The sequence below is a fragment of the Lygodium microphyllum genome, chromosome 14, assembly GCF_053477565.2.
Source record: "Lygodium microphyllum isolate KBCC chromosome 14, Lygodium_microphyllum_v1.1.10, whole genome shotgun sequence".
NCBI classification, from domain to species: Eukaryota; Viridiplantae; Streptophyta; class Polypodiopsida; order Schizaeales; family Lygodiaceae; genus Lygodium; species Lygodium microphyllum.
This window is the reverse complement of record NC_141148.1, coordinates 134,557,529-134,701,707: the sequence shown is the minus strand read 5'-3', so window position 1 is coordinate 134,701,707 and position 144,179 is coordinate 134,557,529. Positions and strand designations below refer to the sequence as shown.

At 42.3% G+C, this 144,179-nt stretch overlaps 1 protein-coding gene across 4 annotated transcripts; it reads right to left on the bottom strand.

Annotated features, from left to right (window-relative positions):
- Nucleotides 1-44,684: 44,684 nt before the first annotated feature.
- On the bottom strand, nt 44,685-137,908 carry LOC148026138 (potassium channel KAT3-like). Of its 4 annotated transcripts, none has more exons than XM_087693412.1 (15): nt 137,475-137,908; nt 137,238-137,340; nt 136,670-137,033; nt 136,348-136,563; nt 80,617-80,775; nt 80,292-80,349; nt 51,478-51,795; nt 51,157-51,396; nt 50,971-51,069; nt 50,847-50,873; nt 49,143-49,328; nt 48,843-49,028; nt 48,673-48,748; nt 45,682-46,416; nt 44,696-45,477 (listed from the first exon to the last, which is right to left on the bottom strand). In XM_087693412.1, the coding sequence occupies exons 3-15, from the start codon at nt 136,849-136,851 to the stop codon at nt 45,332-45,334; spliced, it is 2,628 nt and encodes an 875-aa protein (XP_087549538.1). In that variant the 5' UTR covers nt 136,852-137,033; nt 137,238-137,340; nt 137,475-137,908; the 3' UTR covers nt 44,696-45,331. The 4 variants fall into 4 exon arrangements, with proteins under 4 accessions (XP_087549540.1, XP_087549538.1, XP_087549537.1 ...); XM_087693411.1 differs by having other exon boundaries at nt 44,697-45,477; nt 136,670-136,944; XM_087693413.1 differs by having other exon boundaries at nt 44,698-45,477; nt 136,670-136,810.
- Nucleotides 137,909-144,179: the final 6,271 nt, after the last annotated feature.

The window sequence follows — 144,179 nt, the reverse complement described above, 5'->3', positions numbered from 1 at the left end:
AGTCACCAACGTGGTTAGGAGATCGTTGGGTGTTCGTCTCTCCCCTAACCTAGATTATCTTGACCAGTGGCCATGATTGAACTGCGGCCCTGTAGTAGCGCCGAGGCTTGGCCTTAGCGGCACCACTTGTGGTGCAATTGCTTCTCTTAACTTTGGTTGTGGAGGCGAGGTTGGTGTACTTATGTTGGAGAGATCATTGATCCCGTCCTCTATTATGGGCTCAGCATCTTTTAGATGCTCTTGGGCTTCCTTCACCCATTCCTTCACCTTTTCTATGGCCTCTAATTGTCACTTCGGATGCGGGTATTCCCCTACCTTAGCGCTTCCCTTTTCGGCCGTCTTAGGGGCTGAAGTTTCTACCTCTGCATCAGAGATCTTCCTTCCAGCAGGCAGAGTTGTAGCACTCTCCATTTTTAGTGCGATTTTAGCTTCCGACCTCTTCCTCCTCCGTCTACGGCTCTTCTTCCCTATCGAGGCTGCATCGAGATTGCTAGGTCCTGGCAGAGAGATGCCGGCTTGCTTCATTTGGGCACGGGTCATGACCCGCAATGGGATAGGCGTGGCCTCCCCATCGTGGGTCTCAACACCAAACAACCCCAATGGGACAGATGGCTCGTTGGCTGAGTTATACGACGGCTTTCGCCTTGGGCAATCGACGAAGAGATGGGTGATTCCGCACTCAGCATATCTTTGTCAGCCTTGTCTCTGTTTTGCTGCTCCCTTTCAGGGCAGCATGATGAGACATGACCTAGGTGACCACAAGTCCAACAGGTGATTGAATCCTGCACCTGTCCTCCTAGGCCTTTACCTCGTCCTCTTCCTAATGCCATCACCGATACGGGGCGATAATCCATGAGGACAGCGTTGCCCTCATCGTCATGCGAGATGTAAGGGCATATGTAAGCTTCCTCCTCGTTTGGTTCTTCCACATAGTGGACAGGAGCATCACTTGGTGGATGGGTTACGTAAGGACCAGGTGGCCTAGGAATGCCTATAGGATTTATTTCCATCCTAGGAACAATCGGCTTAATGTCGTTAGGCGCAGGGAGGGCCAATGGGGCTCCCCTTTCGAAAAATGGCTGCGGCCTGTTCACTAGGTAAGGCTGGCTGTATGATTGTAAGTATGGAAGTCTCCTTGGCAATCTAAATATGGGCGACGTCATGACCGAACCTACCACAGTTAGTGCAAGGTCTCGACCTAGGGTGTTGACACTCGGCGGGCAAGTGGTTCCCGCCACAATACATGCATTGGACGTGTGGGTGCATTGGTCATCTCAACATGTCTTGCAACTTGGCTAGTTCCATCTTAACATCAGCCAAGTCCTGGTTCGTCTCGGTAGTTTTTCCCTTATCCTGGGATGATGGGGCTGATTGCTCACTTGAGGCTAACTCTCCCTCTGAAATTTGTGAGTTGGTCTCTTCTAGGTTCACGCTTTGGAGCTCTGGTCCTACCCTTGTCACCCAAGCAAAGCCCGAACGCTTGAGAGCATTGAGTTAGGTCGTTGAGGCCGTTGGCTTCGCAGACTTGCTCGAACTCCTCAACAAAGCTGTATGGATCGTCATGGGGTTGGTACTTATCGAGTTACTTGGCAACAATAGGGATTTTAGATTGGCTCTTTGAGCCCTGGTTTGCTCCTAGTCCTGCGAGAGCGATGTTGCTAGAGTCGTGGCACTTTGCTCTGTAGCCATGTTGTCGAGCAGCCGCCTCATGAGAAGCTCACTCAGCATTAAGTCTCCTTCTAGTGCTCTCTCATGGTCCGTTCGATTTTTGCCAGCCAAGTTCAGCACCCTTTGCACCTCTCGCAACTCCATGCTTTGCCTTTGGCTCCTAGCCTGTTGATCCCTATTGTATTCAGCTATGCTTTGCAATGCTTTGCGAGCTAGCTTTCTCTTCTCTTCTAGATCTGCGATGATAGCGTCTGCTGTCCTACCGCGATGCTCATACCAAGCATGAGCGTCGTAACTGCTCACCAGCTGAATAGCATCTGGAAAGGCTTCTAAGTCGAATTCCTCGTTAGATTTGCGGTCTGAACTTTCTTCTGCCATTGTCGAGTTATCGTGCTCCACCAAGCTATCAATCAGGTTCAGTAGACTTGTCAAATCCACTTCGTCGGTGTCCCTCCCTTGGTCCTACTTTTGCGCATTGATGGTTTGTCTATGTATTGGGTTCTCTCCTACTGGTGGGTTCCTTGAGTGGTTTATCTGGGTGAGTCCCTTCAGTTATTTAATATTGTCCTCAATTTATGGCCACTCAATGTGTCTTTCCCTGTGCATTTGTGCTCAATCAAGCTTTTAGTTTCCTTAAGTGTACTTCAAGTGCGGAAATTCAGGGTGAGTGCAGCAACCAATTTCTAGACGTCTTATGCACTCTCGCATTGTTTTGGGCCTAATAGGCTTGTTGGTCAATTTTCTGGCCGTCTTGGGAGGGTTTAGGGTTTCTCTAATATGTTGCCTTGTTTGTTTTTGGTCCAATCAGGCTTTACAACTCAACAGTTTGCGTCTAAGCCTCTGGGTCTCGCAATTGCCCACTTCTAGCTGCTAAGCGGCAGCGCCCTACAATTTTGCATATTTCGTGTGCCAGAATCAAGTTCTGAGCGTCCTAAGGGCTTTCGATAGTTTGCGCTGCTAAGTTCTAGCTGGGTCAAGTCAAATTTTTGAAAATTTGGTAAAAATCTAACTCGGCCCAACTGGTCCGAATTGCAGGGTCCGAGTGGGTTACTCGGACGGGCCGAGGCGCATGGGCCGAGGGCCGAATTTGGGACTTGGATAGGGTGGACTCGAACGGGCCGAGTGGTTGATTCGGACAAGGTTTCTCGGACGGGCCGAGGCAAGTGGACCGAGGGTCGAGTTTGATACATGGCAGAGGACCGAATTTGTCCACGGTCCAAATGGTAGACTCGGACAGGCCGAGTAGGTTTGAGCCGAGTGGACCGATTAGGGTTTCGACCGAATGGGCCGAATGGTAAGGGGCCGAGGGCCGATTCTGGGACTCGGCCCAGAAATGACCATTTGGACGGGCCGAGCGCGGCGCACGTAAACAGCGCGAGTTTGGTTTCGATTGTTTCTTGTGATTCACTCAATCGTACCAGGCACAAACCTCCAGATCCTACCTAAGGGGGTAAGAGAAGGGATTCATATACCTGGATAGAGTGGTGAGCTCGTCATTGGTGTGATCGAATCGAATCCGGCAATAGCTCTCTCTCTCTCTCTCTCTCTCTCTCTCTCTCTCTCTCTCTCTCTCTCTCTCTCTCTCTCTCTCTCTCTCTCTCTCTCTCTCTTTCTCTTTCACACTGAAATGGTTGCAAATGAGTCCTCCCTTGGCCTCTTGGCTCTTATACCCCTTCCCGGTTATGATGTTGATGCCCCCAATCACTCACTTGCCGATCTTAGGCATCACAAGCGAGCTTTTTGCCATTTTTGCACGATTTTTTGCCATGTTTTGCCTTATTTTGCAACAGTAAACCCTACCCTTCTCCGGTGCGATTTCCTAATCCTATCCTACTCTAAATGCAACAAGAATCGAAAGCAAAACACTGAAATGATTTCTCCATGTTTCCTAATCATCAAACAAACAAAATAACCCAAAATACTTACTTGTTTTGAAGATCAAAAACACCCAAACTTTCTACCTATCTTAAGCTTCGTTTCGGGGATGAATCCCTTACTTCGATGCTCGATATGAGGTGCTCAAGTGCTCAAGCTTGAATCCGTTGTCCCAGCAATGGAACCAAAATGTGGGAGCTTTTGCTCAACCGCCAAGACCCACGGACCGCTTATTGTTTCAAGCGTTCCAAGCGAGCTCTAATGGCTATCTCTCACCTAGCCGACGCACCGTCGATCCTACGAGTGTAGTGAGCTTACCTTAGTGCCGATATGAGTTGCCTCCTCTCTCACACACGTCGGTAGCTCCACGATCCTAGATGCTAGCTCAAGCATCCTCAAGCCTCCTCACCTCCAAGCTCCATCCTCCATAGCCGAGCGTGCAAGAAGAGAGAAGAGAAGAGAAGAAGAGAAGAGGAGATGGTGAAGAGCTTCACCCTCTTGATCCCTCACTCTCACACACTCACTCCCTCACACTCTCACACTCCCTCTCTCAAGAGCACACACACGCAAGAAGATGAGAAGGAGAGAAGAAGAAGAAGACTCTTTTTTGCCACACACCAAAGAATGATCTCTTATTCACTTTTTGAACTTTATATATACAAACCCTAAAATCCCATGGGCACCCATCCCTTTTTTATATGACAGGCCATTGTGGCAAGGTCCTTTTTCCATTTCCCTCTTCTAGCCTTGTGCCTCTAGTCTACACCCATCTAATATTTTACAATTGGCACAGGAGGGAGCCTGGCGCTCTTTTATAAGAGTTTTTTGAGTTTTTTGAGGCACTTTTTCATTTAAGGTTGCGATTTTTGCCCCGGTTCATCTTTAGAGGCCGCATGCGTGTCTTTGCTCTTTTTCCATCTTTCTTTTGCTTTTTCCTCCATTTTTCCGCCATCTCGACTTGGGGTTAACACAACCCACAGTACTTTAGCTAGTAATGAAGTTGAATATAGATGTATAGCATTGGCAGCATGTGAGCACACATGGTTAAGACTACTATTATGTGATATGGAGATAGAGACAAATGGTGGAGTTATCATGTAATGTTATAACATTAGCAGTATTATGTTGGCAAAGAACCCAGTCTACCATGCAAGGATGAAGCATATTGAAGTACACCACCATTTCATCATAGAGAAGGTTATGGATGGATAGATTTATTTTGTACGTGTCAATGACCAAGTTATGAATATCTTTACCAAACCATTAGGCTAAGATAAGTTTGACTACTTCAAAAGTGCACTTGGGGTATTGTATCTACAAGCACATTCTAAGCTTGAGGAGAAGTGTTGAGAAATAGACATAGGTTAAGTTTATATCCTATGTATACATAAATAAAATAGAAGCTATATGTGAGGTGACTTAAAGGTCAAATATATCTATCACTTTTGGGGAGATACTTTGTATGTACTGATTTGACAATGAGAGAAAGGGTAGAAGAAGAAGAAGAAGAAGAAGATTATTGCTTGAATCTCCATATTTTGTGCCATCGTTCCTTCCATTGCACATCCATATCCATTCTTTTCAGGTACCTCTCAAGTTGACAACTTTGTCACCAAAGCATGATCAATTCTTTGAGAGAGTTTTTTGAAAAAAAAAAATTCTCCTAAGACACTTGGAAAAAGCATTTATAAATGTTGAAAAAATATATTCTCCTAAGGCACTGTGCTTCATTTCCAAAAGGTGGCTTTGTTAGAGTTGTACATAAACTATACCATGTATATAGTGATGTTTGTGGTTCAATGCACACAACATCTATTGGAAACTACCTATACTTTGTGACTAACATTAATGAATACTCTAGATATGCATGCATATATGACTTGAAAGCTAAGTTTGATGTGTTATTGTGCTTCAAACACTTTGTCAACATGGTTGAAAATCTATCTAAATGTCACTAATGCATTAAATCTATCACTCCTTATGAGGCTTGGCATGGTAAAAAACCATTTGTGACTCACTTGCATATTTTTTGTTGGTTAGCTTATTCTTTGATACCAATGCAACAATGCAAGAAATGAGATGATAAAGATATGACATGCATTTTTTAAAGGTATAGTAATGAAAGTAAAGGCTATATGTTACATTGTCCACAAAGTAAGCATATCTTGGTCAAACATGATGTTGTCTTTGTAGAAGGTGCTATTTAGCCTTTGCTTTCATGTACAAAAGAGATAGATATACACTCACAAGATATCTATGACATTTTTGTCTCTTTCTAGTGGCACATAGTCACATATAGCATCACATGAGGTACTTTTTTAGCCTACATAGGTTTCTCATGGTGCCATAGATCAACCTCTTTCGATGCACACGTGAATGATGCACTTCTTAATGAGATAATAGAGATTGAGCAATCCAAGTCTATGCCAAAATGGATGGTGAAAACATTACGTGATGGTAAGGTAGATGCACCATTTACAATGTCTCTTACACATCCAGTCATTATTCATTGGCTATTTCTAGTTTGTGTGATGAGGATGAGCCTGTGCCTTTTAAAGAGGCATGACCTGCAAGAAATTGAATGGCTACTATACAATTCCAGTAGTATGATACTAATGGTAAAAAATGAAACTTGGTTCTTATGTGATTTGCCTCATGGCAAACTGCATAAGAAAAGAAGGCCATTAGTACCAAGTGGATTTACAAGCCAAAGCATAAGCCAAATAGCAGCGTTGATCATTATAAAGCTAGAGTTGTGGCAAAGGGTTATGCCTAATAGAATCACATTGATTTTGATGAGACCTTTTATTCCACTTGCCATATGACAACTATTTTTAGTACTCATAATGGTTAGAATTTACATCAATACACATCAAAACTACATTTTTGAATGGTGATTTATACAAGAATGTGTGTATTTTTAAGCCTCATGGTTTTTTGCAAAAAGGAAAAGAAAACAAAGTGTTTTGATTGAAAAAGGCATTGTATGGATTGAAGCAAGCATGTTGGACTTGGCATGCAAAACTATAAATGAGTGCACAATATATATTAGACATGACATTGATATGCCTCTGATAATTGTAGTTATGTTGATGATATGATGCTCATCATTTGAGCTAATTAGACACATATTGTTGATTCTAAGGTTTAGTTAACTTCAACTTTTGGCACATCAGATTTGGGTCTACTTCATCATTATTTAGGTATTTAGTTCAAGCAATGTGATAGAGGTATTTCTTTGTTTCAAACAAAGTATGTGGAGACATTATTGTAGATATTTGGTCTTGAAGATTGCAAATATTTTGCTAATCCTATGAATATAGGTTTGAAGTTGATTATTCATGATATTGGAGACTACTTTGATGTCTTTCTCTATCAATAGAGAGTTGGATGCTTGATTTATGTATGCATTATAGGGCTTGACCTTTAGTTTGTAGTCCCATAGGTGAGTAGGTATTTCCATAGGCCACTCACTAAGCATCGAAAAGTAGTGGAATAGATCTTTTGCTACTTGAGTGGTATACTCGGCAACACCTTGGGTTGTCTTATCCTAAGGGAGAATCATTACCACCAAATTTTCTTGCTTTTTTGGATTCTAACTAGGTTGGCTGTTATGACACTACCATGTATCCACAAGTGGTTTTTGCTTCATACTTGGTAGCTCAAATATATGATTGAGTGTCTTCGGATCAAATGTCTTTTGGATGATTTGGATGTTGGAAAGTCATTTGTCATCACAATCTTCACTAATGTCAGAGTGCATTTGCAGTTCAATAGAATCTAGTACTCCATGCTCGTACTAAGCACATTGAGGTGCATTATCATTATGTCTAGGAGAATCTATGAAGAAGACATTAACTTGGTCTATGTGTTAACACAAGAGACATCCTTGCAACCCTTTTTACAAAGGATTTGCCTCATGAGAAGTTTGAAGCTTTCCACAAAGCTTTGTGCTTACTTCTCTTTGTAGATTAATATAGTCCATCAGGCTTGGTACTTCCTTAAACACTAGTGGTAGCTCTTATTTATTGCATCACTCCTAGTAAACACACTTAGGATAATCGAGGCACATTTTTCTCTTTTTCGAATGTCTTATTTTCTTAGTCTTTTGTTGATAAATATGACATATCCTAAGTCATATCCTATGGTTGTATGTATCTAAAGTACAACCATATGTAAAGTGTCCTTAAGTTTGGGGTATCTATCTTTTGAGGATACCACTTGTGGTGTTCAATACAGGATGATTGCTTTTGACCTTGACATGGTTGCCATAGATGTAATGATGCCACTTTTTGATAGCATCCATATTCCATGCCACTCTCCATTGCGGATCTCTCCCCCTCTCTTTTCATTTGGTATCAGAGCATAACTATTTTTGATGCACTCTAACACTTAGAGGAGGACAGTGAAGAATATTGAGCAGGATGTTAGCTGCAAGTTTGAGTCCATTACTGCTTCAACTACAAATGATGTGTTGAAAGCATCATGTGATCAAGCTCATGAAGCCTTAAACAAGGAACATGCGACATGGTCCGGGAGATTGCCACCATAATAGCGCCCCTGCATTTCCTGTCTCACAAGCCAGCGAGAAGTAATAACAGCAGATTAGCTGGCTCCAATTGTCATCGGCTAAATGCAGAAGGTCGATACGAAACAATTTGCAAGATTGGTGAACTAGTGGCAAGAGCATTTTATGATGATGATGTGAATGCCAAGGGCACCAACAAGCCGAAGCCTGACAAGTCGGACAATCGAGGAATTGTTGTTGTCGTTCTTGATGCATTGACCAAGCGCGAATGGTTTAAAGAGGATGATCTGGCAATAGAGTAGAAATGAGCCAGGGCTAGATGGAGAGGGGAAGCGGTAGAGGATATGTTGATCCCTCAAGTACAGACAAGATGACGGGACATGGAATGTACTTGAGCTCGTGAGAATCTTGTTGCAAAATGCCTCTGGCCTCAATGACATACACGAAACACCTGAAACCAGTATGCAATGAAAGGAGGATCGAGGACTTGCCGTAGGTACGTTTGTATATCTTGGTCTGCCCGTTGCCTTCCTCACAAATCACAACCAACCGTCCTGTGCAAAACTTGCACTTCTATTTGTTCAAGGTCAAGCTGAAATGCAAGCGAAGAAGATGATGATGATAAAGAAGGGGGAGGAGGAAAAGGAGGAAATATGTTCCTGAGACGCTCATGACCGCCCTATCTGAACTGGAGGCTGCATTCACTTATCTCTTGGCAGATTCTTTCTTCTAGGAAGAGCTTGCAGGAATCCTAAAGGATTACGTTGGGTGAGAATCACCACTTTATTTAGCAGAGAGATTGACAGAACATTATAAGAAAGGTCAAGACGGGAAGCCTCTTATTTATCTGAAAAGAGAGGAAATCTCCCCATCTTGAAATCAGAATTTGATGGAGGTTTATATTCAGACTTATAATCAAGGAAAAGCAACAAGGACAAAATCAAAAGGAAGCAGGCAGGACTTTCCTACAATAGTCTCCTCATCCCCCGCAGTGAATGCAATCACCTTAGAGCAGAAAACTTACAGCAGTCAACAAAGATGTGTTGTTGTTGGGTTTAGAAGTATTTCTGGCCCTCCTGCAATGAGCTAGAATAGTTGCAAGTAGAGAGAAAGTTGCCCTTCTTGAGTCTCTGGGATTGTTGTCATTGGTGATGCCATGATGCATTTTGGGTCATACGGACAACACTTGGGATCCGAATTGGATGTTTCTTGTTGGGAATTGAATGTATGACATGTTGGCATCATGGATCGATGTATATGACAGATTTTGGACACATATTTGACCATTGATGTTCCAAATTGGGGCATACTGCTGAATACCATTCCTGGACAGTTTGTATTGTTGTTTTTTTCTGAATTTGTAGCAGTCAATGTCTAACATGGCATAGATCACTCAGATCGTGGGAGACAAATTGACCAAAGACAACTATAGTGTTTGGTCTTACAAAATGGAGAATTTTTTGATGAGTAGAGGTCTATGGGACCTCATAACAGGTGATGATGAATGTCCAGAAGTTCCTAAACATCCAACTAAAGAGCAAAAGAAAGCTTACAAGGATTGGACAGGGAAGAACAGGAAGGTTTTGCATTGGATCTCCATATGTATTTCAGAAACATTGATTCCTCATATCAAAAAGGAAAGTACTTGTAAGGAGGCATGGGAAATCATAGAAAAAATGTATGGAACATGTACAGAGGCTTGTAAGATACAACTCAAGCAGAGATTACATGGTGCATGGAGAGGCAATCGTAGTATCAGTGACTATGTGGCAGAAATCAAGCAAATTGCAGAAGACCTTGCATCCATTAATGCACCTGTTGATGATGATGATTTAGTATCAGTGACACTAAATGGACTTGGACCAGCTTTCAAATCTTTGGATACCTCTATTTCAGTTAGAGGAGGCTCTATGCCTGACTTTGAGGAGCTTATTGGATTGCTACTTACAGAAGAAATCAAGTTGGGATTGAATGCATCTAGTAGTGGCAAAAATGCAGGTGGAGACAGTGTTTTCTATCACCAGAGAGGTTGTGGCAACTCATCTAGAGCTAGAGGCTCTTCACTTGGTCGTAGTAATTATGGTTTTGCTCGTGGAAGATTGCAATTTGTAGCCTGGATGCTTGCCTTTCTTCTTTCCTTCGGCCTTCTTAGTTTGTGGTGCACCTTCTATCTTTTGATCTGGGGTTGAATTTTCAGCATGCTTTGGTTGTTTAGGCGTTCTTCTAGTTACCTGTTTTGGAGGGCCAGGAAGGGAAGGGCCAGGTTCATCTTCTCTTTTTCTCTTTCCTTCAACCAAGTCTTCTTTATGATTGACTTCAACCAAATGTCACTACAAGGATAAAGGAGTATAGTGACGGCCATTTCTGACGCAAATTAGTGGTGTCGCTATTTGTGTCACTAATAGCGATGCAAATAGTGACAGTACTCAGGTGAAAAAAAGCGGACAGAAACCTGAGCGCATCATTTTGCACAAATGGATGAAAGAGGGAGCAAAAGGGAGAGTGAATTGCATCTTGCGTTTGAGAGGGAGAGGGAGAGAAAGAGAGAAAGAGGGAGAAGGAGAGCTTCTTGCCGCTGCCACCGCCATTTGCGAAGGAGAGGAGGATGTGTATGGAGGGCGAAGAGGAGCCGCCGTCGTGAAGAGGAGCCGCCAAATCCATCCTCGGGCCTTTGCGGTGAGTGAATTGTTTCCTCTTTCTTTGTTTTTGTTTTTTTCTCCTTTTCTTTTGCTTGTTTTTATTAAAAATCATGCGTATTGAGAGAGAGAGAGAGAGAGAGAGAGAGAGAGAGAGAGAGAGAGAGAGAGAGAGAGAGAGAGAAGGAACGAGAGAGAGAGGGAAAAAACATTAAACATAATAGAGAAAGAGAGAAATAGGGAGGGAGAGAGGAGAATGAATGAATAAAAAACAAAGAGAGAGTAAGATCATGTTCTTTAATTTCTTATTTTCTTGTTTGTAGTAGTAGTAGTTCTTTAATTTCTTCTTTTCTTGTTTGTAGTGGTAGTAGTAGTAGTTCTTTAATTTATTATTTTCTTGTTTGTAGTAGTAGTTGTTGTTGTTGTTGTTGTTATTCTTGTTGTTGAGTAGTAGTAGTTGTTGTAGTTGTGGTTGTAGTAGTTGTTGTTGTTGTTGTTTTTGTTAAGTAGTAGTAGTAGTTGTTGTTGTTGTTGTTTTATTTCTTCTTTTCTTTTTTTCTTGTTTGTTGTTATTGTGGTAGTCGTAGTGGTGGTGGTGGTGGTGGTGGTGGTAGTGGTAGTGGTGGAAGTAGTTATTGAGTAGTTGTTGTAGTTGTAGTTATAGTTGTAGTTGTAGTTGTAGTTGTTGTTGTTGTTGTTATTTTATTTCATCATTTCTTTTTTTCTTATTTGTTGTTGTAGTGGTAGTGGTAGTGGTAGTGGTTGTTGTTGTTGTTGTTGTTGTTGTTGTTGTTGTTGTTGAATTTCTTATTTTCTTCTTTATTGTTATGGTAGTGGTGGTGGTGGTGGTGGTGGTGGTGGTAGTGGTTTAATTTCTTTGTTTATTGTTGTTGTGGTAGGTGTAGTCATGGTAGTAGTAATAGAAGTAGTAGTTTTCTTGTTTGTTGTTGTTGTTGTAGTAGTAGTTTTTCTTTTCTTTCCTTGTTTGTTGTTGTTTAGTTTTCTTGTTTGTTGTAGTAGTAGTAGTAGTAGGTTTTTCTTCTTTTCTTGTTTGTAGTAGTAGTAGTAGTAGTAGTAGTAGTAGTAGTAGTAGTAGTAGTAGTAGTAGTAGTAGTAGTAGTAGTAGAAGAGAGAGAGAGAGAGAGAGAGAGAGAGAGAGAGATGTTTTGTTAAAGAGAGAGAGATGAAGGGAGAGAAGAGAATGAATGGGTAAAAAACAAAGAGAGAGTAAGATCTTGTTAACTTCTTCTTTTCTTGTTTGTAGTAGTAGTAATAGTAGTAGTAGTAGTAGTGGTGGTGGTGGTGGCGGCGGCGAGGTCTGTTGAGGTCCATGCAATACCACGAGATGGAAAACACTCCGACATACGTTAATTTGTGGGTGGGTGGAGACTTTACATACGTTAATTTTGTTGAGTTACAAGAGAAGAAATCCCTTCTCAAACAATTTAAGAAAGAAAAAAAGAATGATAACAAAAACAAATTGTTTGTTGTAACGTAGACCAAATGGAAAATGATGAAGGTCGTGATGTTCAAGATTGCGAGATGTATCTTAATCAGCGCATCCCATGTCCTTGCTCTCAATGTAAGCTGGCAATTAGATGAAAATGTTGATTATCTATAGAATACGTACGATGCTTCGGTGAGTTTTAATAAGAGATCATTGATCAGGCGATCTCATATTTTGAGTAAACGGTAAGAAAAGTGTATATCAACCATGCATTGTATTTGCAAACTAATTGAATATCATATACAAAAACATTGGGTGTGGCTAGCAAATTTTCTATCCAGGGAGGTGACGTCTTATCCCAAGGAGGAGTGCACCCTTTGCAGCCAGTTAGAATAGTTCATGGGCATGGGATGGATGGAGTTTCTAAGCCAATCCATCACTTGGAATGTACTACCCAATCTATACCATCAATACTAGAGGAGACAGGTAGCCTTCCAAACTTTCCTATAATCTTGGAGCCTGAGATGGAGGCAATGATCGATGCATTAATGCCCATGGATGTCGAGACATATGATCCGCTTAGAGAGGAAGTATCCATACCATTATATGATGGGTGCCAAGTATCTCGCCTGAAGAAACTGTTCGCACTCCTAAGTGTGCAAGCAAAATACAGGTGGAGCAATGCGAGTGTGATCGAGTTGTTCAGGTACCTTATACATATGCTTCGTTGATTTCTTTTCAGCACTATCATAAAAAAAAATTGTGCTTTTTTAAGGTGTCTTATGATTTTTTTCAGGTTATTGAAGTATTATATATTACCACTTGCAAATACCATGCCTGAGTCTCGTGATGATGCATGATATGTTTTATGAAAGCTTCCATGCATGTATCAACAATTGCATACTGTTTCGAGGAGAATACAAGACTATGGAGACATATCCAAAGTATGGTGCTCACAGGTATCGACAGGACTTGCAAGAGCAATCTATCCCTCAAATAGTTCTTAGACACTTTCCACTTATTCCCTGCATAAACCACATGTTTTGTACTACGTCTACCATGGCGAGCTTGACAACGTGGCATATGCAGAATAGATCTACAGATGGAGTTCAAGGAATATCAGCGAATTCATGCGCATGGAGCCACATTGACTCTACTTTTCTAGGCTTTGTCCGAGAGCCAAGGAATCTTCGGCTTAGTCTTGCTATCGATGGCATGAACCCATTCGGTCTGCGCTCAACTTCTTACAGTGTGTGGCCTATAGTCCTTGTCAACTACAACATCTCTCCATGGCTTTCTACGAAGAAAGGACATCTTATCCTTAGCTTGCTTGTTCTCAGCCGCTACAAAGTCAAAAATATGGATGTGTATCTTCGTCCATTAGTCGATGAGCTTAAGATTTTGTGGGAGGAGGGGGTTACCGTGGAAGATATGAGCAAGCGCAAACGAAATGGTATATGTCACAAAAGTTAAATCTCTCTTGTACGTGATTTTGAACATGTAATTTTTTATCCAAACCCCCGACAACCTCGATAGTAGTATGTTATACCTTCAGCTCCCCGAAGTGCGAGAGTATATGATCAAAGCAATGTTCCGAGTGTAGATGAGGACAATATGCAAATAGATGGGTCGATATTGCAAGGGGTGGAGGCCACCGAAAGCTTGGAGCATGTAGAGAAGCCAGAATTGGGTATCAATGATGGAAATATAGGAGTCCAAGAATTTTTTGGGAATGAGGTGGACTCATCCTTTTGTGGTGACATGTCTATCGACCTTCTAGTGTATGCGGAGTTATGTCAAGAGATTGACATGGGACCATAGGGTACTTCATACTTGGAGCATCCACCTACTCAATTCGTTGACGAATCGCTTATAAGGGTATCTAAGATATGCATTTTAAGTAAGATCATTTTTTAAAGATTTATATTACCGTACTTTGCTTGATTTATATTGATTATGCTGATATCAATTTTTGTCTGTGCATGTGACCTTTGTGGATATTTAGATCAGCATGATGAGTCGAGGGATGAGCAACGAGGAGCTACAAGAGATCTTCACACGTATGTCTCCAGATCAGATGGCTCAATTCAAAGATATGGCAGACCAGGAGTTGTCTCGGACACCATCAAGCCGTTCTATTAGATCTACTTTTGTGCACTCTGATGCTTCAGTTTCCAGTAGATGAGGTCGATGCTCCAAACTTGGGCCGGACAGAGGGAGTGGTTCTGGGGGATGCTGCAGAGACATGGATGTAGTGAGACCACACTCGGCTTAGGATACATGTGCTATTCCTTGCTCTCATGGATGTTCGAGAGAGCATGGCTCAACTGGTTGTTGTGGAGGTACCGACGCAGTGTCTCTGTCTCGTCGTTTTGCTGGAGTTGTGTCATCTATGGGATTTGTCACACCTGTGGAGACATCTACTCCAGTCACTCCATCTTTTGCTCAATCATCCACAGGTGGCACCCTATGGGTGCTACTTTGAGAGATACTACCCCCATAGCCACACCAGATGTACAGGGGTCTCGTGGATATGCCCAAGAGCGTGGTCGTAGGTGGGAGAGGACACATCTTAGGCATATCCCAGAGGGGTATGGATACCTTGTAGATGATAGGACATGAGCCATCATCATGAATGATGAGGGGAGGAGGGTGATGGCTCGTATGAGAGAGTTGTGCCAACAAGTTTTTTGGCACAACGTCTTGGATCATTGGAAGAACATGTCGGAGGGGAGCAAGGACTACATAGTAGCATCCTTGCATGAGGAGTTTCCAGTACTTGCTGTAGCAGATATGTTTTCCACAGGCTAGATGATGGAGTGCATGCGTGTGTACATGTCACACAGATGATCGGATGCATGCAAGGCACTTAAGAGTGGGGCCTCAAAGCCCGAGTGGCTAGACGCGAATGACTGGCACCGACTCAAGGAGGAGGCTACATATTCTTCAGGACGTTGAAGACAACAACGCGAGTTAGCAAGGGCACGACTAGAGACATGAGTGGTCCATCATCTTAGGAGTGGCGGCCACACGATATATCTGGAGGACTTTGTAAGTTTTTCTTTTATTTTGCTTGCTTTTTTTTTGCAATATTCCTTGTACTGACAATCGTGTTTCTAACAGTTGTATTTTGTTTTCTTTGTAGCACTCCATTACAAACCGCGATCCCACCGGCCTAGAGACTCGATATGCAGAGAGACACGGTCTCACTGCATTGATTGACTGATTGTATGGACGCGACGGCCCTGTAAGTCACTCATCTTTCTTGTTCGTAGTTACTAATTTTAACTAAAATGCATTATTGTATGGTGGATTGATGCGTAGTTGTTTCTTTTTTTGTAGAGTCCGTTCGATGCTCCTTTGTAGCGGGATGAGGTTTCAAATGGCGAGGATCTATAGCTCGCCCTTGGATCCGTGGAGCTCACATACTCCTCTTTTTTGGTCACGTGATTTGTGTAGGAATTTTCTATGTAGTAGTAGTATCTTTCCATGATTGTACCCTCACTTTCATTACGCGATCTTGTATTTATGTCATGTATCAGTGTTATGATTCAAGTACACTTTGCCTTCATTTACACAAGCATTGTACACATTACTGAAACTCTTTTGTATTGCCCTACCATAATTTTTTTTTTCCCTGTTACCGTCACTATTAGCGTCACAAATTTACTATACACGTCGCAATATGTGTCGCAAAGCATCTCTATCATTGTTGTTATCAGCATCACAAATGTTACACTGATAGCGATACAAATAGTGATGCTGATAACGACGCTGATAGCGATTGTTCTATGGCGTTGCTAATATCGACGTTTTTTGCAACGATGGGGAAAATTTTCTTTATGAACATTTTTGTCGCTTTAGGTCCATAACATGTACTACCATAAGTGCCTGCATAGTTGCCATATTGGGTCCTTCCACGGTCCCTAGACATGGCATTCTGTTTCTGATAACAATCCCTCTCAAAGTGACCAAACTACCCACAATAATGACAAGTGTCATCTCTTTGTGAAGAAGGACTAGACCGTCCTCTACCTCTAGGGAAAGATCTCCCCCTGCCTTTATGCATGAAGTCACCACGACCAAAGTTACCTGACATAGAAACTTCAACCGCTATCAAATGAGTCCTAGAATAACGAATTATGGAAAGTAAAATTGAGTTCACCTTAGGCAAAATTCTTAGAATTGCCAAATGTGAATTTCATGATGTAATTATTAATGTAATCAAAAGAAAAAGCCAATATGTTGGTGATGACGCTTTCGAGTATTTGTGCAGGATGAAGAGAAACTGAATGCACAAGGAATTCACCTTGAAGCAGTTAAAGAATTAATTGCAGCAATTGAAGCTGAAGATAAAGAAAGCATGGAAGCAAAATTTGAAGAAGTAAAGGTTGAAAATGTAATGGTCGGCTGGTCCAAACCAATTGGGTAGCCTGCCTCTCAAAATGAAGGTCATCTACAACACATGCATGATGCAGAAGAAGCCCGATTCATTCCAAGCACTCACTACTCCCGTACGCATTGGGCAAGAGCAACAACGGAGATAATTGTCAAATTTGGAGAAAAAGAAACACCGTGTATTGCACTCATAGACCATAGTTCTGAGATAAACGTCATGGCTAGGAGTCTCTATGAAAGTAGCAAATGGCCCATAGATGTTGATTCAGGCTAGTGAATGAGAGTTGCAAACAATTCTTATGGAGAGTTATATGCTACATGTCCTAATGTATAGGTAACTATTGGAGATATAGAAGGAAATTTTCACTTCTTTGTTCAAGACTCTTGTAGTTACCCTATCACTCTTGGGCAACCTTACATTTCTGAAGCCCGCTTGGAAACAAAAGCTCTTGATGATGATTCTTCCTATGCTCGAATCCGAATCAAGGATAATGAACGAGCTGTCCAATTTCTTACTGTATGTGTTAATCATCATCGAAATAGAAATTGGTTGCGAGATTATCCTGTGCCTCCTAACGCCGGAGAATTCAAGGGTTTTCGGGCCACACTTCTGTAAAAGGAGGCTATGACAGTGCTTCATGTAAAAAGACTATGCCTTCTCATGCTACAGATGTTGTGTCTCTAGCAAATCTACATGTATGTACAGCCAACAATATGGGCTATTATAAGTCTCTTCCAACCATGACTAAAGTCGAAAGAAAATATTTATGTCATATTAAAAGGGAGCTGAAAACTTATGAATTAATGGCTGAAAAAGAAGATATTTCAAGCATCTTTTTTGGACTGATTACTACTAACATGTTGGTTGAAATATATGCAGATGTTCATGCAGAAAATGAGGTTGAAAATTAGTCCATAGAGGTATGTACATTGGATTTTTATCAAACAATTCAAAGATTTGTTGAACAGGAAGATATTGGTTTTCTCAACAAGGTTGAAGCGCAAGTGGAGACAAAATACAAGACAGTGGATAAGAAAGTTAAGCATGTGGTAGTCCCACTACCTCCTAAAAGTGAAGGGCTGACTGATAGGGCAGCAAATCGGCCAAGTCTTTGTTATCCTACCAACATTGGTCAGAAGTTTACATCGAAAAGTATAAAAGAGCTCAAAATAGGTGATAATTCTTTTCTTTTATCGGCTAAAAAGCATTCTTTTATAAAAATGCTAAGGAAACATGGTAAAGCTTTTGTATTTCAGCCAAGTGAAATAGGTTGTGTGGATCCAAATATTATGGCTTCTATGGTCATTTTTATGATTCCACATGTGCCTTAGAACCTCAAGCCTATTCGTGTTCTAAGGGGACATTTGCCCAAATTACTGGAATTTCTAAATGAAAAGATCAAAATGAAGATTTTAGAACCTTCTTCAGCACCTTACTCAAATCGATGGTTTATTATGCCCAAGAAAAGTGGATCTTTACAATTCATTCAAGATCTACAGCCTGCTAATCGAGTCACAATCCAAAATGTTGGATCGGGTCCAATTGTTGACGAGTTTGCTGAAGCTTTTGTAGGTAGAGCAATTTATTCCATGGGTGACCTATATTCAGGATATGACCAATTTCAGCTTTCATTAGAAAGCCAAGACATTACCACAATGAAGACACCTCTTGGATTGGTCCGCATGTGTACTCTACTGCAAGGTGCAACAAATTCCGTGGCCTATATGATGAACGCCATGCACAAAGTCTTAAGGGACTTTATTCCATAGCTTACACTTCCTTTTCTTGATGATGTACCTATCAAGGGAACATAAGTCTATGAAAGGGATGAGGAGCTTGACGAACATGGCTCCAAGACATTTATAGTTAACCATATTCATGATTGTGACATGATTTTGACAAAAGAGGTTCATCTTACCCTTTTTGGAGCTAAATCGATTTTTGGAGTTGAAGAAGTCCTAATGGTTGTCTGTGTGGCCCCTACAAACGTAAACCTTCCCCAATCAAGATAGATGCCATCAACAGAATGCAAGAAAAATGTACAAATATTTCAGAGGTGAGAAGATTTCTTGGTGCATGTGTATTCATTCAAATATGGATACCACATTTTGCTCATGTAGCCCAAAATATTTATCAATTATTAAGAAAAGGCTGGAGATTCTTTTGGGGTAAAGAGCATACTCTCACTATACGCAAATTAAAGAAGCTATTAATTTCAACCCCACTCTCAAAAGGACTGATTATTCAAATGGACAACCTATCATCCTTACTGTGGATACAAGTCCCATTGGGATAGGATGGGCTGTTGGCCAATAAGATCTTGAAGGTAACATGTATGCAATTAATTTTGGAGCAAAGGTTCTCAACGAACGTCAAAGAAGGTATACATAAGTAAAAAGGGAATTGTGGGGAGTTGTAACAACAAAGTGTGATCGTGAATACTTTATTGGTGCTCCCGTAGTGGTAGAAACTGATTGTCTTCTACTCTTGGGCATGATTGCGAAATGCTCTACACCTAACATTGCTATGCTAATATGAATTGCATATATTAAATCTCTCAATCCCGAATTAAAGCATATAGTAGGAAAGGATAATCCAGTTGCTGACATGTTGTCACATGCAAGATATGACAATGAAGAGGAGCTGATGGAAGAAGATGAAATTGAAGAGTCTATGCTTGCTGAATTTCATTCCATGACTGCCGATAATACCTTTTCAGCTATTGCGTATACGGAACCAAAGCTGAAAACAACAAGTGTACATGATCTTCTTAATGGTACAACATTAAGTATAGCAAGAACAGAAAAATGTACTGCTATAAATCAGAAAACAATAGCAAATATTAAAGATTTGCCTATGGAAGAAAGGTGGTCAGCTAGAAGCCAACATGCTCATTGCATTACTCAAGTTCTAGCTCATTTCCTTGAAGAAGATTATGAAGAAGATCGGCCAATATTTGAGCACAATGAAGAAAAAGGAAAATTGGACTTATAAGGAATTCAAGCATATCAAGAGAAAAGCTTATGGCTTTTTTCTTAAAGATGGGCATCTATGGAAGCACACAAAGAAGAAAGGAGCGCCTGTCTGAGTTTTAGGTAACAAAAGATTGCAGCAACAGGTAATGAAGGAATTTCATGAAAGTTTTTCGACCCGACCATAGAAGCATATGGGGAACCTTTATTAAAGTCAAAGAAAAATACTAGTGGCAGAACATGTATCGAGACATAGAGAATTTTGTTGAAACCTATTGTGTGTGTCAGATGTACTCTATGGTTAAGATTCGAGATGGGTTTCAACCGACTTACCCCTTGTCTATACATTATAGATGGGTTATAGATCTTATAACCATGCTTATAGGGATATGGAGTATGCAGTATTTAGTGCTTGCAAGAGAGGATCTAACCAATCAAGTTGAAGGTAAATCTTTAACAACCAAGACCACTCAAGCAATTTGTCGCTTTTTGCTTGAAGAAGTATTTTGCAGTTATGGTCGTGTCGGCAAAGTAACCGTAGATAGAGGAGAGTTGGATGCCGATGAGGCACACAACTTCTTTGCTCAATTGGGAATTAAGTTGGCTTTGACATCAGCCTACAATCCTAAAGGCAATGGGAAAAGTAAAAGAGGGCATCAGCCTATTCTCAAAGCTCTAGCAAAGTCTTGTAGAGGAAAAATCAAAGAATGGCCTAAAATGCTGCCTTTCACATTATGGGCTAACCGGACTACTCACAGTATCGTAATTGGCTACATGTCAGCTAAATTTATGCATGGGTAGCAACCAATTATGCCAATTGAAGAATCTATTTCTCACATGGAGTCTTCTACCTTGGGAGGAAGGCATCAGTAGAGAAGAATTGCTGACTTTGCACTTATGGCAACTAGAAAGAAGGCCTGAAGATGTTCAAGCAGCTATTGACAAGCTAAAAACAACAAGACTAAAGAACAAAAGAAGATTTGATAGTCAACATCGACTTCGGCCAAGAGCTATTCAAGCAAATGACTGGGTGCTTGTCTATGATAGCAGCCTAGATAATCAATGCAATGCTTCAAGGAAGATGGTAAAGAGTTGGTTTGGCCTATATGTGGTAAAGGTCATTCGTGACAATGCCACATATTCATTGGCTGAATTGGATGGGACAAGCACGAAGATACCCATAGCTGAGAAAAGAATCAATCTCTTCAAACAAAGAGAGAGCTCATCATATGAGTTAGAAAACTTGGATATGATCCAAGAGTATGAAGACATAGAAGAAGAAGAAGAAGGATTAGAAGATGAAGATGAAGACATGACAAATGAAGATCTTGTCAAGAATCGCGTGGTGGAGGGGGTTGCTCAAGATGCTGCACCGAACACACACAGAATGCACAAGGAGAAGCTCACTCAAGAGACAAGAAGAGAGATGGAGGCCAAAAACGTTTTCTTGCTAATTTCTTCTTCTTCTTCCACACTCTTTACAATGTACACAAAGTATAGATAAGATACAACATAAAAGGAAAGTGGCCTACTAAGTCAAACAATGCATAACCGACTACACTAGTCGACTGGCGCTATAACTATGCCAGCTGTAAATAGGTGTAACAACCTGACTATAATAAGTAATGAGTCAGTGGCCATGTGAGAGTCATAATGACCACCGACGTGCTAAGTGTAGACGTGTGCACCCATCTAACCAGGCGGTCCATCATCCATGTCCACATGTGTTGAGCTTGCCATCTCAACACTCCCCCTCAAGCTCAATTGCATCTCTGCAACTCCAAGTAAGCTTCGAAACTTTTGAAGCTTCTCTGTACCCAATGCCTTCGTGAAGATATCAGCTATCTGATCCTGTGTGCTGACATACACCAAGTCAATCTCACCTGCTAGTACCTTCTCTCTCACAAAATGGTAGTGTACCTCAATATGTTTTGTCCTGGCATGGAACACAGGGTTCCTAGCCAACTGTATACTGCTCATGTTGTCACAATAAATGACAACTGGACCTTCCACCTGCACATCCAAATCAGCCAGTAACTTTTGCAGCCGTACTACCTCACATGCTGCAACAGCAGTACCTCTATACTCAGCCTCTGTACTCGACAAAGCAACTGTAGATTGCTTTTTGCTGCTCCAAGCAACTGCTGCACTACCAAGAGAGAACATGTATCCACTGGTAGATCGTCTATCAGACATACTACCAGCCCAATCTGCATCTGTGTATCCAAACACCTGTACGTCTGTACCTGTCTCATAGAAAAGCCCATAATGTAATGTGGACTTCACATATCTCAATATACGTCTCACTGCATCCAAATGTGGCTTTCTAGGTACTTGCATAAACTGACTCACAAGACCAACAGCATAGCTCAAGTCTGGCCTTGTAATGGTCATGTAGATCAAACTCCCCACTATCCTCCTGAACATAGTAGGGTCTTCTATCTCATCACCAACATCAGCACTCAGCTTTACATTCTGCTCCAATGGGACTGAAAGTGGTTTGCATGCAGTCATACCATACTTGGACAGCATATCCAAGCCATACTGTCTTTGGGACAGCCATATACCATCATCACATCTGATCACCTCAATGCCAAGGAAGTACCTTAGCTCACCTAAATCCTTCATCTCAAACTTTATTTTCAAATAGCCCTTGACTTCAGCAATCCCACTATCACTATCACCTGTAATAATCAAGTCATCCACATAGATGACTATGATGACCAAACCTGCATCTCCCTTTCTCACATTAAGTGAGTGATCAGCATCACAAACATAAAAGCCAATATTGATAAGATACTCTCTAATCTTATCAAACCATGCTCTAGGTGCTTGCTTGAGCCCATAGAGTGCCTTCTTCAACCTGCACACATACATGGGATGCTCTAAATCTTCATAACCTGCTGGCTGATCCATATACACTTCTTCCTGCAAATCACCATGCAAGAAGGCATTCTTTACATCCATTTGCTGCAACCTCCAACCTTTGGCTGCTGCCAAAGCAATCACACATCTGACAGTTGCCATCCTAGCAACTGGACTGAAGGTTTCATCATAATCTATGCCATATGTTTGGGCATAGCCTTTTGCAACTAGCCTAGCTTTGTACCTGCTAATAGAACCATCTGCATTGTGCTTAATCTTATAAACCCACTTACATCCAATAGCTTTCTTTCCCTTTGGCAATGATACTAGATCCCAAGTCTTATTGGCCTCTAATGCAGCCATCTCCTCATCCATTGCTGCATCCCAATGAGCATGACCAACAGCCTCCTCAAAACATGTGGGCTCAACATCCTCAACTAGTTTCACCATATAAGCATAATGGTGAGCTGCATAACCCTCAAAACCAAATCTTTTAACAGGGTATCTCACCCTGCTAGACCTGCGTACCACTGGATCACTCAATGGAGTCTTTGGATTGACACGTGCTCTCTGCACACCTGGAGTCCTCACTGAAGGAATGCCAAGCTCATCATCCAAGCTCTCTGAGCCACTGGAGTCTCCATCAAGAACTGCATCAATGCCTTCTGACACTTTATTCTTTCCTTTGTCTTTACCTGTAGTGCTACTAGATGCACTCGAAGATGTAGAGGTACTCCTTAGTCTCCCAGACCAAGGACTACCAGATGATGTCTCTAGTCCACTAAGAGTCCGTGATTCTTGCCTTTCAGCCTGCACATGAGTGTCATGATCATCATCAACATCCAATGCATCACCACTAGATGCATACCAACTGCTCATTTCATCAAAGATGACATCCCTGCTCACTCTGAACTTACATGTGACAGGGTTGTAACAGCGATACCCTTTTTGCTCTAAAGAGTATCCAATAAAGATACACTTTTCAGCCTTTGGATCCAGTTTCTTCCGCAACTCATCTGGCACATGAACATACGCAATGCAGCCAAATACTTTCAAGTGTGAAACATCAGGCTTCTTACCTGTAAAACATTCTTCGGGGGTCATACCATGAACTGCAGCTGTGGGAGTTCTGTTCATAATATAAACAGCAGTATGAACAGCCTCAGACCAAAAATGCTTAGGCATATTCTTTTCAGCCATCAAGGCGCGTGCAACTTCTGCAATATGCCTGTTTTTCCTTTCTGCAACCCCATTTTGCTGTGGGGTATACCTGCATGTGAACTGTCTCTTTATCCCATGAGACCTCAGAAAATCACTGAACTCATTTGAGAGGTACTCTCCCCCTCCATCTGACCTCAGGCACTTTACTTTCAAGCCTGTTTCTCTTTCAACTGCAGCCTTGAAAGTTCTAAAGTGCTCAAAAGCTTCACTCTTTTCCTTCATAAAATATACCCACAGCTTTCTAGAACAATCATCAATGAATGTGACAAAGTATGAACTGCCTCCAAGAGATACATTTTGTGTAGGCCCCCAAATGTCTGTATGCACAACATCAAGGATATTTCTGCTTACATCTTTGTTATGTGAAAAGGGTTGTCTTGCCTGCTTACCAAACTGACATGCTTCACATACCTTCTGAAATTCTGCAACTTTAAATGTAGGCAAACCTGTAACCAACCCTTTGGACTGCATTAATTTCAGCCTTTGTACATTTGCATGTCCAATGCATTTGTGCCAAATTTCAATGTCTGCAACAACACCTTTTCCTTTGGCATACATAGCAGCATTCATAGTAGGAATTCCAGCATCTAGAGTGAACATACGTCCAACTCTACTTCCCTTTGCTACCAACCTGCACTTGTCATTGAAGTCTTCTACAAAGCAGCCCTTTGCATTAAATCTGACTTGCAGCCCTTGCTCTACCATTTGACCGACTGACACCAAGTTCTTTGTAATAGATGGTACATGTAATACATCTGAAAGACTCTTTGTCTTACCATCATGCAAGGACAAGGGAACTTTTCCAATGTGTGAAATTGGGTGGCATGAGTCATCACCCGTCTGCATTCTGCAAATCCTGCATCTCTCCAAACCATTCTGCATGGCTGCTCATATGATTGGATGCACCTCAATCAACATACCAAACATCTTCATGTGTTCCCTTTCCTGTAACAGCATTCAGCATATGCTGCATAACGAACAAACGTTCATTTTTGTCTTCATTCTGTCGTGAAGACGATGCATAGTTTCCTTGCTGCAACTTACCACTGCGGATATCATCTCTCTTAGCATAACATTGGGCTGCAATATGACCTGTTTTGCCACAGTAGTGGCACACAATACCAGAGTTGTTAGAACCTCTGTTCTGCCATCCACCTCTTCCTCTAAAGCTCCCCCTGCCTCTAAAGTTACCACGACCTCCTGAAACCTGCATATCGCCAAATTGCTGATTCAATCTGTTTTGCTGGTTATCACTACCACGTCCTGTACCACGGCCTCTTGAAGAGAACCTGCCACGTCCCCTTCCAGAACTGGAGTAGAAAGCTTGGACCTGTTCACCACTTCTTTCAGATGTCTCACTCTGCATGTTGATCTCTTCAGTGATCATAAGGGAGACCAATTCATCAAAATCTGGAAATGGCTTTCTGACATATACGGAAGTTACAAAAGACTTCCAAGCCTTTTCATTGTTAAGTCCACCCAAGGTAGACGACACCAAATCATCATCATCGGGCATTGCATCAATCGCTGCCAATGCATCTGCAATGCTTCTTACTTTCAGTGCATACTCATTGATAGACATCTTCCCTTTCTTCAATGTATTCAACTCTTGCTTGAGTTGAATCTTTCGTGCCTTTGTATTTATAGAAAACATACTTTCAAGTATGGTCCAAGCTGCATATGCATTCTCTGCATTTCTAATGTGTCCCAGCATGTTATTGTCAATTACTGCAGACAACCAATACATGACCTTCTTGTCTTTTGCATTCCATTCCTTTCGTGCCTTTGTCTCTTCTGCAGTTGGAGGATCACTCACCTCCGGCTCCTTTTCTTCACCTGAAACGAACTCGTAGAGGCCTTTTCCAATAAGGAAGTTCGTGACACGGAACTTCCATGATGGGTAGTTGTTCTTGTCGAGCTTCTCAATGATAGGGCTTCCACTATTCTCTGCCATTATCACAAGAATAATACCAAACAGCAAGCAAATCTTCTGCAACCCTTGACCTGTAGTGCACAGCAATACACCAGACAGCCTTTTTTTACTGTCTGCTCAACAATACATGCAATCTGCAACCAGTTTGCAGATAAACCTTGTGTTTACTCACTGATAAACACCTTTGAAATTATAGATCTAAAATCTGTAACCTGCGCACCCACGTTCGGTCAATACAGTCGAAGTCACAGTGTACCCCGAAACTACTGTCCGCAACCTTGCAGCTCTAAAACGGGCCCTGAAACGGCCTCAAATGCCCAAAATCTCTGCGGGAAAGCCCTAAAGGGCCTATCTGCAGAATATACAGCGCTCTTCGCGCACACCAAATCTCACTGCAATCTGAGATTTTTGCTCTGCCCTGCTTCCGGTGCCTCCACAGGCACTATCCAAGAGAAGGAGTGGAAGAATGGGAGAGATTCTTACCCGTAGCTTGCTTGCTCGAACCTTGCTTCTTCTCCTTCACTTCAACCTTCGAAATCAGCCTCTCTCAATGGCGCGGCTCTGATACCATGTCAAGAATCGCGTGGTGGAGGGGGTTGCTCAAGATGCTGCACCGAACACACACAGAATGCACAAGGAGAAGCTCACTCAAGAGACAAGAAGAGAGATGGAGGCCAAAAACGTTTTCTTGCTAATTTCTTCTTCTTCTTCCACACTCTTTACAATGTACACAAAGTATAGATAAGATACAACATAAAAGGAAAGTGGCCTACTAAGTCAAACAATGCATAACCGACTACACTAGTCGACTGGCGCTATAACTATGCCAGCTGTAAATAGGTGTAACAACCTGAATATAATAAGTAATGAGTCAGTGGCCATGTGAGAGTCATAATGACCACCGACGTGCTAAGTGTAGACATGTGGACCCATCTAACCAGGCGGTCCATCATCCATGTCCACATGTGTTGAGCTTGCCATCTCAACAGATCTCTCTTAATGCTGCAAATCCAAAGAAGTGGCACATGCCAGAGGATGTCCAGGTTAGGAGGGGGTGAATGCCATGGGCATGTTTGCCCATGGATGAAAAATAACACTTTCTATTGTTTCTAAACCACTCTAGAACTTTCTAGAGAGTTCACAAAATAAGTTGTTCTTCCTACTTCAATTACTCTTGTCCTTCACTTCTATTTCCATTCCAACATAATGTTCCATCCTTTGGTTTCTTGCTTTAAGTCAAATGTTCCCACCTTGAATAAAGAAAATGTCATGAATACCTTGAAGTTAAAACCTACCCTACTTTTCTTATTTGACCACAAGTTGTAATAAGTCATGTAAATCACCAAGCATTAAACATGATGTAAGACTGGGTTGTTGGAACTCTAGCCTTTGATTCTGCCTTGTAAGCTTCTTTGCCACTATGCTTGAATAGGAAAACTACTCTCTTAAGCTTCTTATAACTCTCCAAAATGTATATGGTTAACCTACTGTACACATGACATTGAGTAAGTGACTTGGCATGATTTATGAAACTTCAAAACCTTTGTGCATTAAGCCTGTGGAAGAGGAGGAACAACCCATTTTTTTCACCGTAAATTTCAGGCAGTTTATGGCGCTATGGATGGAGAAGGAAGAGAGGTGTTCAAGCCACCACACAAAGGAGGTGTGAGAAATGCGGGATCTAGAGCATGGCAAAGGCGGAAGCTATGGAGGATCGAAGATGAAGATACTACTCATGTTGACATTGACAAAGAAGACAACTGTTACACAAGTGAATTAGGTTTCAAGATTGAGACTTGAACTCATAAACACAATCTTTTGTAGGACTGACAATGACACAGAGACTTGACAGAAAGAGACAAGTACTATTGCATTATCATCATGTCAAAGTGATACTCAAGTACATCATTATATAGGATTGCTTGGTAGCACATTTCATCACTGTGCCTATGGGATCTGTCTCTCTTCCTAGAATGAACTGCATCTTCCTAACCTAGTTGTTCCATACAAAGGGGCATACATAGGGTGTGATTGGCAGATTCTCAACACCCCTCCTCAATCACAACCTGAAAGCACAAAGTGTGTAGAGGCTTTAGTGAGAGCAGCACCTGCAAAGTGTGGGTATACCACAAACATGGCAAAACACCAGAGGCTGTCACAGAAAAGGCTAAGTGTGGGTACCATAAACATGGTGGACATCCAGAGGCTGTAACAGGGGCCTCACAAAGTGTACAGAGGCTGTAGTACAAGGCTACATGAGGAGTTTTTTTTCAAGCTTATGAAAGGAACATTAAGGCAGGTACAATGCTTTTAAAATAGAAAATGAGAGACAAGGACCGATAGGCCCTTGTGGTCTTTTTCAGCATATGATTTCTCTTTGTCAGCATGGAAAATCTTCTTGTCTTTCATCTTTGGTTCTTCAGCTTTGAATGATGTGATCATTTGGTCTTTATGGCTGACCTTCTTCTTGTCCTTCTTCTCTTCTTCATTGTCTGTTTGGTCTGCTTCTTCTTTGTCTTTGCTTGCAGCTTTAATCTTCATGTCCATGTCTTTGTCCCCCTCAAGCAAAGACATCTCATTCTTCATGATGGCCAAGGTAGCTGGAGTGTCTTCAAAAACTTTAGATGGAATCATTGATTGCACTTTAGTATGAGCAACTCCATGTCACTCTGCAAGTAGATCACAAAAATCTTCTATGTAGTATAGATAAGTCATGTTACTTTTCATAAAGTGTATCCACATATAAATCTTCTTGGTTATCATAGATATGACCAAGAATCTGCTTCAAATCTGTGAGTAAGTGGCAACCAAATTGATCTTCAATGTGTCAAAAAACACAAGTGAAGATAGTGTTAAATCAACACTCTTAACTATCAAGGGATACTAGAGTTGAAGATGGTGATTCTTGATGCCGATCCTTTGCTTGATGAACCCGTTGTTTGAGTCCCCTCCTTGCTGGTAAAATCTTGCTGAACACTGAGTAAATACTCAGATCAGATTAGCAAAACCTTCAGTTGAGTGAGAAGAGTGAGAAGGATGAGTTGGAAGAGGAGCTTGATGTGGTTGTTTGAATGCTTGGTCTTCCAATCTTTGAAAATATCCAAGGATCTCCAAGAGCTTCTCCTCCTTGATGTGTGGCACTCAGTGAATCTGGATGTCAATAGGGTGATCCAAGTAGCATGACTGAGAAAAAGAAGTGGTTTTATGAGCTTGAGTGGAAAAAGCTATGGGGTCCCACAGTTAAGGTTTTCAGCCTGACTGAGTTTTCTGCTACATCAGCCCATAAACACAATCATCCGGCGTCAAAATCGAGCTGGAGGTAGCTTAGGTTATGGGCTTACAAAGCCCTATGGTTGCAGAGTGAATCGCGGCTTGTGTGTGGAGATCCAGCAGTATGACAGGAAACAGCGCAGATTTGAATAGCGAGCTCGAATTTCCGCAATGCTGGGCTCGATGATGAGCAATGTTGGACTGTGATGTATCAGGGAGCTTCGCCACGAGTAAAGGAATGTTTCTCCAGAAGGAATCGTGGGCTAAGATGGCCTGTAGAGTAAGATATAGAAACTCCAAGTGTTGTATGTCCTATCTGGCTATGGCTGCCAAACAGTGGCTATGGGGTTCAAGATTGGGGTCATTCACTCACACTGAGTTGGATGTGAGCTGGATAGAGGTTGAGAGGAATCAAGAAAGGCTGGAGAAGTAATGCCATGCCCAACTGGGCTCTGATACCATGTGAGAAATGCGGGATCTAGAGCATGGCAAAGGCGGAAGCTATGGAGGATGGAAGATGAAGATACTACTCATGTTGACATTGACAAAGAAGACAACTGTTACACAAGTGAATTAGGTTTCAAGATTGAGACTTGAACTCATAAACACAATCTTGTGTAGGACTGACAATGACACAGAGACTTGACAGAAAGAGACAAGTACTATTGCATTATCATCATGTCAAAGTGATAGTCAAGTACATCATTATATAGGATTGCTTGGTAGCACATTTCATCACTGTGCCTATGGGATCTGTCTCTCTTCCTAGAATGAACTGCATCTTCCTAACCTAGTTGTTCCATACAAAGGGGCCTACATAGGGTGTGATTGGCAGATTCTCAACAGGAGGAGCTCAAGCCATGCGACCACAAACAACTGAAGAGGACTCTACTTGACATGCAAGCACCACTCTCCCCATGTATTGAAGAAAATGGAAGGCCACTCTTGGCTGTGAGAAACATGGTAAATATATATAAAGAGGAGGGCAGCAGCCCATTCATGGGAAAAAAAATTCATGCTCATGAAAGAAGAAAGAAGAAAGAAGAAAGAAGGAAGCTTTGAACATTGTTGTGTCTATGTCTATGAAGTAGCAACTCTCATGGGAGCTTCTTGTTCCACTTCTTGATCTATATTATCAAGGCTTAAGGGCTGAACTTAAAGGCCCAAGCTTGCTCTTTTATGAGCTCATTCTTGCTCTTGGAAGCTAACTGCAAGCTACCATTGTAGAAGCTTGGAGAGAGGAGTATCAACAAGCCTTGTTGACTTGATTATGTGATGAAAGTGGGCTGAAATAGGCAGCATAAACAAAATATTGTGGGCAAGAGCACATATCCTTCTCTTCTTGAAGATTCATGATCAATCATTGGTCTTACTTGACATTGATATGCTTGATGCAAGTTGACATTGCATAAGCATTGTGGAAGGGTTATCAAGAGAGCATCTTGATTGCTCTATATACATGCTTGGAACATAAACAGGTAGCCAATAATAGGGCAGACAAGGGTAGCAGGATTTCCTTCTTCTCTCCTACTTCTACATGCTTATTGCAAGCTATATGTTGCTTGTTACATGCTCTTGAATATAGGGACTGTTTTGTACTTAATCAAAGAATCTTCTTGGAAGGTTGAAGCCATGAATACGGGCTACACAATGATTTTTGTGGACAACATGTCCTTTTTCTTCTCTATTGCTTCATATGGTGTGATAAACACTTGCATTTGGCTGATCTATGCACTCTGATGATAGGGGAAGCTTATGCTATCATCATAGGTGAATCCCAGAAGATATTTGGGCTAATTTGGGGCTAATATCTTCATCCATAATCAGAGAATTAGCTACATCAGTGCTCTTTTGATTCATTTCTTGCTCTACAGAAGACATCTTGACAAAATATGGAAGTATTATGTGCCCCTATGGCAGTGCAATGTTTGTAGGTCATTCATAGATGCTTTGAGTTGGATTAAGAGGATCTTTTTCTCTTTATTTCTTGGATGTAGTAACCTATCCTTATCAGGAACTCTATTTGAAGTTTTCTTGAAGCAAGTCTCTTTTGCTCTACAAGCTTGTATTTGACTCATAATCATTTGTCCCTATTAGTCTACATTAAATGTATTCATGCAAAGTTGATTCATGCTTCGGCATCATGTATGATTGATGGGATGCAAAGTTGTTTATGATACATGACAACATATTGTACTTGAATACATATATTGTGATAGCTCTTATAGTCAATAAAACAAGCTTGATTTGAGTTAGATCTTATGAGGTACTACTCTGTGATCTTTGCTAAGTACACGCAGTTGGAAGCTCTATTAACATCTTTGAGAACTTGGCTGGAAACCTTCAACCCTTCTCTTATCTCTACCATCCCCGAAGTCTAAGCTCTTGAATCCTCATACATTCTTCTCTCTCAAACCCCTGTGGTTGATTGTGAAGTTCCTCTTGAACCCATAAACATTCACTTGAATCTACTTATCCCTTGAAGACACATCTCCATCTATCTTGTCCAGTTTCCTTGCCAAACCCCTGTGGTGACCTTCAACCCTACACGCTGTGACAACGTAAGAGAAAGTTATCCTTGAATTTCTTAAGTCCTCATGAAAAAAATGATTGTCTAAAACTCAAAGGAAATGAGCGTGATAAGAATAAGAATAAAGAAAAAGCAATATACATGGTGCAAATACTTCCTTTGGAAGCTTGTTCTAAATATTTGGCTATACAACTAAGCCATCAAATTGATGAGCATGAGTGTTACTTGACAGTTGCACCATGGCAACCCACACTTGAGGAAAACATAACCATGATCAGTCTTATATGAAAAAGTATGGAATGTAGTTAAAAGAAGGGATTCCTCACCAACTCATACACAAGATGTGAATTCCACATAGGGCTCCTCCCTTACTAGTGATGAGCTCAATCGATGAAATAACTTTAACCATCGATGAAGGGTACTTGCTTCACAAAAAGGTTGAATATGTGTACCCTTAGACACACGAAGCCAAACTCTCTATGAGTATCATGATAGTCCTAGTGCAAGTCATCTAGGAGAAAGACCCATGCACATGTATGTAGACACATACAATGGTCTAGAATGCATAAGAATATAATGCCAAAAGTGTCAAGTGAACAATGTCAACGCCTGAAGATAGGTGGGCTTTCACATCCTTTAGAGATTCCTAATGGCAAGTGGGAAAGTCTCTTTGTGGATATTATTGTTGGACTTCCTACTACCAATCACGGTCATGATGTTATTTGGGTTGTAGTGGACAGACTCACTACGATATATAGATTTATTCCAACAAAGACAACTCTTATGGCTCCTAAATTATCACGGATATTTGTGGAGCATATTTATCGGATCTATGTATTTCCAACAAAATATCATAAGCAACCATGATCAAAAGTTTAATCGCCATTTTTGGAGAGCTATATTCAAAAGGCTAGATACAATGCTTAATTTAAGTACCATGATCACCTTCAAATGAATGGGCAAACTGAGTGGCTCAACCAAGTTCTAGAATATATGCTATGAGAATATGTTAGCAAAATAAAAAATGTTAATTGGAAAGATTATTTACCCATATTAGAGTTTGCTATACAATAATGCTAAGCATATGACTATAAGGTTTAGTTCATTCATGCTTATGTATGGATTTCAACCTTGGTCATCACCAGTCACAGTGGGATTAGCCAATGACAAAATCCAACATATCAATGACTTTCTTCAAGATTATTTTGATATGCTAAAACTAGCACTCTTGAATGCTACGCAAGATCAAGACCATTATAAGAAATATGTGGATGAACATAAACATATGGTCACTTTTGGAAAAGGTGATAAGGTCTGCTTATGTGTTCCAAAATATTCAAGAAGTCTGAAGTCTCGAAAAGTTCCCAACTTATCTCCGTGGTATTGTGGCCCATTTACAATCCTGAAACATGTTGATGAAGTTGCATACAAATTAGATATATTATCCTCTAGTTGAGTCCATATGGTCTTTTGTATTAGCCAATTGCAAAGGCAACTTGGTAATTATGATAGTTTGGTGGACCAAGGAGTGTTAGTGCAAATTATTGAACCGTTAGTTCAACCTCATGAACCAAAATAGATCTTGGATTTCTATGAGCATCGTATATGTCATCATGCTCGAAAATAAGTTTTGATTAAGTGGAAAGATAGACTTGAAGAAGGTTGTACTTAGGAGAACATTATTGTACTCAAGAAGTGATTTTCCACTTTTATTTTCAAGGACTAAAGTCTATCAAAAGGGAGAAGTAATGTTAGGACAAGGGTCCTAAGAAAGCACAGTCCATAGGATAGATTGATCGTAGCACTAATAGCAAGTAATGGACCATTATGCTAAGGCATTGATGGGGCTAAGGGGTCAAGAGATATTTTACATTAGGGAATAAGGGTACACGGACCAAAGCGACAAAGGACAAGGAATTAGTGTCCATGAAATGACTGAAAGTCGATCTATAAATATTTTGTCTAAAGAACATACAAGACTCTTAAATGGATTGGAGATTTGGCTAACAAATTGTAGCTCTGCCAGGATCCATAATGTTGTGAGTCAATCAAAACCTTTTATTGGCTCACAAGTGGATTATCTTGAGGAGTTTCCATCAATGGATAAAGAGGGAATTATCTAGTATATCCCTGAGGTGATCATTGGCCTACAGAAAAAAGAAGCTTTGTACTTGATCCATAGTGAAATATCTAATAAAATGGAAATGATTACCTTTGAAAGGAGCTTCATGGAGACCAAGTTCTATAGTGGAGGAGTTTCCCTATCTCAAAGAGGCACTTTTGGCTAAAGAGTAGACATATGTGATCCCTATTTCACTATAGACAACTCACCATTTTAGAAAAATATTTATACAAACCAATTTTTAGTTATCCATATAACCTAAAAGTACATGTCATGAGCTTTTTTTTGACATATGGAACTCTCAAATCAGATAAGTCCATCAAAAGTTATTTCAATTTTACTACAACAGGGAATATTGTAGACAATATGCTATTCACTATTTGCATATGGATTTTCATAAAGATATTGTGACCAACACTTCACTTCTATGGCATGTCATGGATGTACATATGGTCTATTTGGTCCTCTCCTGCTATTCCAAACAATTTCATGGAGATTCCTTTAGTTTGTCTCCATTCTTGTATTCATTCAAATTAGTACTCATCCTCATTGAGTAATTCTTTATAATGAGCTCTTCTTTTGTTTTGGAGGGATAAAACTCTATCATCCTCATTCAGCAATTCTTTGTAATCTACTCTTCTTTTGTTTTTGAGGGAAAAACCCTTAGGTGCGGATGGATTGTAATGAAAAGAAAATGGACATTTAATTTTAGAAAGAGAATAATACTTAGTCACACTGACATATGTATAAGATGTAAGAGGATTAATTTTTCCAACATTCATTTAGTAATACAAATCCTCTTTATCTCCAACCTTCTTCCTCAACATTTGTGGCTTCCTCTCCTTTCTCTCTCTTCTTCCAGTCTTTCTCTCTCTATTTGCAATATTTTTCTCTCCTCTATAGAACTTCTCTCTCCTCTCTGTCTCCTTCTTTATAATTTTATTCACGCATTAGTGTGTAATCTCCTATAAGTTTAACAATGCAATATGAGAGAGAGAGAGAGAGAGAGAGAGAGAGAGAGAGAGAGAGAGAGAGAGAGAGAGAGAGAGAGAGAGAGAGAGAGAGTGTGTGTGTGTGTGTGTGTGTGTGTGTGTGTGTGTGTGTGTGTGTGCATGCGCGTGTGTGTGTGTACATGTACACATGTGCTTGAACTTTTTGCAAGTTTTAAAATTATAACTTTATCTTATGTGTGGACAATTTTGGAATGTGGGGTCAAATCCCCGAGTGCATTGTCATGATGAAATAACATGCAAAAAAAAGTATGCATGAAGATTGATTTAAAGTATCCCCAAGTAAATTATTATGATGATGTAACACACATTTACACATACATAAATGCTTGGAAGAAAAGAGTTCATGAGAAGAACATTGTCTATTTTGAGAACAACAAATAATCCTTAAGAAAAGTGCAAGTGAATGAGCATGCGTATGAACATACATGAAACTACACATATGAACATATTTGTGTAGGTAGGCATTGGTACCATCGATATTCCACATATTTGCACCATGTATTATACACACATGCACATGCTTGTATTTGTTGAGGTTCATATGTTTGAATTTGGTCAATGTATGAAAGTTAACATGCCAAATAAAATGAGAGAAATATAATAAGATAATGAGTGGAATATTTTTGTCAAAAAAGAAGACATTTATTACTATTTAATAATTCAACAAACAAGGACCATAAGAATACTATGAATAAAAATGCTTTATCCTATACAAAAATCTTATTGAACATCTAACAATAAAAATTGACACTTTTTTCTCCAAAGTCTTTCAAACCCCACAATACTTAGTCATTGTGTCCTCTAATCCTCAATGGTCCTACTCACTAAGCGTCAAGACTATCCTAATGAAATCAAATTTTTAAGTGATTTGTAGTTTCCAAGAAATCTCTCTTTTTTAAAAACCACGAGAGGTAGCTTGGGAAGCCTATATACCAAAATATACAAAAAAGTAGGGCCTTAACCCAAAATAATGTTTCACTAAGGCCTTATTTGAGACATTTCCTAAATTAAGATGTGATTTTCCAATAAGAAACCAATTAAGGTATATTCTAAAAGGGGTAGGGGTTTTGTATTAAAACTACAAACCATTCCACATGACACTACAAGATATAGACCTTATACCGACGTTTAAAGCGACGAAAATACAAACAACAAAATTTGCCCCCGTCGTCGCAAAAAGCGTCGTTATTGACGATGCCATAGAAACGTCGCTATTGGCGTCACTATATGTGTCGCATTTAGCGACGCAAATAGCGACGCAACCAGTGAATTTGCGACGTGCATAGCGAGGCCAATAGCGACGCGAGCAGTAAATTTGCGATGCAAATAGCGACGGTAACAGGGGAAAAAAAATTGTGATAGGGCAGATATAGCACTATGTGCTGTATGAGAGCCATACAAAATAGTTTCTACACTACTGCATACAAAGCGCTTGCAAACAAAAAGAATGTATACTGAAATCATAAAACTGATACATGAAATAAATACATGATCGCATAAAATGCGATTGGTACAATCATGAAAGGATATCACTAATACATAGAAAATGTCTACATAGATCAGGCGACTAAAAACTAAAGGTGTGTGAGCTCCAAGGATCCAAGGGCAAGCTATAAATCCTCGTCCCCCGAAAGCTCGTCCCGCCGCAAAGGAGCATCGAACGGATTCTGCAGAAAAAGAAACAACATATCAATCCACCATACAATAATGCATTCAAATATCTCATGGTAACTACGGACAAGAAAGATGAGTGACTTATAGGGCCGTCGCGTCTATACAACCGGTCGATCAATGCTTTGAGACCGTGCCTCTCTGCATATCGAGTCTCAAGGCCTTGTGGATCGCGATTTGTAATGGAGTGCTACAAAGAAAACAAAATGCTAACTGTTAGAAACATGATTGTCAGTACAAAGAATATTTCAAAAAAACAAATAAGCAAAACAAAAGAGAAACTTACAAAGTCCTCCAAATATGTCTTGTGGCCGCCACTCCCAAGATGATGGACCACTCCGGCCTCGAGTCGTGCCCTCGCCGCCTCCCGCTGCTGACTCCAACGTCCTGGCGAATCTGTAGCCTCCTCTCTCAGTCGGTGCCAGTCGTCTACATCTAACCACTCGGGCTTTGCAGCCCCACTCTTGATTGCCTTGCGTGCGTCGGATCGTCTATGTGACATGTATGCACGCATGCAATCCATCATCCAGCCCGTAGAGAATCTATCTACTGCGGCTGGCACCGGAAACTCCTCGTGCAAGGATGCTACTATGTAGTCCTTGCTCCCCTCCGGTATGTTCTTCCAATGATCCAGGACGTTGTGCCGAAAAACTTATTGGCACAACTCTCTCATGCGAGCCATCACCCTCCTCCCCTCATCATTCATGATGATGCTCCTGACCTACTATCAACCAGGTATCCATAACCCCTAGGAGTCTGCCTAAGATGGATCCTCTCCCATCTTCGTCCACGCTCCTGGGCATATCCAGGAGACCCCTCTACATCCGGTGTACCGACGGGGGTAACCTCTCTCGGAGTGGCACTCAAAGGGGTGCCACCAAAAGGGGTGCCACCTGCTGACGGCTGCGCAAAAGCCGGAGTAACTGGAGTAGACGTCTCCACAGGTGTGACAAATCCTGGAGGTGACGCAGCTCTAGCTGAACGACGAGACGGAGACACCACATCCGTGTCTCCACAGCAGCACCCCCCTGATCCCGATGCAGTCCCTCCCTCTGGTCCAAGTCGTGAGCGTCGAGATCGTCCGCTCGAAGCTGAAGCATCTGATCACGCTGAAGCAAATCTAGCAGAGCGCCCTGACGAAGAACGAGACAGCTCCTGGTCTGCCATCTCTCTGAATCTCACGAGCTGGTCTGGAGACATGCGTGCCATCATGTCCTGAAACTCCTCATCGCTCATCCCTCGACTCATCCTGAAAATGTCACCTGCACAGATAACCAATGGTGTTAGAATAATCAATTTAAACTATACAAAGCATAGTAATATAAATCATTTTTGAAAAATCCCTCTTAAAATGCATATCTTATGTATCTTTATGGAAGATCTAAACAACGAATTGAGTAATACAATTCTCCAAGAATGAAGTATTCTATGGTCACATGTTAATCTCCTGACACAACTCTGCATACACTGGAAGGTCGATAGACATGTCACCACAAAAGAATGAGTCTGCCTCGTTCTCAAAAAATTCTTGGACCATCTTCTTCATGGTTCGTGACCTTCGGGAGTCTAACTATGGCCCACACAATGGACATGCATGATAACCTGAGGTAACCAGACCTGTAAGGCGAGCCACGACCTAGTGAATACTTGATTGAATGAAATAAAATATAGATATTACCAGCGAGAACGGAGGTCTGCTCACCTGAGCACTCTCCCAATCCCGGAAAGTCATGCATCGTCCACATGAGAATGGCTCGAATGTTGGCTGACCGCGCCGACCATCGCGCCTGCTCATATCTTGCACAGTGACCCCCTCCTCCCACAAAATCTTAAGCTCATCGACTAATGGACGAAAATACACGTCCATATTTTTTACTTTGTAGCGGCCCGGGACGAGCAAGCTAAGGATGAGATGTCCTTTCTTCGTAGAAAGTCATGGAGGGATGTTGTAGTTGACAAGCACTATAGGCCACACACTGTAAGAAGTCGAGCGCAGACCGAATGGGTTCACACCATCCATGGCGAGACCGAGCCGAAGATTCATTGGCTCTCGCGCAAAGCCTGGGAAGGTAGAGTCAATGTGGCTCCATGCGCGCGAATCCGCTGATATTCGTTGAACTCCATCCGTGGACCTATTCTGCACATGCCACGTTATCAAGCTTGCCATGCCAGACGTGCGAAACATGTGGTTTATGCGGGGGATGAGCGGAAAGTGTCTAAGAACTTTTTGAGGGATGGTTTGCCCTTGCAAGCCCTGTCGATACCTGTGAGCACCACACTTTGGACATGTCTCCATAGTCTCGTATTTATCTCGAAACAGTATGCAGTCGTTGATACATGCATGGATGTTATTGTAGTCCATGCCAAGCTTCCGTTAAACATGTTGTGCATCATCACGAGACTCAGGCATGGTATTTGCAGGTGGTAATATATGATATTTCAATAACCTGAAAAAAATCATAAAACACCTTGAAAAAGCACAAATGTTTGTTTAAAAAAAATCAATGAAGCCTATGTACAAGGTACCTGAATAACTCAGTCACACTCGTATCGCTCCAACCGTATTTTTCTTGTACACTTAAGAGTGCAAGCAATGTCTTCAACCGAGATACTCGGCACCCATCATATAATGGTATGGATGCTTCCTCTCTAAGCGGGTCAGATGTCTCAACATCCATGGGAATCAATGCATCGATCATTGCCTCCATCTCAGACTCCAAGATTGTAGGTAGGTCGGGAAGGTTGTCTGTCTCCTCTAGCATTGACAGTATAGATGGGCCTTGCGAGTGGTGGATTGGCTCCTGCAATCCATCCATCGCACATCCACGAACTCTTCTAATTGGCCGCAAAGGGTGCACTCCCCCTTGGGTCGAGACATCACCCCCCTGGATAGAAAATTTGCCAACAAGACCCAATCTTATTGTGTATGGTTTTCAATTAGCTTGCAAGCACAATGCATGATTAATATTAACTTCAAATTACCGTTTGTTGAAAATCCGCAATCGCCTGATCAATGATCTCAGATTGAAACTCGCCAAATCGTCGTACGTGTTCTATAGACAATCGGCGTTTTCGTCTAATTGCCAACTTGCATTGAGAGTAAGGACATGGGACACGCTGATTAAGATACGTCTCGCAGTCTTGAACAATAAGACCTTCTTCGTTTTCCATCTTATCTACATTACAGCAAACGAGGCTTAAATGGATAGCTTTATGGAGATGTACATCAAGTTGCAAGTTGACCATAAATCTTGCATTGTACATAGTAGTTAAGAGATTTTTTGATGTTATATCTCGGCCTTGTATCGTGCTCAAGGATTTGTTTGTCCCGGTAGATAATTATTCGTTATTGTAAAAAACTGCACTAGAGAGCTTTGAGTATAAGTAATCCATTTATGAGCATCATTGAGGATCTCTTAGTCTAATAATAAATCAGTCTCAACAAAAAGCATCTTAGAAATGTGGTTTTTTTGTCCTAGGATCGCGTATTAAAATTAATGCCATCTATGAAATTTATCAACTATAGTAATAAAATTTATTTCAATCAATTCTACTCATAGTCATAAGACCTGAGAGAAAATATCCTATACTCAATTTAAGGGATTCTTCTTCTATAACAATACTTTTGGGTTCATTTTGATGAAGTATCGTAATGACCATTAGCTAGGGTATCATTTTCTTTTAGTCCTTCCGTTGACTAGTTGGCATGATTTCTAATTTGTTATGCCTATAAAGTTAATACAAAAACAATGAATTATGCATATCATAATTAGATCCCCTACTTGGACATTATGAAGGACATGACCAATTTCAAGCCATCTTAAAGAGTCACCAATGTACGTGGCCCATGGCAAAGCACATTGCATACCATTATCGATAAGTCTATTATCTTAAATTTCCTTCCCCTCCCTCTCCCTCTCTTTCTCTCCCTCTCTCTCCCTCTCCCTCTTTTTCTCTCTTTCTCTCTCATTTCCTCTCCTAAACAAGCAAAAAAGAAAGTGATTCAAATATTAAACAAGCAAGAGGGAGAGTGAGAGAGAGAATGCACTCTCCCTCCCTCTCCCTCTCCCTCTCCCTGTCTTTCTCCTCCCTCTCTCATTTCCTTCCCCTCCCTCTCCCTCTCCCTCTCTTTCTCTCCCTCTCTCTCTCTTTCTCTTTCCTAAACAAGCAAAAAATAAAGTGATTTAAACATTAAACAAGCAAAAGGGAGAGGGAGAGAGACAATGCACTCTCCCTCTCTTTCTCTTTCTCTCCCTCTCTCATTTCCTTCCCTTCCCTCTCCCTCTCCCTCTCTTTCTCTCCCTCTCTTTCTCTCTCATTTCCTCTCCTAAACAAGCAAAAAATAAAGTGATTTAAACATTAAACAAGCAAAAGGGAGAGGGAGAGAGAGAATTCACTCTTCCTCCCTCTCCCTCTCTTTCTCTTTCTCTCCCTCTCTCATTTCCTCCCTCTCCCTCTCCCTCTCCCTCTCCCTCTCTTTCTCTTTCTCTTTCTCTTTCTCTTTCTCTTTCTCTCCCTCCCTCTCCCTCTCTTTCTCTCTTACTCTCTCATTTCCTCTCCTAAACAAGCAAAAAAGAAAGTGATTTAAACATTAAACAAGCAAAAGGGAGAGGGAGAGAGAGAATGCACTCTCCCTCTCCCTCTCTTTCTCTTTCTCTCCCTCTCTCATTTCCTCCCTCTCCCTCTCCCTCTCCCTCTCCCTCTCTTTCTCTTTCTCTTTCTCTCCCTCTCTTTCTCTCTCATTTCCTCTCCTAAACAAGCAAAAGAGAGTGATTTAAACCTTAAACAAGCAAAAGAAAGAGAGAGGGAGACTCACCGATGAGATATGGCGAGCGTGGGGCGGCTCCTCTTTGCGATAAAGGCTCCTCCTCTCCTTCGCGAACAACGGCGACGGCGGCGGCAAGTCTTCTTCCTCTCCTTCTCTCACGACGATCGCTCTCTCTCTCTCGCTCTCGCTCTCAAAACTCACAAGCCGCAAACGCGAAATGAAAACCGCGCTCGGTTTCGGACGCTTTTTTTCCCTGTGGACCGTCGCTATTTGTTAGCAACGCCGCTATCCGCTGTCGCTAATCGGCGTCGCTACTAGCTCAAATCCTTGTAGTGTGACATTAAAGGGTGTCCAATTGTTGGCGAAAAAAACTAGAAACATTTTCCCAAGAAAACCCCTCATAGAAACAACTCCTGTGATTGTGTGACCAGCTCTCTCTCTCTCTCTCTCTCTCTCTCTCTCTCTCTCTCTCTCTCTCTCTCTCTCTCTCTCTCTCTCTCTCTCTCACAAAGAAGCGCATTTTATATCATTTTCATGATGTTAGGATTGAGGTGCTGTTGGGTGAGCAACTAGGAGGTATTGGATGCTATTAAAGTTTCATAAGAGGAAAGTGAAATGCTAGTCCTAAGGCGCTCTCCTTTCATCTTTCTCTACTTTCACATGTCCTAAACATGCCTTGATATCTATATACCAATTAATGTATCATCGCCAAATGCCCTCCCCCTTCTTCCACGTGTTATTTATAAATCATGCACAAAAGAGTAATTGTGAGATATGGGGCTACTCAACATGAACAAATCCCTACAAATAAGCAAAAATCCCCATGATGTATAATAAGAAGGAAAGTTGATAGCCTCATCTCAATAATCTTGCAATATGGGACCATCGCTTTTAATATGTAACGTGGAAATGAAGAGTATAAGGATGATACATGGAATCCATTTTTTCCTTCATTGATTGTATGATCTATCTTTTAAGTACCATGCATTGTAGACTCAACATTGTTCTAGACATTTTGCTTATCTTGGTCATTTGAAAGAGTTGAAAATCTCAATCGTGAAACCAAAACTTCAAATGGAGCTTCAAGTCAAAACTCAAGTACAATGGACCAATTATGTAACTATTCTCTACACCTTGCTTATCTTGATTATTTGAATAAGTTCAAAATTTCATACATTTACCTAGACCATATCCATATGTTGCACATCTTTATTGTGAACCCACTTTAATAGGTGTTACGTATTTGCAAGCAAGATAGCAATAAGACTAAGAGATACTCATGAACTACTCTATTCATTGTATCTAGTGCATTTCTATAAAGTTTTGGACATGTTTCATCTGGGCAACATATCTAGGAAATTAGTCCTTAAGTGGCAATAAGTGGCTAGGTAGCTAGTAGGTGGAGTTTCTCCTTCTTTCCATGCTCTACAATCCTTCTTCTCTCTTTCTTTCCCAATCTTCAAGCCATCTGACATCCATTGTGTGTACAAGGTGAAGAAGGAGGTGTTGCTGAAAGAGCTCAAGGACGGAGTTGCTATTCAAGGTGCTACTCAACATACTTGGTTTGGAGTCCACATTGAAGGTATCAAGGTTCTTTGTCATTTCCACTTTCTCAAGTTATCATTTGGAAGAAAGAACAAGAAGGTTGCAGCCATTAAAGGCTAATTCAAGTTCAATCTTGGTGTACCTTGATACTAAGCAAGGGGGCAGCTTGAGAAGGTCAAGCTAGGGGCCTGCTTGCAAGTTGGGGGCTTGCTTCCAAGCTGGGGACCTACTTCCAAGCTAGGGGGCGGCTTAAGCAAGGATTCTGCTTAATCAAGAAGCAAGGGGTCTGCTTCTATTCCTGCAACAGAGACCAAGAAGACAAGAAGAAGATGAGGTGAAGAGAAAAGAGCCTAGAAGCCCTTCCAAGACTGTCGCTTGCTCTCTGAAGTGTTTGTTGCAATAGAATGACTAGTCAGATTCAAATCTGGAGATTTCCAAAAGGTGCCATTTTCTCACGCTGCTGCTCACGTTTTTTTTTTCCTTCAAGCTTAAGTCTAAAGTTAAAAGCCTCTTCTTCACAAGGACAATTCACACTATCTCCCCTGAAACAAGCCTCTTCCAAAACCCATTCACATCAGCCCTTCTTCTCAAACTCTTCCCATCTGGTCTAACTTGAAATTGGAAAACCATTGACATTGTAAATCAATACTGTCCACATATTCATGCCTTATTGATTAAAATCCTTAAAGTGATTAAGCTTTTTCTTACATTCTCCATAAAGTGTCTTTTGACACTAGCATTATGCACTTCTCAATTTTTTCTAAGGTATCTTCTAATTGGAATTAGACACTGCCATTGAGCGAAAAGCCAATTGGTAAGACCTTCCCACACTTGAAATGATTTGTGTGCACCACTTTCAAATGTCAAGTCACATATTTCAAGCCCAAGAACTATCCAAAAAGAAATGTATTCATCTTGCATACCTAAAACACTGCAATACCCATGATGACTCAAAAGCTATGTATCCTAACATCTATGAAAAGCCAAAAGCCAAGTCTATCTATACCATGTATGTCAAAGAAATCCTAACAAGACAAGGCCATGTATCCATCAGTGTATCCATATATAAAAGCATGAAGCAGAAAGAATGCGTCAAGAGGACTAGAGCAAAAAGCATATACCGCGCATCAACAAAAGGGATAAAGAGCACAATAAAAGCCAAGGAGCATGAAGATAAAGAAGTCCAAGAAGACAAAGAAGATCGAAGATTGGAGCAAAATACCAAGAAAAAGATCAAAGATTGCCAAAGAAGTAACAAAAAGATGAAGAAAATATTTTTCGTTGCTACAAACAAACAAAATGTCTTCCCATAGTAGATCTTGTATTTCCTTAGTGGATCTTTATTCCCATAATGGATGTAAAAACCCTACCAAGAATGTAAAGTTTCAAGCCTTAACTTGACTAGACTACCAAAGAGCTAGTCTCTTGATCCATGCTTGCATGTAGAGGGAGCAAAAGCCAACAAAGGTAGACATTCATCATTTAAGGGGGGTTGTTGAGAAAAGCAAATGATGGTTGTATGTACGCCCATAAAGATTGGATGAGTGGCCAAAAGAGGCTTGCCCATAAGTGGCTGTGTATGAGAGATGTGACAAAGATATATGCTCTAGAAGCTCTATGAGAGAGGCCTAGAATCCCATAAGCACAAAGAGGAAGATTGGTACTATCCCAAAAAGCCATATAAGCACTTGACACTATTTCAAAATGGAATAGAACTATCAGTTTGAGTCATTGTTAGTTTCTTAGTTTCATTGTCCATGTCATTATGAATAGTGTTTTCATCTTTCATCCATCATAGCTAGTTAGCTCTAGATCCGTGTTTCTCAACATATATATGCCTAGAATGACTCATTGCACCAAGTGTAACCTAAGATGCACACCACATTAAAGTTTCATAATATCGTGTGAAGGATGGCCTAAGCACATAGAGCCTAGTTACTCTTATTATACAAATGGATGATTCCCCTCAACAATACACGAACTTAAAGTTTACCACTTTTAAAAATTGAATGTGATGAATGGTTTAGCTTTTTGCAACACAATTAAGAGAAATTTGAGCAATTAATGTTGTTCTTAATAATATTGCAAGACACAAAAAATATGTGATATGATGCAAAACAAGCAATAGTGCTATTGATGAGTGAGGTGCATGAAAGCCAATAGACTTAAAATAATCAAGGTTGTAGATAGTATAGCTCTTTACAATAATATGATTATATGATAGCTCATCATAGCTAAATTCTACTTTGAATGGAAATACAATTACAGTGATAGCTCATCATGACTACATTGCAACACAATTACAATAATAGCTCATCATGTCTAAATTCTACTTTGAATAATAACTCCCCTGTAAGGAGCTACAAGTAGTTTACAAAGGAAAGTTTGTAGTCGGTGGCTTTCCCATATCAACCCCCAAGGTTAAGGGAGAAAGTGTTTCACATTTTCTTTTAACTAATGCAAAATGATTTGAGCCATTGGGGGATGCCGAACCTAGGGTTTGAACTCACATACCCACAATACTAAGCCCATTAGGCTATGATCAAGGTGGCAAAAGTTCGAGTCCGATCAATTTCGACATGCATGGCCATTTTCACATTTTGCTTTTACAAAGATGTAGAACATTACAAATATTTTTAATAAAATGCAATAGATTTTTTAGGATGCCAATACCACCCATACAAGTGACGCAAATGGTGACTTGCCCATCCTTGGGATTGAAGTCGACCGGAATGCGCGCGCACAAAGCTTGCGTAAAGCAGCGAGCCCTTCAGGTCGTTGGCATATTGGAGATATTATTGCTTTACAAAAATAGGGAACGTAGAGCTAGCAAAAGGGCAAGCTATACCAGAGACCCGGGCTCTGGGTTCACTCTAGGTGCACCCCAAGAATCTGATCGAGCTCTTCCTGGTCGACAATGTATAGTTGGTCATTGTTCTGGATCACCGTGATGTCGTTAATCTCAGCCAGATTCTGGTTTAGAATCTTTACTGGATTATATCCAAACTCGGCACCTGATTCACAACACCAAAAGTTCAACACAAAGACAAGTTTGAGAGAGAGAAAGAGAGAGAGAGAGAGAGAGAGAGAGAGAGAGAGAGTGTGTGTGTGTGTGTGTGTGTGTGTGTGTTTAGCGAGGAGAAGACGAAGAATTTTGAGAGGGAGAAAGTTTTGATACGTGTGCATTAAGCGCGCGCGTGTACATTCTTGTCATTTACCTGCGAGCTGGAGTAATTGCTCCAGCGAGCCTGGGAGGTTGATCAGTTTTCCCAAGTACCTTGTGCTTAACTTGGTCTCAGGATGAGAACGGAATATCGTCACACGAATAGATGAAAATTGCCTGGATGGAAGGCTCTTATCATAATCCCGTGACCCAGCAGAGACAATCCTCGTAAGTGAATTGTCGAAATGAGCTTCACGTGCTCCCTTGTGTGACCCCTCCTTCCTTTGTAATATCCTTGCATTTCCAGCCGTCACGTTGGTTTTGCTATTGGGAACAGAAGACGCTTCCACAAAATTGCCCCCTTCGTGCACAGCACTGCCGTTCATCGCATCCTCCTTGGGACCTCCATGCATAGAACACTTCTCCTTATAAAGAAGCTTAATTATCTCCTCTTGCTTCAATTGTTCTGCTAATTTGATCGGTGTCATACCCCTACTGTCTTCTTTCCTTGGGTCAGCTCCGTGACTCATTAGGAAGCTTACGACTTGAAGGTTCTCTAACGTCACAGCTATATGAAGTGCAGTAGAACCATCAACATTTGTTGAATTAATGTTTGCTCCAAAGCTCAAAAGCTTTTGCAAAATTTCAAAATTTCCTTGTTCAACTGCTTTACACAGATAATCTCCCTCCTTTAATGTTGTCAAACGTGCTCCGTGATTCCATAAACATTCAGCAGCCAATTTATGACCTCCTTGTATCGCCTCCCAAAGGGGAACGATTCCGTCACTATCTATCATAACAAAAGACCCACAAAAATAAAACCCAAAAAAAAAAAACATTAAAATCGTATTACAAATAGACCACTTTACATCCAAGCATATGTCCAGGGCGGTGAATGTACAAAACATCATCCCATATGACAACAATCAAAATATTTGCTTATTTCTGTAACAAAGTAAATCAAAAGAATTGAACGAAAAGACTATTGTGGCTTAACACACAAATATTGAAAGGTGATCACAACCATCCACACTTGAAAGAGTTGGAGACAAATTGGTGGTTGATGAATGTGGCAAAGTGTAAGGAGAGAAGTAGAAATGCTTCAAAGGAGGGCCAGTAAATGAATTTACGAATTTCATGTTTTGGAAGACGGTATGATGAGAGGAGAGAGATTGAGACACAGAGGCTACCTTCAACTACTCTTGAAAAAAAGAAATGGAGAGAGCCCTTTTCATCAAGAAAAGTAGCGTACAATGTAAAGAGAGAAAATAGGGCTATAAAAGATGTGCTTAACCACCTCAGAAAGGAACAACTGGAGGGACAGTTAGAAGCTTGCACGACAATTATTGACACATGGTTACTGGGCGGTTCTCAGAAAGAGGAAGACTCCTATTATTGCTCAAACTTAAGAGCCACTTGGCAGTTTTCCCTTTTCCCTCTTGATCATGGGTCCACCATGACCTATAATTGCTGCCAGTTCCATCAGGCACTATTGTTTCCAAATGTCATTAGAGTTCAAAGAAGACAATTTTAACTATGAGATTCTTACCAAAGGATACAGGAAGAAGCTGTTTTGGAATAACCATGGGGCAGGGTACTACAAGATTGGCCACTACCTAGCATGAATTCTATAGTGTAGTGGTGGTTAGATGGAATAAGAATGAAAGGCAAGAAAAAAGATAGCCAAATAGCTTCAACCTTCCCTCATCTTAGTGTCGTTAGAACTATTAAAACTGTGGCAATCACTGTGGAATGATTTGATAGGTGCATTATTTGTCTTCTCGATCTTGGTCCAAATCTACTTTCCAGTTGCAGGTGGCCCAAAATAAAATAACTATGCAAGAGTTTGAGAAGACATTGATTTAACTGATTCGTTACTAAACTCACCATTTACAAGCCAACACGTGCACAAAAAAACAAAAGAGAGAAGAGGGAGAGAGAAATTGGCTGAAGTTAAACAACCAAGTCCCTGAGTTAATTTGTAGAAAGGAAACCTATTGTAAGTTCTACCAGCCACAAATCAGAGTTCCAAATCCACCAATGTTAGCTAGTCCGCCTAGCTCTAAACCTAGTGCACAAAAGATCCACACCATACTTTGATAATTTTGGGTTGTGGATGTTGTAGCACTTCAGATATAATGGATCAAGAAGAGGTAGAAGGCTACTAAAAAGTATGACCATATTCTAGTTGGGTATAAGCGAATATACAACAGATCTCTATTATAGGATGCCAGAAGATTCAAAGGCATGCAATTCTATCTTTACTATCCACCCTGACTCAAGCTTGCCCCACTGTCACCACACCACAACAGAACCAGCTGCTAGGAGTCAGTAGTCTAGCTGTTAACACTTAGGCTCATAATTGTAAGGTCGTCGCAACAGTTATGACTTGGTTGGAGACATATATTCCCATGGTGTGTTCATGTGAGTCCGGGGCTCCTGCCCACATGAACACTCAGTTGGGACTTGGTGCTCCTTGGTACAGTCACCAAGGAGAACTGATTGATAGGGCTTTCTTGTATAGGCAGCTCACTCATTCACCTATTTCCGGGGTGCTTTGCCTTATCCACATTCAAGCATTACATCACAGTAGCAATAATATAGATCCAAGACTGTGATCATAGACCAGAAGCTTGTCAAAACATGTTGGGCCTGCTTACCAATGCGATACTAGACAAAGTTGCCAAAGCTATGAATCTCTTGAAACAAGGGAATGCCTTTGGAAACATCTAACCTCATTTCCACATTTTCAAGCTCACCTAGCTCACTACCCCATTGCTGACCGCAAAAGCCCACCATCAACCAAGTTAACCTGCACTAACACCTGCCAATCTGTGGAGAAAATGCAAATGAATATGGACCAGAGTACCATCCGGGAAGCTACAGGCATTAGAGATACCAAGCCCTCCTAGTTATTAAATCAAGACATCTGCCATTGTCCAAAGTCCAATGCCCTGTCAAAGTCCATATTTACTTCTTGACTGACAAAACAAAACATTCAGACACATGTTTGAACAGCCGATTGACGTATTTATTCTGGACACACCTTCAACGTTAGGATCAGCTCCATACTGCAACAGGAATTCTATGCACTCCTGAAATCCATTGGCTGCTGCAATATGCTGTATCCAAAAAGGCAAACTGTTACATATGCATATACTGTTACATCAACATATCTAAAGAGTAATGGAACATGTCTCAGAAGTCATAACAAACCAGGGGCGTGCGCCCACAGTAATCTGTGGTATTTGGATCACTTCCTCTTTTCAAAAATCGATGCAAAAGTTCACTGTTCCCTTTTGATGCCAGGAAACACAGGCTTAACGTCATACCCATCCCAACTTCTGCTTCAATCTCAACTGAAAGACTTAACATTGCACCAATTTTAGAACTTTTAAGAAACTGCAAAAAGAATCATTTAATCTCTGTCAGCTTCCAGAGATATCAAGGCATATAGGAAATGGTGTGACAAACATGCAGACCATAGAAATGTGTTTGAACACCATATTCTTTAACCTGGTAAAGATTGTCAATCACAATTTGGCCATCTGCAATATTGCCTTGGACGATGCTCAAAAATACATTTCGATCAATACGAAGAAGCTGCGAAAGCTTTTTGGTTCGAACCGTAAAAGGTTGTGGTTTGTAGCAGATCACTCCAATCTCCCCAACAACATCTCCAGGTCTGTAAGTTGCGATGGGCTGCAGGAAAAACCGAAAAAAGGCCTGGTTATGAAATTGATGGTTGTTTTCAAAATACCACATATTAGAATCAATGAATGCTTCAGGCTGCAGAGAGGGGAACCACAACATAAGAGCACAATTTGTTGTATAGGGGCATGCCAACTAGGAGGTAGATTCTAGTGCGGGGAGACACTATATGGGAAGAAACCATGATGTGCGTCCCCTTGCAACCCCACAATATGTTTAGCTGCATGTATAATAAGTTTTTTCCCCCTACTATTTGTAGGTGGGTGTATGTATGTGTACCAAAAATGATCCCTGCATTTTGTGGGTACCTCTGGTCTGTACTGATTCCTGAATGATAATTTGTAACTTCTTGGTCATTTTGAATCCAATTAGTCCAAACTGCAGAGAGCTTTTATCCTTTCTTTCTCCTCTAACTTTAACTTCTTTGCAGATTTGAATACTGTATGGCCTAAACAGTTTAAGTCATCAATGGTAAAGTAATGGCCATACAGTTTAAGTCATTGATTGTAACTTAACGCTGCACATTCCAGTTTAAATTGTGTCTACTGAATAGAATAACAAAATCACATGACATTACCCCGAACATGAGGACCAAGTTTGAGAAAAGTTTCAAATCAGGAATTTAATCTCAATTTGCTTAACTCCACTTTTTCCAAGCTCAAGTTTAGTTAAAAAGCACAATACATGTGGGAAACTACTGGCTGGTAGCCCAATAGGGTCACCAATATGTACAAAACAAGGCTACAAGTGAGAGGGAAAAAACGACCACAAGATGGGGGGAAAGGGGGGAGAGAAGGGTGCAAGAGAAAAAACGAGAAATAAGCAAGCTACTTTCTTTTCTGTTAAGAATTTTGTCTTTTTCTTTTTTTGGCCCTGTGTCAACCGTTGCAACCAATCTCATAAGCTACTCAAATACAAGAAGAGATCCATATCTCCATAGAGAAGTGACCAATAATAGTATCCCTTGCAAAGAGAGCTTGATGGTCAGTAACTGTGTTGCAACACAGCTGGCAGCAAAGCCCAAAATGTAACGTTGGTTGCACACAGCAACCAATCCAAAGAGATACTGGTGAAACACTCTATGACAAAGCACCGCCCAAAAGTCCTAAGATGTTGTATGTGCAGTCCCAACCAGGCCACATATATAGACCAAAGTGTCTTTCAAAAAGACATGGCAGATTGCCACGGACAAATGAAGGCCCCAACTTACCAAGGTACCACACTTAAGAGGAGCTCACCAACTGAGACATGCTCTACCACTTGTGACCTATCCTCTCTAAATGAATAGCCTCATAGTCTCTATGTACTCCAAAGTCATATCAGCTCCCTAGGACCTACCTAGAGCAGTGGAGTTATTATATCCGCTGAAGACCAATGAGGAGAATCTAGATCACAATGAGTAGAAGACCTTTGTATACACCTAGAACTCAAGCATGGCTTAATTCTTGTGATAAGACAACCTCATTATATAGAAAATAAAGAAAGGAAGATATGATATCCATAGCTCACCTGATCCATTCCAGCTTTAAATGCTTCCTGTGCAAGAAGAGAGAAACAAAAAGGAGCAGCCTTAGAAGATCTATGAAGAATACTGTGGTTTTCTGGTGACTTGAAATAGTCATATAAAACTTACCACTAAGCCCGAAACTAGGACATAAAACTCTGTAGGAGCTTCATTGTGTAGGATGATGTCTTCCTTAGGAGGAAAGTACTCTGCTTTCATTTCTGTTACCTTTGAATATATCAAACTTTTTCATTTAGACCTGATAGAAGAAACAAAAACCAATAAACTGTACAATTATCTTTCAAGGATTTTTACCAGCTGCAGCATGAAATCGTACGATGTCCCAGCAAACAAATAAGGTTTTTCTACAGTCTCGAGGAAAAGGAACTTGGAAATATTGGAGCGGATAGCTTTTGGCAGGATGGCCATGGTTTCCTCCTGCTGGAGATTCTCTGTTCTAAATTTTAACCTCATATGATCCATCATTTGATCTCGTAGTCTTGGAGGAAGATGGTTGCGAGTTGCAAAACTGGACACAGCTTGAACAGAGTCTCTCTGCAATAATAAGATGATCAGTCTACAGATTAAACAAATGCAATCTCATAATGACATGGAAACAGATGCTACTAAACTTACAAAGTTTCTTGTTCGTCCGGTCGTATGCACCACTAGATTAGTCATGTTACCAATCAAATAGGCAGTTAACCCAAGATTGAAAAGCATGTAGAAAACTTCGAATGTCATCTCAGTAGCATTTTGAGCATGCAAATCCCCATATCCAACAGTAGATAAAGTGGTTATAGACCAGTACATTGAGTATACATATCTAGTCCAGATGCTAGTATCCCTGAAATGTGGAAGGACGGCCCCAATCCAAGTTTGACTTTCATCTGAATGATGCTCTGCAAGTATATAGTAGAAACAGCCCGCAGAGTGGACTGCTAATAAAGTAACCTGATTCAATGTGTGCATATTGACATTATGAAATTTATACGAACCATTGTTACCAATAATAACTAAATAATAAACATAGTAACATTGCTAATATCAAGGAGAATATATATTAATTATCCAGTCTTTATTGTACTTTCACAATAAACCAGGTATACTAAAAGAAGTCAGATTATTAAACAATAAAACATAGTGACATTGCTGCCAAGGATAACTACATATTAAATATGTTTCTATTGTACTTTTGCAATAAAACAAGATTTGTTTCAAAAAATGTCAGGTCATTTGGTTTATGAAATGCTTTCGTGCTTGATATACATCTCTTGGAAGCTGACGAAGAGTTATCATGTATAACCAACCCTGTATACGATTGCCATTGACATTCCGTACGTTACAATTTTGTTGTTTCATTCTGCTATATTATATTGTCATGTAGCTCTTATTTTTGAAAACAAACCATTGCTCCTTCCTAAATGATGAATTCTATCCTTGTTGAAGCATCAATGGCTCCTTTAATGCCTGTAACAAAAGCCAAGCCATTTCCGCAACTAGGCAATTGTGAGTCATAAAAATATCAATTTTGATTGACATCAATATTTTGGTGGGACAATACCAACAAGCTGTTTGTCTCCAACTGACATGATCCTGTTGCTTGTTGGTATTGTCCTCCTCTTGATGTATGAGAACACATCCTGTGTGTTGTCAGTCTTATGAAGACTTTTGTGAAAGGAATTGATATATGCCCATGCAAGTTGTCCATGAGGTGTCACTTTGACACACCCTTTGTACAAGCCTATAGAAGGCCACTCACCCATATAAGTAAACTTTTTTGTAATGCACATCTGTATTAAATAGTTGAATATATGTACATCAGTAGGTGATGGGCACTGCCCAAAACATTAGCCTCGCCTTGCTAAATGCTTGCAGGCTAATTTAAAAACATGTGCCTTCTTTTTCAAAACTCTGAGTAAGGCCAGACAGTCTTGCTTACATAAGCTAAACATCCCTTTAACTGGGATTTTACTCCCCTTCCTCATAACTACTCTATTGCAATTTTCCCAGATTATTTAAACATTGAGGCCGTAGTTACATTCCAAAGCTTCAGTGTTTCTTTGTCCATGTTAGCAGCATCTCTGTACAGCACCGTTCACATCTTCAGGCCTTCATTGGATCCAGCCGATTTGAACCACTCCTTGACCATATTCCAAAATACTTTCACCTCCCTACAGCACCAAAACAAGTGAGGAGCTGATTCCTTGCTGGTTAAATAGAAGGCACAGTTTGCACTCCCTTTGCCCATCTTGCCCACCCTATCTTTAGTTAGAAGCTTTCCTGGCTACCACCTTCCACAACAAAAGATTGAGCTGCTTACTTGGTGTCGCTTTCCATGCACCCTCTAACCTCTTTCTCCACGTGTGGACTCGTATGCGGCTACTTTGATCTCCTGGACCAAGAGCCTGCTGTCTTTACAGCCCCCATGTGGCCCTTGCCCTAGAAATCAGCCCTCTTCTTCAGCTTGACCACAGGCTTCCCTTTGAGCTATTTACCATGCATTCTAACTGATTCTTGGGCCCAATTGAGCTTTTTGGGGGCCACTCTTCCCTTCTCATCAGAACCCCTCACAACCACTCAGCTTACCTCTCATCAAGGTCATGTTTGACTCTCAGTTATTCCATCATTGAGACTTCTCTACCCTCAACGTCCCATACATCTTTCCACTGCACGAATCCTTTCCCAGCAACAGGCACGGAATTCAACTCAAAGGCAAAGGGGAATGTCCACAAAGATTGCAGTAGGGCGACATCGCCCTTTCTCGAGTTATCCTCAGACCACTTCAGCCCTTTAATGACTTCTCTCCATCCATTCAGAAGTGCCTTGATAGACTCATACCTCCTGATATGAGTTTTATTGTTGATGACTCAATTTATCTTCCCACGTCAGGGACTCCCATCTTCCTCCAAGGAGCCTGGCTGAACTGATAGCATGCTTCGTGATTAGCATCCAGGGCTCATTTTGCTGTAGCCTTAAGAGCAGTCCATATGTGAGTCTTCTGGCTTTGTCCTCAACATTCTCTAGTCCTGGACCACACATGCTGAGTGGGGATGTTATGACATCCCAAGCTATGGCATGCCATCTTTCTCTTTCCCCATACGATCAAATGAACCTCCTTAGCATTTTCTCAATATTTTCACATTGGCTTTTGCCAATGGTGTTACAGCCACAACAAACATTGCAGCCAGGGACACAATCTTGTCTGCTACAATTAGCCTCCCCCAAAGGAGAGCTTAGTGTACCTACTAATTTTCTTTTCCACGTTGTCCATTAGCCATTTCATCTTCTACCCGTGTGATGCCCAACCCCACAGGGGTCCCTAAGTATCTAAGAACTTCTCCAACCTTAACCACTTTAAACCCATATTGCTAGATCCAAACTGGCAACTCCTGCACACCTAAGAACAACTTTTCGGTCTTAAGTCTGCTCACCATTGCTCCAGACAACTGAGCATACTCATCATATACCTGTAGAAGATTGTCTACATTAGCTTTGTCGGCTCTAAATATATTAAAATTATCATCTGTGAACAGTTGGGAGCACCTTTGTGTGCCATCAGGCAGGGGCAGCCCATGAATCACTCCACACTGCAATCTAAAACCTAAAGCCTTCAGCAGAGGGTCTACTGCAATGGCAAACGGCAAAGGGGCGAAAGGGCATCCCTACCTCACAAATCTTTGTAAGTCAAAGGACTGAGACATATACCCATTTACTTTGACTTTGACAATTGCATTCGAAAATGGCATCTTTACCATATTGCATAAATGAACTCCAAACCCCAACTTCTCCATTACCCTGAGCAAGAAGTCCCACCTCAATCTGTCCTAAGCTTTGTCTAAATCCATGTTTATCAAAACAAAGTTACCTCCCATCTCCATAGCATGCTCTCCTGAGATCACCAAGTTCAAAATGGCATCTCAGCTTTTCCTACCATGCACAAACCCATGTTGGGCCTTATGAAGCACCTTACCCAACATAAATTTCACCCTCAAGGCCATGGCTTTTGCGACGATTTACATATTAACATTAAGGATGGAAAAAGGCCTCACACTGCCCTGATTTATCCCTTATGACAGATTTAAGTAGTAGCTTGATCCGACCTTCACTCACCTCCTATGGGATTTCCCCTCGTCTCATGCAAGTGTTAGCATAGGTGCATATATCCCTGCTGCAAGCTCCCCAAATAGCTCCTTATACCTCAATTAGAATGCCATCTGGTCTTGGGGATTTTCACCCTCAAGGCCATGGCTTTTGCGACGATTTTACATAACATTAAGGATGGAAAAAGGGCTCACACTGCCCTGATTTATCCCTTATGACAGATTTGAGTAGTAGCTTGATCCGACCTTCACTCATCTCCTATGGGATTTCCCCTCGTCTCATGCAAGTGTTAGCATAGGTGCATATATCCCTGCTGCAAGCTCCCCAAATAGCTCCTTATATCTCGATTAGAATGCCATCCGGTCTTGGGGATTTTCCCCTTTTCATCTTCCTTACCACATTCTCTAATTCATCTATAGAAAAGGGGTGCCCTAGAAGAGAAGCACCATCTTCTGCTATCACCTTCTCGACTGGCTGGAGACATATATTAACCCTTTCTTCATAATTGTCATCCACCGTAGGGGCAGCCCCATGATGCTTAATAGTAGGTGTTGCAAAAATACTACTGAAATCGACACCTCATCAGTATGCCTTTGTCCATCATTGTCCTCAATCACCAGTATGTTTCCCTTTCTCTAGTTTTGCTGCAGCGCTTGAAAAAAAACTAGGTTGGAGGCGTCTTTTTCTATATTATATTTCCCTTTTAGTTGTGTCTTGATAGGTGCAATTCTGCCCCATTCCTCCGTTTTAAGAAAATTTTCAATTTCCTGCAAGATGTTGACCAAAATAATATCCCTAGGACAAGAAGTAACAGCATCTAGCAAATATCATCTGATAGCCTAATGTCTCTCTCTCCTTTGCATAGCCTTAAATCTGCCATATCTTTTGACAATTAATGTGATTGCATGTATCCCCTTATGCATCTTTCTTTGGTGTGAAGCCCTCATGCTAGCCTCTACCCACCCTTTAGATGGCTCTGTTAGAATTTGCTAATTCTATGGGCAATGCCCAATATTCTAGTCAGTTAGTTTGCAATGTGAACACAACTAAGTTAATAAGTGTATCACCACATTTAGAATTAGTACTAGAGTTAGTGGACTTCAGTGGAGTTAGGGGTTAGGTCTACCTTAGACCTAAGGTTGTATTTTTGTTCTATCACTTTCACTTTAGCAAGTATACTCAATCATTTTCAGCTCACACACACACACTCTCTCTCTCTTTTTTTTCTGTGAAGATAATTCAATTAAGTAGTAAATATTTACATCAAAACATCAGGTCAGCAAAGAAAAAACAGACACAAATGAAAGTCTACCAAGACTCTAACACATAAATATCACACAAAAAGGACAACTGGTGTGGAGCGGACAATATGCAACCAAGGAGCAGCAATGTCAGAAAGAACTAGATCAGCTGACATCATAAAGGAGATCTGCCATAACACTAAACCACGAACACAGGCCACATGACCATGGATGCCCGATGCAGAATAAAAAATAAAGGCATTTTGAGTACGCCAAATATGCCACAGGGCTGTCCATCAAAGGAAATGGAAGAGGCAGGAATAATCTGAATGCAAAGTAGACACAGAGGTCATCTTTCCCATAATCCACGAATGAGCTAATATCCGATGCTAAGTCGCCGAGGACCAAACACGGGAAACAAAACTCCAAATCTGTCAAGCAACAAGGCAAGAGACAAAGAGATGAAGCAATGTCTCATCACATGTAGTGCAAAATACACAATGACCAACAGAGATCTTGCGAGCATGCAACACATCCCCAATTGAAAGACCCCCAATAAGCAACCTCCACATGAACACTTTACCCTGATAAGGAACCATAGACTTCCAAATTTGGATAAATCTTTCCTGCCACTTCTTTTTGCTATCTTGAATATGCCATAATTTATTAGCCTTTCCAGTGACCCATCTTTTGGCCTCCACTATCTGAAGGTATATCTGATTAGCTAACCTTTTCTCGAAATCATTAGAAAGCACAAACATCCAATCTCGCCAAGGAGGCAATGGTTGTAACATAGGCAAAGGAGAGAACCTCAGAAGCCTATCCTATATGACCAACCAAATGTCATGATATCCTCGAGGCACTAACGAAAACACCAGAAAGAATAAAGACAGGACTGCCCAGGAATGACACCATCAAGGACTGTCTGCAACCCCAAACAAGCCATCCAATTAAACTTGTCTCGCTGCAAATCTTTATCAGGCCAATCCAACAACCTCAAGGTAGCCAGTACTTCTCCTTGCAACGGATTCTCCTCCTTATGAGAATCAGGAGGGTGCCAAACTGCAAAATGTAACATCTCTTGCCAAGATGCAATCAAATGAGAAAGGAGAAAAGACTAGGAAACCTTAATAGGCCTTGTGGAATTAAGCACATGCCACCAAGAAGCATGAATAACCGTGGCACCATGAGAGATCCCAGTCCTTTCTATGAAAAATTTTGCAATATCTAACTAGGGATGACTCTCTACACATTGTGACTGCAGAAGAGCTAATCTCAAAGCAGCCATATGCCAATTAACATCCAATAAAGCTGCTCCCCCCATCCTTTTAGGAGTAGTCACATGCTGCCACGAAATCCACACCTGGCCCAAATGATTTCCTTTCTTTTTCCACAACATGAATCGGATAGGCTGAACCAAATCCAAAAGAGACTTCTTAGTCCAAGAAAGCAATGGCAGAAAAAACGAAATCATACGGATCATGATGCATTGAGCAACTTTAAGTCTCACATGAAGAGGCCAGCCTTGAGATTTCTAGTACATGAACCGATCATGAATACAGGATGACATCCAATCAAGCAAGGCACAGGGAGCTACATCCACACCAATAGGATAACCCAAGTGTCTGGTTATATCTCCCTTAGAAATCACAACTCCATGCCAACCCAAGGCCTGCAAATCATTCTCCGTACAAGAAAGCTATGTAGATTTCTGAGCATTAATGTGAAGTCCCAATGCCAAAGCAAAAAGATTCCACACAACCATTGCTCGATTAACATTAGTGCGATCAGTCTTAGGGAGCATAAAGAAAACATCAAACAAAGATTGACCCAAACGTTGGGCACCACTGGGAAGAGACAAACCAACAATCTCACCTTGATCGGCCAACTTATCCAACAATGACAGCATCAGGTGTGTGACTAAAGCAAATAGCAAAGGGCTGAGAGAGCAGCCTTGTAAAAGAGACCGAGACAAGGCAATTTCATCTATGATCCCTCCATTAAGTGCAATACGAGCCACAGCAACCTGACTAATGGTATCAACAAGAGAAATCATGCAAGGACCAAATCCCATGGTGGACATAAGCGGCACAAAAAAGACCAACTAACATGATCAAATGCCTTTTCAAGATCAAGCGGAAGCATAACAGCTTGCTGGCCTGAAGCTTTGGCATAATCAATCCCCATTTGAACATTCAAAATGTTATGCATTATATTCCGATCCTTAATGAAGCCATATTGATGTGGATGAACCAAGTGCGGAAATACTTTCTACAATCTGTTGGCAATGATTTTAGAGAGGATTTTATATAAAAAACCCATAATAGAAATGGGTCTCCATTGTTTCAAAGAGGTCAGAGAGGGAGCCTTAGGCAATAACAGAATGACAGCAATCTTCACATCTCATTAGGCATCATACCAAAATTTCACACTTGCTAACATAGGTGAGTTAATGGGTCCTTAAGCTATTCAACATGGGCTGAAAACAGCTCATTAGGAAGCCCATCCCAGCCAGGGTTTTTCTTCGAGGCAAATGGACAGCACATCTTTCACTTCATCCTTTGAAATATCAGCCTCCATCAAATCAAACCATTCTGGCATAACCTGGTTACTAACCAAATCACAAATGTATTGGTGAGCAGAGTGAATAGCATTGAAAAGAATTTCTTGTGGACCCAACAAAGATTTACAAAAGTCAACGCACATTTGAATGATGGAAGCAGGATCAGTCACCATAACACCTTGCTCATCCATAACCGCACAATATTTTCCCGAGCGTATTTCTAGCGAAAAACGAGCAAAGAATTGATGAGATTGGTGTTGGAAAATAGGTTAAATAATGTATGCTGCAAGATGAGGAGACTTATATCCCATAAGCACTGTGAGGAGAGTCGAGAAGCTGGAAAGCTATAAAGGCATGTACTTGATTCACTTTTCAAAAAAATGCTATTGTACTTTGTACTTCACTGTGAGTCTCTATCATGTCCTACTCAGGATTGTGTTTATGAGTCCAATCATTCTATCTTGGAACCTAATTGAATCGTGTAACGGTTAGTGTCATTTGCGTATGTTGTCATGGTTCTAGTTACTACATTCCAACCTCCATAGCTATAGCCATGCTCGAGATCCATGTTTTGTTACATGGTATCAGAGCCATGGTGGGCATGGTCTAGCTTTCATCACTGCTCCTTGAGTTCCTCACAATCTCTGGTCAACTCAATGCAAGCATTTGAGTTCATCTCCTACTCCATTCTCACACATCTCTTCTTGGCCACCATAGCCAACCTGCACCCACTTACCTTGGAGCCTTTGGATCTATCCATACAAGGCATATCTCACTGAGGTTTCTTCAAAAAAGTTGCTCAGCAACTCAGGGCGCAACATCCTACTACCTGAGACCTCAACATTGCGGTGTATATGTAGTGGCATTATCAAAAAACCAGCTCGCTGTCTCTGCTGTGCCCTATGATAGTTGTACAATCTGCGCTACCTCTGGAGGCTGCGATTTATCCTGCGTATGCGAGGCATTCAAAGCCTATGCTATAGGCTATCTTCCACCCTAGTCTTGGCCCAACCTTGTTCTTTTCTCATTGCCATCATCAATAGTGATTTTGATCACTCCGACATTACCTCTGAAGTCTATTGCAGATCTGGAAGTGCCCGAGGAAGCTAAAAAATTACCTAGCAACATCGAGCCCAATATCAAGATCTTCAAGACATAGTATCTATTGATACTCAACTAGTGCTTCTTGGCACTTAGGGTTTTTAGCTTACTCAAGAGTAACTCATCTTATGATTTCATTTCAACTGCTTCAAAGCCTATTCTTAGTTTGTAATGATTTGAAATTTTTATTGATCCAATTCCTTGTAAGTCTCAATCTCATTGTAAAAGGACAAGCACTGCCCGAGTGTCCTCGTGGTAAGACCTTCTAAGGTGACTGAACTGGAGCAAATAGCAAAGTTTAATGGTGAAGGCTTTCACGCTTGGAAGGAGAAAACCATATACCATCTCATGAGGAAAGACCTCTGGGATCTCTTTGAGGAAGATGATGCACATGACAAGAAAGAAGATGCTAAAGAGGAAGATGTTGTAGAAGAACCAACCTAAAACAAAGGCATGGAAGAAGATAAACAACAAAGATCTAGGCATTATTACCTGAGGTCTATCAGATGATGTATTACATCACATCTTTGGCATCAACGATGCAAAGAAGGTATCGAAAGAACTTGACAAGATGTTTGGTACACAAGCAAAGAACTCAGAGACAAAATTACTTATGCAGTTTTATAAGTTGGATGTAAAAGACAGTTCATCTATGACTGTACACATCAATAAGTTCAAGAGCCTTAAAACTCAGCTAGCAACTCTTAAAAAGAACATTGATGAGGATAAGGCAATAGCAGTGCTACTTGCCAGTGTTAATCATGAACCATATGAGAACATTGTTTCAACACTAAGTAATGTTCCCAGTCTCTTACTCAAAGACATTGAGCACTCACTACTAGATGGAGAAAGAAAATTTAAAAGCAAGGATGTAAAAGAAACCAGCTCAAGGGATAACCTCTTGTACACCAAGGATACTTATACAACAAAAGGACATGGTCGAGGATTTACCACCAACAACAACAAGGACCGAATTATTTGTCACTACTGTGGCAAGACTGGCCATGTAGCCAGTGAATGTTTCCACAAGAAAATAACACAATAGGTGCAAGATGATCAGCATCAAGGTCAGTTTATGAACGAAGAAGAAGAAGAAGATGCTTCCGCCACCATAAAAACTCTGACAAATTATTCTAAAGAAAGTTTCATCATGTTTTTTCCCATTGTGAATGTTTTTCTTTCCCTTAGTGGATTTGTATTGAAAAAACCCTTGCTAAAAATGTAAAATTTCAAGCTTGACTAGACTAGGCTGCCCATGAGCTAGTCTCCCGGGCCATGTCATCATGTAGGGGGGCAAAAGCCAGCAAGTGTAGGAATTCATCATTTGAGGGGGGGGTGTTGAAAAATAGGTCAAATGATGTATGCTGCAAGATGAGGAGACTTGTATCCCATAAGCACAGTGAGGAGAGTGTAGAAGCTGGAAAGTATATAGGCATGTACTTGGTTCACTTTTCAAAAAAATGCTATTATACTTTATACTTCACTATGAGTCTCTATCATGTCCTACTCGAGATTGTGTTTATGAGTCCAAGCATTCTATCTTGGAACCTAATTCAATCGAGTAACAGTTAGTGTCATTTGCCTATGTTATCATGGTTCTAGTTACTACATTCCAACCTCCATAGCTACAGCCATGCTCAAGATCCATGTTTTGTTACAATTGGTAGTTATTATCATGTAAAGCTTCCGCTCTGGTCAGCAATTTGTATTTAGCATATTCCTCTTTGTGAAGAGATTGAACTCTAAAATTCAACCATTCAATGCATGTGAGTAAGTCATCAGTGGTATCCCCTGATTGATACAGAGACAACGAATGGGCCAACAAAGATTGCGCATGCTACAATTCAGCAGTAAAGAGGAAGCATGCTGAATACCATACTGTCTAGGCAATGCTCATGCATTATCCCTAAAAACAGCCCATGCTTCCATACCTCAAGATAGGACCCTCAAGCTAAAAGAAGCAATCAATTGCTAAATACATTTCAAAAACTGATTTTGCAACAGAAAAGATTGGTTGAAACGAAGAGGCAAACGAGCAAGGAGAGCCTTAAAGGCATGAACAGGTCTGTGGGTCAATTCCAAAACCAAAGGATAGTGGTCTGACAAAACATGTTGTCGCTCCACCACCTATCAATGATTGCAAGAATAAAAGAATCATTCCGATGATAAATGTAGATCCTATCAAGTCTGGCCTAGGTATTTGGATGTTGAAGAGAACGGTAAGTATATCCAAACTGTAAAGGATGCATTCAGGACCACATGTCCTATTTCAAAGACACAACTGCTAGAGCATCCCAAGCGTGTCGCTCGGGACCACCCATGACCGAGTGCGGTGAAGTCGCCTAATCCGCAGATACACATGCATTAAAATCACCCATAACAAAGTCTTGATGAGCCATGGCAAAGCAGTGCAAGTCATCCCAAAACTTACCACATTCCCGAGTAGTAGGAGTATACATGCCCACTAGCCACAAAACCTCTCCCTCTTATAGGATTTCCAGTACCAGAAATCTGCCACGAGGGTCCCGAGAAACCAAGGATGGTTGCATGGAAGATCTAACAGCCAACATAACTCCAGATTTATGCGGAACCCGACCACTAAAAAAAAACTGCATAATCATTATATACGTAAGAAGATTCTGCCAAAGCATGCTGTTTGTACTCCACAACACAAAAAACATCCCAATTTCCAACTAACACAACTTTCCACAACCGATACTTCTTACTGCCCGAAGAAATGCCTTTAACATTCCATAAAGCAAGTCTCATGATAGATCATAGAAAAGAAAACTATTGAATCACCCCTTTTCCTTTCCCTTTAACATCACTAGTTTTAGGTGCCTGAAATCTCTCCATCTCACTTCGGATCACATCTACAAGATCCGCCCTCTACAAACTAACAATCAAAGCACGAGAACAAAATTATTGTTGCTGAGAATGGAAAACACCCCGAAGAGACACAAGCCTCCCACGCGTGTCAAAGCGCAAAGTAGAATCAGAAGCCCTTTTATCATCCACATCAACCGCAAGAACACGTGAAGATTGAGATTTCATATTACCTCTGCATTGAAAAGTCCGAGTGATAGGGTGTGGAGTGTTAGCAGATATTAGTCAGCTCATGGTGTGAGTCTGTGTGCCAGAGGCTGGGCATTTTATGTAGTATTTTATGGCACATTTTTGTGGCCATTTATGATGTATTTTTAGTATTTGTTGCTGGCCGACCAGCATTAAATGCTGGCCGACCTGCATTTTATGCTCCCCACTTTTGTGGCTATTTATAGGGCTCCTCCTCCACAGTCTTCTGTGCTTCAGCCATCAGTGGAGATCCTTCTGGGAGAGAGGAGCCGGTGCTGAGGAGCCCACGCAGCCAGTGACTCACCGTTGTATGCTGCTGTCTCGTGTTCGATATGGATTCCATTTCCCGAGCATACATCTGAGTTCTCATCTGTCTACTGTGTTCATTCATTCTTTCTTTCTTCTGTCTTGTGTTTCAGCATTTATTTCAGCATATTCTTCACGCTTCCATTGCTGCACCACTTCTGACATGGTATCAGATTTCAGGCTGCAACCTATTTGTGCTGTGTTTTCTTGCTGTTTTCAGGATTTACACCCTTCTTGCTGATCAGGCGGCTGTCCTTCCTACTGGCGCATGCTGATTTGCTGCTGGCAACAGTGTTTCAGCATTTGCGTTTTGCGTTTTTCTGGACAGATTTGCGTTTACTGCTGTTCCACTCTTTGCTGCCCGTGTTTCCTTCATCAAACTGCTGGCAACAGTCTTTAGCCCCTGTTTCTTCAGTTTGCAGCCTGCGTTTTGCTGTTTACAGCATTATTTTTGTCTGTTTTTCTGATTATTCAGGCCGTTTTTGCTGTTTTTGGCAGTTTTTGACTGATTTTTTCACTTTGTGCAGCAGCTTTTGGCTTATTTTGGTCAGCCTTTGGGTTATATTGCATGTGAACTCACTATTTTTGGTGTTTTTGGTTGCGTTTTGGCTGTGCTCACTCTCCCAACGACTTTCTTTTCTTCTACTTCTCTTCTTATCCTCTCCATATGGCTCCTCCGTGCACTTCCTACAAGCTCCCCCCGGAGTTTGATGGAGTGGCCAATGCTTTGCGGGCGCAAACATCATCGTCTCCTGTCAGTTTTACCCATATGACCTCGATGCTTCTTGAGCATGAGGCATCCTTGAGATTACAGGGGCGGCTTCCGGCACATTATGGAGGTGAGGCTTATGTAGCTTCAGAGAGGGGTGACGGGAAGAAGAAGTCGAAGGCCCAGTGTTACCACTGTGGCAAGAAGGGACATTTGCGGAAGGACTGCAAGAAGTTAGCGGCTTCCAGGAAGAAGGAGCAGAAGACGAAGCGGGATGGTGACTCTACCGATGAGTCCTCTCCTTCATCAAACTCCGACTCCGATCCTCCGACCAAGGAGAAGTCCAAGGCGCGGAAGGGATCCTCTTCTTCGGATCGCGGGAAGGGCTTGGTGGCCCCTTCCTCGGCTGCTTTCTAGTGGTGGTGATGCGGTCATCCATCACGACTCTCTTGTGCCAGAGAGAGAGTGTGAGCGGGTGTTGGTGGGGCTGCAGTGCCTCATCTATATTTTGATATAGATGTACAGGATCCAGAGAGGGATGTCCCTGACGCATCGACGGTATCTGGCAGTGAAATCCTAGAGACTGGAGTTGATTTCTGGGTTCATGATGAGCTGTTCTTCTTGACAGAGAGCGAGAGGCTTTCGTCTGGAGCTCACATGAGGGGACACTTTGGTGGTTTGGCCAAAGGCGGGAACTCCATGGTCACATGTTCAGAGACATGTTTGGCAGATTGGCTTTGTATGTCCTGAGTGACATAGGTGACATTACACAGAGAGCTGCTATGAGTCTTCTCTATTTTCAGGTGTTGTTGGTATGATCGACATCGGCATCAGATACTCTCCGAGGCATCTTGGTGGTGGGCTGGCCACTCACCGCTTGGACATCCATGGTCCTTCTGGTGTTTCTTTGTTGTGTAGTTTATGATTCTCCATCATTGTACTATTTCATTGTATCAGATCACACATGATCTGAGAGAGGGTGTTAGCAGATATTAGTCAGCTCATGGTGTGAGTCTGTGTGCCAGAGGCTGGGCATTTTATGTAGTATTTTATGGCACATTTTTGTGGCCATTTATAATGTATTTTTAGCATTTGTTGCTGGCCGACCAGCATTAAATGCTGGCCGACCTGCATTTTATGCTCCCCACTTTTGTGGCTATTTATAGGGCTCCTCCTCCACAGTCTTCTGTGCTTCAGCCATCAGTGGAGATCCTTCTGGGAGAGAGGAGCCGGTGCTGAGGAGCCCACGCAGCCAGTGACTCACCGTTGTATGCTGCTGTCTCGTGTTCGATATGGATTCCATTTCCCGAGCATACATCTGAGTTCTCATCTGTCTACTGTGTTCATTCATTCTTTCTTTCTTCTGTCTTGTGTTTCAGCATTTATTTCAGCATATTCTTCACGCTTCCATTGCTGCACCACTTCTGACATGGAGGTGGGTGGGTAGGAGTCGAATGAGAATCCTGTCTAGCATTACGTCTAACCACAGTGACCCAAGAATCATCTTGAGGAGGCAAATTCTGACCAACCGAAAGCGATGCACGCTCAATACCAACTTGGGAAACATCCTTCTTTCCATCATCATGTCCATGCTAGACAAGAGGCATAGGATCAACTTCATTCTGTTGAACCATCCGCTAGGGATGAAGCTCTTGCATATCCATGTCAAGATCCAGAGAATGCTGCAATACCTCAGGGCTTCTATCACATTCTAAAATGAAATGACCCAATTGGCCACATCTAAAACAGTACCCAGCAAATGTGTCCCATTTAAGCTCATAAACCAACGTTTGCAACCCAGGAACCTCAAAATAAATTTTGGTTGGGCAAGGTTTCCCTATATCCCAAAGCATACAGGTCCTGTTCCTATTGCGGGAGGCCAACCAAGGCTCCACCAACACCTCACCAAGGGTTCTCAAAACCAAAGAAAGAAGTCACCAAAGATGTGCAGGAAAGTCAACCACCTCTACCCAAATAGGGCATGCCAGTACCTCTTGAAACTCAGCCATAGGCCTCCATGGGACCATATCTACTAGTTGACCAGCCCTGAATAAAAGAATCCATTGCATAATGTGAGCACGCACTTTCGGGAATGAAAAAGGGCCTCAAAAAACCCCCTCGATCCATCATAGATCTCTTCAATGAGAGGGGCTTGCACTTGCCCTGAAGCATCATCTTGACACAACTCAACACTGACAAGCATGACTGTTGCCAAGCATGAATCCTAGTAATCAAAGGAGTCCTTCCCATAAAGTAAAAGATGGCTGCCCTCTCATGGAAAGCAACAATCTCCTACAAGACCAGGTCAGTTCCATAACAACAAACACATGATCCCCTTCCGATAAAGAGGTCACTTTACCGTCATTGGCATGAACATAATCCAACATAAGATTGTTGGCAATGGCAAGCATAAACTAAAGAGACCCATCAGTCTATGAGCATGAAGCATGAACATCTTGCTGAGGCAAATTCATGGCACATAAAACTGATTCATCAATCGACATCTTACGACGTTTACCCATCTCATCCCCATCCATCAACTGCCCAGAATCCTCAACCAACGAGTCACCATCCGATTCCGCAAAATCTTTATCATCCCCATGCCCTATATGCTGGTCAAGAAAGGCCACATCAATACCATTTGACACCTGTAGATTCGCCATAACAAAAATCTCGGTGTGTATGTGTGTGTGTGTGTGTGTGTGTGTGGACGGATGACAAATGACGAATGACACCTCTTTGATGGATGATGCTTGACGCTTGACGCTTGTAGTGACGGATGTATTGACGAATGACGTCTGACGTGACTAATGTGGACTTTGGTCTCACTGGACGTTACTCTCTCTCTCTGCTCAACTGACACTGGCGTGAGGATGACAGCATGAGGACACTGGCGTGGACGACTGCCCGGACTGGACGCTGGTGTGAGGGTGACCACTCGACTGGACGCTAGCATGAGATGGGTGTTGACGTGTCTGGCCGACGGCACTCACAGGAGCGCTGACGCGAAGGCGTTGCTTTGCAGGGGCACTTCTCTGCACAAAGAGCGATCACTATCCTAGAGAGTCGCGCCTCTGCACAGAGAGACTCTGGCTACCCTTGAAGCTGCAAAGGTATTGGCAATTGTTTAGGAAGGGTCTGCAGGGTCAATTCAAGCACACTGAGTGGTTGTCCTAAACTGTGAGATGGCAAAGACTACTGACAAAGAAACTAGTGGACATGAGACTGAACTTGATACACAACCAATCGGGCCAACCACAAGAGGCATTGCATCAGAAGGGCGGTACAAGACCCCCACTAAGGACAAAAAGTTCTATAGGAAAAACCGAAGGAAAGCTCGTGAAAATGCCACTCCCACAAAGATGCAAAGGCTGATTGCAACAAATGGTTTGGATGACATGAAAGCCCTCATAAGAGCTGAGATTGCAGTAATATGTATGCCAATGTTGGACAAGGTGACAAGTGGCATGAATGCGATGCATGAAATATGGGGAAAGGAATTGAATGCTAAAATGGATGCAAACCTGAAAGCGTGCATGGGGGTGTGTGGCAACATGGACAAAGATGCAAAGGCTGATTGCAACAAATGGTTTGGATGACATGGAAGCCCTCATAAGATTGCAGCAATATGTATGCCAATGTTTGACAAGGTGACAAGTGACATGAATGCGATGCATGAAACATGGGGAAAGGAATTGAATGCTAAAATGGATGCAAACCTAAAAGCGTGCATGAGGGTGTGTGGCAACATGCACCAAAAATTCATGAATAACCTGGATACAAAGCAAAAAGATGTATATGAAAAATTATAGTAGACATTCAGGGAAGAACTAAGTGATGATGTAGAAGCAAATAGGAAATCATGCTCTAACGGCTGAGATGATGCAAAATATAAAGAAATCAAGGCTAACTTGCAAATGGATATGATAGATAACTTGAACAAGGTAAGGGACACTTGGAAAGCAAATATGGATGCATTGAAATCTGATACAAATGCATGCATAGCAACCAAGGACATGGAGATTGCTGAACTCAAAAGGCAGTTAGTCTCATGTAAGAATGAATTAGTGACATACAAGTCAATGATGGATGCACAAACAACAATGCCAGATGCACCAAAATTAAAGAAAGAGGTGGAAAGTTTAAAAAAAGACATGCACACGTGGGTGAATGTGGTAGAGGGAGCTCAAAAGAAAGTAGAAAATGTTCAGCAAATAGTGAACGAAAATGCACTATGGATCGAGGTAGTCAAAAGAAACAAAGGGGTGCCTCAGAACAAAGTAGAAATGATGAACGCAACACTAGAGGAGAAAGCAAAAAGGAAACTCCATGCATTGCGTGTACATGTGGTGGGGTGGGCTAAAAAAGGAAGCCCCCAAGAGGATGCTAACACACTTTGTGCTAAGATGGGTGCAGACGAGACATGCATTATGGATGCTTGGAGGATAGGTGATCCAAATGACAAAGAGGTCAGATCCTCATGTTGAAATTTGGGGACATGGATAGCAAAAAAGCCTTCTTATCAAAAAGAAAGGCTTTGAAGCGTGAAAAGAGGTCAGATCCTCGATGAGGAAGTCACACCCACACAATTAGAGCACAAAAGGGCTTGCAACTTTTTTGGGACATGCCTCTACCCAGTCAGTGCCACGGGAATCCAAACCCGGAACCGGTTGTTTACCTTTATCCAGAACTTTAGGTGGCTGGGCTGCATCCTGTGATGGAGCATCAAGCACCATGTCTTCCATAGGCAGCACAACATGCTCAGCATCTGAAGACGGTTGCTTCTCTGGGCATTCGGCCATAAAATGCCCCAATTTTCCACACGAAAAGCAGTGTCCTGCAAAGTTGCCCCATTTCAAACGAAAGTGCAAAGGATGCATGCCAGAGCAATTAATACGAAGCCAAGCAGGCCTTTTCCTAGCAATGTCCCATAACATACATAAACGGTTGCGATTCATGGCCCTTAGGCTCGGGGGACAGCGGCCATGGCATCCTTTAACAAAGGCCAATAAACAGCCGGGCAATTTTCCACTTCAACCCACACCGAGCATTCACGTTGAAGCAGGCGCTGAAAGTCTGCCATCGGGCGCCATGGCACAACATGGACCAAACGGCAATCAAAGAACAATGGGAGTTTAGACAGAAGATCAGCCTGATGCTTTTCAGATTTCAACAGCACCTCATAGAAGCCTCGGGGCCCAACAAAAATCTCCTCAACACACTCCGCCTGTAGTAAATGGTGCAGCCCCTGGCAAATATGGGAAAGCACTGGAATCCTGCCAGTGAAGAATAGAATAACCGCCCGATCATAGAACACCGAAAAAGAACGCAAGACAGTTTTCGGGTCCACCGTGGCTTCCAAAACATCTTCAGTTCCAGAGTCCGAAAATGCTTCATGATTATGTTGGACATACTCGCCAAGCAGAGTGTTGGCAAACTCCAACAAATGCTCCCAGTCAATGTCCTGAGAATCCACAGAGTCAGAGGTAACCTTAGCATAAGAACGTTCCTGATGACCCATTGTCTCTTCAAGTGTATGCTTGGAGTGTTTGCCCGCAGGCTGAAATTCAGGAGCAGGAGGCATCTCCTCTGTGCAAGGAACCATATCCTCCGGTTCCTCTGTATTAGAATCCAGACCAAGGGCTGCCACCGTTTGGTCGATAAAGGCCATATCCAGGCCAGCCATGCTTCTCTCTTCTGTCACGAAATACTGATTCGCGCTAAGGCGAAGAATAAATCTGTTTACCCTGCTCTGTCACACTTGATCTGTTACCTGAGCTGAGACGGGACGATGACAAAGGTGAAGGGGCAGGTCAGGAACTGGGCATCTCTCTCTCTCTCTCTCTCTCTCTCTCTCTCTCTCTCTCTCTCTCTCTCTCTCTCTCTCTCTCTCTCTCTCTCTCTCTCTCTCTCTCTCTCTCTCTCTCTCTCTCTCTCTCTCTCTCTCTCTCCCTCGCCCCATGGCACGAGGATGGCACACTACCAGACCCACTTCCTCCAGGTATCTGAGGATGGTTTCATCACCCGACCCAATTACATGGACACACAGCTGCCTTATGGACTACGCACAGTTATTGGTCAGATCCGCACCTCATTCCACCACCTGAGGATTGAGACAGGCTGATGGGAGGGTATACAGACAGAAGAACGCATATGCCCACTATGCGATAGAGAGCCAGAGACAGAGGAACACTACATCTGCCGATGCACTGTATATTATGACATACGAGGTAGATACCACTGTCTGTTTCGAGAGGGTTTTGGACCCCTGAGACGGATCATGCAGTTTGAGGATCAGAGATGCTTGGGATTTTTCCTCTTGGAGCTCCAGAGGCGCAGAGCAACAATTCTACGGAGTAGGAGGCCCCCACAGCTCGGCTCACATAGACAGAGAGCAGTCACTGACTTTTTCACTAATACACGACAGAGTATGGCAGATACCACTACTACTGCCACACAGCCTACAGGAGTACATCATCATTGGACCTCATCTTCTGTAGGTGTCCCTTTGGATAGAGCAGTGGCACTTAGCCGGTCTAGGCGCCCACGTCCACCCGGACGAAGGCCTAGACATCCACACCACAGACAAATTAAAGCCATCATTGAGCGCCACAGGAGACAGATGCCGAGACGCCTCAGCCATGCAGAGATACACCTCCCTAGAGAACAGACATATCATTGATGGAGAGTTTTCCTTTCTCTACTCTCACTTTCAGATCACTGACATGTTTTCCTTTTATAGGACACTATTTCATTTCCTTTTCAGTCTTATAGACATGTTTTTCATCTTTTTTCTCGTTCCAGATGAGAAACACACCATCATTGTATGTATTGCTTTGGTCTCATAGGCCACATTGGCCTTTTAGAGACGTTAATATACTCTCTCTCTCTCTCTCTCTCTCTCTCTCTCTCTCTCTCTCTCTCTCTCTCGCTCTGTAGGTCCCGTAGACTTGCAAAATCAGGAAACCGCCAGGCTGCAGCAACAGGACTGCAACGGGGCTCCTGTGCAAAACAAGATGGACGCGAGCAGGTGAACCCCTGACCAACAGGGCGTGTGAAAGCAGGCGAGTAGCTGAGGGCGCAAATCCAGGCGACTGTGCAGCGTCCGAGGGGAGACGTCAAGCAAGACTCCGCGCAGTAGGGCACAGTCGCATAGCAGAGGGAGACCGGGTCGCGACCTGATGGCCAAGGTGGAGGACGCGAAGGCAGCAAACGAAACACGGACGAAGCAGACCTGGCAGGCACAGACGTCATCGGAGAATTTTGAGCCTCCACAGGTAAGCGCCCGCGTGCAGGATGACGTTCGCAAATAGGAAGCGACGATGCAAGCGATTTAGGGCTTTCTCTGGCGGCGAAGAGACAGGACGCGATCGACCGCCATCTCCATGCACTCACGATTCCTCTCTCTCTCTCTCTCTCTCTCTCTCTCTCTCTCTCTCTCTCTCTCTCTCTCTCTCTCTCTCTCTCTCTCTCTCTCTCTCTCTCTCTCTCTCTCTCTCTCTCTCGTAAAAGGTAATTGTATTAATTACGAAAAAGTTTACATGATTACAAGATACACGATGGCTCTACCCCATCGTGTGTACACACTGACTCTTTACAAGAACCAGATGGCCAAAGAGTTACAAAATCATGGCAAAGATGCGGAGGAAATTGCCATATGCCAGGGGCGTAAGTCCTCCCGAGAGAGGATGTCAGAGTGCCGGAGAAGATCTATCTGCCAATACAAGAAACCTTTAAGCCTAGCAATATGCCGCTGAACATTATAAGCGGAATCAAAAAGGAAAGCATTCCGAATGGTCCAGTTGTGCCAACAGCCCCAATATCGAAGAAAGTGAAACAAGATCTTCATATGTGGCTGTGTCGGTGTGGGATATTTGGGCTGCGCGAAAACCCAATCAAACGGGCGAAGCGAGAAACCAACCACCGCTTGCCAGACGGTTGACAAGAATGACCAGATTTTCTGAGCAAGGGGGCAAGAAATAAAACGATGACGGGCGGATTCCACAGTGGTGGTGCAAAAGAAAGAGTTGCCATTGGAGATTCGGCGCTTGGAAAGAGTTGAAGCAAGCGGAAGACCACCAATCATCACCCTCCAAAGAAAGACCTTATATTTGAATGGTGTCTTATTTAACCAGCCCTCCATCACAGTTACCCTCCACCATGACCAGGATTTATGCAATCCCCATAGAATATTAGCTTTAGTAACCAGCCATTGATGATCTTTAATCAGAAGATGATACACCTGGTTAGCTGAAGCCTTTTCTAAATTCAGCCTGCCTGCAAAGTCCCAGTCCTGCCAGGGACGATCCGTAGCAAGGGCAGGAAAGGGTTGTCTGCTCTGAAGCACCGTCAAAAGCTGTTCCCATAAATACCTGTATCCACGAGGGATCCTGAAAAGCCTCCTGGCTGTATGAAACGACATGAACACATTGCAACTGACAAGAGTGGCATCCGCGACCGAAGTTAAGCCCAAACGTGCCATACGGTTGAATTGTGGTCGAAGCTCATGTTTACCGTCCCACGAAATTAACCACGAGACTCCCAACAGTTCCAATTGAAACGAATTAGTGGCTAAACGATCCTCCGCTGGATGCCACTGAGACTTCCGGAGGACCAGTCTCCAGGAACACACCAAATGGGCAAGCAGAGATGAGGAAGAACTGGAGAACCGAGAATCGGCATTAAGAACATGCCACCACGAACTGCGGATGTGGGTATTACCATGCAGAAGCCCGTGATCCTCAAGAAAATAACGGGCTATGACGACCCAAGGATGACAATCCGAGCACATGGCGCGAAAAAGAGACCAGCGGAGTGCCAGCATATGAGTGTGGGCATCCAAAATAGCCCCTCCACCTATGCGTTTTGGGGTGCATGCATGCGACCAAGAAATCCAGGAAATACCCGCATGCAAGGAATCCTTCTTTCATAACATGAAACGAATAGACTTCGTAAGATCATTCAGTGTAGTAGTAGTCCAGGGTAGCAATGGCAAGAAATATGTAAGCATTGGCAACATTATTGTCTGGGCTACTTTGAGGCGAACATGGAAGGGCCAGGCTTGAGACTTCCAATACAGAAACTTAGCCACCAGTTTCTGTGAAATCCACTGTAGTAGCTGCTTTGGGGGAACATCAACCCCCAAAGGGTACCCAAGATGCCTGACAATGGAGCCACGGGGGACAACCATTCCCTGCCAGTCCAGTGAGACTGCAAATCCGACTCCGTGCAGTTGAGAATGGCCGATTTCAAGGCATTACTGCGAAGACCAGAAGCCTGACCAAAGAGAGCCCAAACATCTAATGCTTTGTGAAGGTTATCTTTGTCCACACGCAGAATCATAAAACTGTCATCAGCCAAGGATTGACCAATGAAGTGCTGTCCAGAGGGAAGCAACAATCCAACCAACTGAGTAGAAGCTGCCATATGAGATAACATTGAAAGAACCGGATAAGTCGCAAGGGCAAAGAAGAGAGGACTCAAAGGGCACCCTTGTCTGACAGAGCGGGCAAGGACAATTGGCTTGGTAACGCCTCCATTCAACATGACCCGCGAAGATGCTGCAACACTAATAGTGTAGATCAGACGAGACATCCGGGCACCAAAGCCCATAGCAGACATAAGTTCTGCAATGAAAGACCAGTCCAGATAATCAAAAGCCTTTTCCAGGTCCAATTGAACCAGTACGACCTCCTGATTTGAATGCCTTGCATAATCAATCGCCAGTTGCGCGTTTAATACATTGTGCAAAATGTTTCTGCCCTTAATGAAACCATATTGGAGAGGATGCACAATGGCAGGAAGATGCTTATGGAGGCGATTCGCCATAACTTTGGAAAAGATTTTATACATCGAACCCATCAAAGAAATCGGGCGCCACTGTTTCAACATGGATGGTGAAGGAACTTTTGGAAGCAGTTTAATAAGACCTTCTTTCCAAGAGGAAGGCATGATCCCTATTTCCCATACCTACTGAAACAAAGCGGTCAAAGGTTTCGCGAGCTGGGTGGCAAAAAACTCAAAGAACTCATTGGTGAGACCATCCCAGCCAGGACTTTTATCCTTAGGCAAGTGTAACAGAACATCCATAACCTCCGACTCACAAATATCTACCTCCAGAGTAGATTGTATGTCCTGAGGAACTTGATTGCGGACCAAATCATAAAAAACTGAACGAGCATGAGTAATTTGGGCTGAAGGAGGAGAAGTAGAACCAAGAAGGTCGAGAAAATAATTTCTACACATATTCACAATCATCTGCGGATCAAGAATCATTTGACCTTCTGCATCCTGGAGCCTAGTCATATTCTCTCGAGCAGGAGAGGCATGGAGAGCTCGAAAGAACTTATGGGTCTGACAAGCACTGTCTTGCAGAGTGTCCGTCAGATGTTGCAATTTGACCTGCTGATAGGATTTCAACTGAAACTCTTTAATAAGATCAGCCAGACGCGTTGCCAGTGATAGCAGAAATGCGTCATCGGGAGTATCCACCAGCAAAGAACGAACCAAAGCTAGCAATTCCTCCGCTGCCTGTCGACGCCGCCGACAAAGAGAGGCATGATGGATCCCATACTGGCGAGCAACCCGCTGCACATTGGAGAGCAATCGTTGAAAGGAAGCAGTGCCCTGAGATGAGAAATCCAATAAGAATCGATCAATCAATTGCTGCATATAGCCCTGGAAGATTGCATGCTTCAAATAGGACGAGTTGAAACGCAAAGGGAGTCTATCCAAAAATTGCTTGAAAGGTGCAATGGGTTGTGCAAGGAGCTCAAGCTGCAAAGGGAAATGATCCGACAATGCATATTGTTGTAACACTTTCATTTCGAGCATCTCAGGAAGGAAATCATCATCCTGCATGATGTATATGCCGTCTAACCGTGACCATGTTGTGGCATACTGGGCAAAATGGAAGGTAAACCCTATAGAAGAAGGATACAGCCAAGACCAGAGATCTTGTTTAAGAACGGCAAAAGCCAACTGCTGCCACATACGTCTTTCCGGCGCATCCATTACCGAATTTTCTGATGTGGACTGTAAAGAATCAACACACATATTAAAATCCCCCATCAAAAAACCCGGTCTGCCAAGGGACAAGGAAATCTACAAGGTATGCCAAAGCTCCCGGCGAGAGAGAGGATCATTCGGAGCATAGAGGCCAAGTAACCATAAGATCTCTCCTTCGAATAAAATTTCAATCACCACAAAGCGGCCATGTACATCATTCTTGATAAGAACCGGCTGCTTCACTATGACTCTTGTGCTTAACACCACACAAGACATCCCACTGATTCTCATGCAATATTGTCCACATGGCATGTTGCTTGTGGCGAGAACAAATTCCTCGCACATTCCACGTAGCTATCTTCATGTGGATTCAAAAGAAGATCAGGTACGAGGCACAGCTTGCCTCGATGAGACCTTTTCGGCGAGAATGTCTAGGACACCCTCATCCAAGAAATCAGCTAACACGGCAAAAGAGTTCTGACGACCAGATTTGGAAGTGGATGGCATATCCGCTGATTTGGGGATGGAGCGGGGATAACGACGATCCCATGGGGTAATGACGTTACCTCGAGTATCAAAAGCCAGCTTAGCAGGTGGACCCTTTGGACCATCCGAAGACACTCTCCTAGCTGGCTGTTGACGGGGAGCAGAGGAAACCATAGCAGGAGCAGAGTGCTCTGAAGACATCATTTCTTTCCTGCGCATATATGTAAGCATGGAATCTAGTGAGGCAACAGGCACAGTATCCACCATGCCAGCAACAAGCCTGTTGCCTTTTTTCTCGCGTACATCTACCCAGCATTGCCACCAGAATCCAAACCCAAGACCTATTGTTTACCTTTATTCAAAACTTTAGATGGCTGGGTGGCATCTTGCGACGGCGCATCACACACCATATCTTCCATGGGCTGCGCAACATGCTCGGCATCTGAAGTGTGGTGCTTCTCTGGGCATTCAGCCATAAAATGCCCCAATTTTCCACATGAAAATCAATGTTCTGCAAAGTTGCCCCATTTCAAACGAAAATGTAAAGGATGCATGCCAGAGCAGTTAATGCGTAACCAAGCAGGCCTTTTTCGAGCAGTGTCCCATAACATACACAGGCAGTTGCGATTCATGGCCCTTAGGCTTGGGGGCACCAGAACAGTGCCCACAGCGGCCATGGCGTCTTTTAACAGTGGCCAATAAACAGCCGGACAGTTTTCCACTTCAACCCACACAGGGCATTCACGTTGCAGCAGACGCTGAAAATCTGCCATGGGGCGCCATGGCACCACATGGACCAGACGGCGATCAACGAACAATGGCAGTTTAGACAGGAGAGCAGCACGGTGAGTCTCTGATTTCAATAGCACCTCAAAAAAACCCCGGGGGCCAACAAAAATCTCTTAAACACATTCTCCTTGTAGCAGACTGTGCAACCACTGGCGAATACGAGAAAGCAGAGGGATCCTACCAGTGAAAAAAAGTATCACAGCACGTTCATAGAACACTGAAAAGGAGCACAAGACATGTTTCGGATCCACAGTGGCTTCCAGAACATCTTCGATTGCAGAGTCCGAAAAGACTTCCTGATTATGTTGAACATAATCGCCCAGCAAAGTGTTGGCAAACTCCAACAGGTGCTCCCAATCAACCTCCTGGGAGTCCACAGAATCTGAAGCAACCTGAGCATAGGAACGATCCTGGTGATCCATTATCCCTACCGAAGTATGCTTGGTGCGTTTGCCCGCTGGCTGGAGATCAGGAGCAAGGGGCATCTCCTCTGTGCACGGAACCATGTCCTCTGGTTCCTCGGTGTCAAAATCCGGACCAAGAGCTACCACCTTTTGGTCTATGAAAGCCAGATCCAAGCCAGTCAAATTGTATCAGTACGTATGTCGGACAGAGGCCGAGTGAAAAAGTCGCGGGGGGCAGAGACACGCAGGCCTCTCTCTCTCTCTCTCTCCCTCTCTCTCTCCCTCCTTTTTGTACAGAGTCGCTGTCCAGGGGCGTATTCTGCACGCACAGCTGATGAAAGCGGAGCTTTACCTGTCAGCCTCAGTCGTGGCCTGTCCCAAGAACCCTGGTGGCAAGGCACAACCCTAACAATGCAGGGGCAGGAGGGCGGAACAACGGCCTGGCAGTCGACGGAAGAGCAGGACGGTCTGGGGCACAGGGCAGGGATCCGTTGTCAGCCGAAACCCTAACGGGCAGGGCGAAGGGGTAAGAAGCAGGCACAGAGGTCGGAGTACAGGCGGGTGGGGGACGCAGGCAATGGGCCGTCCAACAGCAGGGCAGGGGACTCAACGGCCATGGAGGGCGTCAAGGGCAGGCGAGGGGACTGCAAAACCAGGGGACCGCAGGGCTGCAACCACAGGGTCGCAACCAGGCGCCGGTGCAGAAGAGGACGGACTCAAGCAGGTGAACCCAAGATCAACAGGACAGGCGAACGCCGTGGGCGTCCGCAGCGCAGCTCAGCAGGTGATGGGCTTGCGTCGTGACAGGAAGGCCCGCCAGTAGGCGCAGGAGGCGAAACGTCCAGGCGGTTGTCTCGTGCAGGAAACAGGGCGCCAGTGGACGACAGGGTACGTCCAACACGCAGCAAGGGGCGACGGGGTAGTGACGGGTAGACAGAAAAGGGGCGCAGCGAGACGTGGGCAGAACGGACCTAGCACGAAGGGACGGGATGACGTCAGGCAGAGCGCCGTGCAGGAAAACGCGCCCGCGCGTCAGAAGGCAGCAGACCTGCCATCGCTCCGCGCGTCTCTCTCTCTCTCTCTCTCTCTCTCTCTCTCTCTCTCTCTCTCTCTCTCTCTCTCTCTCTCTCTCTCGTCACTCGCCCTCCTGCTTTCTACTGCTGAGGCTATGTTTGAGGAGCTAGCTGCGGCCCCCCTACCATTTCTCTCTCTATCATCTCTGGACCCATGTAAAGCCGTCAGCATCTACCTGCAGGCCTGTCAGCAGAGCCGCCTTGGCTCAGAAACACGTGCAATCTGCTGCCTGATGCCCAAAGTCGTGGCAATGCAGGCACTGCCCTAGTTGCCTAGTCACAATGACTTGCTGCCTAAAGGAGTGACCTCCTGCCTCAATCTCTACGAACTTTGGTATACTCTTTGTGTCTTTCATGGCCACTCGTACCTTTGGGACTCCTGCAAGCTGTCACCGCATCCGCGAAGGAGGCACGAAGAACTATGCCGAAGAGCCGTTCAAAGTCCTCCACTAACTGACGGTACTTTAACGCCAGTCCGAGGAAAAGTAAGGTGACTAGATGTCTGAGAAATCTATTATGGAGCGTGAATGTCTCCACTGTGAAGCTGCTATACCATGGAACCATGTAAATGACCCCCTTCATGGAGGCATAGGGTGAGCTCTCCACTAACTCCTAGCTGCATCCGCACAGGTGAGTCAAACCACGAAGATTCCTTGGCCCATGAGGACTGCCTCCATGATCTGTGTTGTGCCAATGGGCAGCGTGGAGTGGAGCCAATCCCGCAGCTGAGCCCTTGATGGGAAGTGTCCAACGACCTGACCAAAGATCATTGTTTCTTTCAACTCCACCTCTGTGGCATGGATGGCTAAGAGTTGTTCCTCAAAGAGGATGATGCCCAAGGTGTTTGAGTGGGGGGCACTCGCAGAATGCGCCGGCGTCTGACCAGAGGTTTCCATTGTGCGTCCCTGCTAAGAACCTACCTATCACGCTGCTGTGCTACCGAAGGGGAGAGATGGTGCAAGGGGAGGGAGCAACTGGAGGGGGGGGAGGGGAAGGAGTGGGGAGTCGATGGCGAGGAGAGGGAGGAGTCGATGGCAAGGAGAGGGGGAGGGAAGTTGTTGTTTTCGAAGCAGGTAGTGTGTCTACCTGGCCGAGCCTCAAGGTGGAGGAGGCAAGGGCAGCGCGCGAGGGGAGGGGGGAGGCGGGGGTGGATGGCAGAGTCTTGCTTGGTGGGGGAGGGGGAAATCACGGGCAGGGGATTGGTAAGGGGACAGGCGGGGGGGGGGGGGGGGGGGGGGGGGGGGGGGGGGGTTTTTGGTTGGAGCCACGGGCGGCTAGGGGGTAAAGAGGTGGCGGGCGGGATAGGCGCTGGGGGACAGCAGGGCGGGGCGCAAGGTGGGTGCAAGGGGGGTGCAAGGGGAGCGCAGGGGGAGGCAGGGTAGGCACAAGTCGGGGGGGAGGGCTGGTCGGCGTAGGCGGGGGCATAGTGCAGGGGGGAAGGTCGGGCGTAGGCGAGGGGGAGGTCGGACGCAGGCAGGGGGGGCGACAGGATAGGTGATGGATGGCGAAGAGAGGGGCGACGGGACAGGTGACGGATGGCGAGGAACAAGGCAGGGGCGATAGAGAGGGAACAGTCGGGTGGGCTCGATTGCTCGGGCGATGGTGGCACAACGAATCTATCGGGGTGGGGGTAGCTCACGTGACGCAACGGGCAGAAAAAGGCAAAAAAGAAGTAAGTCTAAAGTACTATACTGCAGCAAAGTTAACAAGCATGTCCAAGGACCCTTTTTTAAATGCTATCATACATTCCATGAAGAATATTCAACATAGACCTCATGGACCTTGCCAAATTGTAATATAAGTGGCAGTTTTTGTTTCACTCTTGAAAATGTTGTGCATGAAAACAGTGATACCTATCACCAAAGAAAGAAAAACTTGTGAATACAACTTGTTCAATAAGATGAAAGGAAGGTATGCTTGATCTACCAGTATAGATATAGTTGTATATATGCTACTATTAAATAAGGTATAAGAAGCTATATTGATTCATAAGTTGTAAATAGAAACTTCTCCTAGAACTCTCTAAAAGATATATGAGATATTGAAAGTGTAAGCCCATAGGAGATTGAGATGTTTTCTGTGAAGTTGTTAGTAGAAATTCCTTCCTTTATAAAGCTCTCTAGACAGAGATATATGAGATATTATTGCTTTCAACTAGACTAGATAGATACAACATGGGTTGTTGTTTTAGTTGTTTCTATAATAAATGATTAGGGATTCCCCCTCCCCTCTTTCTTTGTAAAATTATTGTAACGGAGTAGTAGTTTCTATAAAACACAAATGTGAATATGATATTTTACATTGTGCTATGCTTGATTTTTCAAGTAAGATATATATGAGATATTATTGCTTTCAACTAGACTAGATAGATACAACATGGGTTGTTGTTTTTAGTTGTTTCTAGAATAAATGATTACGGATTCCCCCTCTCCTCTTTATTTGTAAAATTATTGTAATGGAGCAGTAGTTTCAATAAAACAAAAAGTGAATATCATATTTTACATTGTGCTATGCTTGATTTTTCAAGTAAGATAAATTCCAAACATGCTACTGTCAATGAAATGAATTGTTGGTCTTGTAGATAGAGCTTACACATAGAAGTTTCAGACAACGTATCCAAAAATAGCTGACACGCACATCCTTCTCAAGCCTATTACACCAAGAAACCATTTAAGTTACTACAATCACAGTAAGAAGAAGGAAAAGTTGTCCTTAATGTCCTTAAAACACCGAAAATTCAATAAAACAGCTAAGAACACATTTGAGAATGTGAATGAATAAAATTTCAACGATGATTATATCATGTACATGTCACTAAAATAGTGCGTGCTTATTATTTCCTCATATTATGCAGCAAATATGATCTAGCTGACATCAAGAACTTGGCTATGCTTTCTGTCTGTCATGTTGATTTTACCTTGCAAACAGTGCACTGACTCGGCGTAGCCGCCACATGCGTACCATGTTTAACACATTGTAGGTTAGTCCTCTCCCAACATGCCTATTAAACATGAGTGGAAAAATCTGAAATGGAATTGTGGAAATAATATCTGGTATCAATCCACGACAAAAGTATCTGTTTCAAATGCCAAACAAAGAAAAACTAAGCTCGTCTCAAAGAGGACTTACCACTTTCCAATTAGTTTTCAAGCAACTTCAAAGAAACCCTCAAAACAAAAAAAATCAGAAGCTTCCTTCAAGACCATCCATCGACATTCACGATCTGATTAACATATTTTCCATTCTAACATATTAAATTTCAGTGTAGTATGAACAACCATGCTTATTTTTAAGTTTAGAATGGCCTAACTTAAACCATCATATTTATAGTAAGTTTTGAGTGGCCTAGTTTAACCAATAAACTTTGTACACAAACCAGCATATAGCTACAATATTCAATAATGGTATACTTTAATCCATTGTAGAATTGAAAGTTCCTATCAGTGTATTGGTATAAGAACTTTTTAAGGAAACATAAAATAGGACATAAAACTCATGACGATGTACCTTTTTCTTTTTTCAAGTAAAAAATCCATTAGTGAACACCTCAAGAAAAAACCCAGGGGTACAAGGTAGAGACATTTGTAAAGAATACAAATGAAACTAAAAGAAGTCTAGCACAAGAGTTGGATGAATAACCACTCAAATGGTATGTAATCTTGAACCATTTGTAACTCTAGATGGAAGAAGATGCTTGTAACCCAAATGCTAAGAAAAGCATCTCTATGTCTCCTCATGGGCTCAGAGTCACCCTATAACCTCTCCCATCTACCATAAAGAGTGCGGACAATATCTATCCAAGTCCTAGAGAGGGTCTCTACATAGAAATGTCCTATAGATCTGTGGCATGGCTACAACTCACATCAAAATATACCAAGCAAAAATGCCAGCAATCAGCTCCCATCTGTCACAATGTTCCGCAATCCACTCTGACCATGAGAGATGTGGCATGGGATTCTCAAAATCTTGCTCAAAGGGTGGCCAAACGTGAAAAATGGCATGCTCCCCTAAAAAACCTCATTTGACATGCAGGGCCTATGTGTGATCCAAGCTTCTCCCCTCATATGTTTTGAGTTGCACAATGGAAGACTATCCTTAGGGCTCTCCTTCACATATCCTAGGCCCGACGGTGTAATTTTTCTAGCTTGCAAGGATATAGATGCATCATATGTTTGCATGGCCTGATCTTGTATCTATAGGAAGTGTTTGTCCTACAGAATCAATAGTAATTATTTTGCATCATTCATGGTCATTGAAAACCAATGAATAAAACCTTAGATACAAATAAAAGAAAAAGCTCTATTATGCCATAAGCATATGGATTCCATTGTTTGAAAAAGAAAATAAAGATGGATATTATAAAACAACAACAAAATGTTTGAACGACATGATTCAAGACCATGTCAGTTCACTATTGATGGCAGCCTGGCTTTATGGACCTAGAAAAAGGTTGCCAAGAAACATGTTTCATAAGGCTAGGAAACTCATTTCATACATGGGCGTTTCATAAACGTATGAAATGTGAGATTCAGCTGGCTATGGAGGAGAGAGAAATGAGAGAGAGTGAATAGTAGACAATGTGAGCTCAAGAGAGTGTATTAGCTTAACATTGCATGACATAGAATGAAAGTACAAAGTACAACGAAGGCCTAAGGTTGACCTAACCAAACTCCCACACCCTAACTAGATTTGGATTAACCACGGTTGTCTCTGTACGTAGTACAGACTGATCCATACGATACGATCCGTAAGGTACTGTACAGTACGTATCCATACGATTTAGTACAAAAAAATGGGCACTTTTTGGCCACTCTACTTCAAGTCTACAACTTTCTTTTTTTCTTTCTCCTTTCTTTTTTTTTTCTTCTTTCTTTCTTATTTCTCCCCCAAGACTTTAATGCACGCACAGGAAGCAACCAATCTGCTTTCTTTGACACTAGTGATGAGATGTTCAGAGATATTGCATTAGATGAAGTGGGATTAGTTAGATCAGCCCAAGATAGAGAGATAACAGAATATGGAACACACCTACTGGCATTGGGAAGTGCACATGGTTTGGCCATCCTTAACAGGCTGCCACAGTGGCCAAGATCTAATGGTTTCACATGTTGGAATAACAAGAAAGGGTCAAGCACAGTGGACTATTTGATTGGATCACCCAACTTGCTACCTGACATAAAAAGTTTTGAAATCTCAGACAGACCAATTGGATTAGCAACAGACCATGCTATTCTAGCTTTCACAATGCAATATGGGCATATACACGAAGCACAGCCACACATACCAAAATTACCACTCTATGATTTTGTGGAAGCAACCTCACACATATACAGCACTACTGTGCGAGATGCATTGAGGGAGCTAGACACATAGGCCTCTCTGGATGAGTTTACAGGACAGCTGGCCGAGATAATACACACTTCAACAGCCTACGCTTTCCCACACACTACACCGTCAGATAAACCTCCACGAGGTAATGCCCCACAGAATGGCTGGTATGATGATGAGTGCAGAGAGACACGAGCACGATTTCAGCGAGAGGTGGCACATGGCATATGTACACATAAGCATGCTCGAACACTCTTCAGATGATTGGTACGCAAAAAGAAGCGGGAATACCTGAGCAGACTAGAAACAAAAATGTATTCCATGTTCTTGGGATAGGACAGCAAGAGAGCATGGAAAAAGATGCATGAGAACCAGCCACCCTTACAGATTACTAGACCGGATGATTGGCATGGATATGCTTGCACACTCTATGATGTTCCTGGCCAAGAGCCTATGCCATTCCCCTCAACGTCAAGACCAGCAAATTGCAGATTTTTCACAGAAAAAAAAGTGAGAAATGCCATATGGAAACTGAAAAATGGAAAAGCCCAAGATCATGATGGTTTAGTAGCTGAACACTTCGCGCATGCTTGTGATATCTTGGCACCAACGCTGGCTCACATCTTTAATAGGGCAGTTTGTGAGGGATTTCCAACCTGTTGGTCAGACCATATTATTGTGCCGCTCTTTAAGAGTGGAGACCCCGCACTACCTAGTAACTATCGAACTATCATGATTGGACACATGCTGGCCAAAATATATGGCTCTATCGTGGAACAAGCATTGAGTGAATGGGCCGAGATGCATGGCCTGAGATCGAAAGGCCAGGATGGATTCAGGAGGGGATATACAACTCTAGACCATATCTTTACATTGAGGGCAATCATCGAAGAAGCCAAGGCATTCAAGAAAAAGATCTACTGCTGTTTTGTGGACTTTCACAAGGCCTTTGACACAGTGCCACGTGCTAGACTCATGAGAAGAATGCAAAACATTGATGTGCCTGTAGAGATACAGTGGAGTATCTATGCCTTGTATGAGACAGTGACAGGCAGAGTACGAACACCTGAGGGCATCTCAGATACAGTCAATAGCACCATTGGGGTGAAACAGGGCTGTCCACTTTCACCGACAGGGTTGTACATAGATGAAATTTCAGAATATGTGGACAGAATTGGTGGAGCTGGAGCCAGCCTAGCTGGAGTGCTGATACCATTACTGCTTTATGCCGACGATATTGTACTTATATCTGACTCACCTGAGGGACTAAATAGACACTTGGATGCATTATCAGCTTTTTGCAGAGATAGAGATCTTAAGGTGAACCTTGGGAAAACTAAAGTTATGGTATTTAACACTTCAACTGCTTGGGTGACAAGAGCTGAGCACCAATTTACTTTTGATGGAGAGCCAGTGGAGATGGTTAGCCAGTATGTCTATTTGGGGGTCACATTGAAGGGACCACAGTTCTCTTGGAGAGAGACATCAGAGGCTCGTTTGGCAAAAGCATATGCAGCCTTAGGTGCATTGGAGAGGCAATGTGCTCACATACAATTTCATGAGCTGCGCACCAAATTGTGCCTTTTTGACACCCTGGTTACACCCACACTCCTATATGGGGCAGCTATTTGGGGTCCGAGTCTCTTTCACATGAGGAGACAGCCTTTGGGAGACCAGGATGGACCAGAGAAGGAATACTATGACGGGTGGGAGCCTATGGAAAGACCACTAGTCATGATGATCTCACGTATGATACGAGCGAAAAGCTCAACCCCACATGAGATTATCAGAGCTGAGTTGGGAGCATCACCCATGGTGGCTGAGGCCTTGGTCCAGGCAGTGACTTTCATACATAGACTATGGGAGCTCCCCCAAGATAGATACCCACGGCTAGCCCTGGCCTCTTCTAGACAACTAGCAGCAGATGGTGACAGACATTGTTGGTATGCTCAGATGAATACATGGATGAGTCTACATGGGCTGCAGATTGACAGACTACCCCCCTTTGACTATAGCCTAGATTGCCCTACACTTGACCTAAACCGATCAGAGCTAAACCATGTGATCAGAGCAGACATGCTGAAATTAGATACGGAGAAGACCTGGATCCGACCCCCCTTCCCCCATGGCACGAGGATGGCACACTACCAGACCCACTTCCTTCAGGTATCTGAGGATGGTTTCATCACCCGACCCAATTACATGGACACACAACTGCCTCACGAACTACGCACAGTTATTGGTCAGATCTACACCTCATCCCACCACCTGAGAATTGAGACAGGCAGATGGGAGGGTATACAGATAGAGGAACGCATATGCCCACTATGCGACAGAGAGCCAGAGACAGATGAACACTACATCTACCGATGCACTGTATATTATGATATACGAGGTAGATACCACTGCCTGTTTCGAGAGGGCTTTGAACCCCTGAGACGGATCATGCAGTTTGAGGATCAGAGATGCTTGGGATTCTTCCTCTTGGAGCTCCAGAGGCGCAGAGCAACAATTCTAAGGAGTAGGAGGCCCCCGCAGCTCGGCTCACACAGACAGAGACCAGTCACTGACTTTTTCACTGATACACGACAGAGTATGGCAGATACCACTACTACTGCCACACAGCCTACAGGAGTACATCATCATTGGACCTCATCTTCTGTAGGTATCCCTTTGGATAGAGCAGTGGCACTTAGCCGGTCTAGACGCCCACGTCCACCGGGACGAAGGCCTAGACATCCACACCACAGACAAATTAAAGCCATCATTGAGCGCCACAGGAGACAGATGCCAAGACGCCTCAACCATGCAAAGATGCACCTCCTTAGAGGACAAACATCTCATTGATGGAGAGTTTTCCTTTTTCTACTTTCACTTTTAGATCAGTGACATGTTTCCCTTTTATAGGTCACTATTTCATTTTTTCAGTCTTATAGGCATGTTTTTCATCTTTTCTCGTTCCAGATGAGAAACACACCATCATCATTGTACGTATTGCTTTGGTCTCATAAGCCACATTGGCTTTTTAGAGACGTTAATATACTCTCTCTCTCTCTCTCTCTCTCTCTCTCTCTCTCTCTCTCTCTCTAGCCTCTTCCTCTCTCTAGTTGCACTAGTACCACATACAAAAGGTTTGATACTATACCATACTTTAGGTACCGTACCTTACATATTAGTACCATAAGGTACCAACTTAATGGATGCATCTTTCCCATTCGAACTGCACTTTGGGACGAGCTAAATGCTCCTTATATTAATATGATTCTCCCATGAGATTAGGTTATTTGAGATTCAAACAATTTCTCTCAACCTTCTCTCTCTCAAGCCCACACTTCTCTTATTTGTATGATCATGCATGTATGATATATGCACTCCCATCTATGTAGTTATAAGTTGTAGGTAGCAGTAGCGCATGTTGCACATTTGGCATTAGGTTTTGGGCCTTGGCATGTTACCTTGAAGTACTCATCTTATATACTCTAATAGCATTGCTGTTTAGACTTGAAATATCTATTCTATTATCTTTTGTCCAAAATAATCAAGTTATTTTTATGTCGTACTAATATCGTACCGTACATTATAAAATCTTAAGGTACCATTTAGTACCGTATTTTATCGTACCATACCGTATCGTACCTTTCGTACTTGACGACTATGGGATTAACTTAACTCTAGAGCCTAGTGTCACCATATTTAAAGTCCTAGACACACCACACTTTGACACTTAATAAGTGTCCACACCACAAATAATATTGGGTACCACCCAAAATTGGCAAATGTTTGATGCTAGGACGCATATTTCACGGTGGATTCCGTGAGGTTTTTCGGTGGATTCCGTAAAACTATTTATTTGCCACAGCTCGTACACAAGGAGGATTCCTTATGCGAGAAGTTGATGGGGACGCCTCTCATTTTGAGGCATCAAATTAATTTAATGTGCACGTGGGTGATTCCATAGTGAGTGATTCCGTAAAATACATATGAAACCAATGGACGTTTACGAGTTTAGAGTGCACACTCGAATTAAATTAAGGTTAGGAAAAAGTTCCAACCTATTTAATTATTTTGTAGCTAAAGACTACTAGGTATTCACTTTTATTAGATTTTATTTAATTATTTTCTAACAATTGTGAATGCGTTAGTTGATGTATAGAGCAGGCGGCAGTGGTGTTGGGTAGCACCGGGCAATGGCGTGAATCCAAATGCCTAGAAGAGTTACTATTTTTTATGGATGCGTGTCTTATCACTAAAGGCGTGGCGCCAATATTTATTTAAGCGCGCTTATTTATTAAAGCACTTGACAAAATATTTATTATCTTGTCTATGTATAGGCACTCGGTTAAATATTTCATTATTTGATATTCGTATGGACACCGCCCGACTTTTGGACGCCCAAACACCTTACTTTATATTTTTTTAAATACATGCCCTGTGAAGCGCTCACACAAGACATGGGGGGAGATTGCACCCAATTTGTCTCTTTTGTCTCATGTCGTGCAAATCTGCTTTTGCTTTGTATTTGAAATTATGAAGGTTTGTAGAGTTCTTTATTCTTGGGGACCTTCCAACATTTACTACGTACGCGTAAAGTAAGTGATCTGTGCACCAGTGGTATGAGAGCAGAACTGAGATCAAGAGCTTCCAATCGCTTGTCATGTCGCATGAAGGCGAAGCTCCTGGAACAAGTAGGCTCTACAGGCTGTCTTGCAACGAACTAACAACACAGGCATGTTCCTAGCGGTGAAAAACCCCCTACTATACCCTCTGATCGCGAAGAACCATGTGCAGGAGGTAGAGGACCACTCGGGAAGTCTCTTCTACAAGTAGTTTTTTCTCACAGAGAAAGCAATTTATGTTAATGCAATGCTAAGCTTATTATTTAAGCTTAGGGAGAGCTTAAACCCTAATTTCTCAAATTAGTACTTCGGCATATAACCGTCACGTCGTGCTGCTGTCCCCCCGCCCCGATTACGCGCCATCCGACTGATCGCCCGTCCGATTGTGCCATCCGACTGTTCGCCCGCTGTCCGATCGCTCGCTCCACCCCGACTGTTTGGCCTCCCGCCCCGACTGATCGTAGCCGTCCCAGCACTGTTCGCGCCTCCCAGTGTTGTTCGTGCGCCCTTGCCCCAACGTTGTGTAACGGCCGCCTGTCTGCCGTTTCCCCCTCCTGCCAAGATGTCCCCCTGATTGGCTGTTCCCCCCCCCCCCCCCCTTTGCCATCGACAGCCACCTGCAGCCATCTCTCCCCCCCCTGCCAGGGCCCGTCGACAGTTACTTGCACGCGCCATCTGCATCCGCCCTAACCCCCACCCTCCCCCCCCAGTGCCACCTTGACGGGAGGCCTGGCCTGCAATCAGGCTGCAACACCACCGCCATTGAAAACAGAAAACCCCCTCCCCTCCAGTTGCTCCCTCCCCCTGCAGCAAGTCCCCATTCAGCAGCACAGCAGCGCGATAGGTAGATTCTCCCAGAAGGGACGGGCAATGGAAACCTTTGGTCAGACGCTGGCGTACTCACTGAGTGGCCCCCAGTCGAACACCTTGCGCGTAGTCCTCTCTGAGGAGCAGCTCTTAGCCATCCGAGCTAAGGAGCTGGAGCTAATGGAAACAGCAATTTATGGTCAGGTAGTAGGACATTCCCCAGCTAGGACCCAGCTTCGGGACTGACTCCACTCCACGCTGAGCATCGGCACGGTGGAGATCATGGAGGCGGTCCTATTGGGCTAAGGGATCTTCATGGTCTGCCTCAATTCGGCAGACGCAGCTCGCGAGCTACTCCCCAGTTCACCATATGCATCCACGAAGGGGGTCATATACATGGTCCCTTGGTACAGTGGCTTCACTGTGGAGGCGTTTGCACTCTACAACAAGTTTCTTCGGCACCCGGTCACCCTCCTCTTCCCCGGCCTGGCGATTGAGTACCGTTAGTTGATGGAAGACTTTGGGAGGCTCTTCGGCACTGTCCTTCCCGCGTCCTTCGCGGAAACAGTGACAGCGGCAGGGGTCCCAAAGATACGGGTGGCAGTGAAGGAGGTCAAGAATATCCCACAGTTCCCAGAGATTGAGACAGGCAGGCATTCCTTTACGCAGCAGGTCATTGTGACTGGGGAACCAGGGCAGTGCTTGCACTGCCACAACTTTGGGCATTAGGCACCAGAGGCGACAGAGAGGGAGACGGCAAGGGGGGGCGCAGCCAGACCCTCAGGCCCAAGCCTCGTCAACAAGGTGATGGCGGACGAGCGCCCCCCTTTCGACAGAGCACTCCACAGCCCCCCCCCCCTGTCCGCCCCACCCAACAGGACCGATCCCTCCCATTTTCTCCACATGAGCCACAGACTGCCTTGCCGGAGTCCCCCACAGGCTCCTCACCCAACCCCCCCCTCCCCCCCCACATCCCATCCCCCTCTCCCTCCACTAACCTTGGTCCACAACCCCCCCTTGCCAGGGCTACCACCCCCTCCCCACACCCACCATGCATCTCTAGCCATCCCACCATAGCTCGATCCACTCCACCCCCATCACCCCCCCTACCGAGAACCCCCACTGATCCGCACCCAGGTCAGGTGAGCCCCCCCCAGACCCACTCCCCCTCCTCCCACAAGAGGTGATGAGCCACACACACCTACCTCCTCTGCACACCAGCAGTCCCCCCCGTCCACACAGCCACCAGCTCATCTGCCCCTGCCACCTGCCATACTTTCCCGAGACAGGCACAAGCTGCTGCCACAAGAGTTTTTTCGCAGTGGCCCATGGTCTTACCTGCAAGTTGCGGAGCACGGACTGTTCCCACTACCTCTAGAGGTGGGGATCTTCGTGGTTCGTAAGTCAAGGAGGGGCAAGGTCCACCTACTTGCACCACCAGATGGACCAAACTACGCTTTCTTTTTTCAATCATCTTTCTCAGAAGAGTGGACGACTATACAGATTGAGGAATTGAAGAGTCAGGTGGCAGATCACATCTCCCAGTGGATGGGAGATGAAGGACTAGCACTGTTCGCACAACAGTGGCCAGGTTGCACGATGGACATTAACTGGTGGGCTGGCGCCAACATCCCGCATTTGAGCATTATCTTTCTAGCCCCCCATAGTGGGGAGCGCCGAGGGACGTGATCGAGTGGCCCCCGGCACAAGCGGCCCGCTTCTACCAGTGTACAGAGTCGCGGTTTTCAGCATGGCTGATAGATGCATTGATAGTACCACCTGGAGCATCTATCGCCCCTATGGTCCGGCTGAGGGCCACCATGGGGAACTGGAGCTCACCATCCAGACCGGCGGCAAAACGTACATGGATGCTTTGCAGTCTCTCTTCCTCATCTGCAGCTTCCACACCGAACAGATGCCTGTTCGGTCAGTCACACGTTTCCCCATGAGCCTACATCTTGCATCCTGGAATGTGAACAGTCTTCACTACAATGGGACGCGTGGCTCGAGGAAGCTGATTGTCCGGCAGGAGCTGCAGCCTACCCTCGCCGGACGGATAGATATCTTGCTACTGCAAGAGCACAAGCTCACCCTCGCCCAAGCTCAGCGGGTTGGGAAGGTACTGCTGAGCAACTCGCATACTTATTGGGAGCAAGCCATAGGTGCCCACGGCAGGAGCGGAGGCATATGCACCTCTATTGGCCCGAGTCTCACCACCTGTGTACGAGACCACGGGACGATAGTGGCAGGAAGGGCTCTATGGATCAGACTGGATATTGGGGACTCGTGTATTGGAGTCCTCAATGTCTATGCCCCTACGGAGGTTAGGGCACGCAGCAGGTTCTGGGTGGAGATTGTAGATGGACTCCCAGAGGTGGATTCATGGATTGTTGAAGGAGATTTCAACAATCTGGAGGCTTTGAAGGACCAGTAGAGCAGAGGAAGAAACTACCAGGGCATGGCTGGGGAGGAGCAGGAGGCATGGGAGGTCTTTTTGCTTGCAGTCGGAGCACGGGATTGTGGGAGCTTTCGCTCAACCGCCAAGACCCACGGACCGCTTATTGTTTCAAGCGTTCCAAGCCGAGCACTAATGGTTACCTCTCACATAGCCGACGCGCCATCCATGTCTATGGGTGTAGTGAGCTTACCTTGATGCCGTTCGAGTTACCTCCTCTCCCGTACACTCCGGTAGCTCCACGATCCAAGTGCAAGCTTCAAGCAAGCTCCATCCTCAAACTCCACGCTCCAAGCTCCATTGCCGCGAGCAAGACAAGAGAAGAGAAGAGAAGAGAAGAAGAGAGGAGAAGATGGAGAGCTTCTCCTCCTCGGTCCCTCACCCTCACATACTCACTCCCTCACACTCTCACACTCCCTCTCTCAAGCACAAGCTCAAGCAAGCAAGAACAAGAAGAAGAAGAAGAAGAGGAGGGCTACTTTTGGCCACACACAAGAATGAGCTTCTCATTCACTTTTCAACTTTATATACAAAACCCTAAATCCCTTTTGGGCGGTCATCCCCTTTTCCCCTTTTTACATGGCCGGCCATAGCCTAGGCCCTTTTTCCCATTGTCCTTCTATCTTCCTAGCTTCCTGTCCACCGCTCGTCTACATTTACAAATTGCACGGGTGAGAGCCCGGCGCTCTTTTACAAGATTTCAGGGTGCGCCTTTTTATTTTAAAATGCGCCTTTCCCCTTTTGCCTTTGCCTTGGACTTTTAAGGTTGCCCTTGCCCTTTCGGCCCTTTCTCCTTTTCTTTCTTCAGTCGGGCTACCTTTTTTCCGCCTTTGCCCTGCGTCTTTTCTACTTCCTTTTGCTTTCTTCGTGTTGGGGTTAACATTACCCCCCTCCTAGACGAGTGCCAGTCCCATGGCACTCACCGTCGTAGGTAGCAGGCTGTAGTATGCACCGAAGACGTGGGTGACAAGGACGCCTGTGGTTTCCGTGGAGGAGTGTTGGTGGTGGTATTAGAAGGTCCTGGGGGCCTATTGGTGGCCCATGTGGCTAGTGGAAGGTTATTGGAGTTGGTGGTAGGGCTATGCTGTGTTGGGGATTGCATTGATGGCCAGCACAAGTGTTGGTTTGTTAGGGATTCTGCACATGACGATTCGTTGCGGGCTTGTCGGATGGTAAGGGACAAGCATTCAAAGTTGAGTGTTGATGAAGAGCGAACAACACCTTATACCTGCAATTGGAAAACCTCACATGTGGTCTCTCCTTAAGGGGTAGTGCTAGTCTTCTCATCGTGCACAAGACATATTTTGATTAGTTTGGGAGACAGGTCGAACTCTAAGCAAGCCTAGAGTATTGTCTTGCACTTGAGGACCCAAACTGTGGATATACTTCGGTGCAGATATCATGTGCGTGCTCGTGCATACTTAGATATTACATAGTTAGAAGACCATGGGCTAGTTTCTCATAACAATGCGTGGATGAAGCAAAGTTGTCCATGTGGAGAAGGAGTACACGTGAAGGTATATGAGACATCCTTTGCATTGTGACTGCACGATGTAGCATAATTGATTACAAGGACACCGCACTTTCAGTAGGCTGGAAACTATTGGACTTGCTAGATGAGTACGGTTTACTTTTTATGGCCAATCGTGCGGTGCTTATCACCACTGATTGCAATGGTACTAAGGCAGAGTGCAAAAGAAAATTGTGCAAGTGGGTCAGGGTGACAGGTCTAACGCTAGGCGAGACAAGCTCCCTAGGTATGTCCTGCCCTTGATGTGCCCTGAACAATTGTGGGTGAGTGTAAGGGGCTAGGGGACTAGGGACGAAGCCAATCGACCAAGGTCACCAGACGTACCTAATTTGAGGACCCCTAGGTGTTGTGCTGTGAGCGTGGGTGCTTCTTATTTTTCCATTCATTTCTTTTCCTTTTTTTTTTTTTTTTTTTTGGCCTGAGTACAACCATTACAATATGTTGAGGCTATCAGCCTTTCAATGGGTTGGAAAATGTCAAGCTTCGAAGGCTCCGAAAATGAATAGTACAATGATGATGGTGCCCTAGCCTCATTGTTAGAGAAGCAGTTGGCGAAAGGGGGAGATACACTTGAGCTATTGCAACCCTCCTTGCGGCACATGCGATGTGGGTACAATTGAGGTAACGGCTGCCGTGAGCCAACTATAGAGCTTGACCCAGAAGGGGGAGTGGCCCAGGAATGTTTTGTGGGCCATGCAATGTGGGCAGTTGGCAAGGGTGCTTTCGGCAGCGTGGCTTTGCCGCGGCTCGTTGTGGGGTTGTGGGTGTTGCGGTGATTGGGTATGAACATTTTCGCACAAGGACCTGTATTATCCTGCATCCACTTGTCGCTTCATGAGAGCATATGCATTGTGTATGCCGCAACTATAATAAACCAATGCAATGCAAGGAGACATCACTTATTTGAATTCTATGGTGTTGACTAGACATTTATCACCTGCGCTTGATTAGCTTTTTCTTTTGCTAAAGGCGTAGCATATATTAAACGCAGATATGATAAGTTCATACAAGTCAGGAACATGTCAACACTTAACAAGTCGGGAACACTTAACCATTTAAAAACAAAAAGTCCTGGCCAGTTATCATTTGATAAGCCCTTTATGCATTATGGGCTACTCGTGTACGAGGCGGGGCGAGTCTGGATGGCCGGGTGATTGGGGCTCTGCTGGTGTGGGACTCCCGCGGGGGTGAGCAGGGAACATGTCGGCCGGGACATGAATGGTGTAATCCCGGCCCGCTACCGTCTGCAGAATATCTTTAAATAATTCATTAAATTCTTCTCTTTCCCGAGCTGCCCTTTCTGCCTTTGAACATCTGGGGCCCGCGCGGGAGCTGGGAGTGCGTACCACTAATGCTGCCACCTGTTGCGCGTTTCGAGTCTCGACTTTCTTGACCCGAGGATTCTTCGGCCTTCGCCCTGGGCAATGTCGCTTAGGGCCTCGCTTCTTGGCATACCTCTTGATGGTGGGCACATAGCGCTCCGGTGGAGGGGCGCGTGCCACATGCTCCCGCCTTCTGCGAAGAGCGTCTTTGCATGCTAGATCTCCATGATCCTCCATGCGTTCCGCCGCAAAAGGAAACCTGCAAGACGCAATCCAAGGGTTTAGGCCTTGATACAGGATACAATTGTTTGCACGGAAGGGATTCTAGTGTGGTTTATGAAGCGCATATGACAAGGAGGGAAGGGGTGAGGCATGCGGTGTTTGTTGTAGAGGAATGGCCCCCATGCTGATGTTCGCGTTGCCCCCAGTTATTAGCGGATATTAGTTTATGCTAAGTCGCGTGGACTGGTTGTCATGGAGTGGGATAGGGCACATCCTCGGAAGGGTAGACCAAAACGGGGAGAAGGTGTATAGAAAGGGACTGCACCCTGTCTACAACATCAGTGTTGTTGGTCAAGGCCTCCTATGGCGGTAATGTGGGTTGCATGCCCTTCACTTGGGGGTGGGAATGGTCACACAGCTTTTAAATGTGTGATGAGAAGAGGACTTGAGGAGCTTAGCCTGTCAGACCCAACTCTTCTGCCTGCGCTTGACTATCATTGCTTGCGTGTGTTGATATTGTTTATACAAGGTGACACAAGAATCAGTGTTTATTTATATACATCTTCATGAATCCATGTCACTTCACGAGGATAAGAACCAAGTGTAGAACTCGGGGTTGTGCCCGAGCGTGGCACACGCATCTAGTATTCGTGGCAGCTGACTTAATACTGATAGATACTTTGCCACGTCGAGTAGCATGGAACCTTGACCGAGTCTACTGGCAATATGTAACTCCTCCTCAGTGAGAACCTTATCAAGCAAAGGGCCCTGTAGCCTAGTCCCAGCTAAGCCCGTACCCCGAATGTCAGTGAGCACTCGAAGGGAAGTTGGTGCCACGTAGGTTGGGTCTCTTTGAGACCGCCATTTGGCCAATCGCTCTTCTGAGACCGTCATGACTTGAGCCCCTAGTTTGGCCATTACAACGCGGCTTTCGCACCAACGCTGCTCAAATTGACTCTGGCCTGCTGACAGTCGCTTTAGTAGCTCTATGTCTACGAGATTCGGTCGGCAGAGCACTTCATTGAATGTGACGGTTAGGCGCAGTTCGTCAGCCTCCTCCTCAGGGATGAGTCGCATATGTTCATGCAGGAGCCTGTCGTAGTGCACGTTAAGATGTTCTTGTTCTTCCCATGATAGAGGAAAGGTCAAGTAATCTCCAAGTTGCTCCTTGGGGATCGTCCCCATGTCCGCAAGGACGTAGACACGCGCGACCACTTTGAGCTTAGCCTCCAACTCAGTTAAGCATTCTGCGACACTTCTATGTTCAACGAGGGCTTGCTCGGTTGCTATCTCATGCAAAGTTCTAAGAGTTTCCTTAGGCTTTAGCATGGCTGGGGGCTCAGGCCTAGATGAGCAAGATTGGTCAACGCTAGGTTTTGTTATGCTCTTGGGGTTCTCACGTTTCTCCTGAGGTTTTGCTGTTATTTCGTCATGGTTCTTCTCGGATGTGACTGGTATAGATTTGTCACCCTGTTGTGACAGCGTTGTATCCACTCTTGATTGATCAATATGAGTTCTATTGTCAGTGGATAGAGTGTTGCAAGCAACTGTTGATGGCAACTGTTGCTTTGGTTTGTCAGAGCTCCTTTGGGTCCACAACCACCTGCATCTGTTGCTGTTTTCTCTGCTTTCTCCTCTTTTTCTTGGTCAATGAAGGTGCCTCTCTCAACAACTCAGGACCCTAGGCTATATCGACCGTTGATGTGCTTGGTCGGGCCTCAGCATTTCCCTTCTCTAGTGTGTCCTTATGGGACATAGCCGTGGTTTGCTGAATAGCCTTGCCCGGTTGTGAGGGCACAACTGCCGCTCTTTTCGGAGAGTCTAGCTTTTCAACCAACTCCCTTGTGTTTGACTCCTCCGTCCTAGGCTTTAGGCACTTTGAAAGTGCTGGAGTTGTCGAGGGATTTGGTTGCGACACCTCCTCCACAGGTAAACTACTAAGGACACGTTCCACAAGGGGCATTGTCACAGCCAAGGGCTGTGATTGCTGTGGTCCCTGATTGGAAGTAGTAGCAGCTAGTTTAGTGGGCTGGCTACCCTTGGTGGATTGCGGTGTCAAGTCCCTAGGGCGAGCAGAAGTGGTTGTGTCTTTTGTTGGCCTTTGAGCACTCATCTGTGTAGATCGAGCATGAGAGAGTGAGGAGCTTCCCAAGGCTTAGTTGAGCCTCGTTCAATTCTTATTGAGCTAAGGAGTAGTCATTCTAGCCATTTTGAGTGGATATAGAGCATGTTACAAAAGTCATGTACTTCCATATTTTGGCCATAATTGTTGCATACGATATTGAATTCAGGTGTTCTATAGCTAGAAATGAAGAGTGCGATGAGAGCTATAGAGTTGATTTTGTATGCAATTTTTAGTTCTCTATTCTACATAGAACAAAACAAATTTGGTTTGTTCTATGCTCTACTAATGCTTATGGAAAATATTTGCAATGCCTAGATGATGCATTGATGCTTCAAAAAGGCTTTTGGAATGAGTAGAGCTTGATTAGCTCAATTACTGAAGTGTTTATTACTGTAATAATAGTTTAGACAACACGAATACAATAGCGAGCTTCATTCTTTGAATCCCTATTGTACCTACATGGTATTTTGGTTATGCTACATGTCTACGAAGATGTCTAGCATCGATGTATGAGCCCGAATATGGCCTGCTTTGGCACTTGGATTTGAGCTACATTTGATGTACTTGGTCTCTGGTTAGTTACTTTGAGCTTCTATGCTTTATTGGCTTACGTGTATTGAAGATTTATTGGATACTTATGCTCTCAGATGTATTTGTGATGCGCTTGGGCTTTTTGAATGCTTTGATATATATGACTTGAGCTTTGCTTACTCACTTTGCACATCAAATTTGCTTCTAATGGAAGATGATTGTACTTACCAAACAGAGCTTGGTTCTTTGAGACAGTGGGACACTTGGTTCATGTATATGCTCTCCTATACACTATTGGATGTAGTTACTCCCATTTGTGGGCTGATTTGATTTGGCATGCTTTGGATACCCACACTAATCTCCATTGGTAGTTTGTTTGTGATGTATATGCTTATGGGATATATGGTTTACTAACACTTTGTTGTGCTTCCTGTGTCCTTTTGGAAAAAGAGGATGTAGGAGATCTAGGCCTCTTAGGTGGACTTGGCACTGGCTGAATGATTTGCTCGAGGCTATTAGACGATTGTGCCATTTGCCTTGGTGAGCTATCAGCCTTGCCTTGAGCAATGTTGTGCCTATGATGCTTGCTCTCCCCTTGGGAAATCAAAGGCTCCTTGGGCACTACTGATTTTTGTGCATGCTCAATGGTTACATCTGATATCTGCTTGTCAAGCACGCTAGGCTGAGGATCTATTTTTTGATAGGCCATGTTTGGTTTCTTGATTTTAGTAGTGAAGGGCTCGATCACTCCAATATTTTTGGTTCGAAACTTGGCCTTTCGTTTAGTGTTCCTTCTACGCCTCTTTGCTTTGGACATGATTTGGGCTTCTGATAGAGGTGGCTTAGCAGGGAGTTTGGGTATCCAAATCCAGTGATTGCCTGCATAATACCCTTGAGCACGAAGCAACGCTTTGGATATCCATCGCGGCGTTGTGCTAGCTCTCCATCGATGCCTTCGCCTGTAAGGCTTGGGCTTCTTTCGTGGTCTTCTACGGTTTTTGTGAGTCCAAACCCTGTCCTTGGCCTTGTCTCTTGACCTTCTTGTTTCCGGCATGGCCTCACTCACTGGTTCTCGTTGTTCGACCTGTGCTTGTATCAACTCTTCCAACAAGTCCTTGCCCTCGTTTGTAGGCTTGACTGTTATGTCATCACCTTCCTTGCTTTTCTCTTGAGGTTCGATGAGGTCACCCTTGCTAAAGGTGGTGACTATCCTCACCCTTGGTAGTGTCAAGTGTATCCTCTGTGCCACATAGTCAGCCTCACATTTGGTCGCCCTTTTGCAGGGTCTTCCTAGGAGGGTTTCTTTCCTGCAGCTAGCACTTTTTGGAGGAACATGAAATAGGATAGGCAAGCTTTCCGTTTCAATTGTCGCAAGGATTTTGCACTTCCCTACGAGTGCTTGTGGGTGTCCCCCATAAGGGCTAAGAGTTGCACTAGTCGGTGTGAGCTCTGGTTGGCCTAGTAGGGTCCATGATTCATAGGTCAAGATGTTAAAATCTGCTCCTTCATCAATCAGAGCATCGATAGTATGCTCTCTTTTCGCGGTGAGTTTGACCCTAAGAATAGCAGGTGGTACTATGTCTTCATCTTCCGGGTCCTGGCTTCTTGTAAATTTAAGCCTTCTGACAGATACCCTAGAGTTCTCGACTACACGACCAGATGTGGATTCTCCACTGCTGTCTTGGATCGTCAGTGCAGTGCTATTCAAGGTACATCTCTCGTCAAGAGTGTCAGGTCTAGTCATCTTGGCATTTGCAACTTGCTGATGTTGCATTTCGCCCTGACTAGACATGGTATGAACACAATGTCTTTGTGTTCTAGTGATGTGGTCTTTTTGCCCTTGATGGCTAGATTGGCCCATTGATGTTCTAGGGTCTCTGTTTCTCTCTGTTCGGGTATGGGCTTTTGGCTGCCCTTTTGCAAGTGAGAATCCATGCTCGTGTAGAGCCATTACTTCACTAGGGTCCAATTTGGAAGACCTGTCACGGCGCGCGTTTCCTCTCCAACCTACTCAGGGGAGGTGCGGAGGGGGCAGAGTCCCCTCTGCGGGGGTCCGGGGGGGGCAGTTCTCCCCGGCCCGCAGGGCCGTTACGATAGACGCCATATGCAATTTGGAGGACCGTTTATAGCCAAATTTTGAACTACGTGCTCTGAATTCTAGCCTAGTGAGGATCTGTGATGTGCCTTTAGCTCCACGTAGCCTTTGAGGTCAATCTCGGGGTTTAGATGTGTCAAAATTTGTGTTCAAGACACCTGTCCGATTTTGACAGTTTTTTGGTCCGATTCTAAGATGTCCGATTTTCAGGAGTCCGATTATCAGAATCGGACGTCCGATTTTGGATTGGTCCGATCGGACCAATGGTCCGATTTTGGTCACGTCCGATTCCAGGAGTCGGATCAAGAAGTAGTCCGATTTTCAAAGTGCTCCGATTCTGGAAATCGGATCGGACAGGGTGGTCCGATTCTGGCAGGTTCGATTCTGAGCTGGTCCGATTCTGGGACTCAGATGGCCTGGTCCGATTCTGAGTGGTCCGATTATGGATTGGTCCGAGTGTCCGAGTCGGACAGGTTGCTCCGAATCTGAGTGGTCCGAGTGCCACGTGGCACGTCCGATCGGGCTACTCCGATTCTGGGAATCGGACGATCCGACTCCAGAACTCGGGTGGTCCGATTCTGGGAATCGGATCACTGCGAGTTGGTCCGACTGCGTTGGCGGCGGGCGCGATTCCCGCGCGTTTGACCCCTCCTCACTGTCTGGTGCACACAATCACCACAGACTTTCTAGATCTGATCAGGGCACTTGTTGGAAAACACCAGACTCACCTGGAGCAACACGAATCACTGATGCCTAGGAATCGGGGCAGCGCTTCCTCGTCCTGTGAACCAGAAGTTCTCTCTCTCTCTCTCTCTCTCTCACACAAGGCAAACCAAGGAAATGAGGTCTGTCCTGGCCTCCTAGGCCTCTTAAGGTCCCTATCTTCCCAGAAACTTGAATCCGGTCCCCTGTTTCCCTGTTTTAGCCTGTTATACAGCAACAGAAAACCCTACTGTTTGCTTGTTTTTTCTTCTTTTTCTTTGTTTTTTCCTACCCTAAATGCATCCAAATCACAAAATAAATACCTATACTACTCCATTCCACAACATAAATCTCAGAAAGCAAAAAACCTACTTGCCAAGCAGATCGAATACCCTCTTCAATCCCCTCGCTTCCTACCTATCTACCTCAAGCACCGGTTCAGGGAAAACCCTACTCCAATGCTCGATTCGAAGCGCGCAAGCGCTCAAGGCTTGAATCCGTAGGTCCCGGCAACGGAACCAAAATGTGGGAGCTTTCGCTCAACCGCCAAGACCCACGGACCGCTTATTGTTTCAAGCGTTCCAAGCCGAGCACTAATGGTTACCTCTCACATAGCCGACGCGCCATCCATGTCTATGGGTGTAGTGAGCTTACCTTGATGCCGTTCGAGTTACCTCCTCTCCCGCACACTCCGGTAGCTCCACGATCCAAGTGCAAGCTTCAAGCAAGCTCCATTCTCAAACTCCACGCTCCAAGCTCCATTGCCGCGAGCAAGACAAGAGAAGAGAAGAGAAGAGAAGAAGAGAGGAGAAGATGGAAAGCTTCTCCTCCTCGGTCCCTCACCCTCACACACTCACTCCCTCACACTCTCACACTCCCTCTCTCAAGCACAAGCTCATTCTATCTTCCTAGCTTCATGTCCACCGCCCGTCTACATTTACAAATTGCACGGGTGAGAGCCCGGCGCTCTTTTACAAGATTTCAGGGTGCGCCTTTTTATTTTAAAATGCGCATTTCTCCTTTTGCCTTTGCCTTGGACTTTTAAGGTTGCCCTTGCGCTTTCGGCCTTTTCTCCTTTTGTTTCTTCAGTCGGGCTACCTTTTTTCCGCCTTTGCCCTGCGTCTTTTCTACTTCCTTTTGCTTTCTTCGTGTTGGGGTTAACAGGGATGCCTGGAAAGACCCTGCCTTCCGCAGGAGGGAGAGGTCATTGGACTTTTCTTGGGGTTACAGGCGACTAGGCGGAGCCTTGCTGAAGCGGTTGGACAGATTTTATGTGGGAGAGTGGGGAGGTTCTCGCGGAGACCAGATTGAGCAGTTGGCCGGCACCACACTATCCACCGATCACTGCCCGGTTCTCCTGGCACTTGATCCCCCAGCATCCGCCCTAGATACACGATCCTGTCGGATCCCTGACTCGATCTATAGAAGGGAGGAGGTGTCGAGACAGATAGAGTAGATCTTGACCAAAGAGTGGATTAGGAGAGACAAGATAGCAGAGGAGGTTGCAGAGGTCCTAGCCGAGTCAAGTAGAATTTACCAAGAGGCAGCCCTACAGGCCAGGCAGCAGTGCTGGGAGAAGGAGAAAGCACTCCGGCGGGACCTGGCAGCTACGCAGAGATTGTTGCAGGAGACACCAGGGGACCCCATCCTCCACGCACAAGAGGTGCACACACGTGCAGCCATTGCTGGCCTAGAGGACACGGAGCACTTCAGCAGCCTTTTGGGCGCGGAAGGGAGACACGATGTGCAGGGAGTTCTTCCAAGTGCACCAGCCCCGCACCGCGGGAGAACAGACACGCAGCCTTAGGGACCAGTATGGGAGGACCCGTTCTAGCCCTGATGAGGTGATGGAAATTGCCACCGACTATTACACACGCCTCTTCCAGCAGGAGACAGCTTCAATTAGAGCACTGAGATGCAGACAGCAGGTATGGGATCACATCCCGTCCCTCGTCACAGAGGAGACAGGACACGCCCTCCTAGTCCCCTTCACAGAGAAGGAACTAGAGGAGGCTTTCCATACACAGGATGGGCAAAAATGCCCGGGGGAGGATAGCCTGTCTAAGGCCTTTTTCACTACCTACTGGGAGGTGGTGAAGGATCCCCTACTGAGGGCTTTCCAGGAGATATTCACCTCAGGACAGATGCCAGGGAGACTCTCGGCAGGCCTTATCAGTCTTCTTCCCAAAGGGGGAGACCGGTTGGAGCTATCCCAGTGGACACCCATCACCTTATTGTCAGTGGCCTATAAGGCTCTGGCAAAGATGATTGGTAGACGATTACGCCATGTGCTTCCAGACATCATTCATGACACACAAACAGGCTTTGTCCAAGATAGGAGCATCCTAGACAATGTATTTACATTCTTTGAGGCGACAGAGTGGGCTCAGCACAGTGGGCAAAGATTGGCAGTACTACTATTGGACTTCGAGAAAGCCTACGACAGGGTGGACTGGGATTTCCTAGAGGGTACCATGGTGAAGTTGGGATATCCCCACGCTTGGATTTGCGGGGTCTTCGGCCTGTACAGATCAGCCACCAGCAGGGTTCTCATAGGCGGAAGGCGAGGGGAGGAGGTTCGGCTGGAGAGATCGGTCTGACAGGGCTGCCCCTTGGCCCCATACCTGTTCCTACTCTTCGCAGAGGCGATGTCCCACTTCCTCAGGTCACGTGTGAGTGGACTACGCGGCCTCCGACTTCCAGTGAGAGAGGAGACTGAGTTGTTAGACTCAGAGTACGCAGACGACACAAGACTCTACATAGAGGACGATGAGGTGATACAGGCTGGCTCTTGAGGTGTTCTGTGTTGCAGCGGGTGCAAAAATCAACTGGCGAAAGTCGGTTGGTTTCCTCACAGACCCGGACTCATGCACGGAGTGGGCAATCCACTTGGGTTTTAGATGGGTGAGCAGAGGGCAGACCGTCCGATACCTAGGGTTCCAGGTGGGACTTGATATCACTCTTGCCCAGCAATTTCTTCCTGTCTTAGACTCTATTAGGAGGAAACTGACCTACTGGAGCACGGCTCGCCTCTCACTAGCCGGTCGAGCCCTGGTGGTTAACCAAGTCCTAGCGACGGCTTGGTACATCGCCTCGTGTTTGTGTTTCTCCTCATCGTGCGTACAGTAGCTTCGCCGCCCGGTGCGGAATTTTCTTTGGTCGGGATATGATGGCTCCAGAGACTCCAGGGCCAAGGTGGCATGAGCGACCATCATAGGACATTGATCAGACGGAGGGCTTGGGATCATAGACCTAGAATATCAGAGTATGGACCTCTTGGGCAAGCTAGTTGTCCGCGGTCTCACACCAGGCGGGCAGACCTAGAAGGTCTTACTGCAGGAGGGCCTTCAGGACTATAAACCGAGGCTTGGCAGGGATTGGAGGCCGTCCCTGAGATGGATCTTCACTTCAGCCCAGATTACCCCGCCCAGATCACCTTTCCTGCAGAGCCTACTCCGCCTGTGGCAGGGCCTCCATAAGGCACTAATCCAAAGCCCCCCAGGTTGCCAGGAGGAAATAGACTGTCAGCCGGTGATTTGGAACCTCCAGGTCAAAGATAGGAAAGGGGCACAGATAGGTGAGCACCCCCACATCCAGTGGGCTGGGAGGGAGGCCGGCCCGGCTCGTACCATCAAGACATGGCGGGAGGAGTGAAGTTGAGGAGAAGAGAGATAGACGCAGCAATACCTCCGGAGTGGCTTGCCTCCCTGATACGAGAACCGATAGAGGCCGGGGAGGTATGGGCAGCTAGGTTCTCTCTAGCAGACATCCCTCTTCAGGTGGCAGGTAGAGTGGGTGGCGCCCCCCAAGGGACTTTCTTTGCCGTTCAGGAGGGGGGACGTCTGGCCCTTGACAGAGAGCAACAGGATGAGGGGATTACCACCCTTTCATCGAGGAGGATTCGGGTGGTGGGTCTTCAAGGGAAGACTTGGCGACTGGACCCCTATGTTTTCTGGATAGAGCTCAAGGAGTGGCACCTTTGGATCTGGGAGAGTAGACCACTTGATGAGCTAGAGTGGGATCCAAGAGAGTGGCTATGGCCGGCCTCTGCGGTTGCAAAAAAGCCCACCAGGTTCCTAGAATACACTGCCAGGATTGGCAGACATGTACTGATGCAGGAGGATATGGACTGGGCATCGTCACGCAACAGGCACTGGGCGGAGCACAACATCACGGAGCCCTTCCAACGGACCTGGCGCCGCCTATGGGATAGCTGGAGGCCGAGGAGGGTGTCGTATTTTTTATGGCTAGTGGCTAGTGGCCACTGGATATTGTTGACTTCCTGTGTGCATTTCCTTCAATTGTTGACTTCCTGTGTGCATTTCTACGTTTGTTTCTACTTTTCCCAATTTGTTGACTTCCTGTGTGCATTTCTAGGTTTGTTTCTACTTTTCCCAATTTGCCTCTAGCTACTGGATATTGTTGACTTCCTGTGTGCATTTCCTTCAATTGTTGACTTCCTGTGTGCATTTCTAGGTTTGTTTCTACTTTTCCCAATTTGCCTCTAGCTATTGGATATTGTTCTTGCCATCCGTAATTTATCTATGGCCACCACCTATTTTTTTGGCATTTACTAGAGTGCAACCAGTATTAAAAGCTGGTCAGCCAGCATTTATGGCACCTAAGAGTGTAGGTTGGCCAATTTTTAGCATTCTTGGCTATTTATAGCCAAGTCCCCCCACTTGGCAGACACTCACTCTCTCCGGTCTTCATTTCCTAATATACAAGTGCACACTCCGACCAACACTCTGTGATTGGTGCTACCATCATCATCAGCCTAATCTAGTGCCCTAACTGACACTGTGGCCTACGTGCAAAGACTGATTAGTCCATCCCCTTTGTATCAGCATTCTTCTTCAGCCAGTGCAGTATTCTTCCTCTCTCTCTCTCTCTCTCTCTCTCTCTCTCTCTCTGTGTGTGTGTGTGTGTGTGTGTGTGTGTGTGTGTGTGTGTGTTTCTCTTTATGTTCGTGTTTCTAGTCCATTGCACACTCTCACAGAACTGCCATTTCCCAAGGACTCCAGTCAAATCTCAATTGTACAATAAGATATGGGAATTAATGTGAAAAGAAATACCACAAGGGGGGCCAATTGAGTGTCGGCTCGACTCAATTTCTTAAGGGAATTCTAGCCCAAAGTTATTGAATTTTCCTATTTATCATTTATTTCATGATGCTATTGCTTGCTATAAATTAGTGGTATTCAAGGTTTCACCACACTTCTGTGAAAAAGAAGGCTGGTTTCATGGTTCCATCATCGGAATACATAGACTCTCTTTAGTAGATGAACCCGAGGCACCTGATTGCAAGCCATAAGAGCAAGCAATTTGCTGAAATTTTTCTTAGCTATCACAAAATTCAGAAAGCATGTCTTATTCAAGCGGTGAGAAATTTTGTAATGATGATGCATTACTCTCTGAAGAGTCAGAAGACAATGCATTGCCCACTCATGGTATGGACTTTCAGCAATGGGCAGCATGCTCTAAATGTTGGTTTTGTTAATGAAGTTGGAACTTTCAATACATAAAGATGCTGATAATCAGCAAGTAGAAGAAGATTTGGAAGCTTAGTCCAAGGCACAATTGATTGCAACAGCGAGTGCTTGGTCGAACCCACAAAAGACCCACATTTTGCTTATGCAGTCACCAAGGAAGGGCATCAAGGGGGAAAAGGGGGAAAAGGGGGAAACACCTCTTAATACTTCCAGACAGCATATAACACCAAAAGAAGATGTTGTACAGCCTCTAAATGCACCCAATGCAACAAATGAGCAGATGCAAATGTTTGCTTTAGGTCAAGGACAGCAAATGCATGGGAATTTTGAAAATGCACATTCTATACCATTGACACAGCAAGCAATGTCTCAAGACATGGGAGATCTTAGATACATTGGTGATGGATTTGTCTTTCATGCTATGGCTAATCATGGTACCACTTTCTTAGTATGCCTAGCACAAATATTTGTAGTACGCAACCAGTAATGCATAAAGTGCATGGGTAAATGTATCCTGAAATGGCTGGTAGAATGCACAATCCCATTTACAAACACATTGGAATGATCCTTGGTATGCAAATGAGCATCTTTGATAATATACATCTCGTACTCCCAGCATGTTTGGTGCACACAAGATTGGGGCTGGTCAATTAGATGGAATGTTTAATGCTAGCCAAGCTTGAATTATAGCAGATGTACCATTTTTGCAGCAATTTGAAAGTTTAAGGATCACCTAGATCAAGGGTAAAAGACCTAGAATCGGGTGTGGATTTTGGGGCAAGGTTAGAGGTAAAATTTCCATCCCCGCTGCTTGGTGAAATTTCAAGATTGTTTCACCTATGGATGCTAATGGATAGAGAAGGGTGACCTGGTAGACCATCCTCAATGTTGTGCCTTTACCTTGATGTGTTTCAATTAGAGCTCAGTCTCATTCTAGTTTAGTAGAGCATAGAGAGCCCAAAGCATTATCTAATGATAGAGGGGAAGGTTGAACCTCCACTCCCCTAGTGATGGACAGCTCGACCTCAAATGTACTTTGCTTGCATTCAAGGTACAAAATGCTAATAGCATTTTTGCCATTGGGATTAGTATTCAATGTTCCACTAGTGATTGTGAGTTGGTGTGCAAATGTATATGGTTTGTACCCATAGTTCTGAAACTATACATTTGCATGGCATGTATGGAATACATGGAATCTACATTGGGATATGATGTACATTTCCAAGGCATGTATGGGATACATGTATGGTATGCAATGTGCATTTGCACATGATGCAAGACAAGCACATTCACATGAAATACATGTGATGTGCAGGTGATGTATATTTGCACAGGTTACTTGAGATGTATATGATGCAAGAGATGCATGTGATACATCCTTGTTATGAGATATTTTTTTTATGCTTGATGTACGCATTACTTTGCCTTGAAGCTCAGAACAATGTTGGGTTTTGCTGAATGGATGGATCCCTTATGGTTCTAATAGTAGTTATGGTTTATGTGTCTAAATTATAACCTCATTTCACTAGCTGGAAATTTCAGCATGCCCAGGGCATCAGTTGGGTCAAGTGATGTATTGTCGAAGCGTTTGGGATCGAAAGTCTACCACGGGGGTAAGAGACAATAGGGTGAAGGGAGATTCAAGGAGAGGAGTAGACACAAGAGAAGGGGTTTAAAAAAATAGATGATGTAGAAGAATACTCATAGAGGTAAAGCTTGTCAATTTATTTCTGCATCCTAAGAAGATAAATCTCTTGTAGACCAAAAACATGCATAAAACAATAGCTTCCTCTCCGCTGCTCAGACCACTAATCTAATGCTTCCGTTGGCTCCAAAAGGGGGGTAAATTATCAGGACACCTGCTAAGAATACTCCCAGATCACTCCTTTTCCCAGTTCAGAGTTTTTTTTGCTGCCTGTAAATTGCAATCGCGCGTCGGGCGATTTCGCCAATCCATCTTTTTGCATAAAATCCCCCAAAATTTGCTAAAAGCCACTTGCTTTTTTTCAACATGTCATCCTGTTCTAGAAGTTGTCTACAACTTTTGGATATTTATAGGAAATAATACCTAAAATATAAAAAATAGACTAAACTTGTCCAAAAATCTAGTATTTTTGAACCATCCACACTACGAACACTAACACTAATGACTAATATGGCATTGACTCTCTAGATCAATAAAAAATCCGAATGACGATGCACTCTAGAGTTTTTCACACTGTCCGTGTGGCGACACGACATCCACCCCTTCTTAACTTGCACATCCTCCGGCATGTGCAAAAGTCTTATGGATCTACAATATCAGAATAAGTATCTTCTTCCATGTCCATGTCTTCATCTTCTCCCTCTTCTTCTTCCATATTATCATGTTCATGCTCAATATCCAACTCCTTCAACTCATATACCGAAGACTCCCTACGTTTAAAGAGCTTGATATCTTTTCCAACCACTGGAATCTTTAGAGTTGTCCCATCCATCTCATTTAATGCATAGGTAGCATTGTCAAAAACAAACCTTACCACATATGGACCAAACCACTACTTTGCCATCTTCCGACTAGCACTATACTAATTTTCCAAGCTATTGTCATAAACTAGCACCCAGTCCCCTTCTTATATAGCTCGTGGTCGAAGTTTGTGTCGCTTGTCAAACCTCTTTTTGTTCTTGATTCTTGTAGTCTTCAACTTTTTCATAGCTATCTCAATGTCTTCAAGCTTTCTTTCTAACTGTCTAATGCGTAGGACCAACAACTCTTCTCTATTCAAACCCTCTTGCCATGGTAGAACACTCCAAGTAGTAATAGTCTCCTCAATAGACATGATTGGTTGTTGTCCATACATTAATTCAATAGGTATATACCCTATAACTGCACTATGAGTGGTCCTATCAGCCCACAAAGCAAAGGGTAACATTCTTGGCCACTCTTTCATCCTACCCTTGCATGACTTTGCTAATGCCTTAATGATAGGCTGATGACCTCTTTCACTTTTGTCATTTGCTTCAAGATTGTAGGCTGAAGTTAAAGCCAGCTTGATACCCAATCATGAAAAGAAGTCACAAGCCTTATCCGCATCCAATTCTCCTCTACCTGCAACCACTTTACCAACACAACCATACCTACAAAAGACTTCTTCCAATAAGAACCTGCAAACTGCTTGAGTAGTTTTTGTACTAAGAGCTCGACCTTCCACTTGATTTGTCAAGTCTTCTCGTGCAAGCACAAGATATCTCATATTCCATAAACCTGTAGGTATAGTAACCAAATCAACTACCCATTTGTAATGCATAGACAATGGATAGATCGGTTACAACTCATCTCTATGCTTTACCATGAAATACATCTGACAAACACTACATGATTTCACATAATGCTCCACATCTTTATACATGTTTTGCCACCAATACTTCTCTTTGATCTTGCCAAATGTGCCCCAAACTCCTCTATGTCCAGCCCATTGACTTTCATGAAACTCCTGCATCACCTGTTGTTGAGAAGCCCTATCTCCCAAAACACGTACTGGAGCTCCTCTCTTTTTCTTTACATACTTCCATAAATATCCGTCTTTCAAGAAAAACCCATCCTCACTTTTCTTTTAATCATTTTGAATTCAGCTTCAGACCACTCAGCCTTCTTTGTCATGAGGCTGAGATATTGGACTATTTTCAGCCAATCATCCTCATATAACTCTTCCAAAAATTGTGTTCTCACTGAAGCATAACACTAATAATGTTTTCTCGTTACTGCCCATCTCTTCTCCTTGGTTGTAAGTTCTTTTCTTACCATTGAAATCCCTGTTACAACAGTTGTACCTGCTGTATTTGCTGTTATAACAGCTGTACATGCATTAATGATAGCTATACTTGCTTTTTTCAGATATGTACCTACAGTAACAACAACTGCATACTCATTCCCTGCTGTCATAGAGTCGTTTTCAGCACCTATCACACTGTCCTCTTCATCTTTCATTAACTCCTCTTCATCTTCGAACCTTGCTCATGAAAGCATGTCAACCACAGGGTTTTCTCTACTTGCAATATGCTAAAAATCAGGGTTAAGTGACTTTATATATGCAATCCACCGTAACATGGCAATATCGGGAGTTGAGCAATTTACTACCATGCCCAATAGAGATAGACAATCAGTCTCTACCACTACATGAGCTCCCATAAAATACTCCCTATCACACTTAAGGGCTGTCCCTACATCCCAAAGCTCTCTTTTGATTTGAGAATACCGTCATTGCCGTTCATTGAGGACCTTTGCTCCAAGCCGAATGGCATACCTATTCCCATCAGCATCATCCTGACCCATTGCCCAACCAATGTCAATTGGGCTTGTATCCATAGTGAGAATAATAGGCTGTCCATTCTCATAATTTTCTCTCTTTAGTGTTGGGTTTGAAATCAATAAGCTCTTTTAACTTCTGAACTACCTTCATATGCTATTTACCCCACCAAAACTTTTGCCCTTTTCTCAAGAGCTGATATAAACTTTCAACTACATGAGCAAAATGCAGAATCCATATCAAGTAAAAGACACGTATACCCAAAAATCTTCTTACCTCGGATACATTTAAACATGTCTCCCGCATCCTGCTTATGGCATCGATATTTACTAGTGAGGGCTTTCTTCCATATGGTCCATACATGTGCCCAACAACTAATACTTCCTCCACTTCAAAAACCGGCTTTTCTCCTGACAGAGTCAAATGCACTTCTTCAAGACGGCTCAAAATCCTATCACAATCAACAATATGATCGGCCACAAACCTTCTATATCCTTTCTCATTCAACTCTTCATTCTTCTCATAGATATCGCATCCTTTGATCAGCACATCATCAAGAAAGGGTAAGGTCAACTAAGGAATATACTCCCTCAAAACTTTATGCATAGCATTCATCATATGCGCCACTAAATTGGTTTCTCCCTATGGAAGTGTACACATCCTAACCAATCCAAGCGGTGTCTTCATGGTAGTGATATCCCGACTTTCCAATGCAAGCTGGACCTGATCATATCCTGAATATAAATCACCCATAGAGTAAATTGCCTTGCCTGCAAATTCATCCACTATCAGACCTAATTCAATATTCCTAATGGTAATCCTGTATAAACCTCAAAACACCATTCTTCTTTGGAACAATAAACCACCGATTTGAATATGGAGCTGAAGAAGGCTCCAAAATCCATATTCTGATCTTCTCGTTCAAAAGCTCCAACAACTTAGGCAAATATGTCCAAGGTACTAAAATAGGCTTTAAATTCCACGGCAAACAAGGTACTATAAAGATCACCATAGGTGCAACTATGGTCGAATCAACACATTCAATTTCATCTGGCTGAAACGCAAAGGCTTTCCCATGCCTTGCCAACATGTGCAAGAAACAAGCTCTTTCTGCAAGCAAAAGGAAGCTTATATCACCAAATTTCAGCTCTTGTAAAGTTTCAGCTGTAAATTTATGTCCTACTCCATGTGGATCCCATAAACTAGGCTGTTGAGTCACTTTTTCAGCCAACCCATCACTTTCGCATGGTAAAGGCAAAGCCATGGGCTTGACTTTCTTTGCAACTATTTTATACTTTGTATCCACCCTTGCTTCAACGTTGTCTTGCAGCCCATAACATTCATGCTCAGCAAACTCTTGAATGACTTCATACATCTTTAAAGTGTCAACATAGATAACCTCTTTTTCTGCCCTGTTTTCAGCATTAATTGCTGCAGAAATTTCAGCTATTGTATCAACATCAACCAACCCTAAAATACATTCATTTGCAGCCATCAAACCATATGTCTTCAGCTCTTTTTCAGCCCATCCTACATATTTCTTTTCAGCCCTGCATATGGCTGAAATATTCTTAAAACTGCCAAGACTACATGCTGTCCATTCCTGCAATCCAGACACAAACACAGTTTCCCCTTTTCTTGGAGGCATGATTATCTTCCTAAAGGCACTGCCATAGCCTCCACTTACAACAGTGCTATCTAAAAACCCTTAAAACTCTCGTGCATTAGGTGGCACAGAATTATCCCGCAACCTATCCCGATTTTACGGGGATGATTCACACAAACAGTGAGAAATTGTACCGCCTTTATATTGTCTTTACTCCAAACCCGAGCATATGAAGAACCATCATCCAAGACTTTTGTTTCCAGCCTTGATTCCGAAATATAGAACTACCCCAAAATTACCGGATAACTACATGAATCCTGTACAAAAAAATGATATTCATCCCTAGCATCTCCAATAGTCAAGGGTACATTCGAACAAGACGTAAAGATCCCCTAATGAATTGTTTGTTGCCCGTATACGCCATCCCGAATCTACATCAATCGGCCAACCTCCATTCTCATACAATCTCTGTGTCATAACATTGATTTCGAAACCATGATCCAAGAGAGTTATGCAAGGTGTCTCTCTTTCTCCCACTTTAACAATTATCTTTGTTGTAGCACGAGCCCAATGCGTTCGTGAATAATGACTGCTTAGAATAAAATAAGCATCTTCTTCTTCATGTACTTGTTGATGGACATTCCCATTATACATAGCCTTCTCTCTATGCTTACTACTACCCATAAGACCAATTTCAGCCACAAGCTTGCTGTCTACACTCCCATTTAACCCATTTCCAATATCAGCCTGCTCCAAATCAGCACTACATGCATCATCATATTCTCTCTGAAGTTGTTTCTCTATGTCTTTGTCAACCTGCATCAATGCTTGTAAAACTTCACCATCAAATTATCTTTTTCATTTCAGCATATCAATGATTGCATCATGAAATTTACACTACTTTGCCAAGTGTGAGTTCCACTCTACTGCCACGTATGCGATCTACGAAGACCTTTTTAAGGTTTGTGGCAATCTCAAGATCCGATTGTAACCTATAACTGAGCTGCTTGCCCCTTTTCTTCCCTTTTTGTTTCTTCTCTTGAGATGCATCCTCCATAACATGCTCAAGTATGGCTTTTTCAACCTCTTTCTGCTGCTCCATTTTACTTCCTATTATGCGTTTAGATGGGCCTTAAGAGGAAGGACCAACAATGTCCTCATCTCTTATTCTCTTTTCTTCCATCAAGAGCTTCTTGATTATGAACCTCAACCAAATAAACATAGGCTGAAAATAAATCCACTAGTACACTCCATCCTGTTCTCCCTCGTATACTCTGACTTGCATCAGCCAATTCAGACTTTGCTCTTTTGCCTTTTTCTATGCAATCTAATGCTTGCATCCAAACGCAAGATTGTGCTTCAGCCATGCCTCCTTTACGAGCTTCTTTGGTCCTTCCGATTCTCAACTCATATGTAGCTGCATCTATGGCAACAAATGCTGTCATTGCTGCCATAACCAGTGGCTATGCATTTGGATTGGGTAGTAGCATGCCTACAGTTGCATTGTCCAGTACGGAAGTAGAGTATCGTGGTGCGGCCTTAGCGGCCTGTGAAGCTAAGTGGTTACAGAAGTTACTGAATGACTTGGGAGTACACTTGGACAGCAAAGTCAAGATGTACTGTGACAATTTGAGCACTGTTATGTTAGCAAGCAATCCTGTTTATCATGCAAGATAAAAACACATTGAGGTTCACTACCATTTCATCAGGGAAATGGTTTTAGCATATCAGATTGACTTGGAGCATGTGAAGACTGAAGACCAGGTAGCAGACATCTTTACCAAATCACTTGGTAAAGATAAGTTCATTCACTTTAGCTTTAAGTCTAATATAGACCTCAATTCAACATGCTTCTTAATCTAAATTTTCACTCCCGTACCCTTGCTCTCATACCAATCGAAAGGAATCGATTTGGATGTGCAACAAAAGGGAGATGGCACAAGACATGGAGGCTCAATCCATCATCATTTTCTTCATCTTCATTCACTTCATTCTCATAGTGAGTATCTCCCAAAGTGGATAGATACTTTGACTTTAGGATACTCTGCATCTAGCCTCTTTTTCATTTCATACAATCATAAGATATAACTTCATCTATGTCATATTTCTCAACACAATGAAATTACTTCCCAACTATGGATAATCCCACCAACTTTGCCAAGGTGCATGCTCCTTACGATTCAATAAAGTTAGATACTAGCACTAAAACGATGAGTCTAGGTGATTTAGTAGCCCTCAAGTCTTGCTCAACTCAATGGAAGCCTCTAGCTCAATTGAAACCTAATTTGAATCTTAGAAATCTAAAGGAAAAAGTAGCCGAAACCACTCGAAATGAAAACCAACCAATCATTGTAACCTCTTCTGCATGCCACCATTTCCAAAATTTGGCTCTATTGGAAAATCAGTTTTTGTTACATGTATTTTGTCATCTTTCCTAAAGACTAACCTTTTCGCTTCTACTTCACAATAGGCTGTACAATCTTGCTTTTCATACTGTAAACTGTCACACCAAATGCATCTCCTATTGTATCCTTCTCTATACGGTCTTTGGGCTATTGCCCGACCCTTCTCATCTACCTTGACATTCAATTTTTCAACCTTTATATTGATTTGTATCAAATTCGGCCTCAAATTACGCATGGCTTTGATTAATTCATCCACAACATCACCTTTAAGAGCCAGACCAACAAGTATAGCCAGCTGTTCCGCCATAGCTACAAGCGCCTTGGCTGCAATTTCAGCCCCTTTCTGAGCACTGGCAGGTGTGGTACCTATACCCCATCTTAATTTCATCCTCTCTCTCTTTACCAACATATGCATTGCCTCAGTTACATTAGCTTAATCTAACTTTAGTCCCATTTCAAAAGAGAGATCTTCTAAACGATCAGTTAGCTTCTCCTACAAGACAGGATCTACAACCTTTAGAAACAAATCAATTTTTTGACTCTCCAATGATTGTTGCTCATCCACATCCAACTACGCATACCGACTCTCAAATTCATAGAGCAAAGCTGTAGCAGTCAACCCTTTATTGGGCTTTTCAATCCAATCTGTAAGTATCTTTTTAGTTACCAATCCTACATCTTCCAAGAAAAACTCTTCTTTCAAAGTTTTCTTAAAACCTACCCAATTAGCATCTCTTCTATGTAACTCATCAATCCAATCGTGCAATGCATGCATGGCCCAACGGGAGAAATACCGACTTTATGCATACTGCGGTACCCCATGAAACATCTTTTCTTCATACAATCAGATGAAAGCGGAAACATGTTGACCCTTGAACCGCTTCAATTCCTGTCCCACTGCCTGCAATGCATTCACAACTAAGGAATCAATTCTTTTTGCTTCATGTTGAGTTTACATCTGCTATTGTAACAACAACTGATGCTATTGTTGTTGCTGCAACAAAGCAATCATCTGTTGTAAATCATCACCACTGCTTGAATCTGCAGAATCCTCTATCTTTACACACCTGCTGTCAACTTTCACATCGGGTTCACCACTGTCGGAGCATTTGGGATCAAAAGTCTACCATGGGGGTAAGAGACAGTAGGGTGAAAGGAGATTCAAGGAGAAAAGTAGACGGAAGAGAAGAAGTTCGAAGAAAAAGAAGATGTAGAAAAATACTCATAGAGGTGAACCTGTCAATTTATTTCAGCATCCTGAGAAGATAAATCTCTTGTAGACCAAAAACGTACATAAAATAATAGCTTTCTCTCTGGTGCTCAGACGGCCAATTTGATGCTTCCGTTGGCTCCGAAAGGGGGGTAAAATATCATGACACTTGGTAAGAATACTCCCAGATCACTTCTTCTTCTTCTCCCAATTCGGAGTGTTGTTTACTACCTATAAACTATGATCACACGTCGTACGATTTCGCCAATCCTTCTTTTTGCATAAAATCTCCCAAAAATGGCTAAACTCTAAAAGCCACTTGCTTTTTTTTTTTACATGTCATCCTATTCTAGAATTTGTCTACAGCTTTTGGATATTTACAAAAAATAATATCTAAAATATAAAATATAGGCTAAACTTATCCAAAAATCTACACTATGAACACTAATACTAATGACTAATATGACATTAACTCTCTAGATCAATAAGAAAGCTGAATGACGATACACTCTAGAGTTTTTAACATTGCGTCCGCGTAGCGGCACGACAACGTATATATGTTGTTTGATTATGATGTTGTATGCTTTGCCAGTGATTACACGTTCTTCATCACATTGCAGTGTAATCAAGGACAATTGCAAGGATTTCAAGGAAGGCCTATCATCAATGCACTCTAGAGTTTTTTACACTGTATCCACGTAGCGGCACGACATTGTATATATATTGTTTGATTATGATGTTGTATGCTTTGCCAGTGATTAAACATGCTTCATCACATTGCAATGTAATCAAAGACAATTGCAAGGATTTCAAGGGAGGCCTATCATGAGGATGTGAATTTTTAACTTAATGCTCTTTGGAAAATTAAGTTGAAACACTTTTAAGTTATGCACATGTGAGATGCACGATACATGTAAGATTATGTTAAATGTGTGTCATCATGCAAATTATCCTAGATTGGACAGTGAGAAACATTGATATAAGTTGTGTGGTGTCATGAAGACATGTATTTTTTAAAGCTCACTTAACATGTGGATTAATTTTTAATCACATGGTTAAGTAAATGTTGCACATGTGAGGTGTAACTGCGATTAGAGTAAATTTACAAGCCCGGGACCTGAGAAAATCACGAGATGTCAAAGACAAGAGTTTCTAAAAGTTATGTCGCACATATATTTGGTGGTATTTGGTGCCAGTTATGGGCCTAGGTTATTCATTTGGCCATAAGTATCAGTTGATGACACTAGAGAAGTGGCGTTTAATTATACCTAACACCAATCTAATAGTCAAAGATTGCGCAAAGACACTCGGAAATGAAAGGTGCCTAGCCAATTTAATTATTGGCTAGTCAAATTATTTTTATGGGCACTGAAATAATTATTAGATTAATTTTTAAAATTTAAAGAATAAAAATTAATATTTAATTATAGATAATGCTGAAAAAACCATTTGGAAAGGTTGCCACTTGTCAAATATGCCCATGCAAAACTGAAAAACGTCTTTAAAGACTGAAGAGAGGCATTTTAGTGCAGAAGAAGACCAATCAACAGCAGGTGACAGCATCTATAGGCTGTTGAGACAAGGCAACAATAGCAATGATTGATTTTCTTCAATTCTTTGCATCTATAAGTTGTTGAGACAGGGCAGCAGGAGTAAATGGTTGATTTTCTTCAGTTCTTCGCAAAGAAAGTCTGAATTTTCTACTCCTCAACATTTTCTCTCATGTCCCAGCCTTTCTACAGCATTGCTCCGAAGATTACAACATTGAGATCACCAAAGGTTGAGAAAATTTAAATTTCTCTACTGTAAACCCTAATCTAAAGCAAAAATTAGGGTTTAGCCGCAACCTCAGAAAATGTGCCAAAAATTGGAAGCTCCAAGACTTGGATTCAACAGAGCTAAAGCTATTTTCAGTTAAATTCAAATAGAGACCAGTAAATCAATGAATTTGGGGCATTTTTCATCTCCATCAAAGCGGGTGAAGGCCAATTGACTACTTGAATCAAGGGGCAAATCAAATTGAAGACTTGCTGGTCATTTTGGATAGCAAGGGGAGGTGGAATACCAAAAGAAATTGGGAGAATCCCATTCTATATCAACTTCTCCTTCAATTACGTTAAAGAAATACTAAAAGAAGTACCAGTTTCGGGGCCAACAGGATGTCCATTGTCCAAGATTATAAGTTAATTTGCATTTCTCAATTTTGTGATAAATGTTACTGCTATAACTAAGTTGTAATCAGGAAATTACCACCCATCCACAGAAGGAAGGCTAGTTTTATGGTTTCATTGCCAAGACACCACTCAATCCCTTGATTTGGTGGAACCAAGGCACTTACTTGCAAGCCAAAGCCTTATACTAGTGCTGATTTTTACTCTCAACTGAGAAATTACAGCAATATATCTTCACATAGTGGGATGGACTCAAGCAAGGATGATACCCCTCAGTATGAACATTCACATGGGAATGAAGGAAATGCAATGTCTGACCTTGGACAAGGCTCAAACCATGGACAACAAGCTGAAAATGTTATTGTTAGCCAAGATGCATGGTCTGCAAGGCATAAGGAGGCTGATGACTAGCAAAGTAAAGAGGAATTTGATGACGAGTTCAAGAATCGGATGAGAACAGCAGCAAATCTCTTGCTTGAATTGGCAAAGAATCCTCAATTTACCCGATTTTTGAATGCTCCAAAGAAGGACAGCAAAGGCAAGAAGAAGAAAATGTATTCTATACTTTTGGGACAGCAAGATGCACCAAACATGATGCCAAACCCTTCATTTGAAGCTCCCAAAGATGTTAATGAAACAAAAAAGTTGGTACCTATGGAGCAAGGAATGCAAATGCAAAGCCATCACGGAAGTGCCAATCCAATGGATTTTGGATAGCCAGGCATGCATGCAATGATGGGGCAGCCATGATATTTTGGTGGAAGCATGATATTTTATGCTATGGTTGGACAAGGACCATATATGGAAATATATGGCACAAATCCCTGTAGAAACCAATGCATGGTGTGCAAGGCCCAATGTATTCGGATATGGCTGAAAATATGCAAAACCCTATGCATGACAACATTGGTTTGATGCTTTGGGCACAAAGAAGCATGTTTGGTACTACATCTACAACCCCGAATGCTTATGGGGATCTAGGAATGAATGTTGGTCATGCAAATGTACCATTCAGCATTGGTTTTAATGTAAATTCAACAAATGCACCCTTTTTGCAACAACCAGTGTATGGCAACTTGACACCTAAAGGGGCAACAAAAAATTGATGAGGGTGGAAAAGCAGTGAAGTTTGAGTCCTTTAGTGGTGCACAAGATAGGCTAAGAGCTTTGACTTTCATTCAACAGTTTGATGCAGCCTATTCAGGGGGGAACTTCGCCGAGTCCTTGGTAGCCACTTTCTTGAAAGGGAATGCATTACCGCAGTGGTCTACTTTTTTTATACAAGGTAGAGTACCATCAACGTGGGTACAATTCAAGCAAATGTTTGCGTCAAATTGATTGACAAGTATGTTTGAGGTGGACATCATGACAGCTTGAAATAAGTTGGATGCTAAAGAATGTAAAATTTTGGAGCAATACGCTACTCTTCAAGGATATGACTTTGAAATATCTTATATGGCTGGAAAAGACAATGTGGTGGCAGATGCCTTATCAAGAATGCGGGCATGTTCCATTTCTACCATTTCAACTATGCATAAGGATTGGATCCATGATATTCAAGAGGAGTATTTGCTTGATGAGCAAGCATCAAAGATGATGAAGGAATTTCAGCAAGGCAAAGGAGAAGAGTATCCAAATTTCAAATGGCACAACGGTCTTTTATGGTATCGTGGTAGAGTATTCTTGACACCACAATCTTCTTTCAAAGGCCGTATCTTGCATGAGATGCACTCTTCACCCTTAGTGGGACACCATGGGTTGTTCAAAACATTGGCTCAAAAACATTGGTACAATGTAGGGAATTGATGGTAGCAAATAAATGTTTTATTTGTAAACAAGAGGGTCACATTGCAAGGGACTGCCCCAATAGGCAACAAGCTGGAAAAAAAGAAAATCAAGGAGATTCTGAAGGAAAGAAGCCCAAATCATCAATGGGATTGGTGCCCAATGATGATGCTACTAAGTTGTGTAGAGCATGGGACAAAATTAGGGATCAACATGCATTGATTTTCTTTGATAATGATGCATGAGCCAACTTCATCTCTGTTGACATGGCAGCCCGTCCAGGCATCAAAGAGGATCAGATGGGACCCATGGGGAAAGTTAGAATGGCATGCAAAGGCCATGCAAATCCCGTCACAACTCATTGGAAAGCTTCAATTGCATATACAAGGATATGTGAGCAGCGAAGAGTTCTTCATTGCTCCACTTGAGCATTGTAATGTATTGCTTGGTATGCCACGGTGTCACCATATGCATGCAATGATTGATTCTTGTGCAAAAAAGATCACAATTCAGCATAAGGAAAAGATACTCACACTTATGTAAAGTTGAAAGGTGAATCTATCCATGTATCTGCAGCTACCATTTCTAAAATAATGAAAAATCATCTTTCAGCATACTTGGTTTTTACTAAGCATAAAGATGATAGTGAGAATATTGGGAGCATATCTAAGTTAGAAAAGGATTGCATGTCATTTCTGAAAACGTATGTTGATTGCTTCTCTCAGTCACTTTCAAGGAAGCTACCGCCTGAAATGCCAAAAGATCATAGCATAGATCTTATCCCTAGAAATAGCCCATCTAATAAGCCACCCTATAGAGTCAGTGCAGCCCAATAGGAGGAGATTATGAGTCAAGAGAATGAGTTGTTAGAAAAAGAGTTGATTCAGCCCAACTCATCTCCCTTTTCTTCTCCAGTGCTTTTGGTACAAAAAAAGGATGGTTCATGACATATGTGCATTGATTATCGTTCTCTAAACAAGATTACGATAAAGAATCACTTTTCAATTTCTCAGATCGATGATGTTATGGATAGATTGCAAGGGACAGCCATATTCAGTCATATATATTTGAAAAGTGGGTATCATCAAATACACATTAGACCAGTGTCGTGCTACTACACAAACACAGTGTGAAAAACACTAGAGTGCATCGTCATTCAGCTTTCTTATTGATCTAGAGAGTCAATACCATATTAGTCATTAGTGTCAATGTCCGTAGTGTGGATAGTTTAAAAATACTAGATTTTTTGACAAATTTAGCCTATTTTTCATATTTTAGATATAATTTCTTGTAAATATCCAAAAGTTATAGACAACTTCTAGAACAATATGACATGTAAAAAAACGCAAGTGGCTTTTTGCCATTTTTGGGGGATTTTATGCAAAAAGAAGGATTGGCGAAATCAGGCAATGCGTAGTCACAATTTTCACGTAGCAAAAACAGCACTCCGAACTGGGAGAAGAGAGAGTGATCTGGGAGAATTCTGACCAGATGTGGTAGAAATGGTCTAGCTCTCCTCATTGCTCCCTGAGCTCCTCACAATCTCTAGTCAATCTAGCTTAAGCATTTAATCTCATCTCTTAGGTTACACTTCTTCTTTCTACTATCTGCCATAGCCAAGCTTCACCTACCTGCCTTGGAGCTCCTGGATCTCTCTCGACACACCATATTTGTCTGTGATTTCTTCTAGGCAAACATTCTTTTGGTTAGGGCGCACCTGTCAGGCATGATAAAGCCCAACATTGTCCATTGCAACAACAGGCATTGCTGAAATTCGTCATCGACTATAGATTTGCACCTGTCACTGGTCGTACCATCAGATTATCCAGCACACAAAGCGAAACACTCTGTGACCATAGGGCTTTCTTAGCCTATCATATAAGCTACCTTCTCACCGATTCTTGGTGCAAATAGACCACTGATCACACAGATATGAGCTGAAAATCAAACAGGTGCAGAACCCTAGCAGAGAATAGCCATAGCTTGTCTCAAACCAAGCTTTCTCTCTCACCTCATTTACTTACTCTTCCTATCCTGTTGAAATCTCTGTCATTCAGACCTGTATGTTCTCCAACAAGGGCAATCTTCAAGAAGATTAGGAAAAATCAAATCAACAATCAAGCTCATCATAACTAGTATCTATTGATACTCAAATAGTACTTCTTGGCACTTAAGGGTTTTTGGCTTACTCAAGAGTAACTCATCTTCAGCTGCTTCAAAAGCCTATTCTTAGTTTGTAATGATTTGAAATTTTTATTGATCCAATTCCCTGTAAGTCTCAATCTCATTGTAAAAAGGACAAACATTGCCCGAGTGTCCTCGTGGTAAGACCTCCTTCTAAGATGACTGAACTGGAGTAGATAGCAAAGTTTAATGGTGAAGGCTTTCATGCCTGGAAGGAGAAAACCATGTACCATCTCATGAGGAAAGACCTCTAGAATCTCTTTGAGGAAGATGATGCAGGTGACAATGCTAAAGAGGAGGATGCTACAAAAGACCAACCTAAAACAAAGGCATGAAAGAAGATAAACAACAAAGCTCTAGGTATTATTGCCTGGGGTCTATCCAATGATGTATTACATCATATTTCTGGCATCAAGGATGCAAAGAAGGCATGGGAAGAACTTGACAAGATCTTTGGTACACAAGCAAAAAACTCAAAGGTAAAATTACTTATGTAGTTTTATAAGTTGGATGTAAAAGTCAATTCATCTATGACTGTACACATCAATAAGTTCAAGAGCCATAAAACTCAGCTAGCAACTCTTAAAAAGAACATTGATGAGGATGAGGCAATAGCAGTGCCACTTGCCAGTGTTAATCATGAACCATATGAGAACCTTGTTTCAACACTAAGTAATGTTCAAAATCTTTGGTACACAAGCAAATAACTCAAAGGTAAAATTACTTATGCAGTTTTATAAGTTGGATGTAAAAGTCAATTCATCTATGACTGTACACATCAATAAGTTCAAGGGCCTTAAAAATCAGCTAGCAACTCTTAAAAAAAACATTGATGAGAATGAGACAATAGCAGTGCTACTTGTCAGTGTTAATCATGAACCATATGAGAACCTTGTTTCAACACTAAGTAATGTTCCCAGTCTCTCACTCAAAGATATTGAGCACTCTCTCCTTGATGAAGAGAACAAACAGAAGAACAAGAATGCAAAAGATGGTATTCCATTATCTAGGGAAAATCTCTTATACCCCAAAGGAGCTGCTGGACCCAAAGGAAAAGGTCGAGGATTCAACACGAGGACAACAAAAGTCAGATGACATGTCATTATTGTGGTAAGACTGGCCATATAGCCAGTGAATGTTTTCACACAACAGATGCAGACTGACCAACACCAAAGCCAATTCATGAATGAAGAAGAAGAAGAAGATGCTTCCGCTACCATTAACAACTCTGACAGATTGTTCTAAGGAATTTGTTCCCATAGTGGATCTCTATGTTTCCCTTAGTGGATTTGTATTGGAAAAAACGATTGCCAAAAATGTAAAATTTCAAGCTTAACTTGACTAGGCTGCCCATGAGCGAGTATCCCGAGCCATGTTATCATGTAGGGGGGGGGCAAAAGCCAGCAAGTGTAGGAATTCATCATTTGAGGGGGGGTGTTGGAAAATAGATCAAATGAGGTTTACTGTAGGATGAGGAGACTTGTATCCCATAAGCACAGTGAGAAGAGTGGAGAAGCTAGAAAGCTATAAAGGCATGTACTTGGCTCACTTTTCAATGGAATGATATTGTACTTTGTACTTCACTGTGAGTCTCTTTCATGTCCTACTCGGGATTGTGTTTATGAGTCCAAGCATTCTATCTTGGAACCTAATTCAACCGAGTAATAGTTATGTCATTCGCCTATGTTGTCATGGTTCTAGTTAATACATTCAAACCTCCATAGCTACAGACATACTCAAGATCCATGTTTTTTTACAATGTCATTCAGTTTAGAGTAGAGGTCCTCAATGAACGGCAACGGCGGTATTCTCAAGTCAAAAGAGAGCTTTGGGGTGTAATGACAGCCCTTAAGTGTGATAGGGAGTATTTTATGGGAGCTCATGTAGTGGTAGAGACTGATTGTCTATCTCTATTGGGCATTATAGTAAATTGCTCAACTCCAGATATTGCCATGTTACGGTGGATTGCATATATAAAGTCACTTAACCCTGATATTGTTACTACAGCAGGTACAGCTGTTGTAACAGGAATTTCAGCAATAAGAAAAGAACTTACAGCCATGGAGAAGAAGAGATGGGCAGTCGCGGGAAAGCATCATCAGTGTTATGCTTCAGTGAGAACACAATTTTTGGAAGAGTTGTATAAGGATGATTGGCTGAAAATAGGCCAATATCTTAGCCTCATGACAAAGAAGGCTGAGTGGTTTGAAGCTAAATTTAAAAGGATTAAAAGAAAAGCTTATGGGTTTTTCTTGAAAGACGGATATTTATGGAAGCATACAAAGAAAAAGAGAGGAGCTCCAATACATGTATTGGGAGATAGGGCTTCTCAACAACAGGTGATGCAGGAGTTTCATGAAAGCTTATGGGCTGGACATAGAGGAGTTTGAGGCACATTTGCCAAGATCAAAGAGAAGTATTGGTGGAAAAATGTATATAAGGATGTGAAGCATTATGTGAAAATTACAAGAAGTCTTTTGCACGTATGGTTGTGTTAGTAAAGTGGTTGCAAATAGAGGAGAATTGGATGTGGATGAGGCTCGTGACTTCTTTTCACGATTGGGTATCAAGCTAGCTTTAACTTCAACCTATAATCCTGAATCAAATGGCAAAAGTGAAAGAGATCATCGGCCTATCATTAATGCATTAGCAAAGTCATGCAAGGGCAGGATAAAAGCGTGGCTAAGAATATTACCCTTTGCCTTATGGGCTGATAGGACCACTCATAGTGCAGTTATAGGGTATATGCCTATTGAATTAATGTATGGACAACAGCCAATCATGTCTATTGAGAAGACTATTGCTACTTGGAGTATTCTACCATCGGAAAAGGGTTTGAATAGAGAAGAGTTGCTGGTTCTATACATTAAACAATTAGAAAAAAGGTCTGAAGACATTAAGACAACCATGAAAAAGCTGAAGACTACAAGGATCAAGAACAAGAAGAGGTTTGACAAGCGACATAGACTTCGACCATGAGCTATACAGAAAGGGGATTGGGTGTTGGTTTATGACAGCAGCTTGGAAAATCAGTATAGTGCCAGTCGGAAGATGGCAAAGCGGTAGTTTGGTCCATATGTGGTAAGGTTTTGTTTTGGACAATGCTACCTATGCATTAAATGAGATGGATGGGACAGCTCTAAGGATTCCACTGGCTGTAAATGTAAGGAGTCTTCAGTATATGAGTTGAAGGAGTTGGATACTAAGCATGAACATGAGAATATGAAAGAAGAAGAAGAGGCAGAAGATGAAGACATTGACATGGCAGAAGATACTTCTTCTAACACTGCAGATCCATAAGACTTTGGCACATGCCGGAGGATGTGCAAGTTAAGAGGGGGTGGATGTCGTGCCGCTACGTGGACACAATGTGAAAAACTCTAGAGTGCATCGTCATTCAACTTTCTTATTGATCTAGAGAGTCAATGTCATATTAGTCATTAGTGTCAGTGTCCTAGTGTGGATGGTTCAAAAATACTAGATTTTTAGACAAGTTTAGCCTATTTTTTATATTTTCGATATCATTTCTTGTAAATATCCAAAAGTTGTAGGCAACTTCTAAAACAGGATGATATGTAAAAAAAAGCAAGTGGCTTTCAGCCATTTTTTAGGAATTTTATGCAAAAAGAAGGATTGGCAAAATCGTGCGATGCGCAATTTTCAGGCGACAAACAGCACAGGAAAAGGAGTGATCTGGGAAAATTCTGACCAAGTGTCCTGGTATTTTACCCCGTTTTCGGAGCCAACGAATGTATCAGATTGGCGGTCTAAGCAGCAGAGAGGAAGCTTTGTTTTATGCACGTTTTTTGTCTGCAAGAGATTTATCTTCTCAGGATGCAGAAATAAATTATCAAGCTTCACCTCTACAAGTATTCTTCTACATCTTCTATTTCTTTAAACTCCTTCTCATTCATCAATTTATTTCCCTGAATGTCCCTTCACCCTATCGTCTCTTACCCCCGTGGTAGACTTTCGACCCAAAATGCTCCGACACCAGAAGATGTGCCTAAGACAGCTTTTAGGATATATTTTGGCTTGTATGAGTTTCTTATTATGCCTTTTAGACTTACGAATGCTCCTACCACTTTTAATCGGATGATGGATCACATCTTCAGGCCACATAGAGGATTTGTGGGCACTTTCTTTGATGAAGTGATTGTCTATTCAAACAACGAGACAAAGCATAGAAGACACTTGGACATTGTATTCAATGAACTGCGTAAGCATAGGTTGGTTATCAATAACAAGAAAAGTAAATTCTTCTTGCATAAAATCCACTTTTTGGGGCATATTGTATCAGGTGATGGTATTTGCATGGACCCTTCAAAGGTTGAGGCAATACGATCATGGCCACCTTTTAAGGAATATGCATGAGATTTGCAACTTCTTTGATTTATATTCTTACTACAAGAAGTATCTACACGGGTTTTTTAAAACTACTTCTCCATTGCATGCTTTGCAAAAGAAGGATGTCCCATTTAGATAGACAGCTGTGGAAATTTCAGCATTTTAAAAGTTGAAGGAAAAAATGACTTCAAATCTTGTGCTTATGTTACCCGATCTAAGGAATTCATTCATAGTTCAATGTGATACATGTGGTAACAGCATTGGGGCTTTTCTTATGTAGAACGGACAAGTTATGGCTTATGAGAGCTGAATTCTCCACGGTTCAAAAAAGAATTTTCAGGTTTATGAAAAAGAGCTCTTGGCTATCATTCATACACTATCTACGTGGAAACATTATTTGTTGGGGGCTGATTTCACAGTGCAGATAGACCGTCAAACTTTGAGGTAGTTTTAACGTAGACAAAGTTATCAAAGAAGCATATGAGATAGGCAAATTTTCTCTCTATATTTCACTTTCAGATTGTACATATTGAAGATACAAAGAATGTCGTGGCTGATACATTGTCACATAAGCCACAAATTTCAACCACCATTATGGTTTATCGCATTAAGTTGGATGCCATAAAAGAGCAATATGTTGTTGATTCAGACTTTGCTAATATTTATGATCAACTTTGCAATGGCTAAAGACATGAACACTTTGTGCTAAGAGATGGATTTCTGATGATGCAAGGACGACTGTGTGTCATAAAGCAGTTAAGGCCCAAAGTTAGCACTAAAAGTCATGCTCCTCCGTATACAGAATACAGAGGTATTAATGCCACGGTCAAGGTAGTGGAGTATTTCTTTTATTGGTCAACTTTGAGGATGATGTAGAACAATTTGTTAAGACATGCATCGTATATCAAAAGATAAAGCATGATAGACAAAAGATGCCAAGTTTGTTACAACCCTTGCCTATTTCTAATAGGCCTTGGCAAAGCATTGAAATGGACTTTGTTTTTAAGCTTTCTAAGACACCTATAGGGAAAATTGGGATATGGACTATCATTTGCAAGTTTAGCAAACAAGCCCATTTTATTTCCGTAAGGAAGAAAATAAAGGCTAATTATATGGCATGATTGTTTTTGCAACACATCTTTAAGTATCATGGTATGTCAAAGTCGATCATTAGTGATCGAGACCCTCGGATGACCAATTTATTTTGGAAGGGGTGGTTTGAGAATATAGATACCACGCTGAAATTCTTGTCATCCTTACATCCGCAGATAGATGGTCAGTGTAAGGAAGCAAATTCCACAGTGTTAGATATTTTGAGGTGCTATGTTTCAGACCACAAGATACAATGGGAGCAATCTTTGCCATTGGTTGAGTTTGCTTACAGCAACACAGTGCATAGTTCCTTGGGCAAAGCTCCATTTGAGGTGGTTGAGGGTGGCAAGAAGGTACCACCTATTCTACAAACTAAGAATAAGATCTTTGAGGCTGATCATTATGTAGAAAACTTGGATATAGCCTATGCAAAGATAAAATATGCACTTCAGAGATCGCAAGAAAAGCAAAAGAGGGTAATTGATCACCACAAACGTGCTTTCAATTTGCAGAGGGTGATTATATATTGCTGCATTTTGAAAAGGCAAGGCTAAAAAAGATGAAAGGAAGAGAAAGATTGTATCCGAAGTTAAGTATGAGATATTATGGGCCCTTCCAGGCATTGGAGAAGATCAGCGATGTGTTATATCGACTGAAATTACCTCCATATTGGAGGATATACAATGCCTTTCATGTCAGCTTGTTAAGGCCTTTTCATTGTGATGTGCCAGAGGATATGTCTGCTGAAATTCAGCCTAAGGTTGAGGAGCTAGATGACATTTGGTACCCCAGCCAATCTTGGCACAAAGGAAAGAAAGGTCAAAGGTAAAGTTTCCAAGAGATACTTGGTGAAATTTAAGAATTATTCACCAATGGATGCCAAATGAATGAAAGAGGATGACTTGGCAGGCCATCCTCAGTTGTTGTGGCTTTATCTAGATGTCTTTAGTAGGTTCAGCAAAGCAAGGGTCTGAAGTATTGCCTAATGCTCAAGAGAGAGATAGCACTTCCACTCCTCGAGTTATGGACAACTCTCATATATAGTGGATCTCGGATGTATTCAACATGCATCCAAGGTATTGTGTTGACAATATGTTTGCCATGAGGTCACTACTTAGTATACTAGTCACTGTGAGATATATGCAAATGAGTATGAGTTTTACCCACCCACTGGAACTATACTTTAACATCAGCTTATGATCAATCTAGCATGAATTTTGCCTCAATTTTGAGACAAGAATTCTCATCAATTTCAGCTTAGTTTTTGATCAACTTGAGAACCATTTATGGTCACTTTTGGAATCAATTTTTGCATTGATTGCTGATCAGTTCTTGTAATGAGTTTGTGATCAATGTGGGATCACATTTATAGTAGTTTGTGATCAGTTCTCAAATCAGCAAAGTGATCAGATTATACTCAGTTTTCAATGGTTTACATCACATTCCATGGACAACAGCATATGTTATGATGTCATTGATGTTTTAGCCATGGTTTATGCTTTGGATATGCTATGCTATGGTTTGGTTTTGCCAGATGAGTTAAGCTCATGAGAAATAGACATGTCATATAATAACCTGGCAATGTTTTTGAGATTCTTTGTGAGTCTTATGTTATGTTATATTGACTGATAATTTTCAGCATGTGTTGGGTATATGGAATGGTTGAGCAACGATGCGCAATGTTGTGTTAATTATGATACCTTATGAAAATTTCAGTCCACTATTTTACTTTTGATGCATCTGACAGTGCAATCAAGGACGATTGAAAGGATTCTAAGAGGGAGAGCTATCATGAGGACATGTATTTTTGAAACCTCACTTAACATGTCAATTAATTTTTAATCACACGGTTAAGTAAATGCTGTACATGTAAGGTGTAACTCGGATTAGAGTAAATTTATGAGCTCGAGACCTGAGGAAATCACGGGATGTCAAAGGTAAAAGTCGCTATAAGTTATGCTGCACAAGTACTTGATGGTATCTGGTGCCAGCTGTTGGCCTAGGTCATTCATTTGGCTATAAGTATTAGTTGGTGACACTAGAGAAGTGACGTTTAATGGTACCTAATGCCAATCTGATGGTCAAAGAAAGCATAGAGATACTTGGGAATGGAAGTTGCCTAGCCAATTTAATTATTATCCCATCAAATTATTTTTATGAACACCAAAATAATTATTAGATTAGCTTTCAGTACTTAAAGACTGAAAAGTAATATTTAATTATGGATAATGCCGAAAAAACCATTTGGAAAGGTTGTCACTTGTCAAAAATGCCCATACAAGACTGAAAAACGTCTTTAGAGACTGGAGAGAAGCATTTTAGTGCATTTAGTCTGCAAAAGAGAGGAAGGAGATATTGCTAGTCTGATTTGCAGCCATTGGAGGACCTTCTGAGGCAGCTAGAGGTAGAAAAAGACCAATTAATAGCACATGACAACATCTATAGGATGTTGAGACAAGGCAACAACAACAAATGACTGATTTTATTCAATTCTTTGCATCTACAAGCTATGAAGACAGGTAGTAGCAATAAATGACTAATTTTCTTCACTTCTTCATGAAGAAAGTCTGAATTTTCTCTCTTCTTAGCATTCTTTCTCATCTCCCAGCCTTTCTGCAACCTTGCTCCGAAGATTACAGCATTGAGATCACCAAAGACTAAAAATTTTCAGATTTCTTTGTTGTAAATCCTAATCTGCATCAAAAATTAGGGTTTAGCTATAGCCTTGGGAAGCATTTTAGAAATTGGAAGCTCCAAGACTTAGATTCAATAGGGTTGAAGCCATAGTAACAGGGAATGGCCATTTTCTAGCTTTGTGGCCCAGTCCCATCCCTGTCTCATCCCCATATTAGAGCCCCCTCTCATGATAACAAGGGATGGCAAGTTTTACCCCCATCCCCGTTCCCATTCCCATTCCATGTTACTATGGCTGAAGCTGTTTTCAACCAAATTCAAGTGGAGGGACCAGCAAATCAATAAATTTGGGGCACTTTTCATCTCCATCAAAGCGGATGAAGGCCACTTGACTACCCAAATCAAGGGGAAAATCAGATTGAGGACTTGCTGGTCATTTTGACCGAAAGGGATTGGGAGAATCCCACTGTACATCAACTTCTTCTTTAATTAAGTTAAAGAAATACCGAAAGGGGTGCTAATTTTGGGGCCAACACGATGTCTATGGTCCAAGATTATAAGTTAATTTGTATTTCTCGGTTTTGTAATAAATATTACTACTGTAACTGGGTTGTAATCAGGGAATTACCACCCATCCACGAAAGGAAGGCTGGTTTCAAGTGGACATGTGTCAATGGGGTGCCGAAGTCAAATCTTGGTCAGGGGCATTGAATTTTCCCTTAAAAATGACTTTTGTGTCATGGGATTTAGGAATTTAAATCGTTTAATACCCTAGATTAAGGTTTATGGAAAGTTTTAATAATTTCACCTTCAAAGAGGTTTAGGAATTTAAAAGTTGAGATTGGACATGACCAAGTTCTAGGTAAAGGTTATATATTTTTCATTTAATCGAATTATTTTTGGCCAAAAATTAAGTCTAGAGGCAAATTTATCATGGACAGGTTTGACGCTTGGCAATTGGCTAAGTTTGGAAGGCTTGTTGAGCTAAAAACACATTATATGCTGATTAGCTCTTTATTACACACCCAAAACATGCTTATTACTGAAAGTTTCATTAAATGACCACTTTCCTACAAATTGCCAATGTCCATAAGTCAAACCCTAATTTGGAAGGATCCACTCATCCATAAACATAAGACAGCCTGTCCACTCAGACCAATCTCGTAATTTCAGGTCCTCCTTCAACTGGCGCCTACATCTCCACTGTTGTCTACATCCCTCCGTGGTGGATATCTCAGTTCGTAGTGGTGACCAGCCTGCATCAGCTCCTAGAGATCAGTGTCCAGCCCTCTTGACCTTGTGTTTGCTGCAGGAAGCAGCTTTCCAGCCTGTCCACATTGTTTCCAGCCATCAACATCAATCAGGGAATTGCTAGACACTTGCATTTGCTGCTGCCAGCTCAGCTGCAACCTGCATTTACACCTACTGCAGTTGCCTTCACCTCTAAGGCAGCTGACAGCTGTGTTTTGCAGCAACTATTGTCACCTTCATCTTTCGGATAATCTCCAGCCTGCTACGCATTATTCAGAACTGCCACTGCGCATTCAGCCTGATCCAGAATCTACAGATCTGCATATGCAGGTGCTGATCACTTCCAAAGGCTTTCTGCTGCATTTCAAGATTTATATAGAGTATGATACACTCCCCACCTCACACTCTCTGCCCTGATCCTTCAAAGACACAAGAGTTTGAGGTTTTGTATTCACTTTGCACAATATGTTTACTGCATTGAGCATCGTATCTATTCATTCATAATTGGTTCATATTCGGTGTTCATTGTCTCTACATTACCCTAACCCTACTGAGTTCTTTTATCAATTTTTGCTTTATCGTACAATTGTATTTGTATTTTTTTTCGAGTATTTATTTATATGGTATCAGGGCTAGGTGCTCTTTGAAGAAACCTAGGCCATTGATCGATAAGCTTGTCATCAGAAACAAAAACTTTCAAAGGGAAGATGACTTCAAACACTTTCTCACTGCTTCCATCTCCTAAACAACCTTTGCCAAGAATTGAGCAAGAGTGGGCATCTCAGCTTACTTTGTGAGATTCTGATGGAGAAGAAGAAACATTGACTACTATGGTATCTATAGACCCTATGAGATATCATAGGTTCAATACAATTGAGCATCATGGATCAAGCCCAACAACTAGAAGGTAACATTGTATTCACTCTTAGAGTCTGCACATAGGTCTAATGATTTTGCAAGTAGAATGGAGCCTCCATATGGGACTGTTGGAGAAGCAGATACAGAGTACAAACCTTCATATTCTTTCCCTCCTTCCACTCTGATGTCAAGTACACAAGTGTTTACTTATGTTTTTGTTCCTAATGTTCCTACTTCCATGCAAAATATAGGTACAAGAGAAAGGTACCATTCACTCCATTCATAACAGTGTAAGTCTTGAAGAGGACAAATACTTTTATTTTAACACAAGAATAGGTGCATATTCAAGCTTTCCTTCAAAGTTTTGTTTCTCAAAGTCAATCTATTGTTGGTGCATCATCATTTCCATCATTATCTACATTCCAGTTTCCACCATTAAATTTCAAAATCAATTCACTCCCTTTACATCTTCACCATAATAATTTCAAATCCCACCCTTTTACTCTACTACTTCCACATCTATATTCACACCATTATTCACATCACCTTTCATCATTCCGTCTGTCCAACTACACCACTGGGGGGATCTTCAAATATAGATATACCCTATCCCTTTAGGTCCTCTACTTTTGCACATCCAAGTGGTGGAGGTGCAATATTCCCCCAAACCAATCATCCATGGGGATCTATATGCAAGGGTATTCCCACCAACACGTCTCAAGCCCCACCCTACTCTCCAATCTCCCAAGTGGCCACACACTTTGCCAACATGTCAATACTAAGTGGGCCAACCTACACCTTTTCAATATCAAGACTACACACCAATCAATCACCTCCTTTGGGGCACACCTCCAAATTCACCATGTGAGGCACTTGGATACCTCATGTAGCACCTAGTTACCCCCATTTGTATCCTATGATACCTACCTATCACCCACCTCCTCCAGCAATCCATCCATCTGCATCAACCAAGCGTGCGTTTATGGATAAGACTCATTTCAATAGGTCTAACTTTACCACTAGGTGTAATTTGATGGGGCACGTCTTGGATTTCCGAGGCTTGTGGGAACTTGTTCAAGGGTAAGAATGCCAACTTGACTCCCACTAGTTCTCAAATGAGGTAGTTCGCTCTTGGAAGCAAAGAAATGCCATAGCCAAAATCAAGTTGATGCAAGGTCTTATGCTTGAATTTCACTCTTAACTCCAACACTTTGGCTTTGTCTCTAAGCATTGGGCACATCTAGTCCACCGTTGCACAGCTTGCAATTATACCAAATGTATCAAACTCAATCATGAGCTCCAAGAGTTCAAACTCACTGAGAGGGATGATTTGTCTATCAAGTTGGCTGAGCAGCACGGTGATTGCTCGCTGAATTCACCATCACTAGCTCATCCAAGTCTGCCAATGATCAAAATCACTTCATTCATGAATAAATTGCCATAAAAATACTTTAATTTTATCCAATAAGTTATCTCACAGCCCTAGTTACCCACTTCTATAAGTTTAAGTGTCATCTACTGTATTTTGCTTGGTTGTTCGATGAATTTCATAAGAAATCTAAATTTTCCTATTCAAAGGGAACTAGAAAGTCAAGCAAGTTAATGGAAAGAACAATACAAAGACTAAGTTGCATAGTGAGAAAGAAAGAAAGCTATTTTAATGTCCACAAAAGGCCAAATCATCCTACGTAACCAAAATGTTACATTTGAAAGTCAGGGAATTTTCCCAAGTCCCAAATAGCTATCATCTAATGCTATGACTAACTATATGGAGAATAAATAATACATAGCTAATGAATACAAAATAATCTCCAAACCACATATAATGTGGAACTTCTCTAAGGATACTCTCATCCCAAGATATCTCTCATGGGTCTATCTAGCATAGAGAGGCTTAAGCAGCAATGTATGGTTCCTCGATGATGATATAGTATCCTTTGTATCTGCAAATGATACCTCTTGCAGGGGTATGGACCGACTAAGAAGCAAAGCAACTCCCCTCTAGGATTGAAACTGAGTTAGCAAAATGTCCCCAAAAAGAATAGGTATTGTCAACATTGCCAAAAGCTTGAATCATTTTAACAATGAGTGTTGATCAAAGACCAAGAGCAGTTTAGCCTAAGACCAGACCCTCTTTCCCACCTACAAACCAATTCTATGGGCACTACCCAATGTTTTAGTTAGTTGGTTTGTAGTATGAACACAACTACATTAACAAGTTGTGTCACCACTTCTAGAGTTAGTTCTAGAGTTAAGTTAACTCTAGTTGAGTTAGAGATAGATCTAACTTACTTAAGACCTATTGTACTTTCATTCTACTTGTCTAGCACTTGCATCTTTTGAGTGTGGAACTACTACCTACTCTTGCTTATCGTCTTATGTTCACTATCTCTCTCTCTTCCTCTAGTTCCAACATTTGGAATTTGAGCTAGAGACGTCGGTTTTGTCTCTCCACTGCTCAACCAATGCCACCCATAAGTCCACTCAATCGACAAAGAAAGAGAACCTACTATTTTGGAGGGAGGAGCTGCTGAAAATTTGTTGTTTTGGAGGAGGTGTTGCTACCGTTTTCAACCTGCACGCAGTCTCATACGCAATCTTGCACACAACTATGTACACATAGCTTCTCTTAGACCTACTCATAATATTCTCAGCCTTGTTCTACCATTTTCTCAACCTTGCTCACCATTTTCTCATCCCTGCCCACTATTTTCTGCAAATCTGAGAAAAAATGCAAAAACCCTAATTTTCCAAATTTGGGGTTTTCCAAAATTTTTGCAAATTCTCATTTGTCTTGCTTGTCTCGTACCTTATTTCAAAGAATTTTCAATTTCTCACACTTTGTGCCAAGAAATTTGGGGATTTTTCATGGAGTTTCCCAATTTCTAAATTTTCTCGAAATTTCTTCGAGGAAAGTCGGGGCTTTTGTCCAATTCGAGCTTCCGTGCATGAATCTCCACCGAATTTTCCAACATTGCACAATTTCTTCAACATTGATGTGAGAAACTTGGGACTTTTCAATTTTTTGGCTCCAACATACATCACAAGGTAGATTCCAACTGCTGGTTACTGTTGGTACGCATCTCGAGGCAATATTATAAATTTTTCCAATTTCTTTGAAATTTGTGAAGAAATTTAGGGCTTTTTCCCGATACATATTCTAGGGTAGATAACAAGTAGTACAACAGCATTAATTTGCTATGACTATCAGATTTGGCAGCAAATTTAGAAAAATTCAAAAAAATTTGGTGAGACTCAGCATTGAATTGCTGTAAACTATTTTCTTTTGGGAATGCATTTCAAGGTAAGTGCGGTACAACAGTGCATTGTTGTAATCTGCAGGCCGAATGCTAATGCTATGGCATGCCGGCTATGGACATATGAGTTTTGGGAGTTCAATGATCCTTCAGAGGTGCCACATAGTAGATGCTTTGCCTCCAGTGGAGGCTCCATCTCCTCATGCATGCGAGGGATGTATTTTGGGCAAGATACACAAGTTTTCCTTCAAAAAGGATGATGCAATGCGTGCTATCCAAAAAATGCAACTTATTCACTTTGATGTTTGTGGTCCCATGAGGACACGTACACTTGGGGATCATATTTATTTTGTTACATTTATTGATGACTACAAACGGTATACAAGGATGTATAGGCTGAAGGCCAAATCTCATGTATTCATGCATTTTAAACATATTGTGGCAAAGCATGAGACTGAAAACGGTTTAAAAGTGTAGACATTTCACACAGATAGAGGGGGGGATTACATATCTCGTGCATTTGAAACATATTAGATGGATCGAAATGACCCCTCAGCAAAATGGAGTTTTTGAAAGGAGAAATCACTCTCATGGAAATGACTCGTTGTATCTTGAAAGGCAAGGGGCTGCCTCATAAATTTTGGTTGGAAGGGCTTCATTGTGCAAATCATGTGTTGAATCATGTACCCAATGAGGCATTAAAGACAATCACACCATTCGAAGCTTGGCATGGCAAGAAACCCAAAGTTGACTACTTTAGCCTATTTGGTTGCATAGCCTATGTGCATGTTCCGAAAGAGCTTCATGGGAAGCTTGATGACAAGGCTATAAAATGCATATTTATTGGCTACAATTCAAAGACTTAGCATTAGTTTTCACAACAATCATATGAAACTAGCATGTTATGTTTGCAAGTACAAGGAAGTTTGCTCCTTTTTAGGTGCAACTAACATGCTTCTTACTCGTAATCTACTAAATGGAAAGCTAGCTTTAAGACTTATTTGCTAAGATCTTTTGCCATGTCAAATATGGAACTATTGTATTGTTATCTTGGCATACAATTTGTTTGTGTGTGTATGGTTCTTTTGTTTAGAAAGCTAGCTTTAAGACTCATTTGCCAAAATCTTTTGCCATGTCAAATATGGAACTATTGTATTGTTATCTTGACATACAATTTGTTTGTGTGTGTATGGTTCTTTTGTTTTTTTTTTTTTTGGCGGGATGATAAGGCACTCCAATTATATTGGACAGCTTCTACACATTGTAAGGTGGTTACAACAATCTTTGGCTAGCTCCCACCTTTGTCATCAGAAGATGACATTCAAACATTTTGATACTTCTCTATATTAGCAAGCAATTGGATGCAACACAAGACAAAAGGCCTCTCTAAAGCTCACAAACCAATTTCTTGGTCACTAGCCAACTACCTAGTTTATGCACTAGATATAGCAAAAATTAACAAAACTCCTAAAAAACTTTGGAAAAGACCATTTAAGAAGACAATTTTTTGGAGCACTTTGAAGATTGTAGAGCGCTAGATATTGGCACATGGTTGGCATAAGGTCACTCTCCCCACAAACATTCGCAATAGCTGCACCAAGAGATTTCCATGTAACACATGAAATCTAGCAAAGTGCTCTCAAAAATTGTCTTCTTAAATGGTCTTTTCCAAATGGATCGAGAGATGATACTCCCTTAAAGGTATTCATACAAACTGTGGCAAACATTTATAGGAGATTATTAGCAGCATAGTAGGTTCAAATGTTTCAAAAGTGACCTAGAGATGCCCTATCAAGCAGCAAATGGCATGCCCCCAACACACACTAGTATAGCCATGTGACTCTAAACATCCACTCTCTATGTCATTTTGGAGAGCTTCATGACAAAAGGTTCTCTTCAAAGGAGGAAAATTACATTGGTGTAACTCTCCATTCGTTATGCTCTTCCTTGCCACCTCCAACCAAAAAGAAGAAAAAGGGCAAAAAGTAAATCTACCCACTTGGGATCTACTTTTCTGTTTTGTTGCCCACAAGAACAAAGTTTCCCATTCTTATAGTACTTTTGTATCCTTTCACGTGGTTGTTGTAGCTTCTATATTTCTTTTGGGTACTTTGTAGAGACTTTGTAGCTTCTCATTTAACTATAAGCAGGATCCTTATTTCACATGACAATTCAAATTCCAAAATCAGGACTTTAACCACTCAATAATGCTAGATAGTTCGAAACGGTGTGCATCGATCTCAAGCTCACTCGTATACTACTCCAGAAAAATAAATCAATCTAGAAACTACCAAAATAAAGCTCACAACAATATACAAGAAGGAGATGAGTCACACCGCAAAGCTATCTTGGAAGGTTGATCAACCAAGATGTAGGTTGTTTTGTCCAAATAAGCCACAAAGAAAGTCATAATGATATCCATACCAAAAAATGCATCCACAATATAATCTGCCACAAAGAACTTCCTAGGCAAGTCTCGCATAAACCCAAGCTCAAAAGGAGAAACCCAGGCTGAGTATACCACAAAAATAATCAGAAAATTCTGCCACCACCTACATCAAACACGAGTTCCTTTAAGTTGTCAAATGATTCATACGTCACTGGCAAGATTCCTTGCTTAAACATTGAGAAATGCAATGAGAGAGTGAGTAATGTCACCTGTACTTTGGATCATAAGGTGAGATTATATTCTTTCTAAGATGAAGATGACTGTTGCTTCTAGCCCCCAAGGAAGGTAGAAGTCCACTAGAAAAGCTGTGATAGCTTGCATCCAGGGAATGCTCAGCATCGTGAATTGCTCTGTTTTTGCCACATAATCTCCTTAAGCAAACATCGGCCATGGTGAATCCTTAAAAAATTTCAATCGCTTGATTAAGCATGTATCAGCCAGGAGAGCATGGCTCCTTCCTGCAGACCTTGATGTCTTTATGAGTCTGTTAAGCAAAATTTTCCAACATTTGATTAAACATGTGTCGCCCAGGGGAGCATCACTCCTTCCCGCGGACCTTATGTCTTTATGATTCTGTGAGCCAAAATTTCAATGCAAGCACGTTTAAAAATGCTAGTTCTCTCTATCGTTTTATTCATGAGATTGGCAACTAGTCCTCGAGAAACAGCATTGTGACGCCAAAAGTTTTCCCTTCTTTCGACTAAATGAAAGAAGAAATTACTGCGTTTTGCAATTAGAAGCTTGAAGCAGAAATTATTGCAGTGGCTTATCACGTACCGAGTGGGAGAAAGCTAGGTGTTTCTTCATACAAGATTTCTTGGCCAAAAGTCTTCCTTCATGCCATCAATTTCATCGTATCGTCAAGATTATGGTGACATACCTGTTGAAATCATAGGAGAGCCGCTGATTATCTAAATGTAGGGGAGCTGGCATTGGTTTCCTTTTCCATAGAGAAGATTCCTACGTTTTGCAAGAATCTTGAAACAGAACTTACTGCAGTGGCTTACAACATACCGATTGCGAGAAAGCCAGGTGCTGCTTCTTACGAGAATTCTTGGCCAAAAGATCACTTCCTTCATGCCAAGAATTTCATCATTTCTTCAAGAGTATTATGGCGGCTGTTGACATCAAAGGAGAGGCTCTATTTTCTTCAAGACTATGGCGACATATCTGTTGAAATCAAAGGAGAGGCTCTGAGTATCTAAACGTAGAGATGCTGGCAACGGTTTCTTTTGCCATTCAGAGAAGCGAGGATAGATGGCATATTCGGATCTGTCATGGATGAAAGGAGCCTTATCAGCTCGTTCGTTGTTGAGAGCTGCGGGCGTCAATCCAGTATATAGAGAGAGAGAGAGAGAAGCAAAGCAGACAAGCACGGCTGAATCATCATCATCTCCTCAGTAGTGAGTCGCAATGCAGCTACAACAACGAAGTCATGCTAGAGTAGAAGTCGGCGACGCGTAAGGCTAAAATTCGAAATATAGTAAATAACAATAACAAAAATAGGTGCCTTTCGGGAATACAAAACTCTTAATTTGAAGGGACGTCATAACGTATAAGCTATAGTTCATACTCATTTTATTTTCCACTTTCCGGTGTAATCTGTCCCCCGTGGCCCCCCCCCCCCCCCCTTTTTCTCCTGCTGAGACTAGGTAGTTCCCACGAACACACACACGTTCTCTTCTTTTTCTCGTGGGATATTGAATCAAAGAATCACATGTGTACAAAGGGCCTTCTCAGTGAAAGCCAAGAAGAACATGGAAAACCACCTGAGAAGCCACTAGGTTAACAATTGAAAGGTTATTCTCGATGTGAAAGCCAAAAAGACATAGAAAACCACCTAAGAAGCCACTAGGCTAACAAGACTTCTCAATGGAGACTAACTTGCAGTAGAATAAATAACCTCCAACCATCAAGTTGCTACTTCTCAAAGAACAAGACTAGTTGAAACTGTGGAACCCACTTTCCATAACAATAATCCATGTGACACGGCCAGTATGACCTACCATACCATTTGCCCTTGTCGATAGTTCCCCCTACTGCTTGCATTAATTAATTGTTTCCAAATGCTATCATCAATGGAATAATGGTCCTAGTGCTTGAATTAATGAATTGTTTTCGATGCTCCATTGACAGAATAATGATATGTGAGTGACATGAAATTCTCAAATCCAATAGATCATTTTCAAACAACATTATGAATAGATTCTAGATTACATATATTTGTAGAACCTTTTAGGATTATGGTTACATGGATGAATCAACTATAAATACATTACGTGTCCTCCACATATGCCAAAGGCCAATCCAACATGAAGATGGAGATGTTTTGCTTGTGAATTGGCAACCAATGGCAATTTACCCAAGACCCATGAAAGGATGGTGATGGGTAAATGTGTCACAAAACTCTAGATTCATGCTCTCTCTCTCTCTCTCTCTCTCTCTCTCTCTCTCTCTCTCTCTCTCTCTCTCTCTCTCTCTCTCTCTCTCTCTCTCTGTTCCAATTTCTTTTATTGTATTGTTTATTTTCAAACACTTGTATCATTTTACAAGCAAGTGTTCTTATGGTCTCATAGATCACTTTGGTCTCTTACAAATGTTAATACATCATTTCATCTCTCTCTCTCTCTCTCTCTCTCTCTCTCTCTCCCTCCCTCCCTCCCTCCCTCCCTCCCTCCCTCCCTCCCTCCCTCCCTCCTCTCTCTCTCTCTCTCTCTCTCTCTCTCTCTCTCTCTCTCTCTCTCTCTCTCTCTCTCTCTCTCTCCATTATCATTCATTGACTAAATTTGACCAAAAATGTTTTTTTAGGTGACATATCACTCTTGTTATCACAAAGAATCATGACTTCTCAACAACTCGTGGCCCTTACACATTTGTTCAAAAGAAACAAAAAACATGCAATGTAGTAAGTGATTAAAGATGAGATATGTTCCTTGATTAAGTGAGAACTAGGAAAGCATGAGCTCATACACAAACAAATGCTAAAAGACTGCAAAAACATACTACACGTGAATCTCCATGTTATATTCAGATAGGGCTTAGTTACAAGACTGTGATGGTTGGTTTTCGATGCAAAATTATTAGTGGATATAGAGTATTTCTTTTTTTAATCAAAAAACAAGAAAATTTCGAAAGTTCCTTTAAAGATTGTGTAGGATTTTTTATATTCTAGCTTTTGATGATGCTCTCATTATTCCTTGTTGATAGTTGCCCCCAATGCTCAATTTAATAGATTGTTAGTAATGCTGCCAATGATGGACTAAGCTTGTATAAGTGGCACCAAAGGGTCGAATCCAATAAATAATTTTTAACAAAGAAAAAACCATAGATAGAATCTAGATTACATGTACTTGGAGAACACTTTAAGAATATGCTTACAATCTACTCCTAACTTCTAAGCCTCAAAAGTTGCTTTCATTGATTTATCTAGACAACACAAAGGTGTGCCCAACATGGAAAGATGCATATCCCTAACTACTAGTTGTAGTACATCAACATCATTACCGAACACAATATTGGTTGTGGGGTTTAGGTGGTTTGAGAGGTTAATTTTAGTTGCTTTGTCTCATTATATTTGTGCTTAGTATGAATACTTGATGCATGACAATTTGAATCACAACTTAAGCTTCAATTGAACATGTGATCTCCCAAGTTCAATCCTCCTAAAGCTAGACAAGTGAAACTTTTGATACACAATCAAGCGGCATAAGGGAGCACCACTCAATCAAAAGTAGAGAAAATTAACATAAGGTCCATGCAAGTACAATGTTCTTAGAACTTCATGTTGTACAAATTTTTCTTTTGTAAATATAACATCTATGATAGAATACGTGTTGAAGTGTTTATGATTACTATGCTTATTAAAGCATCTACTACCTTGGACTTGTCGCCTCCCTTTATAAGAAAATGCTAAAGAAAACATGTGAGTTTACCCTACACTGAATAGTGTGACACAAGATGCGAGCACATGTTTCCCCTTTTGCATCTTGGCATCTAATTGCATCTAAAGTTTCCAAGTTTCAACCAAAGTATTATATCTATTCTATGGGCCATCCCCCCTTTACAAGAACTTGTCGAAATCCGTGACTTGACAAGTTAGACAACCTTAATGGGTTCACCAATACTTGAAGTGAGTAGTTTTGTACTATATGTTTCAACCTTTATGCCTTTTGTATTTAGTCTGAGGTCCCTTAGACTAGACAAAAAGCACATAAGTTTGAAATTTTTATCAAAGAAAAAATCGAAAAGTTAAGTACTAGCATGATTGTAAACACAAACTATGAACAAGTTAATAGTTACATCCTAGCTTCTAAGAATCTAAATATTTGAAGCATATAAAATGGTAACACAAGGCAAATGTCTTTCATCAAGAGCCTACAAGGCTCTCTTCTTCACTTCAGCTATCCACATTTTAAGTATGGTTATTTTAAGCATATAACTATCATATTGGCTCACTCACACGTTAGTGCTCATTACCAAATGCCCATTATACTTTTGCAACTAACATATGGCAATGAGTTATTATTCAAGATTGTGCTAGCTAAATAGCAACCTAAGAGAACTCACCTTATGTTGAGATACAATTTGGTGACAATTATAGAGTTACAATTGTTCAACAACATGCATAGAATCCCACCACTAGGTTTTTGGCCTTCTAGAATAATCCTCTACCGTTGATGGCAAGTTGTATCAAATTTTATTCAAGTTAACTGGGAAAATATTTATTTATTGGGGTAGAGTCATTGTTCATAGCATGAAGTTCAAAGCATTGGGTAATAGGATGCATGGTTATAAGTTATGCAAATCTAACCATCTAAAGGATTTTGATTCATGTGCTCATTTGATTTTATACATATGTAGCATGTCATCATTGACCCTTGAAATACTTGTTTATAGATGTGTTATGTTTGTTGGATGAAGGCGATGTAATCAAAGGGCTTTGCAAGGTAATGGAAGAGTCTAGCTTCAAAGGTGTAGTGCAGGTGAATAAATTATTTAAGCATAACCAAAATGTCAAAGATAGTTCACTGAATCTCTAAACTTGTCAAGACAAATTTAAATTTTGAATATAGTTTTGAAACTAAATTGGGCAAATTAAACATACATATATTATAGCTAATATTAAATATGTATAATAAATGTTATAAAGGATAGAATGTGATCCTTTAAAACTAGCTTCATTAGATACGTTATTCGTATAAGTTTAAATGCTTACTCATTGAGTTGAATGCATACATGCCCATTAGAATTTTCCTAAATAGAATATTTGGCTTAACAATTGCTCCACACAAGTTAGAGTCTAAGTCATGGATCTATATTTGTGGGCAATTATAGATGAATCTTCGGAATGGTGTATCCTTTGTATATGTATATGACACTTTATATGAAACTATATCCATCTTTGGTATAAATAAAGGCATGTGTTTATGTGGATATATATTACTTATGCATGACTCTCTTTTGTGTATGTATGTGTAGCTAAATGCTCGAATTTACTAATAAGCATCAAAAAGAGGTAATTAGATCTATAACTTTGTGAGGGACATGAAATAACATATAGCTACATGGATACTAACACATATCTATGACGCAAAAACTTGGAGAGAGAGAGAGAGAGAGAGAGAGAGAGAGAGAGAGAGAGAGAGAGAGAGAGAGAGAGAGAGAGAGAGAGAGAGAGAGAGAGAGAGAGAGAGAGAGAGAGAGAGAGAGATGTGTGTGTGTTAGAGAAATCATAAAGGTAATAAGTGTAGCTATCATCATCACTCTATATTGAATGCTCTATATACTCAACCAATAACGCTTTTGAAACTAATATTATTGGAAAACTTGGGAAATCCCAATAATGATGTGCTAGGATTTGAATATGAGGGTACAAATAGATTTGTGCTTCACAACCCTTTTCTATGGACATATATTACCAACAAGGAGAGCAATAAAATAATACTTTGAATGTTTGCACATAAACTAGGAGGGTTTATAAGATCCCTTTTTGTTCTAACATTATCTTAGAGTCAACTCTTTGTGTCGAAGGAGAGATCAAGGTCAACCTTTGTAAGATACACATTTGGCCTAGAAGAGGGGATCTGGTCTCTATGAAAGGTTACATATCGTATAGCGGTTGAATTACATCTTATCATCTTCCACTTTTTTAATTCTCCCATAAAATTTGCTCCTCCATAATCACTTTGAAATACAATTCAAAAATGAAACATTTATAAGCTCAATAGGAAGTGAAATATGGTACAACATTCCACTTCTTAGCACGAGACCTTAGTGACATATTTTTAAAAATGAAAAGTTTGCAAGCCCAACAACCTTACATGCCTCACTAGTCCTGTCTAATACTTGCAAAGCTCTCCATGTGTCCATTGTGATTTTGTTGTGTATGTTTGCACAACTTTTTTTATGCATGCATGTGTTTCTATGTGTTTTGTGCATGCATACATGCATTTGCATATACATGTTTCACAACCACAAACTAAAGTTAACTATACATATTTGTATCTCTTGTATCACTTTGAAGTCTCAAAAAAATAGGTGCTTGGCAAGATTACACTCATATGTGTATGTATATATCCATATCCACATGCATAGCCCTACAATATTGCACAATGTAGATAGATGTAAGTATATACCAAATTTTTTTACCATTGAAATATCCCTCCTTGAACATGTCTCTCAATAACATGACTCAATCACAAAGAGATGAACTAGGTTCAAAGCAATGGTGTTAATAATAGTTAGGACACTTCGCATCTTAAGACAAGTTTTGTGTGTGTGTGTGTGTGTGTGTGTGTGTGTGTGTGTGTGTGTGTGTGTGTGTGTGTGTGTGTGTGTGTGTGTGAAAGAGCTAAATCTAAAACATATTTAATATATAATAGCAATAGATCTAAATATAAATAATAGTACAACATCTTTAGCTTATTGTATATTACAACAATAACAATGGAGAGAATTAGATTTAAACATCTTTAATTTATTATATATTACAAGATTAATAATGGAGAGAAATATATATATAATAGTTATCTACACACACACACACACACACACACACACACACACACATGTGGATAAAAAGTGTTCCTCCATTCTACTCAAGTTATTTATGTTCGAATGATTAAATATTATATATAAATTGTAACATTAAAATAGCATGCCCATAATGTATAATGATATTATAATGTATGCACTATATTATAGTATATATATTTATTACATATATTTTATAATATAAATATATTATTTTACATATTATATAATAATGTGTGTGTATTGTATGACATAATATAATATAATGTGTTATTTTGTGTGTGTGTGTGGGGCGGCGAGGGGTGTGGGGTGTGCGTGTGCATGTGCGTGCGCGCGTGCGCGTGCGCGTGCGTGTGTGCGTGCGTGCGTGCATGTGTGTGTGGGTGTGTGTATAAATGTATTATCAATAAGTATAGTTATTAATGGTACATCATAATCTATAGTATATCTGATATTATTATACTTAATAATAATTATGAAATTCTTAATTATTATAATGTTAACATATTATTAATCAGTATATTATTAATTAAACTCAATATGTATACTATCCCATGATAATTAAGTACGTACTAATATATCTATTGTTATTATGAATATTATAGCTATTATCATGTAATATTAATTATTATTATTACGTATATATACAAAAAATATAGTATTATATACATTACATATATATCACAT

Coding starts and splice junctions, on each gene's coding strand:
- LOC148026138 (XM_087693412.1), bottom strand. CDS start 136,851: ATGGCCGATGTTTGCTTAAGGAGATTATGTGGCAAAAACAGAGCAATT. Junction 51,397..51,477: donor CCGGACGAACAAGAAACTTT/GTAAGTTTAGTA, acceptor TTATTATTGCAG/AGAGACTCTGTTCAAGCTGT. Junction 49,329..50,846: donor TTAAAGCTGGAATGGATCAG/GTGAGCTATGGA, acceptor TTTTTCCTGCAG/CCCATCGCAACTTACAGACC.